The sequence below is a fragment of the Lotus japonicus genome, chromosome 6 (genome assembly GCF_012489685.1).
Source record: "Lotus japonicus ecotype B-129 chromosome 6, LjGifu_v1.2".
NCBI lineage: Eukaryota > Viridiplantae > Streptophyta > Magnoliopsida > Fabales > Fabaceae > Lotus > Lotus japonicus.
In genome coordinates, this window is record NC_080046.1 from 57,131,112 (window position 1) to 57,237,018 (window position 105,907).

The window sequence follows — 105,907 nt, forward strand, 5'->3', positions numbered from 1 at the left end:
TACAGAATTACTTAATGGGGTACCATACCCAAAAAATATTGAGGGTACCACAGAATTTACCATATTTTTTTCAATGTTGGGGCCTAAGGCACATGCTATAGTCGCCTTGCAGTATTCACGGCCATGAACATAGTCCAAAGGAAGAAGGGAGTTAAAGAATTAATAGACACATTTTTTAACCAACTACTTAGGAATTTTTTTTTTCTTTGACCACTAGTCTCCACAAGTAAATGACTCCACATAATTAACCTGACTTGGGATATAGTAATGATGTTCCTAACACAAGGATATTATTTCTTATCGTAGAGGAAACCACTTAAGATTGTAAGACACCTTTATGCAGGATCAAGACATCAAAAGTAAAATAAAGTGGAAACAACCACGAGAATCCGACTGGAATCATGAGGCTCACACGGTAGTGGTTGAAAGATACTACTGCCATGTCCTGGCTTCGATTCTGGTAAGTGTGATTTCAAAAAACCACGAGAATACGGTCCATAATTGATTAAAAAAAACTAGTAATATGAACATCATAACATGAGGTTAACTAATTCACATAATGGTTAGGAGGGGAAGGCCCAGGGTTCGAATCCTGGAAAAGAAATTTAGAAAAAATTTCTAACTTAGTAACAACTAACCCCTAACATTTGCCTATTAAAAAAAAACTAATTCACAATGCACAAACACATAATCCAATTTGAGAAAAAGTATGATGCACCATCAACCAATCAGATTGTAAGTTGTGTCACGTCAATTAATGAAATTAAATAAAAAGTGATATTTTCTTACATCCTTAAAATCTGATTGGTTGATAGTGTAAACAAAAATTTTCACCGTTAGTGCATAAAAATCAAAATCATATGATTTTTTTATTAGATAAACAAGATCTATCTATATCTATATCTATATCTATATCTATATCTATATCTATATCTATATCTATCTATATTTATATCTATATCTATCTATATCTATCTATCTATCTATCTATCTATCTATCTATATCTATATCTACTAGTATTTTTTACCCGTGCGATGCACGGGGGTATTCATTTTATTTTTTGTGTTATTTTTTTTAAAGATATTTTACGGATTAAAAGAACAAAATTTATTTTAGATATAAGAAATCATAAATTTATATGTTTTTTTACTGAATGTTTGTTTTTGTTTTTTCGGGTAGCTTTTTTTTAATCTTTTTGTCGTTGTTTTCCTAAATGCTCAATTTATGACTTTTCATATCTATTGAATAGATTTTTTATATAGATTTGAAGTAATACATAGTTTTCCGATGTATTGAAAAAAAAAAGTAATGGATATATGATATTTTTTTTAATTGAAATAATTACATTGAGAATAAAATTGAGAACGTATCGTTCCACATTTCCTATAAATACGGATATTTTGTAATAGTCAGTTCAAATCATAATTTAAATCAAAATATTCTATACATTCATTATTAAATAAGAAATAATCTATATATAGGAAATAATTAATCCTAATTAGTTTAGATTTTAAATCATAAATCATCTATGTATTTACTTTAAAAAATGTATTTAAAATTAAATTAAATGATATTTTATTTTTAAAATCACGATTAATAAATAAAAATAATTTTTTTATCTAATCTCTTGCAAAATAATAATGTATGCAGGTTATTTTTTAATACCTTAAAGTGAAACAATCAAGCATTTCTTAACGTACCCATTATTATAGAGATACCTCATCCAAGTTAATTTTTTATATCATTTGCTGAAACAATCAAACATTTCTTAACGTACCCATTATTATATTTTACTCAAAAAAAAAAACGTACCCATTATTATAGAGATATCTCCTTCAAGTTATTTTTTTATAAATCATTTGTAAACAAATATGTTATTATTTATGTTGTGAGTTTTTAATTATCGTACAAAGGTAATTAATGTAAAATCAATAAATTTCAGTCGTTACACTCGTTTGGCTATGAGTATGCTTGATTATCATATACTACATTCGTTCTTCTTGAATATGCCCGGTTTAGCACACACTTTCATTCATTTGGGAATATGATCAATTATTATAGTGGATAATCTATTAGTTAATGATATTGATTTCATAAAATTAACATTCATAAAAGTACATATTTTAAGTCTGCCTCCTCTCCTTGGGTGTGGTGGTTTGTATTGTATATGCGTTGTTAGTTTAGGTTAAACTAGTGTTCTTTACCCGTGCGTTGCACGGCGATTACATTTATTTTAAAGATGAATCAGTAGAAATATGTTTTAACTTAGTTTAGACTCTTTTTAGTAAGTAGAACAGATATGAAACCGAACATATGATACAAACAGGTAGATGAATGAGCAACAATAAATATATTAATTTGATGAGGTTGTATAAACCTCACAATGTCAACACTTGAATAGTAATAAGAACCAAATTTTGAAGGAATGCATTACATTGAAATTGAAATAAGATAAACATAACAATGACAACGACATGAACGCTTATTAGAAGTTGTAGTCTATGATTAATGATAAAAACTTCATAACCGATCTTGTTGTCAATCAAGCATATTTGAGGTATAGAACCTACAAAGGTAAAAAATTTATATAAGAGTAATAATAATTAACCAATAAAAATATAAACTGTGTATAATTTGAAAATGATAAACGAACCTTATAAAAGCGCCAATAAACCTTCAAATTAGATGATCAATAAACTGTTTGACATCTTTTTATGCTGTCAAAAATAAAAATAATAACCATATCAGTTTTCATAATAATAAAATTTAATTTGAAATTAATTGTAAGATAAATAAGCACTTACGTGTCAAATATTATCGAAGAATTTTTGATACACCACGTTGTGTGTGGTGTTAGATACAACTCCTTCGTCATAGATGCAACGACACGGGTAAATATACCACAGTCTCACCGATTAAATAGTTGTAGTAGGCATCAAGGTTTAGGACATCGGGTATTCGGACAAAAGAGTTATAGTGTGGAGTTATAATAGGAATCAACCTTTTAGGCCATCATATTTGGTTCTATTTGTGGGAAATTCGATTTATTTTTAGTAACAGGCTATGTTAATTGGTTTCAAGGCACGACGTCATTTAATAACATGATGTGGAAGTCAATGAAAATTAGTAATTAAAACATTTGTAGGCATAAATTAGTTCGGAAATGTAAGAAATTTGCAACTAATTGTACATTATTAATGTTGTCAATAATTTGCTATAAATAATGACATTAATTAAATACATCGATAATTGATTAATCAACATTAAAGAGGTGTTGTATTTTGCTCCGTAATTATCTTATTGATAGTAAAAATAATTTGAATAAATATTAAAATAGAAAATGAATTATAACAATAAAAATGCATGTTTTATAATATATTAATTATTCCATTATATAAATTGATTCAAATATTTTTAAATATTCAAATATTTATTATAAAAGGAAATTAATTCAGCCGGTAATGTTATTGATACTTGACTAACTTTAACTTTTGAAATAATCATTAATTAGGTTAATTCAAAAGATTTTTTAATTTTTTTTTGAATATAGCACTTATTGTATATATATATAACATTTAATTTATTTCATTAATTGACTAAAAATTACTGTAATTAAAAACCTTTAAATAGATGTATTAAAATCATTTTTTAGGAAAGGAATAAAACATTTATTGAATTTATTAATTGAGTAAAAATTAATGTATTTAAGAATTATTAAATAGGTGTACTAAATAATTTTTTTTCATAAAAGGAAATTAATTTAGCAATTAATGTTTTTGATATTTACCTAACTTTATCTTTTAAAATAAGGCTTAAAAGCGTATTTGGTCCCCCACAAATGCGATGTGTGCAAACATGGTCTTAAACTTTAAAAATAGCATTTTAAGTCCCCTACGTTATCCTCCGTCAACAAAATTAGTCCCTCCGTTAAAAAACTAACGGTTCTAGGGACAGATATGTAATTTAACCCAAAAAATAATTGAAAAATAAAAAAACTGAAGAAACCCAGCAAATTCTCCTCATCCTCATCTTCTTCTTCCACCATATTCATCATTTGCTTGAAACCCAGCAAATAGATATGAATCTTGAAAAGCAAAAAGATGATTTGTATTGAATCATGATATGTATCCTTCTTTCTCTTTCATAATTGTTTGTCATGGTTGTCAATATATAACACTGAACTCAGGCAAAGAAGCAGGAACTGGTATTAGCACGAATTGGAATTGGCACCACGTTTTCAAATCTATAAAGCAAAAACGTATTTGACTTGCATGGTGTCTCATTGGATTCATATTTAAAATTGAGATTTCAAAAATAACTAAAATGGTTAGTGCCCTTCTTCATCAAACAAACCCAGAATAAAATGAGTTGAACTTGAAACACAAACCCATCCCCAAATTTTTCTTCAAACCCAAATAATATTCTTCAACTCAGACCCAGCAACAACGTATTGTGAAGATGATGATGAACCCTAACCTCCTAATCTAACAAATACCCATAAGTCGCCCAGAAATTTGATCGAACATGGATAAGAAATCACCTAGAAATTTGGGAAGGGGAGAAAAAGGGCATGTTACACTCACTTCTCTTACTCTCTGACCAGATCTCAACCGAGGTTTAATTTCGATTGGGTTTTTTGGTGTTGAAGGTGGCTGGACGGAGGTTTGGGGTTTGGAACTTTTCAGTTTGACATTTGGGCTTTTTGGTGGGGGCATGGCACGAAAGAGGAAGAGCTTTCAGATATGGTGAAGGAAGGACGAATCTGGAGATGATGATGAAGATGAAAATGAAGAAGGAGGATGATGATGCATATGAAGAAGATGATGGAACAGATGCAAATTCTTTTTTTTTTTTGAAAAAAACTGCCACACAAGCATTCACATCAATTAAAATGTGCCACATAGGATAAAACGTTAGTTTTTGGACGGAGGGACTAATTTTGTTGACAGAGGGTAACGTGGGGGACTCAAAATGCTATTTTTAAAGTTTAAGGATCATGTTTACACACATCGCATTTGTGGGGGACCAAAAGTGCTTTTAAGCCTTAAAATAATCATTAAATAGGTTAATTCAAAAATCATTCAATAAGTGAACTAATCACTAAAATAAAAAAACGTAAGGGATATAGTATTTGACTAAAATTAATTAACCTGAAATTTAGCATTAATTTTGACTAACGTTAATTTTGCTGATATGTGACTAACTTCAATTTTTGAAATAATCATTAAATAGGTTTAGTCAAAAGGTTTTTTTTTTAAAAATTGAATATAGCATTTAAATGGAGGAAAATCTTGGAGATTTAAACCATTAAATAATCATATTTTGATACCAAATATACACATTTGAATAAAAAAAAATTAGATTTTAGTCAAATATTAATTTAAATATTAAGATTTGAAAATTAATTAGACATAATCAAATCAAAAGTTTATACTACAAATTTAATAATAGGAAATTGTTGATCTTTGTGCATTAGGAAACCAAATCAGAAAATTAAAACCTTTTTGGACGTGATGTTTGTGAATTTGCTGATAATTTGGTACTCTGAAATCTGGAACATAATATAACTTTTTTGTGATCTGGGGGAGCTATGTAGACTTGGTACTCATAATTTAAAGTTATTTGTAAGTTTGAGTCCATCATCGTCCACCTGATACATTCAACGCATATGATATACCAAAAAATTACCTTTCATATTCCTAGAGGCATTCAATGCACATGATATATCACATGAAACTTTTTTTTTCTTAAAATCAATACGTTATGAGTGAACATTACAGGGAGATAAAAAATCGATTTGAAAATTATAAACAATGAAAAATCAAAAATCAACTTCCCCTGTGCATATGTAGTTCCAAACAATGATATGGTAATCATCATCTGCAATTGAAAAGCATTCAACTTGTTAAAAAAATGGTTAAAATCTTTCATATGATAAAAGGGTGATAAAAGGTCGATTGAAAATTGAACCAAAGAGAACCGTATAAGCTCGGAAGGAATGATTGGATTGCCAAATCATCTAGGTGGGTCTCACAGCCTTCCTCTTTTCTAAAGTATATAGATGGGTCTCCATACAAAACTCATATAAAAATTGGAAGTTTGGAGCCATATAAGCTCGGACTAAGCCACAAACGGTTCACCTTTGCAACAATAGTCCAGTTCTCCTTTGAGGCGACGATGGTGGCGAGATCGTCGATTGCCATTAGAACAAAGTATATTTCAAAGCTAATATTTGATGGGAAGGAATGATGAAGTTGAAGAATACCATGAGGTGGTTTATATAGGAAATTGAGAATTAGGGTTACTGGTAATGCATGTTAAAAAAGGAAAAAAAAACCTACAATTGACAGAATTTGAAATCAGCGTGCTTTAAAAGGAATTTTTTTTTCCGCTCAATTTTCGTCATTTAAATTAATTAATATGGACTTTGACAAAAAAAAATTAATTAATATGGACCAAAATTTCAGGCTGCACGTTAATTAATCATCAAAATGAGGAATTTTAGGAAAAAATGAAATACAATTAAAGACGTGTTAATACAGTAAAATATGAAATTAATTAATATGTTGAATCAAACTTAATTTGAAATCAGCGTGACCTTTTAGACCATGAATCTCAAAATTGTTTCATGGTGTTAATGATTGACGTAAATTGACCCGTTATTTCCTCCACAAAATTATCACGCCTGTAATTCTTGACTTCTTTTGTAAGCAAAATAAATACGATTTTAATGCTTGGAATAACACCATTCCAATTTAATATACAATAATGGGCCTCATAAAAAATCTGAAATCAAAATGGGTCTCATAAAAAATCTGAAATCAAAATGGGCTTCCACTATTTTGGTCCAAAACAATAAGAAAGTGACACTTGTCACGCAAAGAGGGAGGTTGAGTGAAAGTCATTCTTGGATTGCCAAATCATCTAGGTGGGTCTCACAGCCTTCCTCTTTTCTAAAGTATATAGATGTGAATAGGCTTGTAAATATAAAAATGACTCTAAATTCTATTTTCTCAATTTATACTCAAGTAACAGGTAAGCGATCTACACTGTCGAAAAAAAATAATATTATATGGTTAAAAAATGTGGTTTACCCTTAAACCACCCATGAAATTATTTACATTTGAAGCCACCAATTAAATTTTACTTCTTTACTACTCACAAAGACTTTGCATTAATTACTAAAGCTACCCCAAAGAATATGTTTAGTTTTAAATTTTAAAAAGCACATCATACTTGAGGCTCCATGGTGGCTGTCAGTGTCCATGTAATGAAAATGATGTAGGGACCAGGTCTGGATCTATTGTGATATGCGTTGCACGTGGATATTCATTTTTGTTAATACTGTGTTTTTTTTAAATTAGTGTTATTTTTATCACATTCATTAAAAGAAAATTTATGAATTAATATAATAAAATTAATTTTAGATATAAGTAAATATAAATTTGAATATTTTTTCAAATAATTTAATTACTTGTAAAATTTTAGTGCTTATCATTTTCATATAATGAAATAATTTAATTACTTCCTTACTATTCATTAATGCATAATATTTTTGCCCGGTATATTTTTTTTGTTATTATAACGGGTGTCAAGGACAACTGTCTCGCACCTCGACTAATCCTGCTCGTGGTGCGTGACTATCGTTTGACATATCTTCGCTAACGTATTATCATACTTATATTTATATATGTATTGCAGCTGCATGTGAAAATGTTCGTAAGAAAAGTCTTTGTGGCTTGAACTTTGGTCTCTAGCGAGCTTCTGGCCATGTTGAATGGGTCAAGATGTTTTCATAGCGAAATATAAGAAGAGAAGGGGTATGGTAACCATGGGAAGACATAAAATAGGAAGATATATAATAGTAATATGAGGAAGGGGTATAACAGTAACTTTAACAACCACTAATTTTTTATTCGTTCAAGTTTATTTCATATTTTTTATGGGATCCAAATTGCTTCTCATAACTTCTCTACCATGTTTCATGAGTTGTTGTCTCACCTTAGCTTTTACCAATCCGATATGGCATTTGGGTGTCAACTTAGAAAAAACTAATTTAAATAATTTTAAAGTTGATCATACAATGCCATCATATAGTAGATTAAATGAAATACAAATATGAAACAAAAAGATAACTAAATAAAGGATTACTCCTTTTCTTTTCAAAATTAGAGCTTTAATAACCATTTTCAATCAAGTAGCTTTCAAACCACTCTACAACTATCATCTAGCGAATGTAAGATCAAGTTTTGATCTAGTAGTACAACTCTATGTTTTGATGATTACAAGTTAACCTTTTGATATGAACAATTGTGGTACTCTAACGTGTTTTTCTGAGTGTGCTATTTACAGGCTCTGACCCTGACTCAATTTCACACAAATCAGAAGCACTGTGTATAAAGGGTAACCCAAGCAACGCTTTCGCATTCACCATGTTCAGTATGAACAGTGGAAAAGCTTCAGAAGATCTGAAGCTATACAAACTCTGATGAGGACTCAGTCGCTAGAAGCTCTGATGATCCAGAAGTTCTGACAACCAAGAAACACTGAAGGTTCAGATGTTCCGATGGTGTAGAAGACTCTGAAGATCCAGAAGCTGAATAGTGGAAACTCTGAAGTCCAGAAGCAAGAAACTCTGAAGGCCATGTTCTTCCCTCTGAGTTCAGAATCAGAAGATACAATGGTCAGAGGATCTGTGCTTTCCCTCTGACTCTGATCAACCTGCTTCACAAGTTCCAATACGAAGCATTCCTCTGATCAGAAGTCTCCTAGGTTAAAAGGTCAAGTCGCTATCCAAGTACAAAAGCAAGTGTACCTTCCTGACGACCTACCTAACGTTCTCAGCCACAGCAGAAGCTGGATTTTCCAGAACTGCCCTCCAACGGTAGCATTTCCATGCAACGCTCAACCCTAATCCTTGGAGTATATATAGAGGCTGAAGATTGAAAGAAGCGGCTACAACAAGAAGAAGAAAAACATAGAAGAAGCAATACACACGCGCAAGACATATTCTAAGCTTTCTTTCATCTTGTAATTTATTTTAGTTTACACTCAGCTTATTCAGAAGCAAACCCTTGTAAACACCAACCTCAAACAGTTGTTTGATTTTCCTTTAGGAGATCAAGGTTGATCGGATCCTAGAGAAGACTAAGAGAGTGAATCTTAGTGTGAGCTAAGTCAGTGTAATTGTTAGTCACTTGTAGGTTTCAAGTGCAGTTGTAACTCTTACCTGATTAGTGGATTGCCTTCATTCTAAGAAGGAAGAAATCACCTTAACGGGTGGACTGGAGTAGCTTGAGTGATTTATCAAGTGAACCAGGATAAAATCCTTGTGTGCTTTTCTATCTCTATCTTTTGCACTTAGTTCTCGAAAAGATTTGTTAAAATCTTTAAGGTGGTAGTTTTGTACTGAAAACGTTATTCAAACCCCCCCTTTCTACCGTTTTTCATACCTTCAATTGGTATCAGAGCGCAAGTTCTGATTACCACACCTAACAGTGTTCAGTGATCCGGGCCGGTGTGAAAAACAATGGCTGCCACCACCAGTGAAACTCAAAGAGATGGTTACAACGCAAAGCCTCCTATGTTCGATGGTCAAAGGTTCGAATATTGGAAAGATAGACTGGAAAGTTTCTTTCTGGGTTTCGATGCAGATCTCTGGGATATTATTGTGGATGGCTATGAGCGTCCAGTTGATGCAGATGGCAAAAAGATCCCAAGGTCAGAGATGTCTGCAGATCAAAAGAAGCTGTACTCACAACATCATAAAGCAAGAGCAATTCTTCTAAGTGCTATCTCCTATGAGGAGTACCAGAAGATTACAGATCGTGAGTTTGCTAAAGGCATTTTTGATTCTCTGAAGATGTCTCATGAAGGAAACAAGAAAGTCAAAGAATCAAAGGCATTGTCTTTGATCCAAAAGTATGAATCCTTCATCATGGAGCCAAATGAGTCCATTGAAGAAATGTTCTCCAGATTTCAACTGCTTGTAGCTGGCATACGTCCTCTCAACAAGAGCTACACAACAAAAGATCACGTCATAAGGGTCATCAGGTGTCTTCCTGAAAGTTGGATGCCTTTGGTGACTTCAATAGAGCTCACGAGAGATGTTGAGAATATGAGTTTAGAAGAACTCATCAGCATTTTGAAATGCCATGAGCTGAAGCGCTCAGAGATGCAAGATCTGAGGAAAAAGTCCATAGCCTTGAAATCCAAATCTGAAAAGGCTAAGGTTGAGAAGTCAAAGGCTCTTCAAGCTGAAGAAGAAGAATCTGAAGAAGCATCAGAAGATTCTGATGAAGATGAGCTGACTCTGATCTCCAAGAGACTCAACCGCATCTGGAAGCACAGGCAGAGCAAGTTCAAAGGCTCTGGAAAGGCAAGAGGAAAGTCTGAATCCTCAGGTCAGAAGAAGTCATCAATCAAGGAAGTCACTTGCTTTGAGTGCAAAGAATCAGGGCACTACAAAAGTGACTGTCCAAAATTGAAGAAGGACAAGAAGCCAAAGAAGCACTTCAAGACCAAGAAGAGTCTGATGGTGACATTCGATGAATCAGAGTCAGAGGATGTTGACTCTGATGGTGAAGTCCAAGGACTCATGGCTATTGTCAAAGACAAAGGAACAGAGTCAAAGGAAGCTGTTGACTCTGACTCAGAATCAGAAGGAGATCCAGACTCTGACGATGAAAATGAGATATCCTTGATAGCTCCACTGAAACACCAATCATGGTATCTGGACAGTGGATGCTCGCGTCACATGACGGGAGAAAAGCGTATGTTCCGAGAGCTGAAACTTAAGCCTGGAGGCGAAGTTGGCTTTGGAGGAAATGAAAAGGGTAAAATTATTGGTACTGGTACTATTTGTGTAGATAGTAGTCCATGCATTGATAATGTTTTATTGGTAGACGGCTTAACACATAACTTATTGTCTATAAGTCAATTAGCTGACAAGGGTTATGATGTTATATTCAATCAAAAGTCCTGCCGGGCTGTAAGTCAGATCGATGGCTCTGTTCTGTTTAACAGCAAGAGGAAGAACAACATTTATAAGATCAGATTATCTGAGTTGGAGGCTCAGAATGTGAAGTGCCTTCTGTCTGTTAATGAAGAGCAGTGGGTATGGCATAGACGGTTAGGGCATGCCAGTATGAGAAAGATTTCTCAGCTGAGCAAGCTAAACCTTGTCAGGGGCTTACCCAATCTGAAGTTCGCTTCAGACGCTCTTTGTGAAGCATGTCAGAAAGGCAAATTCACAAAAGTCCCTTTCAAGGCAAAGAATGTTGTCTCAACCTCAAGGCCGTTAGAACTTCTGCATATCGACCTGTTCGGACCAGTGAAAACTGAGTCTATAGGTGGCAAGAGATATGGGATGGTTATCGTTGATGACTATAGCCGCTGGACATGGGTAAAGTTTCTAACCCGCAAGGATGAGTCTCATGCTGTGTTCTCTACCTTCATTGCTCAAGTGCAAAACGAGAAGGCTTGTAGAATTGTGCGTGTCAGAAGTGACCATGGTGGAGAGTTTGAGAATGACAAGTTTGAGAGTCTGTTTGATTCCTATGGAATTACACATGATTTCTCTTGTCCCAGAACTCCTCAACAAAATGGTGTTGTTGAGAGGAAGAATAGAACTCTTCAGGAGATGGCTAGAACCATGCTCCAAGAAACTGGCATGGCTAAGCACTTTTGGGCAGAGGCAGTAAATACAGCATGTTACATTCAGAACAGAATCTCTGTGAGACCAATTCTGAATAAGACTCCTTATGAATTGTGGAAGAACATAAAACCCAACATTTCTTATTTTCATCCTTTTGGCTGTGTTTGTTATGTTCTCAATACTAAGGATAGATTGCATAAATTTGATGCTAAATCTTCTAAGTGTCTATTACTTGGTTATTCTGATAGATCTAAAGGTTTTAGATTTTATAATACTGATGCTAAGACTATTGAAGAATCTATTCATGTTAGATTTGATGATAAGCTTGACTCTGACCAGTCAAAGCTAGTTGAAAAGTTTGCAGATTTAAGCATTAATGTTTCTGACAAAGGCAAAGCTCCAGAGGAAGTTGAGCCAGAGGAAGATGAACCAGAGGAAGAAGCTGGTCCCTCTAACTCACAAACTCTGAAGAAGAGCAGAATCACTGCAGCTCATCCTAAGGAATTGATTCTGGGCAACAAAGATGAACCAGTCAGAACCAGATCTGCCTTCAGACCCTCTGAAGAGACCTTGCTGAGTCTGAAAGGATTGGTGTCCTTAATTGAACCCAAGTCCATAGATGAAGCTCTTCAGGACAAGGATTGGATTCTGGCCATGGAAGAAGAATTGAATCAATTCTCCAAGAACGATGTTTGGAGCTTAGTGAAGAAGCCTGAGAATGTCCATGTTATTGGAACGAAATGGGTATTCAGAAACAAGCTAAATGAGAAAGGAGATGTAGTCAGAAACAAGGCAAGGCTAGTTGCTCAAGGCTACAGCCAGCAGGAAGGAATAGACTACACTGAAACATTTGCTCCAGTAGCAAGACTGGAAGCAATCAGACTATTGATTTCTTTCTCAGTAAATCACAACATAGTTCTACATCAGATGGACGTAAAGAGTGCCTTCCTAAATGGTTATATCTCAGAGGAAGTCTATGTTCATCAACCCCCAGGTTTTGAAGATGAAAAGAAACCAGACCATGTGTTCAAATTGAAGAAATCACTCTACGGTCTGAAGCAAGCTCCCAGAGCATGGTATGAGAGACTTAGCTCATTCCTTCTGGAGAATGAGTTTGTAAGGGGTAAAGTAGATACAACTCTCTTTTGCAAGACTTATAAAGATGATATCTTAATTGTGCAAATTTATGTTGATGATATTATATTTGGTTCTGCTAATCAATCTCTATGCAAAGAATTTTCTGAGATGATGCAGGCTGAATTTGAGATGAGTATGATGGGAGAATTAAAGTACTTTCTGGGAATACAAGTTGATCAAACACCAGAAGGAACATATATCCATCAGAGCAAGTACACTAAGGAACTTCTGAAGAAGTTCAATATGCTGGAATCTACAGTGGCCAAGACTCCAATGCATCCAACATGCATTCTGGAAAAAGAAGATATAAGTGGTAAAGTATGTCAGAAGCTCTATCGTGGCATGATAGGTTCACTTCTGTACTTAACTGCATCTAGGCCAGACATACTATTTAGTGTTCATTTATGTGCTCGTTTCCAATCAGATCCAAGGGAAACCCACTTAACTGCTGTTAAGAGGATCCTAAGGTATCTGAAAGGCACCACTAACCTTGGCTTGATGTATAAGAAAACATCAGAGTATAAGCTTTCAGGTTATTGTGATGCTGATTATGCTGGAGATAGAACAGAGAGAAAAAGTACTTCTGGAAATTGTCAATTTCTGGGAAGCAATCTAGTCTCATGGGCAAGCAAGAGGCAATCAACCATTGCTCTATCAACTGCAGAGGCAGAATATATCTCAGCAGCAATATGCAGCACTCAGATGCTCTGGATGAAACATCAGCTGGAGGATTATCAGATCCTTGAGAGCAATATCCCAATCTATTGTGATAACACTGCTGCAATTTCGTTGAGCAAGAATCCTATCTTGCATTCAAGGGCAAAGCACATTGAGGTAAAGTATCACTTCATTAGAGATTATGTGCAGAAGGGCGTACTTCTTCTGAAGTTTGTTGATACTGACCATCAATGGGCAGATATCTTTACAAAGCCCTTAGCTGAAGATAGATTTAATTTTATTCTGAAAAATCTAAACATGGACTTTTGTCCAGAGTGAAGATAGATCAGAACCTCTGACTATGATACTTCTTGATCAGAAGATGTCTAGTCCAGAAGGTAACTCAATCAGAGTGTGTGTGTGCCCACTGGTACTGACTCTGAAGCTGAGACAACAACACGTGCGTCAGAATTTCTGATGCATAGTTCCTTGTGCCCGTGTGACAGTCTGTTGTGATTGCGTGTAGATATGCTTATCTTCTGTGTGTGATTGTGTATTTTACTGTTACTGTCTATCTTTAATTTTCAACCGTTGATCTTAAAGTGCTTTTTGAATCAACAACGGTTATTTGATAAAACCCACTATACACACACGTTCTCTCTCACTTCCGGTTTTCACTCTCGCACTCCCTGCTTTTCAAAACCGCTTCCTTCGTGATTTCTCTCTCGATCTCTCTTCATCCTTCAAACTTCATCTTCTACCTCAAACCTTCAACCTCTTCAAAATGGTGAGACAAACCAGAAGATCTACTGCAGATGCACCTCAGTTCCCTCACATGGTAGTCGGGTTGGCAACGGGTCAACGGGGCTCTGAGAACCCAGCACAAGAACAAGCTCAAGCTCAAGAGAAGATTGTTCCTATTGCAGAACGGGGCTGTGCCGTTCACTGTGTATTTCCTCCTGAGGAACTCCAAGTCCTTGCAGAATGGAGATTCAACCTCGACAACTTGGCTGCAAATGGGTTTGATCTCCGTCCTGAAGTCCAAGCTCAAGGTTGGGGAAACTACTTCAATCGACTTCGAGGACCGGTGTATGAGAAGCTGGTAAAGGAATTCTGGAAGCACGCTGATTGTGATGACACTCAGGTGGTCTCTTACATACTGGGTAGGAAGATCATCATCACGGAGAAGTCATTCGTGAATCTGCTAGGTGCAGAAACTGCTCATGGGTATCGGTTCTCACTGACGGAATCGAAGCTGAAACCCAGGACCAAGGACATCGTCAACAAGGCCCTGTACACAACCTTCAAACCGGGCAAGACGAGCTACAAAGTGATGGACCTTCAACCCAAACTCAGGGTCTGGCACAAGATCCTGCTCAATTGCATCAATCAACGACCAAAGGGCAGTTCTCCAGACTACATCAACTTCAATCAGAAGGCGATGCTGTTCTTCATTCAAGACAAGGAGAAGATCTGCCTTCCCTACTTCCTGTTCTCCTATTTGAAGGAATGCATCCGGAAGTCTCGCACCACCTCCTCCATCAAGTCAGCCATCAAATATATTCCTTTTGGGAGGCTGATCTCAGACTTTCTCATTGAAAGCAACTTGGTGCAAGATTTGATCAATGCTGGTTGCACAGAGGATTTGAGCACAATTGTTAGCGATGTCTTCACTGCCAACTCTCTGAAGAAGATGGGTTTGGTCCAGAAGAAGATTGCTCCTGCTCATGAGGACACATCTTCTGAGATCAGAGGAAGAAGAATGCCTCTGAATGACTACCCTCTGTGGACTCAAGCAGACCATCCTGAAGCCATCAGATGCTATGTTGAAGACCTCAGGGCTCAAGGATTCGAGATTGACCTTGATGATTTCGTCAGCAGACTTCCACCAGCTCCAGAGTTTCCTTCTCCTCCCAAGAAGAAAACCAAGAGGAAGATGGTTCTGGACGAATCCTCAGAGGAATCTGATGTCCCTCTGGTCAAGAAGGCGAAGAGCAAGCCTGCTGATGATGATGGTGATGATAGTGAGGATGGTCCTCCAAAGAAGAAGCAGAAGAAAGTCAGAATTGTGGTGAAGCCTACTCGGGTGGAACCAGCTGCTGCAGAGGTCAGAAGGACTGAACCTCCTGCCAGAGTGACTCGATCATCAGCACATACAAGTAAGCCTGCACTTACCTCTGATGATGATTTGAATTTATTTGATGCACTCCCAATTTCTGCCTTACTCCAACACTCTTCAAATCCCCTCACTCCTATTCATGAATCCCAGCCAGCCGCACAAACCACCTCTCCACCACATTCCCCAAGATCTTCATTCTTTCAACCTTCTCCTACTGAAGCACCACTCTGGAATTTGCTTCAGAACCAACCCTCTAGGTCAGAAGATCCAACCTCTCTCCTTACCATTCCATACGACCCATTAACTTCTGAACCCATCATCCCCAACCAACCAGAACCCAAACCAACAGAACCACAACCCAGAACGTCTGATCACTCTGCTCCCAGAGCATCAGCACGTCCTGCTGTCAGAACCACGGATACAGACTCTTCATCAGCCTTCACACCTGTATCCTTCCCCATCAATGTCTTTGACTCTCCTCCCTCCAATACCTCTGAATCACTTAGAAAATTCATGGAGGTTAGGAAAGAGAAGGTATCTGCCTTGGAAGAATATTACCTTACCTGTCCAAGCCCTAGGCAATATCCTGGCCCTAGACCTGAACGTCTAGTTGACCCAGATGAACCTATCTTGGCCAATCCTATCCAAGAGGCAGACCCCTTAGTCCAACAGGCTCACCCTGTCCCTGACCAACAAGAGCCAATTCAACCAGACCCTGAACCTGAACAATCAGTATCTAACCAATCCTCGGTTAGATCACCTCACCCTCTGGTTGAAACTTCAGACCCTCACCGTGGAACCTCTGAACCCAATGCTCCCATAATTAACATTGGTTCTCCACAAGGTGCCTCTGAAGCTCATAGCAGCAATCACCCAGCCTCTCCTGCACCCAACCTCTCCATCATTCCCTATACTCACCTTCAACCCACATCTCTCTCTGAGTGCATCAATATTTTCAATCATGAAGCCTCCTTGAGGCTCCGCAATGTGCACGGTCAGACTGACCTCAGTGAGAATGCTGAAAATGTGGTTGATGAGTGGAACAATTTGAGCACTTGGCTGGTGGCTCAGTTTCCCGTTATGCTGCAGCTCCTGCATGCAGAGGGAAGTCAGAGCATTGAGGCTGCAAAGCAAAGGTTTGCTAGGAGGGTGGCTCTTCATGAACTCGAACAGAGAACCAAGCTTCTTGAAGCCATTGAAGAAGCCAAGAGACAGAAAGAACAAGAAGAAGAAGCTGCCCGTCAAGCCGCAGCTCAGGCTGAACAAGCCAGACTTGAGGCAGAACGTCTTGAAGCTGAAGCTGAGGCAGAGCGACTTGCACCAGTTCTGTTTACTCCTGCTGCTTCTGCTTCCATTCCAGAACCTCAAGCTGCTCAGAACGTTCCTTCCAGCTCTACTCCGACAAGCTCATCCAGACTCGACATCATGGAACAACGTCTTGACACTCATGAATCCATGCTGATTGAGATGAAGCACATGATGATGGAACTTCTGCGCCGTACTGACAAATCTTAGTTTTTAGGATCTCTTCTTTTTCTTCCTTTTCCTTTTTATTTAACGTTGTTTTATTTAAACTCTGCTTATTTACTTACTTTAATTTGTTCATTTGTGACTCTATATGCATATATCTATATATATTTGTGGCACATATGTTTGCAAAACCTGTTTTATTCATAATTGTTCTATGTTTACATCATAATTTTTTCCATCATACATTATTCCCTATATCTAGAATGGAGGATCCTTCCTCATTCTTCTGCATTCTTGGCGCTGCTCCACTCTTTCCTTCTCCAGACGATCCAATGCATACTCTATGTTGCCAAGTTTGATGCTCAGATCATCTTTTTCTAGACTATCTTCTGTCGTCTTGAGTCTCTTTTCCACAGTCTCCTTCTCTTCCAGCAGATTCAGCTCCCGCTGGCAAAGCTCCTGAATCTCTTCCACGAAGCAGAGGAACTCCTTCAGATCTTTCTCCATCTCTGGACCAAGATCTTCTTCAAGCAGTGTCTTCGTCAGCTCTTGTATGGTCTTTGTACCATCGGGATGCCTAATATTGAGGAACATATCTTCCTCAAACGCCTTCCTTCTGAGCTCTTCTAATGCCATTCTTTATAGGCTTCACTTTCTCTCTGAAAGTTAATGCTCTTACAGTTTCTCGAGGTTAAGTACTTGGTAACTGACCCTTATATTTCCTCACTTGACCGGTGGTAAACGTTCATCCCTTGCATTAACTCTTCTATTTATTATCGCCTCACTCTGATTCTTACATCGTCTTCATTTTCTTTCAACTTAGACCTTCTCTAAGGGGGAAGTACCTTGTACTTCAAGCTAAGTTTTTCACACCCCAAGCTTTTTGCTTATGACAAAAAGGGGGAGTAAACCCAGTTTTTGATGTGTAAGATGTGTTAGTGTGACTTATTTTTCTTTTGGAGATTTTAAGAGTTCCACCTTCATGACCATAGATGTGTCACTGGGCAAATACAAGGAATACATTTCACTTCTTCTGAAGTGATTCTAAGTTGACTCTGATACCCAAGACTCTGATACCTTGTCCATGACTCTGATCACTTATGCGCTCTGATTATTCGTTTTTCATCTATGTCATAAGCTTTTCACTCTGAACTCTTATATGATTTAGCTCAGAATCTAGACTTTACTAACGTTTTCATCAAGTATTAGATTCAGGGGGAGCTAAGCTCAGAATCAAGCAGTGACTTGAATTCAGAATGAGCAAGATAAACTATTCACATCAGGATAAGTCTTATTCTATATCTCTAAACTCTGAGTGAATTCAGTTTAATGTTTAAGAATTGTTCATCAAAAATCTTAGTTTTGTCATCATCAAAAAGGGGGAGATTGTAAGATCAAGTTTTGATCTAGTAGTACAACTCTATGTTTTGATGATTACAAGTTAACCTTTTGATATGAACAATTGTGGTACTCTAACGTGTTTTTCTGAGTGTGCTATTTACAGGCTCTGACCCTGACTCAATTTCACACAAATCAGAAGCACTGTGTATAAAGGGTAACCCAAGCAACGCTTTCGCATTCACCATGTTCAGTATGAACAGTGGAAAAGCTTCAGAAGATCTGAAGCTATACAAACTCTGATGAGGACTCAGTCGCTAGAAGCTCTGATGATCCAGAAGTTCTGACAACCAAGAAACACTGAAGGTTCAGATGTTCCGATGGTGTAGAAGACTCTGAAGATCCAGAAGCTGAATAGTGGAAACTCTGAAGTCCAGAAGCAAGAAACTCTGAAGGCCATGTTCTTCCCTCTGAGTTCAGAATCAGAAGATACAATGGTCAGAGGATCTGTGCTTTCCCTCTGACTCTGATCAACCTGCTTCACAAGTTCCAATACGAAGCATTCCTCTGATCAGAAGTCTCCTAGGTTAAAAGGTCAAGTCGCTATCCAAGTACAAAAGCAAGTGTACCTTCCTGACGACCTACCTAACGTTCTCAGCCACAGCAGAAGCTGGATTTTCCAGAACTGCCCTCCAACGGTAGCATTTCCATGCAACGCTCAACCCTAATCCTTGGAGTATATATAGAGGCTGAAGATTGAAAGAAGCGGCTACAACAAGAAGAAGAAAAACATAGAAGAAGCAATACACACGCGCAAGACATATTCTAAGCTTTCTTTCATCTTGTAATTTATTTTAGTTTACACTCAGCTTATTCAGAAGCAAACCCTTGTAAACACCAACCTCAAACAGTTGTTTGATTTTCCTTTAGGAGATCAAGGTTGATCGGATCCTAGAGAAGACTAAGAGAGTGAATCTTAGTGTGAGCTAAGTCAGTGTAATTGTTAGTCACTTGTAGGTTTCAAGTGCAGTTGTAACTCTTACCTGATTAGTGGATTGCCTTCATTCTAAGAAGGAAGAAATCACCTTAACGGGTGGACTGGAGTAGCTTGAGTGATTTATCAAGTGAACCAGGATAAAATCCTTGTGTGCTTTTCTATCTCTATCTTTTGCACTTAGTTCTCGAAAAGATTTGTTAAAATCTTTAAGGTGGTAGTTTTGTACTGAAAACGTTATTCAAACCCCCCCTTTCTACCGTTTTTCATACCTTCAGCGAAGATCAACACTTTCTTTTGCAAACCTTGCCACTTCAAAACCCACTACGAAATATGTTTCATCAGGGGAGAAGTTGTATGAAATGGAAACAACTCAATAACGTGTCGACCTATGAATGAAATGCGGAGACTCATTGCGTAATCATTACCTCTTACTGAAGGTGCTATATTATAGAGCTAAAATGTACCTCCCGAAAACCCAAAAAGCCTACTCAATAACGCCTAATAAATAGCAATAAAATTAGACTTTGTAACTGACTCTTAAAGAAACTTTAACCAAGATTTAAAGCAGGAAACTAAAATGACAATGAGAAATTATTTTTAACAGTTATTGGCAATCATGAAGCTTAATCAATGACCCCTAATAAAGTGCAAAAACATTAGACTTTGTAACAGACTCTTAAAGATACTTTAACCAAGGTTAAAAGTAGAAAATTAAACTGACAATAAGCAATTATTTTTAATAGTTATTGGCAACCCAAGAGCTCACTAATGTCTCCTAATAAAGTGCAATAACATTAAACTTTGTAACTGACTCTTAAAGACAGTTTAACCAATATTAAAAGCAGGACATAAAACTGATAATAAGCAATTGTTTTTGACTGTTATTGGCAAGTATCAAAATAAGCAATATTATTATTCATAACCTATCAACTAATCAAATGAGGAAAGCATAAAAAAGCACTAATGGAAGAATATAGGCCAAGACTCAACAAAAAAAAACTTTAAGGGAAAGCAAACACACCAAAAAATCTCTTAATTGCAACCCAAGATAGGGAAAGATAAACATAACATAAAGCTAAAATGTAACTCATGAAAACTCAGAAACTTACTCAATGAATCTTAATAAAGAGCATTACCAATAGGCTTTGTAGCTTGCTCTTAAAGACACTTTAAGAAAAATTAAAAGTAGGTTGTTGAGTTCTCAACAAAAGACACCTTACACATTAACCATTTTAAAATCTTGCACCACTTCTCACTTTTCTAAAACATAGCACCAGAGGTAGGATCACTTGAAGGAACACTTCAAGTTTGATATGAACCAAAATGTGTCTAGATAAGTTAAAATTGAATATGAATAGAATAACACATGAATAAGAAGCACAACATTGGAGTTGGTTTACTTTCAAGCAAGATTGAATCTAGAGATTTAAAATTCCTTCAATTTTTTGCTAAAATAGTATGCATTTCAACCAATAATAAGAAAATTATAAAATGCATATGTAGAGAAGAAGGAAAATTAGTAAAGAAAGCTTGAATTACTTTCACACCATCACTGTCTTCATGTACTTATTTGAGAACTTTAGAAAATAAAAAAGGTAATCGAGTTAACATGTTCTCTCTTGAAGACGTTGCTCGGTGCAAAGAAACAAACAATAATAATTAAAAAAAAAACAAAGCATTTTCCTTTGATTTGCAAACAATGTACATAGGTTACATGATTCAACCTGAAATCAAATTTAAGAGAGGAAGAATAGAGGCATAAATAGACAGAGAGAAGAGAAAAAAGACGAAGAGGAAGAGAAATGAAACACAGGAAACAAACCCTAACAAAAACACACTGAAATTCAGAGCCAATAATGAATCACACCCCAAACTAAGAAGAAAGAAGGCTAAAAATGTGTACCTTTTAAAGAACATATCTCAAGCCTGAAAAATTAGTATAAAATAAACCGAGAAGATCAAATAAGAAACCTAGTAGAATGAAACGGTGGAAGAAAAAGGAGCAACAAACCTGAACCGTTGCGAAATGAGAAACTGAGAAGATCAAAACAGTGGATGAAAGATGAGTAACAAATCTCAAGCGTTGCAACAAAGTTATGAACGACCAAGAATTAATCTTTGGCAAATGATGTGAAATTTTACTAAAATACTCGTACATAAAATTATAGTGTAGTGCAATGAATTACTAATTTACCTTTGTACCCGTGAAGCTGCTAAAACTTCTTCACCAAATAAAATTATTGTAGAGTAAGAGAGAAAACTCTGAATTCAGGAGACCAAAATGAGATTTGATGGCATCAAAAGCAGAGTAACATTCCCAAGCATACTACATTTCTCTGTGACAAAATCTGAGATTCCCACAATGAAGTGAATTATGTATGTCAAATCCATAAATGAAGTCATTAATTTTAAGAACAATTTCATGTGAAAATAAAATAGCACTGAAATGTGTAAAAATAATCTAGCATTTTTCATTAGGCCTCCACAACAAACCGGTCAATACCTACTTCTCCATATGTCATCTACTTGTACTTTATGAGGGAAGGAAGAATGAAAATGGTCATAAAGATATAAAATAAATTTGAGCGAATAAGAAACACAGTCCACAAAGCATCATAGATTGATAGTTGAACAACTTACTCTCCAATGGTGAAATAACATATCAAGATTTTAACATGGAAAAAAATACATATTTGATTGGTAAGGTATGAACATGACAAAAAGTCAAAAATAAAAGATGGAAAATATTTTCTCTAACGCTGGTTAAAAGTGAGTTATTGTATTATATCAGCTATTTTGCATCATCCCACTTTGAAATTTCTCTACCAAGCAAGCCTTAGAAAATATCTAATATTTTTAAAGCAACAAAAACTAAAAAAGGGTGGAGGAATTGACAATATATATAGGCATCTCCTAATAAAAATAATATATTGTTGAGAGCATATGATAAGCATGACTAAGTCATTCCCACTTCCCGACTTCTTACCTTATGAAAACATGAAATCAGTAAAGATGGTTATAGAAGTTTCCTTCTAGAAAATACCATAAAAATAGTCACATCAAGAGAAGTAGAGGACGTAGGAAAAAAAATTAAAACTTTAGAAGATGAGAGAAAGGAGAACATGAGATGATGACCGCAACAACACTTTTGTAGCAGGGGAGGAGTTGGAGCAAGAAAGAAAACAGGGCATAGAAAACCTAGGGGAAGAGAGTATAGAAATTAACCTAATGAGAAAGAGATTAAATAGGGCAAAAATGAAACAGCAAAAATATGTAATGAGAAAAGTCTCACAAAAGAGAGTAAATAGGGAAAACAATGAAACAATAAAAATCTGGAATGAGAAAAGGCATCACAAATTGATTCAGAAAAAAAGGAATCAACGGCTAGGATTAAAAGTAATCAATGGTCAATATTGATTTCATAATTAATTACTCACAAATTTACATATATGTCCATGGAAAATTATTCATACATGTGTAATATATTATTGAAGTACAAATTTACCCTCAAAATTGCAAAACTTTTCCTTTATATATAGTATAGATAGATAGATAGATAGATATCTATATCTATTTATATCTATCTATCTATCTATCTATCTATCTATCTATATCTATCTATATATTATATAAAAGCAAAGTTTGACAACAAAGAGGGTAAAATAGTCATGCAATAGACTATGACTCATGAATGAATATTTTATCATGGGTTTTTATGTAATTTTGTAGAATAATTTCTAGGAAATCAATCATGACCGTTGATTAGTTTTAATCTTGACCGTCCTTACAGTTTTAAATGAACTTATTATTATGGGATGTTATTAGTTATGGAATTCCATAGGGCAAGCATACTTAGTTTTCATTTATTAAATTATTAATTCAATCTTAATTAATATTAATATTAATAAATATTAATAATCCTTTAGAAGGGAAGTTGAAGAATTTTTTGGTTTCAAGAGGAAAAAGAAAACTTAAAAGAAAACTAATTCCATAGGGAAAACATAATTAGTTTAAATTTATTGAATGGATTAAATATTATGATTTCACTAAAAAAACACTAATATTTTCCTCTTCCATCAATATCATTTTATATCCATTTATTATTCACCTTGCAATTAATTTAAATGGATTTATAATTACTTAAATATTATATGTTATGGAATTTCATAGGGCACATTAAATATTATTTCACTCAAACAAAAGAAAAACACACCACTAACCTTTTGCTCTATAACTATATAAATTAGTCATAAAGCTCTTTTAGAATGTGTACTTCACATAGTGTGTGTTGAGGTGTTTGCTTTGATTTTTTCAAATGCTCAAACTTTGAGTCATTTTGCAGGTACTTATAATGTCTTTTTCAATGATTAGCTTAGTTTACCAGTTTGATATTGATTTTTCATCTTGATTTCCTCTTTTTTTTTCTTTGATTTCATCTCACTTTTTCATGAACAAGAATTTCAAGGACCCGACTTTCTTCAGCACGAAGTTAGTTGATCGAGAAAGAAAGACCTCATATAGAGAAAGGTCATGAATAGATCGAAAAGGCCTCGCGAAATCGGTAATCCTTTGTCCAGGCTCCTCTCAGACTGAAGAAGAGGCAAAAAATCTTTGTTAGTCTTTCATCTTTCTCCCATGCATCTATTTATCAATATCTATAACAATATATATTATATAAAAGAGAAATTTGGCAATAAGAAGGGTAAAATAGTCATGCAATAGACTATGACTCATGAGTGAATATTTTACCATGAGTCTTCATGTAATTTCGTAGAATAACTTCTAGGAAATCAATCATGATCGTTGATTATTTTTATCTTTACCGTCCTTACAATTTAAAATGTATTTTTTTTTTAAAGAAAATCTATCTATAATCTATAATCTATAACCTATCTATCTATAATCTATCTATAATCTATAACCTATCTATTTATAATCTATATCAATCTATCTATCTATCTATCTATCTATCTATCTATAATAATATATATAAAAGAGAAGCGCAACTTTGAGGGTAAAATAGTAACTCAATAAATCAATGCACATTAGTGAATATTTTTTTATGGGCATATATGTAAATTTGTGAATAATTAGTTATGAAATCAATCTTTACCGTTGATTTCTTCTAAACCTAACTGTGCATTTTTTTACAAAACCCTTTAAGCAACATTTTCACATTCTTGGTTGTTTTGTAACTCTTGATTGTGTTGCAAAAACCAGCAATAGTCTCTTCCTATTTCTCCCATATATGAAACGTCTTTTCATTCCCCTTTCAAATTCTTTTAATATTTCTCATCTTGATCTCCAAAGCTTCTATTTGTATGCAAGAAATCTCACTAATCTAGATTCTTCAATAACACTGTCCTTGCACAAGAAAATCTTCCATCAAATTAGAAAAAAATCCTTCTTAATCTCTTCTTCTTTATCAGCCACTTCTTCTTCATCAATTTTCATTTCTAGGGTTGATGTCCTTCAACATCATAGTCCATCCGGTAAGAACCCCATTTTTCTTTTCCTTTTCTCTTTCTTTTGAATTATTCATTATGATTTCAACATAATTTCTTCTTCACATTTGTTCTTTCTCAACCTGTCTTCTTTTTCCATTCATTCTTCTCATTCCTCATTTTTCACTTCGGTAAGATTCAACGTTTATTCGTAATATATATGTTATTATCGCTAATTCAATCGGTGAAAGTTACTCATTTTATTTTACTTTCGGCATTGATGCATGTTTTGATAATTTAATCTTTAGTTAATGTAATTTTCTTTCTTTTTTACCATTATTTTACTATCAACCAAATGATTGTCTTTTCTTCTAATGCAGTACAATGGAATCTTTGTTATCCTCTTACATTTAACTGATTTCGTTTCCATTTTTTTTCTTGCAGGTTTTGCCGCTATTGTTTCTATTCTTCCAATGTACTATCTTGAAAAAATGTAAGTTTCTTGCATTTTTTGTACTTTTTATTGTTTCATTGTCGAATTGGTCGACCAATGAGAGACATCTTTATTTTATTTAACAATTTTACGTGGTGTTGTCATCTTCACCGAAGTTCTTCTCTTCTAATACATTAAGTTTAATTCAACTTATGGCATTTGTAGGTGTCACTTACACTATGAATGTGGTCACTAATTTTACATTATTTTTAAAAATTTTGATTTTGTTATGCCTTCTTATTCCTTTTATCTATCAATACTATTTGGTGAGTGTACTTAATTTTTGTTTATCTTCATATTGAAATCAAATCCTTAATTTTTTAAAGAAATTGAAGGAATAATGACATTCAAGTTAAATTATTTGAATTGTCCATCAATTAACCAGGACTCATGAATAATTTTTTACCGTGGATAGTTTTGTAATTGTGTAGATTATTTTATTGGAGACCAATCACGATCGTTCGTTAGTTTTCATCTTGAACGTTCTTTGTAACCTTAATTAAAAAACCAATTAGGAGTTAGATAGAAATTGTAAATTTCAAGAATGAATTTAAAATGTCAATACATCATTAAAAACAAAGAACTAAATTCATGAGGCAAAATACTTTTCCCTCCCCAACTACATAAAACATGTGTAACATTTACATAAATTTAATTAATATCTAAAAAACCATTATATTCTGACGAGTGTAAAATAAAAAAAAATAAAATTAACAAATTAAAAAAATAATCTCATTTTAAAACTTAACAAAAAGAAAATTTCATAGAATTGTGCTTCATTTTGTTTGTGGATAAACAAACATAAAATACATATTTTTTATATATCTATTAATTTAAATTATAAAACTAAAAATATATTAAAAAAAATAACAGTTACAAATTATGAATTTGAAAATTACAAAAATAAAAAATATATCAAATTGTTATTAAAATAAATTTTAAAATTTAATATTGTGAAGACCTTAGAAATTTACATATCTATTGATTACAATATATAAAATTAATAGTTAATATTATGCATTAATATCATTTAAGAGTTTTGTAGAAGCTCAAAAGGAAAAATATTAAAGATTTAATTTAATTCAAATTTCAAAGTGCTTAATATGACACAATTCAACATTTAAATTCATGAGGTAAGAACTTTTCCACTTATACAAGTTCATTTACACGTGCTTTCTATTATACATAATTCATAAAATTAAAATCTATTCTTAACGTGGTACTTCTTTTATTTGTGAATTAAAAAATAAAATTGAACAATAAATTAATCTCAAATTTTAATTTAAAATTAAAAATATATTGAAATGTTTCTGAAATTCATCTGAACAATATATATTGGCTACACATGATTATCATAAACATAAATAAGTATTATTTGCTTTACTCACAAAAAAAATGCGGTTACATATTATGAATTAATGTCATTAAGTAGTTATATAGAAGTTGAGAAGTTTATAACTTTCAAGATTGTATTTAAATCTCACATGAAAGTATCAAATCATGACACCAAATTTAAGGATTAAGTCCAAGGGGCAAAAGCTATTTCACTTTTACATCTTCATTTTCATTTGCTTACTATATAAATGACTGAGATTGTTCATCCATCTCAATGTACTTATAAACATCGTGCTCTCTGGAAAAATTTACTCTCATATAAATTGTTTATAAATTCAATATCTTCATTAAAATTTGACATTTTATTTCTCAGCCTCTACAAGCATTCAACAAGTTTATATTACTAATGGTATGTTTCAAATAAAAAATCATCAAATTAAAATTTAGTTATATTGTGTCAGAATTCAATTAATTATATTGTTTTTGTATATAAATATTTTGAGGAATAAGAGAGGGGATCAAAACACACAATTGCGTCTCTCTCATATTAATTCTTAATAGAAGGTAGTTTGAAAAATTGGAGGATATTGTAGTCATTCAGTTAACTACGGGCCATGAATGTTTTTTTACCATGTATATCTTTCTAACTGTGTAAATATTTTTATATGAGATCAATCATGACCGTTCGTTAGTTTTCATCTTTGTTATTCTTTGTAACTTTTTTTTATCCTTTGACCACCAGTCTCCACGGGGTTGTAACCTTTTAAGAGTTATATAAGAAAACATATATGATTTAAATAGAAATTAAGAAATTTGTAACCTTAAAGAATGAATTTAAATCTCACTTCAAAGTGTCTAATCATAAAAAAAAGGAATTAAATTCATGAGACAACAAATTTTCACATTCATAACTCCATATAACATTTATAAAATTTACATATATTTCAAAAAAAAAAAAACAGGATTCCATATTATGCATTAATATCATTTAATAATCGTAGACCAAATAAAAAAATCATATTTTTATGAGTGTAATATAGAAAAAGAAAAATGATCCAATAAAAATTAAACAATGTCATTAAAAAAAAATTCTTATAATGGTGTTTTATTTTGCAAGATAGAAACTTACTATGTAACGTAAGTGCATTTAAAACAAAGATTATATAAAAACAACACTATTTATAATGCAATAGTTTTCTTACACTATCATTTATAATGTTGTAGATTTAAAACTTACTAAGAAGCAAATAAAAATTTCCGTATTTGCAAAAATAACCACTTTATTGAAGAGCAACAACATGTCATTAGACAACTTCCCCTAAATGACTCAAATTGAGAACTTTTATTTGGAGAGAACAGAGAGAACTTTTATTTGAAGAGCATTAACAACAATTAAGATCAAAGAACGAAGAACCCATTACTCACAAGCATTATTTTGAAGTTGAAGCGAAAATGTTTAAGGTATTTTTTCTACAAGATGGAGATGAAAGACGCATACGGTTTATAAGCTTTTAGAATTCCGAAGATCAATTGGTTCAAGTCTGCCTCATAAACCAATAACAGAACCCTAAATGGCTAAACTATGGAGAGAATGAAAGATTGAGAGAGAATTAGAATAAATTAAGGGATAAAATGAATTGTTTTTTGGATAAATAAATATTTTAAACTATATTCTTGGTGATATAACTGATATCGAATAGTTTTTAAATAGATGATAATTTTGATGTAACTTCCCTTTTTAATTGACTAATTTCTAAAGAAGAGAAAAGATTTTTATTTATTTTATTTTGGTCCACTATGAGTTTTTATTTAATGAATCCGTTTCTAATACTACCCCAAGTTTCAATTCGTTATTCTTAAACTATATGTTCTTTTTTTCAATTCTTATGCTATCTATGGCTTGTATTGTACAGTTGTGCTATCTGTTTGGGTATTTTTTAACAAAAAGACAAAATTTGGCCTTGTCTCAAGTTTTTTTTTTTCGAGGGCCTTAGGCAGCTGCCTTTTTTGTCTAAAGGGCTCCACAGCCTTGTTCATGTACTACCTCCACAAAGAAAATCTCTTTGAACACTAATAAGAATTCCCAGCACCTTTTTTTTATGAATTTTAATGAAAAACACAAAAACCATAAGGAAAACCCCAAAATGTAATGAAAAATAAACCCTCATCTCCCTCTCTTCCATTTCACTCTCCTACAATCCCAATATGACGAATAATCCCTTCGCTGAAGCTAATCGTAGATTAGATGTATGATAACTTTTGATTGACCGTTGGGGATGATATGCTCATTCCGTGGGAAGAATTTCTAATATTTTAATTTATTATGTTATTTATGATAATGTTGCGATCCTCATTCAACGAAGTTTCATATTACGATGTGTTCTCATGTGGTTTAATGAGCACATTAATAGGAATACAAAACTTCGATAAATAGGAATTGTAACATTGTCACGAATGGCGTAAAAGATTGTGAGTTGAAATTCTTTCCATCGAGATTGCATTTTCTTCCCTAATATTGAGAGTTTTTTTCGTTCAATATACTTAATACCGAGAACTTAAATTGTCAGTAAATATTGACAGTTACAACCATCGGTAATTATTTTAGACAAGCTCGCCACAGATTTTAATTTATTAATAGGCCATCAATAAAGCAACATTACCAATAGTTTTAATTGATTACTAATGGCCTTAATGAGAAGCCGTTAAAAATTACATTTTTTTCTTGTAGTGACGACAACGGGGGAAGAAGATGATAAATGAGTCACCTCTGTGATGCTACACCAAATCTTCTATCAAATTTAAGTTCAACTTTTTATTAGAAGAGTTGGGAGCGGTAGGAATCGAATTCTCGACCACTTGATTGTATGGGTTGAGTAAGGAGAAACAAAATAAGTGGATTAATGAGTTTTAGAACTTACACATATTTTATCATCGGTGTAATTATCCACTCAGAACAGTCACTTGGAGTGTTTGATGCTGGGAATGGCTCTGAGATGTTTCTGCGCCCCAGATATTCCAACTCAGTACCAAAACCATGGTTCTTCCCTGCTAAAACCTTTTTTACTTGTCTCTTCTTTTTCTCTCTCTAACATACTCATAAAATTTGAAAATTTCCAGTGAAATTGGAACAGAGAAGCAGCAATAAGAAGTGTCTTCAGAATGTGAAGAGTCTGGTCAACACTATTGAGCTTCCATCCATTTCATCTTCTCCACTTGAGTCTCTTCAGAGAGGCAACTGGGTCAAGCTCATTTGTGGTGCAAGCTTTGAGGTAATGCAAATTTTCATAAACAAACCCAACCATGCTCTTCCTTTTTATTTGTTTTAACTTGTAAGTGATTTTAACCCCCTCTCTCTCTCTCTTTCTAGGATGTTGTTGATATCAGAAATCTCAGTTTGGTTTACACTCTTGCTGGAGGTAAGGTATTATATACTTATGATTTGTTTGAGAATAATGAAAATAAGCAGAAAATTGTATATGCATGATAATTAGAAAATTATCTATGTCTATTGGTGTTCTTGTTATTTTTTCAGCTATGCAAACTTGATATTTTGAGGAACTAATGAGTAAGGAATATCATGTGAGTTAAATTGGATTATATATGGATGCAGTTGACTGCATTGACTGCGCTGCTGATGCTTCGGTTGTCAGCGCTGTGAATGAAGGAATTGAAGCTGCAAGAGATATATTATGCATTCGAAGGCCGTGGGTGATGATCAGTGTCAATGATGACAAAGACCTTCACTTTCGTAAGGCTGGTAGGGCAATCAGTTCTATGGAGCTTCATTGTTGTATTTGTGTTTTCTATGTATTATATTTCAGCAACTCTATAGGTCAGAAATCTTGTGATATAGTTTGATATTCAAATATACTAGTTTAAGTGCAAAATTTAATGAACATAAAGCTCAGTCTATCACATATTGGCAATTCATGCTAATTGCTAGTAATGCCTTCTGAACAGAATTTGATCCAGAGGACTGTCCAGCAGACTGTTCACGGCCTTGTGAAAATGTGTGCCCTGCTAATGCAATATCATTCCAACGAAAACCTAATGTTGGAAATATGATGTTGGAAAACCTAAAGGTTTTAACTTGATTTTACTTAAATTTTTAAAGGTGATTTTGTCAAACGTTCAAGCTTCATTTCCACAAAACAGAACTTGTAATATTCAATTGGCTTGAACGTGCAGGATGGAGTCATCACTGAACGCTGCTATGGCTGTGGTCGCTGTCTTCCAGTTTGCCCCTATGATAAAATTAGTGAGATACTTTCCAGTTCAATCTGAGAATATCAGTTCTTAATATTCTCTTAATAATTTATTTCAAATATGTTAGTTAGTATCTCTGTGATATTTTTTAATTTTAGACAATATAAACTTTCCACAATTGTCCAGGAGAGGTAACATATGTTAGAGATGCTATCACAACTGCTGATCTCATCAAAAGAAATGATGTTGATGCTATGGAGATACACACAAGTGGGAGGTAATATTACAGATTAAATTGATCATGTCATATAATACTAGGATATAACTGTAATCACTCTAGTAATATGTTTCGTGATTGCTATGTCCATAATTTTATCAATCAAGTAATGAAAGTATGATTCTCAATTCTCATATACATGTAATGCATTTAGTGTTCACCAAGCTTTCTATGCTTGAGGCACAGCACAACCATGTTCTCTTAGATTGCTTGTCTCTTTTCTTCTATTTTATCAGAGGGAAATGATTTGGAATAATTCAACAGATTATATGCAAAGACCAAATCTTAGTTTTCAATAACTTGAAATCTTAATATGCTATTTCTACGATGTTTGATTGACATCTCTAATCCATTTCCTCATCTGACATATGATCCCTCTAAAGGCAGAGTACACTGTTCGAAGAACTCTGGTATGCTCTAGGAGACACAGTACAAAATTTGAAGCTAATAGCAGTAAGTGGTGCCTTCAGCCTGTTCTAATATTTAAGAGGGTATAAGTAATACCTTTCTACAATAACTTAGCCTCTACGCTTTTTCCATTTGATTCAACAATTTATTATTAAAATGGTCCAGGTTAGCTTACCTAATAATGGGGATTCAACAATATCCTCCATGAACAAAATGTTCTCTATTATGAAACCCAGTCTTCGAGGCTTCAACTTATGGCAGGTGCACCCTTTCTCTTTATTCAACTGTTTGAACAACTTCAAATGTTAGTGAGCCAAAATTTATTCTATAACAAATCCATCTTTGCCTTATATGAAGTTAGATGGCCGTCCCATGAGTGGAGATATTGGGAGAGGAGCCACTAAGGAATCAATTGTGTTTGCTGCTCATTTGACTAAAGCAAAAGATAGACCTCCAGGTCTGTATCAATAATAATTCGATCTATGCCCCCTTGAAAGCTATATCTATCCTAATTCTGCTAATGTTTCAGCACCTTAACATGGTAGGTTTTCTTCAACTTGCTGGTGGAACTAATGCTCACACAATAGATGGGTTGAAAAAAGAGGGACTCTTTCAAACAACTATAACCGGTAATGTTGCCACTTTGTGACTTTGTACATTCTCTTGTTATCACTCCTTTCTCCATTGCATTAAAATGAACCTTCTTTTTTGGTTCCTAGAGTACCTAGATGATGAAATGTCAACAATCAGCTCATCTAATTCATCACATGTTTTAATTAGTGGCATAGCTTACGGTGGCTACGCACGGAAGGTAACACATGATTGATGCCCTTCTTTCATTAATTTTCCATGTTTTTACTATGACCGCGTGTGGAAGGGTTTATTAGAGTTTATCTTATGGCATAAGTGCTTATGCAAGTGTTTGGGTGAGCTTATGAAAATAGCTAGTGACCTACCTATAAGCTGTTTTGAGTTCATTATCATAAGCTGCGCAGATTAGCTTATGAATAAGCACTATACCTACCTATTTTGAGCTTATTTCAATTAACTTATCAAATTAGCTTATGAATAAGTATGTATGTGATAAACACTTAATTAAGTTGTTTACCCAAACACATCCTATATGTAGTTACATAAAAGTATAGATGTGAGTCGCATCATGGGACTCCGGCATGTCAATTTATCCAATCTTACTATGTACATCTTTGTTCAGATTGTTGGTAGAGTATTGCGATCCATGCAGACCCAACATGGTGGAGCTGCTTCGATTGAGGATCATCCGGAGCATCTCTTGATGGCTCTTAGGGAAGCACTTGCATTGGTTGGACCTGTTAAAAATGTCTGTGATCCATGACAACCTCACAGTTTAAGTACTTTCTTTCATGCAGCAATATGCATAATAGTCTTTCGATAGTAGTCAATACTAATAGGTTCTGTAGCTTGATGCTTTCGTGCAATGCATGAGCAAGACATAGCAAGTTGAGGTTGGATCAATGTATATTTTGGTCTAAAATAAAGTTCAAGATAAGACCTTTTTAAATAGAACTTGAACTTACCTTTGAACCTTGCAGTTGTATCCTAACTTCCTATTTAAAAGCATTTGTCAATGTTAAGCAAAATCGAGGGTTTATTTCAGGTTCAAGAAATCATCTTAAGTTATCACCTTTTAAAGCTAATAAGATAATTAAAACTCAAACCAAGTTGTGTTATCACTTGTTTATTGCTTTGTTTGGAGATTTCAGGGCTCATTGAACAAGACAGATTCCCCATGTTATGGATATTTTACTTAAACATGGGTCATCAGTTTGCTGAATTTGACAATGCAAGCTTTTATCATTTTCATTCACCTTTAAGGAATATCAATTCTAATCATTGGAGAATATATAAAAATGTAAATACCATGTATATTTCTGTAAACAATTGTTGTATAAATTTTGTCTGCGAAAGCATCAGTCTCCCTAGTGTAACAGCTATTGGCTAATTCAATCATAAATTTGAAATATATGTACTTATTGATAGGGTATGAAAATGACTAAATGAGATATAAATTTCTGTGTAAACAATAATTTTAATATTCTACATATATTAATCTTATCGTTTAAAGCAAGTTGAAGTTAATTTTGTTTTTTGATAATATTCAATAATACATAACACAGATTGTCAAGAGGGTAAAGTGTCCTTTGGAGCTCACGCTGATTTACTCATCAAAATTTACCACGTGTCACATCACAGGTGGCTCTGGAAGTGATATTTTTCAAATCAAAATCTCTTAAGTGTTGTGTTATATGTCCCCACCATGTTTAAGGAATGCAAAACCTCCCTTTAAGGTTGTTGTTTCTCGAATAATATTTAAGGGTAGAGAGGAGAGTTAATGTCTCACACCCCAACAAAGAAAAAGCTCAAATCTAATATGGATGTGAATATGGAGAATTCAGGAGCTGAAAGTAATGGTTCTCATGCAAAGAATCAGGCATTAAGGGATGTTGCGGTTAAAGAAACATTTGACAAATTGGTCAGTTCAGTTCCATATCTTCAATGTATAATGGAGATTTCTACTTTTCTCTCCTCTCCCTTTGTGCACAATATTTGGCTCTATCTTTTGTTAGGTTGAAGAAGAAAGGAAGAAGATGGTCCCACTGAAGGAAACAACTCCTCCACCAATCCTTGAAGCTGCAATTAAGAATGGAAATGTCCGGGCACCAACTCATATTACTTCCACCATTTGTGATGAAAGAGGTACTATACTAATATACTAATGTTGTACATGTGATTTAGAAACTGTGTGTCTCTCTTTTTGATAAAGTTTTGTTTTTGGAAGGTGAGGTGCCATTATATGCTGGTGTACCCTTGTCTTCCATTATTGAAAAGGGTTATGGCATTGGTGATGTTATCTCTCTTCTCTGGTTCAAACGCAGCCTTCCCCGTTACTGTACTCAATTTATTGAGGTATGTGCAGTGCTTTCCGGCAATGTTTTTCCCCATTATTTCTGTTTATGTTTTTCACTGGAGTATTTGAAATTGTTATACACTCTATAAAGAAGTTTCTTCAAAATTTTCTACTCAGTTTTCCATTTAGTATTTCTTTTCAAAACAAACAATTGATATATCATCTTCCAGTTTCTATGGTGCTAATGTATTATTACATTGGTCAGATGTGCATCATGTTATGTGCCGACCATGGTCCTTGCGCCTCTGGTGCTCACAATACTATTGTGACAGCAAGGGCTGGGAAGGACCTGATTTCTAGTCTAGTATCAGGTAAACACTAAATACATGCCTCTCGGTGCGTCTACTTCTGAAGCAGACTTAGTGTGTTTGGATACCAGTTAAGTTTGATTGAGCGGGCTTTTATTATAATCCCATAAGAAAAGTTCTGTCCATTTTTTTTTTCTTGAAGTGTGCTAATATACATTGGCACAATGGCACTGATGTAAACATATATCCAAACATAGTCTTACTATATTGTGGGATGACCAAAACTTTCTGAAACAGGTTTGCTTACAATTGGTCCTCGATTTGGCGGTGCCATTGATGATGCAGCTCGCTACTTCAAGGATGCTCATGACAGGGTATAATATGAGTAATTTTCCAACAAAGCTGGATGGAACTAGCCAACTAAAATATAATTGGGGAGAGGGGTTGTAAAGAAACTAATCCTAATGAGATATTACATTCTAAGTGAAAATCAGAAACTCCATACAAACATGTACTTTGTCTTTCATCTAGCATGTGGTGCTATTATTATGTACTTTGTCTTGTCTCAGGGGCTTACGCCTGATGAGTTTGTTGAAAGCATGAAGAAGAAAGGAATTCGCGTGCCAGGAATAGGGCACAGGTAATGAATGTAATTTTGATCATTCACTAAGTAGTAGTTCTGTTTCTGTTGCTATGAAAAATGAAAATTTATGAGACTTGGTTTTGCTTTGTTAACAGGGTCAAGAATAAGGACAAGAAAGATAAGAGAGTTGAGATGCTACAGAAGTTTGCACGGGCGCATTTTCCTTGTGTGAAATACATGGAATATGCTGTTCAAGTTGAAGATTACACCCTCTCAAAGTCAAATAAATTAATTCTCAATATTGATGGTGCCATTGCATCTCTTTTCTTGGATCTTCTGGCTGGTTGTGGAATGTTCACAGAGCAAGAGATCAGTGAAATTGTGGAGATTGGCTATCTGAATGGGCTCTTTGTGCTGGCACGCTCCATTGGTCTGATTGGGTGAGTTTAAATTAGTCAATAGGTACATATTTCATGTGAATTGGACATTATTGAAGTTTTGGAATTTTGTCCCTTTTTTATCCACAATTCTCTTGTGGTCCATGGAGTTACACTTTCATTTAGGCGGTCCTCACAGTCATTAATATTGGTTGTTGAGTGGTTACCAACACTAGATATTGAAATTCAGATTTCCTGCTGTCTAGAAAGTCAGTGTAAACCCTAAACTCTGTTTTGAGGGCATAGTAGACCTTTTTAAATTGAGTCGTCCGATCCCTAATTCCTAGCACCTGGGAGTGCATAGTAGACCTTTTTAAATCGGAGTCGTCCGATCCTTGATTCCCAGTACCTGGATAAGTGAAATGAGGAATCTGACGACTCTGATTTAAAGAAATATGCGGTAAACTTAAAATCAAAGTTGAGGGTTTACACTGACTTCATTGAATTCAAAACTCTCTTAGTGCGGGAGTGAGTAGATATTACATGTCTTATATATGATGGGACTCACATAAATTTCAACTGATAAAATAGAATGCTGGAAATAGAACGTAAAAGTGAGTGTTAAGGTACCGCTCCTTAAAAAACCAATTATACATGGTTTGGTCTAGTTGATTGATCCTTGTTTAAAATTTCAGCCATGCCTTTGACCAAAAGAGATTGAAGCAACCCCTCTACCGCCACCCATGGGAGGATGTTCTCTACACAAATTGAGAAGGTTCTGTGTTATGGCTGGCTGGAAAACTTCGCTTCGTTTCAGATTAGGAATCTGTTGAGAAATCATGCATCTCAAGTATCCTGGAATAAATTTTTTAGATGTTAGAGTAGTGTTGCCATCAGTAAGTTGAAACGAACAAATTCACTGTCAAATTTGAAATTACTACTGTAATTCTCTTGGTGAAGATGTTGAAGTAAATGATTGCCAAGTTCAAGAGCTTTTAATTCTGCTAAATAACGTTGTTAATTAATCTGACTGCATCAGCATGTATTGCGTTTATTACTTCTTTATTCATAGAGTATATAGCCGACAGAACACGAGGGGATTTTATGGAACACGAGAGGCCCTCGTTTCCCATGCTGGGCATATAAAATAGGTCTACATGGACATTTGTATCAATTTCACACACATGTCACTAGATCACATCACATATGCACGTAGGTATTCACAAATTACTGAATTGACGGTCAAGGCATATACTAATCAATTCCAATCATTACATGAAAATGTGAGGTACCATGTATCATATATTTGTCAATTCATCATTGCTTTCCACGAGTGCCTTTCAATGCCCGTGACCTCAACTACTGGCTCTTTCTTAAATCAAAGATAGATAACAACTCGGTATCGTCAGTGATATGTATGTCTGTTTAGAGCCCGTTTGGATGTAAACAAAAAAAAGTATTTATTAGAGTTTATTTAGCTCTTTTTTAGTAGATAAATCTCTAATAGACTCTAAGAAGTTGGTGTCCGAACGGCCCCAAATAGAAGAATCCTAATAATAGTAATATCCACACTCAAAAGAGACATGAAAAGAAAGATAGGTAAGAAATGGGATTTGTAATACGATAGAAAAAAATATATATAAAAGGAAAAAAAACGAGTGGAAAATGATGAAGAGAAATTGAGTATGAAGTGTGTGAAAAATGATGGAAGAGAAAGTGAGTATGAAGTGTGTGTGTCTTTTTTATGCTTTGTTTGGATTCATGAATGAAAATAAAAAGGAAACAATAATAAAAGTTAATGAAAGAAAATAGAGGGAAAATAAAGTGACAAATTTAAGATAGTTTAGTTCCCTCAATATATATATCGTCAAAATTGTTTGCTGATTAAATTTGGCACAACTGTTGGAATACTACCGATGACTATGATTGTTGGTAACTTATGGACAAGGGAAGCTATCAATAAGTTACTAACCATCAAGGCCGTCGAAAAACTATTGACACCTCCAACGATAAATAAACAAGTGAGAAAGCTGCCGAAGATCTAAATCAACGATAATTCTATATTTTTATAAATACAATTGAATTTTTTTTGGCATAGTTTTTGTTGAAATTTCTTTTGACATAGTTAAAAAAAAATAACGAAGTTACCGACGACACATAAGAGTCGGTAATTGCCCTCCACAAAATTCTACTACCAACCGACGGGTCGTCGGTAATATTGATTATTTTCAACCGTGACATTTCCGTTGTGAACCCTAGCAAGAATCCATCCTAATTTTGAGAAGTTTTTTCGGATTTTAATTATATCCAACAAAATATTAAATTTTCCACCTCTTGGTGCAGTATCATTTTAATAACAAGAAGACACCACCATAATTGATCTTAAAGTTCACGCCAGCAACGACTCTGTGGACCATATCTATACTGAGATTGATTTTTTATGGCTGAACATGCCTCCATAGCTACAATTGAATATTTATCAAGTCAAGACATTTTCTCAAATTATCAGCCAGTCAGTAGCCACCCACCCAACAACCTCTTCCCTTTACAAATATAAAAGAATTCAATTTTTATTTTATTATAAGACTGGAAGGTGTATTCTGAAAAATAATAATGAGCACAACAAAAAAAAAGCACACGAACATATCCTTCAGAACTAGTAGGTTGAAATGTTCTCATCATTGAGACTTGTGAAGAAAGGTTAGGTACAGTCAATTCAAACTTCCCATTGCATAAGATGGAGGGGGAAAATGTGATGGTGGACAAATTAAGGCTTACCTATTCATGAATGGCCTAATAGTGGTATATAAAATGAACCCAAATTGGTATATCAGAAAGATGATAATAATAAAATCATTTATGTAATTCTTATTCAACGGTTAAATTTTTTTGGCATAATTTGTTTATGACTAACAAGTTTTCAGATGCAGCAAAAAAAACATTCTGTAACATAATTAATAACACATAGTCCAAATTAAATGGACTAAAAATACATTTAAATCAAATAGTAACATTCAACACTCAAACTTTTACTGTAGTGCATGTAATCTTTTGATATTTGAGGTTGCAGCTAGAGTAGAGGCCATTTTGATTTGGTTCTCATCCATGAAACCAGACATTTCTCCCGCTCCCACAAGCCCAAGCTCGCCCGCATTCGTTGGGTTAAGTTGTGTCGGAATATCCCACACTGGAAAAAATATTACCAAATGAGGATATATCAGTAAAAAGTAAAAACCATTAGCATATTGTTTTGGCGGTAACTATATTAGCATATATTTGAATCAAATATTTTGAAAAATTAACCTGTATTATTATTCATTTATTTTACATGAAATATTTCCATAGTATACAAATCGAAAAGTCAATATTAAATTGATAAAGAAAAATAGTAAAGAGTACAAAAAGAATTTGCACCTTTTGCTAGTTGAAAGGTTAATAGCAACTTTTTCTTCTCTTCCACTTATTTCACTATTATAATTTTTGTTTTCTCTCTCATCTCACATTTGTTCATCTTTAACCAACCTCACGTGAACACAAACCGTCCCGACATTCGACCACCCGACAAGATTAACCATAATCATGCATCGACTATCACCAATCAACAATTTGAATGCACACGTGTCCCGACGACCATCCATATCATATAAAATCTGTAATCGATGATCAGTTGAACAAGACTGTCGATTTCCAGCGATTAACATTTCATCTTAAACCAAGACACGCCAATAGAAGCCAAGGTCAGCCCAACAAGTTAGCGACGCTCTGTCCGGTGTTTTATCTATATTCTACCATTTTTTCGCACGAAAGAAATGGATCAACAAGAATACTCTTGAAAATTATAGTGCTGGTGGCATTTCCCATTAGAAGAAAAAAAAGAAATAGCTGCAGCCTCCACAACACCTACCTCCAACTCAAGCAGTCACCTCATATTTGCTTCTTTCATATAATATTGTTATGAGCAGCCAACCACACACACCATTCCATTCTAACTACCCCCCGCCACGTGACTCGCTGCCTGCACAACTCACCTTCACTCGTCACTATATAACAACCCTCTTCCCTTCTCTTCATTTTCACTCTTCTTTTCCCTTCCAACTCGCTCTCTCGACTCACTCAATTCTGCGACTGGATCAGGTACATGTTTCCCCATGCTAGATCTCCATTCCAATTCCTTCTAATCTTCACCTCAATTCGTGATCATGTGCTTTTGATTCCAATTTTGCTTCTCAATTTCAAATCTGCGGAGTATTCCAAGATCCTCTGCTTGATTGTTTGCTTTCGACTTCGGAATTCGAGTTTCTGTGATCTTACTTGTCATTTTTGGTAGATTTGTATTTTTTTTTTGGTAGTTGCACTTTGTTTGGTTACCGTGGGTTAGATGAGCCTTAGCTTTCTGGTTGGTTGGGTTTGGTTGGAGGGAGTTGTTGTTCGGGTTTTGGATCTGCTTCATTTTTCGGTTAAGGTTTTCAAATTTGATAATGTGATGATTCTGCATCTCTGTTCTCGTGATGATTTGTTAGTGATGGGATTCAATTTTAGTAGTGAATGAAATGGTTAATTCTGGTTTCCCCCCTGATTGAATTTGAATAGTTTTGGCTTTTTTCGGCATTACCAATGTGGGTGATCTTGATCTACACTGTTTTTCCTGATTGGATTTGTATTCAAAATCTTATGATAGTTTTCTATTAGGCTAATGAGGCTATGGAGTCTGAACTTTAAATTCTAGTTTGATGACATTCGGCATTCCGCTTATTCGGGTTATGAATTGTCGCGGATCATTTTTTTTCTCGCTTGTTGAATCTTTTAATGGTTAAAGTAGTTTAAACATGTTCTCGAACATATGAGTTGGGTGGGGGAGGTCCAGGGATCAATCCCTGGTGGGTGCAATTTATCTTTCCGATGTACAAAAAAAAGTAGTTTATTGATGTTAGATCTTGGAGAGATATTAATCTCTATGTGTGATTTCTACTGAAATGGACTATGGAGAATGTATTACATTGTAATGTTTTAAATTTGTTTTTATTATTTATATTACTTTCTAAAAGTGACTTTTGAGAATGTTGCAAGTATTCCTTTATATTGTTTCATCTGCAACATAGAAACTAATGCACCTGTTTGTAGTCAGATCTCTCTGATTCTTTAACATGGCGACCGGACAACTATTCTCTCGTACTACGCAAGCTTTATTTTACAACTACAAGCAACTTCCCATTCAGCGGATGCTTGATTTTGACTTCCTTTGTGGTTTGTGTCTGCTCTATCATCTTTATTTTATTCCGGATGGAAAAGATTTAATCATACAGTGACATTCATATTTGCTTTTAGTGTTAATGGAAGCTCTAATTTTTGTATTCGCAGGCAGGGAAACACCATCTGTTGCTGGAATAATTAACCCTGGTTCTGAGGGATTTCAAAAACTCTTTTTTGGTCAGGAGGAAATTGCCATCCCGGTCCATCCTACGTATGTACTACTCATTCATTTCTAAACACAAAATGTACTCTTTTTGCTTGGATTTTGGGTTTGATTACTCGTATCTGAGGGGTGATCTTTTTCAATTTAGTGGTCTCCTTACTAATTTCAGCATGTCGTTCAAGTAACCAACTTGTAGTGAATGACATTGTTTTTGTCTAAGTGTGATGTGTTCTTAGCCCCATGTTGACTTGTTCTGCAGCATTGAAGCAGCTTGTGCTGCACATCCGACCGCTGATGTCTTCATCAATTTTGCATCATTTAGAAGGTCAGTAAATTATTATTTATTTCAAATCTATGGTGCACAATAATACATGATTAGTTTGCATGTCTAAAATATTGCATAATATCATGTCATATCATATATTTATTTTAAACTAAGTTACATGATCTATTAGGAGTGGTTTCTGCAATTCTTTTTATTTAATGATTTGTTTCCTTTGTTTAATCGGACTAGGAATTTAGGAGTCTAGTATTAGAAAAGGGATTGGGATTTGTCTTTTCTATCATATCATATCACATCAGATGATTATATTCAATCGAAATTTCAAATGATTCGCTCCCAATTTCCCCTTTTACTTTTTAACCTATCTATCGTAGTCCTTCTAACAAGTGCAAATTGATCTACTTGCAGTGCTGCAGCATCATCCATGTCTGCTTTGAAGCAGCCAACAATTAGAGTTGCTGCTATTATTGCTGAAGGAGTACCTGAGTCAGACACTAAGGAATTGATTGCATATGCTCGGGCAAACAATAAGGTAGGTTAAAATGGAATTATGAACTTTATAGCTATACAATGACCGGAAAAAACTGATTTTAATGCTCGTGAAATGATAGGTTGTTATTGGCCCCGCCACGGTTGGAGGCATTCAAGCTGGGGCTTTTAAAATTGGAGATACAGCTGGAACCATTGACAATATAATCCACTGCAAGCTCTACAGGCCCGGATCTGTTGGATTTGTTTCAAAATCTGTATGTAGTTATTTGTGTCTTTATTGCTTTCATATTTCTCTCATTAGGGATAGACTTTTTATTGAAGCTTCTGATAATTCTGGCCTGCTTTTTTTATTGAGTACCGCTTTGAAGCTTCTGATATTTTGCAGTCCTGCAAAATATGCATTTTACTTTTATATACAATACTTTGTTTATTTATACCAGTCTTATACTCAGCGAAAGATTCCAACATTTGAAGCTAACTCATTCCAAATAGGGGCAGCAAGAAATTTAATTATAATCCTCATAGAGATGATTACAAATCATGTCTTGGGCCTTTTATTCTTGTCCATCATGGCTTAGTTCATCTAGAATCATGATAAATAGTCTCTTTCAAAAAAAAAAATGATAAATAGTCGAGTTTCTAGACAGCCTATTGATTACCTAATCCTTTTACAAGCTTATTGAGGAGGTTCAATATATGTTGAAACTAGATGCTAAACAGAATATAGATGTTCAAGAAACAGAAACAAATGAAATGGTTACTTACATTGAAACATGTCGAGCTCATATCCTCATCTTTGCATTTACTTTACATAATTTATATCTTCTTTATCCTTCATGGAAGAACCACGAGATTGCCATGAGATATTTTTGGCAAGATTGAACTCAATCGGATTATATATTTCAGAGTGAATGGTGATATGATAATAATTACGGCGAAACATTGATGTATCTACTTATCTCTAGAGAAGAGTAGTGCAGCTTAATGGCAACATAGCATAAATTTGTAGTTTACTTGCATTATAGGGCTCTTGAACATTAACAGTCACTTTATCTCTTTCTATAAACAATGGTTATTTTTTTCTAGCAACGATAAGATATTTGAATGAATTTGCTTTTATTTAAAGTTAAGAGTACTGGCTAGTGGTTTATAAAATTTTGAGTTCGAGTTTTATTTGACATGTAATGCAATGCATGGATTGCTCTAAGAGAATACAATCTTCTGAATTGCAGGGTGGGATGTCCAATGAATTATACAACACCATTGCCCGTGTAACTGATGGGATTTATGAAGGTAATATTTTGCTGATTTCTGATTTTATCTTTCTACTTTTTTTAATGATAATGTTGAGTTATATCCTGCTTTGCTAATTGCTATAGGCATTGCCATTGGAGGAGATGTTTTCCCAGGTTCCACCCTTTCTGACCATGTTTTACGGTTTAACAACATACCACAGGTATTTTTTTCCCACCTTGATGAAGTACATAAAATATTTGCAATCCATAAATAACTCACCAGACTATAGAGCATATCAGTTTTTCGCCAATGATTAATCTGGATTTACATTAAACCTCAGATTAAAATGATAGTTGTACTTGGAGAACTTGGTGGGCGTGATGAATATTCCTTGGTGGAAGCCCTAAAACAAGGGAAAGTGACAAAGCCAGTTGTTGCCTGGGTTAGCGGAACCTGTGCACGACTCTTCAAATCTGAAGTACAATTTGGTCATGCTGTATGTCACTTCTCCCTTTCAAAATGGTCTCAATTAAAGCATTCATAATGAAAGACAACATTCTTAATGTCCATTGGCACTTAATAAATCAGGGAGCTAAAAGTGGTGGTGAAATGGAGTCTGCTCAAGCAAAGAATCAGGCCCTAAAAGACGCTGGAGCTGCTGTTCCTACTTCGTTTGAAGCTTTTGAAGCTGCAATTAAAGAAACATTTGACAAATTGGTTAGTGTGCATGATATTGAAGTTTTCCACATCTTTAATTTTCTTTCCCCTCCCAAACCCCTGGAGTCGACAATCTTTTAGAGAAGTCTCTTTCATATCCTTGATCAGCTTTAATATTATTGGTTATCTTTTCTTAGGTTGAAGAAGGGAAGGTCACACCAGTCAAGGAAATAACTCCTCCACCAATCCCTGAGGATCTTAGCACTGCAATTAAGAGCGGAAAAGTGCGTGCTCCGACTCATATTATTTCAACCATTTCTGATGATAGAGGTATGGTTGAATCTACTAACTTCGTAATGTAGAAGCGTGGTATCTTTCTTTTGTTAGCCTAGACACTCAAACTAGAGAGTTAAACAAAAGTTTTCGTCCAATATTTTCTGAAGGTGAGGAGCCATGCTATGCGGGTGTACCCATGTCTTCCATCATTGAAAAGGGCTATGGCGTGGGTGATGTTATCTCTCTTTTGTGGTTTAAACGCAGCCTTCCTCGTTACTGTACTCAATTTATTGAGGTAGGTTATTCAATTGTGCTGAGATTTCCTCAAATATTTTCTCCCTTCCTTCTGCCATATGTTTAGCACCTGAGTATGCGAAATTGATCTAACTCTGTGGTCAAGCTTCTTTAGATAATTTTTGTGCTTTTAATTTTCCATTTAGATATTTCTTTCCAAAGCAAACCCTTGATATCATCTTCCAGCTTCTATGGTTCTGATACATTATATTGGTCAGATATGCATTATGTTATGCGCGGACCATGGTCCTTGTGTCTCGGGTGCTCATAATACTATTGTGACCGCAAGGGCTGGGAAGGACCTAGTTTCTAGTCTTGTATCAGGTAAATGCATGCCCTTTGGTCTATCTACTCCTGATAGTTAGCTTATTATAAATGAGGTGACCAAAATTTACATGCTAATAATTCCATAAAATGGTTAGTAATGAGCTTCTGAAAACAGGTTTGCTTACAATCGGTCCTCGATTTGGGGGTGCCATTGATGATGCTGCTCGCTACTTCAAGGATGCTCATGACAGGGTATGATTAATACATTTTCTATGAAGCTGGGTGGAACTAGAATAAAAGTGTTGTGAAGAGGGGTAATAAATCCTATTGGGTGTAAAATTATTTTGTATAAATAATTAGGAACTGAAGGGAAAATTTGAAATACTCCTCTCCCACAAACACCTTATTCTTCATCTTTCATCTAACATGCCATACTATATGCTTTGTCTTGTTACAGAGTCTTACACCTTACGAGTTTGTCGAAAGTATGAAGAAGAAGGGAATTCGTGTGCCAGGAATAGGGCATAGGTAATGCCTTCTGTCTGTTCATTCACAAGTACTAAATGATTATTATGTATCTATTGCTGATGCGGTTGCTATAACAATCTAATACTGAGGCTTCCATTTGCTTTGTGAAACAGGATCAAGAACAGGGACAACAAAGACAAGAGAGTTGAGCTGTTACAGAAGTTTGCACGAACTCATTTTCCTTCTGTGAAATACATGGAATATGCTGTTCAAGTTGAAACCTACACCCTCACGAAGGCAAATAATTTAGTTCTTAATGTAGACGGCGCAATTGGTTCTCTTTTCTTGGATCTTCTTGCTGGTAGCGGAATGTTCACCAAGCAAGAGATTGATGAAATTGTGGAGATAGGCTATCTGAATGGGCTCTTTGTGCTGGCACGTTCCATTGGTCTTATCGGGTGAGTTTAAACAAATTATGCACATTTCACATGGAGAGCACTTTGTACATTATTGTAGTTTTGGACCACTTTTCAGTTAGGTGGTCCTCACTGTGATATTGAATGTCTACTGTTATGTGAATCAATTGAAACTCAGAATCTCCATCCACCTCCAAATAAGAAGGTATACATGACCAAGTCTTATTTATTGCTCCTTGTCCAAAATTTCAGGCACACCTTTGACCAAAAGAGATTGAAGCAACCACTCTACCGTCACCCATGGGAGGATGTACTCTACACAAAGTGAGGATTTTGAACGGCTGGAACAACTTTGCCATATTTCAGACTTGCTTGGTGAAATCATGCATGAGATGGGGTGGAATGATATTTTTTTTAGCTGCTAGACTAGTGTTGTAAGATGTATGGTTGAAAAACCATCTTCAGTTCGTATGTTGTATTTAATTTCCAAAGAAATAATCATTTTTAAAATTGATTTTCCTGATCAAAATTGTGATCTCTGTTCTGTTGTGGCTTTAATAGGAATTGATCATAGTCCAAGACCAACCATGTATTCTGTAATTTTACGAAATGTTGTAAACCATAAGCTCGTATCATGTATGTTTCCATGTTTAAGGGTAACAACAACTTCAAATTTTCAATTCCTCATTCATGGAAAGATTGTGTTCCAATGAACATTCACTCAAACAATTGTGGTAAAACTGTAACTAGTTTCTTAGATATATGCCAATATCATACTACCAAACTAATAAAAAAATCGAAAAATAAGTACACCTATAAAAGAGATGAGAGGGAGATCAAAATAATCTCCTTTACATTCAACGATAATACAGCCACATAACAATTTGATCACCATTGTTTTTGTCCAAATTTGTTAATCATCTCAACTACAAGAAATGCATATGGATCCATTATATTCCCCAATGATGCAAAGCAAATTCCACCTAAGCAACATTCACGTGACGCCTAGGTTCCTGTCCTTTGGCCCAAATGATATAGACAAAATACACAAGCCCCACCCCTTTAAATTTATTTTTAGAAACACGTGCATTCACAATTCAGCTCTTTGGCACCCTCAAATGGCAAAATTATTGGTTGTCAATTGTGATGAGTCCTTACATTTAGATGCTTTGAACATATTGACCAAAAAAAAAAAAAAAGATGCTTTGAACATATTGCACAGGAAGCCTCTTTGTTCCATATCAAAAAGTTATGAAAGGATTGAAGAGCAATTATATGTTACAAAGAGTACTATTATATTGTCCCATCATGAACATTATTTTCCTTCTTTTTTATAATTTTTTGGAAGTGAGGTGATCATAATTCATAACCACTGCATATTGTTACTTATTAAAAGGAATATATGAACATTATCCTAGCAATAGCAATAATGGTAAATCATATTTCTATTGTTGTCGTTATTTCCTTGGACCCCAATATCAATGTAGCTATTTTATTCTCTACCACTCTTGTTTTTTTATCGTAGAATCTTGACTAGTACTGGAAATCTGGAATTATCATGCCATTACCTCGAGTGCTACTTTTTATCGCCTCATCTTCAACTATTCACTCTACTACCTTTTCACGTGCCATTATTTGCTTCATATTCTCTGTTTCAGCTACTTGTTTGGAAGCAACTTCTCTTACATTTTCATCAAAATCAATTTTGAATCCTAAAACTACTCACATAAACTTCTTCTTATAACTGATTTTGAGTTAGAATCAATTGTAGTAAAGTTTATGAAATTGCATATAATATGATTAAGCTGGTGCGTCCCTCTAACTATAATCTGGTGCTGTCAAGTTTGTCCAAAGTTGCAAAGTTTGATCCGGTATCAGTCACTTTAACTGATCGCCCCTTCTCAATTATGTTCGCTCAACCGCAGCCCCACCACAAACAAAACCAATGACAGGACAAGCAAACAAACAAACCAAAAAAGAAAAGAAAGCAAGATGTAAGATTTTTTCTTTTTTTATAAGAATTTAATGGTAATGCAGTGTCAGTGTAAACAATTTTTACACAGACATCCAATAATAGGTTGTCAAATTAGAAAATAAGCTTTTAATTTAATTAAAATAAAAAGGATCATAAATGCTTTTGAATACGTGACAGTCAATTATTAGATGTCTGTGTAAAAAATGTTTACACCGATAGTGCATAGTCATTAAACTTTTTTTGTAAAAGGAAAAATAACAGTAAAAGTATAAGAGTGATTTGCGCGACATATGTATTTAGTTGGGTTTTCAACGGCTGCTAAACGTGAAGTGTTAAAAAATGAGCAAAAAACACAACCATTAAACTCTTTTTATAAAAGGAAAAATAACAGTAAAGTATAAGAGTGATTTGCGCGACATATGTATTTAGTTGAGTTTTCAATTGCTGCTAAATGCGAAGTGTTAAAAAGTGAGCACAAAACATGTTTTTAGCAATGTTAAGCCGTCACAAAGTGTGTGTGATTTCAAATACAAATTTTATGATGGTTTGACACTGTATAGCCTAAAAATATGTTATAAATTTTTTTACACTTTATATTTAGCCGTTTAGTGACGGTTAAAAATTCCCGCTAAACATATATGTCACTCAATGTTACAATTCAGCAACTGTTATTGATACTTTTGAGTTAAGATTGTAAACTATTACAACATTTTTTCTTCAATTATGGGTGTTGTTTCACCTAGTGAGTACAAAAGACTAAACTAGGTCAAATGTTTCTCTAATTCAACCCTTTTAAATATGAGCATGTCTTCAAGACATCAATCACTACCCTGTTCTTATATTGTAAAAATTTATTACATCTTTGAATCAATACTAAATAGATCCTCTATTAGGTTTTGGTGCAATCAACAATGCAATTATGCTATTTGTAATTTTTGTGTCGACTAGTTATTAATGGAAGAGTTATTTCGACCCTTGATTTGTAAGATTATAAGAATATAAAAGTTTAGTCAGTCAAATCTACGCATGCATTTGACTAATGATATGTTCGTACAAACTTTTTCTTCTTCTCAAAATCAATTTTGAAACTCATAGATTACTTATCAGTTATCACAATTCATATAAGCTTCTTCTCATAATTAATTATAACTTTAGAGTCAATTGTAGAAAAAATTTTAAACATATATTAAATCGATCTTCATGCATGAACAATTGTACTTTATAATTTCATCAACTAATACGAATATAGATTGCACACACTTTAAGATAAAAATGAATATAACACTCTTATATACAGAATTGAAAAATCATTTATGTTATACTTAAATGTATCTAAATCACTTTAACATTAGTCCATATAAATACTCTTCCAGCAACATAATTTCCTAGTACGCCTTCCCCAAAAGCTACCTATTATTGGAAGTGTTTACTTTTTAGCATCCAAGTGATTTATAAAAATGAAATCAAACACACTAATAATTAAAACGAAAATGTATAATTATTTTTAAAGAACATAACTATAAATTCAAATATAGTCTATGGAACCAAAAAAATTCAAATATAGTCTTAGTGAGTCAATATACATACTCATTCATCACAAGTACACTGTGATTTCACATTAACTTCACTTGCAAAGTTTACTACCTTTGAGAGTACGTAGTAGCTAGAATTCATTACTTTTTCATTCCTGAAGTAATTTGGCCTCATAAAACTCCTCTAAATATGTATTTAAATCTTTCTTTAAACTTAACACCAATCAGCATTAAACCTAATCTTGTAAACATAAAGGGAAACCAAGCAGTAAAGCACTTTTATTTTATCTTTAAATTATAGGCCCACCCCTGTTTCAAACGTTTGAAAATTGATTGAAGCTGAATTAACAAAGACACTTGACGTAATCCGATATTAATAAGATAATCCCACAATTAGAGATAGATAAGGTGAAAGGTTTGTGACATAGATTCATTGCCTACCGCCGAAGACAATGAGGTAACCAGCACATCTTAGTTCAATAGTCGGTAAAAACAAACCACTTTCCCTTATAAAATTGTGTATTCAATTCTCGCCGATGTAAGAATTATGTCGGGGAGCGATAAGAAGCATGTTATGTTTTGTGGTGGTGACCGGAGCCGAACTCATCGGAACTAACTTTTTGTAACAAAAGTGAGGCCATCGAGCAATCGCGGGCAAGAAAAACGCCAAATCAAAGATAGTTCCATAACACTGCTAGCTTCTGCTACTCTCCACTCTTCTCCTATCACACTTCTTCTTCTCTGATCCTGAATTCTGATTTTCAATTTTGTGTAAAATGGCTTCAGCAAGCAGAAGAGGAGGAGGAGGAGGAGGAAGTGGTTCTGGCTCAGTAGTAGAGCGAGGAAAGGAGGAGGAGAAGTTGAAGAGAGGCGGCGGCGGCGGAGGAGGAGAATCGGTTATGATGCGGAAAGCCATCGCACAGTACACCGAAGACGCGAGGCTTCACGCCGTGTACGAGCAGTCCGGCGAGTCTTTTGACTACTCCCACTCGCTTCGTGTCACGGTGGAGTCCGTCCCGGAGCAGCAGATAACCGCTTATCTTGCTAGAATTCAGCGCGGTGGTTACATCCAGCCGTTTGGTTGCATGATCGCCGTTGACGACCCGTCCTTCCGCCTCCTTGCTTACTCCGATAACGCCCGTGACATGCTCGGGATAACTCCGCAGTCGGTTCCTTCCATTGATGACGACTCGTCGTCTTCGTCGTTCGCGCTCGGCACCGATGTTCGTTCCTTGTTCTCTCCCTCCTCCGCGGTGCTTCTCGACAAGGCGTTCGCCGCCCGTGAGATCAGCCTCATGAACCCTCTCTGGATCCACTCTCGAACCTCCGGTAGGCCTTTCTACGGTATCCTCCACCGCGTTGATGTCGGTGTTGTTATCGATTTGGAGCCTGCTAGGTCAGACGACCCTGCGCTCTCCATCGCCGGCGCCGTACAGTCTCAGAAGCTCGCCGTTCGCGCGATCTCTCAGCTACAGTCGCTTCCCGGCGGTGATGTGAAGCTACTATGTGACGCGGTTGTGCAGAGTGTCCGGGAGCTTACTGGCTACGACAGGGTGATGGTTTACAAGTTCCATGAGGATGAGCACGGCGAGGTTGTGGCGGAGAGCAAGAGGGCAGATTTGGAGCCGTACATGGGTTTGCATTACCCTGCCACGGACATCCCTCAGGCTTCGAGGTTTTTGTTCAAGCAGAATAGGGTTAGGATGATTGTGGATTGTCATGCTAGTCCTGTGGGTGTGGTTCAGGATGAGGCTCTGATGCAGCCTCTGTGTCTGGTGGGGTCCACGCTCCGTGCTCCTCACGGTTGCCATGCTCAGTACATGGCCAACATGGGTTCTATCGCGTCGTTGGTGATGGCGGTTATCATCAATGGGAATGATGATGACGCGGTTGGGGTTGGTGGCCGGAGCTCGATGAGGCTGTGGGGGCTTGTTGTTTGTCACCACACCTCTGCTAGGTGTATCCCTTTTCCGTTGAGGTATGCTTGTGAGTTCCTCATGCAGGCTTTTGGGCTGCAGCTGAACATGGAGCTTCAGATGGCGGCGCAGTCATTGGAGAAGCGAGTTTTGAGGACGCAGACCCTGTTGTGTGACATGCTTCTCAGGGACTCTCCTGCTGGGATTGTTACTCAGAGTCCTAGTATTATGGACCTGGTTAAGTGTGATGGCGCTGCGTTGTATTGCCAAGGGAGCTACTACCCTTTGGGTGTCACCCCGAGTGAGTCTCAGATAAGGGATATCATTGATTGGTTGTTGGCCTTTCATGGTGATTCCACGGGTTTGAGTACTGATAGTTTGGCTGATGCTGGGTACCCTGGGGCTTCTTCACTTGGGGATGCGGTTTGTGGCATGGCTGTTGCTTATATAACGGAGAAGGATTTTCTTTTCTGGTTCAGATCACACACGGCGAAGGAAATAAAATGGGGTGGTGCAAAGCATCACCCGGAGGATAAGGATGATGGGCAGCGGATGCATCCCCGTTCTTCCTTCAAGGCATTTTTAGAAGTGGTGAAGAGCCGTAGTTCGCCGTGGGATAATGCGGAGATGGATGCAATTCACTCTTTGCAGCTTATCCTGCGGGACTCATTCAAGGAGGATGAACATAGCGATTCTAAGGCTGTTGTGAACACCCATCTGGCTGAGCTAGAGTTGCAAGGGGTGGATGAACTGAGTTCCGTGGCTAGAGAGATGGTTAGGTTGATAGAAACTGCCACTGCTCCCATATTTGCCGTTGATGTTGAGGGCCACATAAATGGGTGGAATGTAAAAGTTTCAGAATTGACAGGTCTCCCAGTTGAAGAGGCAATGGGGAAGTCCTTGGTTCGTGATCTTGTGTATAAGGAGTCTGAAGAAACTGTGGACAGGCTTCTTTCTCGTGCTTTAAAAGGTACTTATTCTAAATCTCTAGTTTTGTGGCATATTCATTTAGTTTATTGGGTAGGAGAACACTGGTTAAACCACTAGGAAGGGCATGCCAATGTTGCCATTTTTTGTTTGCCAAAATTCTATTTAAATTGCTAACCTGATGACTAGAAGTTTAGTTGGCTTATAAAATACTTTAACTGTAGTACACAGTCAAGTCGAAAGCAATAGTTTCTAACAAGATAAATAGCTACTTTTTTCAAATTCCTGAGCACAAACTAATGGATGCACACACAATCATGCAATTAATAGTCGAGTCTTTGGTAATTCAATAATGACTGCGATGTGGGCATAGATTTCAACTGTTTTACAATGCAAAACTAATGAAAAAAGAAAAAATAAGAAGATTGTGAAAATTTTCACGGTTCAATCTAGTGTCTTTCCATGTTGGTTAGTTAGCAGTTTTATCTATTAGTCTTAAACTATATGGTTTACTTGGTTTGAGTAGGGGGAAGTGGGAAGATAAAAAAGTTGGAATCTTGCTTAGTATAACAGAAGTATGAAATGTTGGGAAATACAATGAACTCATATCTTGAGTTTACTTAGTTTAGCATTAGGAGAACTAAGTTGTTGATAATTGGTTGTACAACGGCATAACTTGAGTTTAATTAGTACAGGTGAAGAAGATAAGAATGTTGAGATAAAATTGAGGACATTTGGCCCAGAACATCAAGATAAGGCAGTTTATGTAGTGGTGAATGCTTGCTCCAGCAAGGATTATACAAATAATATAGTTGGGGTGTGCTTTGTTGGTCAGGATGTCACTGGTCAAAAAGTTGTAATGGACAAATTCATTAACATACAAGGTGACTATAAAGCTATTGTACACAGCCCAAATCCACTGATCCCTCCCATTTTTGCATCGGATGATAACACATGTTGCTTAGAGTGGAACAATGCCATGGAAAAGCTCACTGGTTGGGGTCGTGCAGATGTCATTGGAAAATTGTTAGTAGGAGAGGTTTTTGGCAGCTGCTGTCAGTTAAAGGGTTCAGATGCTATAACAAAGTTTATGATTGTCTTGCACAATGCGCTTGGTGGACAAGATACAGATAAATTCCCTTTTTCATTTCTCGACCGGCATGGAAAATATGTGCAAACTTTCTTGACTGCAAATAAGAGGGTTAGCATAGATGGTCAGATCATTGGGGCTTTTTGCTTTTTGCAAATTGTGAGTCCTGAACTTCAACAGGCTCTGAAGGTCCAGAAACAACAAGAGAAGAATTGCTTTGCTAGGATGAAAGAGTTAGCTTATATTTGTCAAGAAGTAAAAAATCCCTTGAGCGGGATACGCTTTACAAACTCTCTTTTGGAGGCTACAGGCTTGACGGATGAGCAAAAACAGTTTCTTGAGACTAGTGCTGCTTGTGAGAAGCAAATGTTAAAGATAATACGGGACGTTGATCTGGAAAGCATCGAGGATGGGTGAGTTTTCTAAGCAATCATTTAAAATCTTATAATTGTGGTGGAAGTGAATGTTAGTGTTGTAATATTTGGCTATATAAATCTGGCATCCCTCATATGAAACCTGCTAGGCTTGAAACATGACGAATTGTAGGAAAATTCAAAGTTATATTGCATTGAAATAAACCTGGTTTAGTCATTAAGTTCACTACATCGTCTTTCCCCCATATAATAATATAGTCCTACTCCTGATACTATTAGATAATACTGACTGGTTGATGATAAAGAATGAGAACATGAGAATTCTTTTGTCTGTTAATGATGGAAAGAAATAACAAGTAGAATAATACCTTGTGTTCTCGAGAATCTAAGTAAAGCATGCTGGTACATACTCTTGATGATCATAACAAGATGAAGATCTAATCATGTATGTTATCGTACAATTTTATTAACTAACTAATTGTTTAATTGGTAGCTTTCTTTTCTTTTGATATTGTTCGTTATAACTGAGGTTAAAAAGTCTCAGTTGATGTTATTTAGAATTTTCTAGCATTCTGCAAAATTGTGTGAAAATTAACTTAATGCAGTCAATCCAAGGTCTTTTCAAATTCTTTATTTCTGATCGGTTTTGTCCCTATCCATGTTTAATCAATGTCATGAAGTTTTGTGATGTTTTGCTTTGATCTGACAAAATACAGCAACACCCTTGATTATCAGTAGTTTGTCAAAGGTCCATGTTTTATGTGTTTGCCAATGATGTGATTGTGCATCAATATCACTTGTCTTCTATGATTCTTTTAAATAGACTATCTCAGACAAAGCTCCCATCAATCAGATATGTATACTGCCTTCTTGGCTGGATATGTAAACTTGGCGAATCATATCTAGCATTGAGTATAACATATCAATTCTATCCTAAATTACCAGGGTTTGCTAGTAGGTTGATACTTTCATGTTTTGAGGTCTTTGATAGTTAGCTCTAGCCTGCTTATTTGATTTAATGTCCTTCTAAACTTCCTGCTTTATTTCCTGTTGTTGTTAGGTCCCTGGAGCTTGAAAGGGGAGAATTCTTGCTTGGGAATGTCATAAATGCAGTAGTTAGTCAAGTAATGGTCTTGCTAAGAGAAAGAAATCTACAGTTGATTCGTGATATTCCTGAAGAAATCAAAACATTGGCTGTTTATGGTGATCAGTTGAGGATTCAACAAGTATTGGCTGATTTCTTATCAAATGTTGTGCGGTATGCACCATCTCCAGATGGCTGGGTAGAGACTCATGTATACCCAAAAATAAAGCAAATTTCAGACGGGCTCACCCTTCTCCATGCTGAATTTCGGTACAGTGGCATGACCCTCATGTTATCTTCATTATTTTTTTCAATGGAATAAGGTTTTATGAATGATAGTTACATCTTTGGGTTACAAGAACCTCAGGTTTACTTACTGTTTTAATATGACAATGCAATATTTGAATATTCTGAACCATTGTAATGTAGGCTGTTCTAAAATTTGAATTTCCCATTTGAACTCACCCTTAAGAAGGAAGATACCAATACCTTTTAATTAACCATTCAGTGACTAGTAAATTGTGGATTACTGAAAAGACCTTCCCTGTGCCTCTCTGGCTGACCATAAAAAGAGGTTTACTATTAGCATCCCTTATGTTTACTTGACATTTCACATAATTTTTCAAAGAGATTACAGAAAAGAAGATAAAGTTGCAAATGCATTGTATCATTCCAGTTCTTAGATGTATATATATTTAACAACTTGTAGTTTAGTGCTAAAAGAATGGTGTTTTCTGTCTTATAATTTGGGTTGGGCCTAACTCTACCCCAAAAGCTAGCTTAGAGGTGAGGGTTGATCTACCCTATATAAGGATTTATTAGTCATATCTCTAGTTAAAACAAGACTTCTTAACACATCCATCATCACGCGCAGGACTGGACATCTGCGGGTGGTCCATCCATGTATGGGTGGATTCTAATACACAGATCTAGATAAACTCTAATACTATATTAGAATTTGGTTTAGACCTAACTTTCTGTCTAGTCAATTTTCACCTGGTTATTATTTTCAATTGGATACTATTTGAGAATGTTTGTTTTCTATGTTTTGCGAAGGTTGGTATGCCCTGGTGAAGGTCTTCCTTCTGAATTGGTTCAAGACATGTTTCATAACAGTCGGTGGGTGACTCAAGAAGGCCTAGGGCTATGCATGAGCAGGAAGATTCTGAAGTTAATGAACGGCGAAGTCCAATACATCAGGGAGGCAGAACGGTGCTACTTCTTTGTTCTACTTGAACTACCGGTGACACGCAGAAGCTCTAAAGGTGTTAACTAGGTATTTTGAAACTGTAAGATTAAAGCTCAGGCAGCACCTCTCATGTTGACTGATAGATAGATTGCTGTGTCATATGCTCGGATTACACTCACCAGACAAAGCAACATAAGGTACAACCATTAGAACAGACTGACCTGGCCAGTTATCCCTGTCACAATTAATTCTTTCAAATTTGGGTTGCTATTTTTGCACCCTGACAAAACATGTTCAGTGCGGCAAGAGTGGCTAGTTAATCTGTACCTAATTGTAACCTTAAATCTTACTGATAAACTAATGGGAGAGTAGATAAAGTGCTGTGTCACCGGTATGTGTACATCTTCATGGCCAAGTGGATTTACTGCAAAACAGTCCAGGCAAAGTGCTTACTGCATTAGCAGCTGCAATGGAAACTGCTCTTTGGATTGATCTGCATTCATCTCCTGCTCTGTTCTGAAAGTAACAGCTTACACCACTTGTTTCCATGTTTACTAATAATTGTATAATCTCTATCTGCAACAATCCGCATTGTTGCTTTTCTACTCCCCTGTCCCTACTTTACTCTTCCACCATCACCTGTACATTCCTTCCTTCTCTGTAATAAAAGCTGGTTTATCTTGTATTTTTTTGGAACTTGGTGAAAGCTAGCCATTTCTGAATAACAAATGAATATGCATTTCTCTCTTTCTTTATCTGTACTGGTGTGTGGGTGTTTGCATATTCATTTTATTCTTCAGCACATTGATAGTTGAATTAGAACCCGTTTGGAAGCAGACCAAAGAACATTTATTGGAGCTAATCTAGTGTTATTTTTAGTAGATAAGCTCTAATAAGAGTGTTATTTGGTTCATATCCAAACGGGCTTAGTCACAACTGCCAGTCCAGAAAGCACTAGTTAGTGAGTGAATATCCATAGATAACTAAAAACCAGATGTTGTTTATGATCTTGAAAGCTTGGTAGTGTTTGTTCTTGAGTTCACCATTCAAATGTCACATGTTGGAAAATTGTCCAATCATTTTACATTGTCCCATGAGGTTATATATTTTGAGAGAATAAATATACTTTTAAAATATTTCGGTGTTGCGCTGGTTTCGAATTGAGGACTTGTTGGTTGGGTGAAATTTCCAAACCAGCAAACCACTTGGGAATCTGATATACTTTATAAATATTGAAATGTAATTATTTTACAAAAATAAGATGATTCAAATTAAGATTGTGAAACAAGATGTTAATAGCATCTCCAATGTATGCAAAAGGCAGTAAGAATTGCCTGTGAAAATAACACACATCAGCAGACACTGTAGCACTTTGAAAAGCACCATGAATATTGAGGTTCCTAAAACTTGCTTTTTTTCATACCATGCAGCATAATGAAAAGCTTCTGCGTTAACTTTATCTGGTTATGGAGTGGAGTCGATTATTTTTGTTGAAGAAAAGGTTGCACTACACAATGGAAGTTCATGGCCAGGTACATCTTGCCAGATAAGTTACTTTACTTTTTTGCACATGTAGCTCCCTTGAAAAAGATATTCCATTATTTGTTTCTTTACCTGTGACATGTAGTAACCCTGAAGTCTGAACAATGAACACATATATGCATGGTCTTAAATAGATAAACATTCCATGCTACTTAACATTCTTTGTACATTATATTTTACATAGTTTTCCTTGTGAATCATTTTAATTTGGACATGGATAATCTGCTTTAATGGGAGCAAAAAGGTCAACTAGTCCACATATATGGAAACTAACCCATGTGTGAAACCTTTTAAAATTACCTTTCCTCTCATAAAAATAGCATTTGTGTGAATATCAGCTAACTATAACATGAAGAAAGTTTCATCTCAATGACTCGATCCATAAAAAAGTCATGTTCACTTTTTGTCTCAAACTTAGTGTTAATGTTTATTGTTTGCACTGATTGAATAACCATACCAAAATCACTTCTTCTTTAAACTATATTTCCAAAAACATGAAAACATATTCCCAAACACACATACATCGCCCAAGAGTAAATAAAAAAAGAGAAAAAGCTATATTGCTGATTTGTGTTATCTGCTTGGAAGTTCATGTCCAATTACTGAGGGAATGGCACTTTCTGTTCAAGTGACAAGTCAAACTTTAAAGCAGTGCAACTCTAACTTTAATTCCAATTAAATACGAATATTATATCATATTATCCCTTAACTGTAACACAGAAGGATGGATAGCCTCATTTCATTCGGTGCATTGTCTCTTTCGAGGGTCCCAACCTTCAAGTGGGTGCAAGGCCCTCATAAATTTTAAACATCTTCAAGCCGCCCAATATCATAGTAGTAGTTAGCAAGGTTCTCAATATTTTGTTTTCGATAAAAAGTGAGTAGATTAACCAACACAAACTTGTTCTAAATTAAAAAATTGTCAAATTCAAGTTTATGAAAATAGAATTGTGTTAAATGCTTGGTGAAGAAAATTTTGCCGCTCAAATAGTTTTATCTCGACTCGAATATAAATGCATTAGCAGAAGTAGATGATACATGCGGTTTAAAAATTAAACTTTTTCTAATACATTCTTTATTAGTAGAAGTTTCTACTACTCGTCTACTCCCACTATATCATGTGCGATGCCCATTCCTTATTTAGTGAGTCATGTGAGTGAGGAACGTAATTAACACATTCTATATTAGCATTTCTAATAGCTGAAGTAAACCGCCTATGTAACATTGAAAATTGATACAGATAGAAAAAATTTAAAAAAATAAAATCTCTTTCATTCAAACATTCTTGGGATTTTTTATGTAAAAGGATATTGGCAGTTCCAATAGCTGAAATAAACCGACTATAACATTGAAAATGTTCCAGCTGGTAGCAAGATCATATAAACCCAATTCAGCAGGTTAATTTATAGGAAAATGTTTGCCCTCGAGTGTCAATTAGCATAAAAGGATACTAGGTAAAGGCACATGTGACATGTTCATGTCTCCGTTCATGTCTAGGGACATTGGTATAATTAAAGAATAGCATTTTGTGCCTCTCTACTATTACCCACACCCCTTAAAAAGAGTTTTTTGCACTACTCAACTATCAAACCTTGCAAGAGAAACATAATGAAAATATCTCACGACATGTTTGGACTTTGGATCCATGATTAAGTTTTTTAAAATTGTTTCTTTGTTCATCAAAATTGCTCATTGTAGCTTCTTATATAACTACTTTCTTTTAGTCTCATTTCAGTCGCTTAGTCATTTAATCGATAGACTCAATTGTAACAGTTTTTCACAGTCACAATAAGAAAAAAAATGAAGAAAATATAATACTAGAGGTTTGGAAATGCTAGAAATTGTATTCATATGTAGAAATAATTAATTTTATACTATTACAAAGTAAAAGAATTTCACTATTTTTTTAATAATTTTATATAATAGTTAAATCAATTAGCTCCGGTCACCATCACCATCATGGGTCATTGCATACTTCTAGGACCATAGGTCGTTTATAGTGGTACTTATAAATCGTTTATCAACACAGTCCTTACATCGACAGCTGATTTTGAACACACAATCAACACAGTCCCCACATCGGCAATGACACTCGAATGCACAAACTTCTGAGAAAAAGTGGTTCGTCCTTACCAACTGAGACTCAGGTGTGGTAAAGGTCAAATGTCTTTCCGAGACTGCGGTTCCTTGGATTCGAACTCTCCATCTAGGGGTTTAAACATTCACTTTTACAACTGCGACCAACACTCGTAAGCTGTAATGTTGTGATTAACTTGGTTAACATAAAATGAAATGATCCAATTAAATAAATAAGTAAATATGAAGGTTTCCCCTGATTCTGCAATTAACACCCCTGTTTTCCATTAACTTTCAAACCAAAATGAAGGTTAGAGATAGAGAGAGTTCATTACCTTCATTTCTTTAACATTAATTTCAGGTAGCTACTATTTGTTGTCTTCACTTTCTTGGTGTCTCACGTTACACTAGACAGCACCTAGTAGACACACACAATATACATATCTATCATCTCTTGATATTTTTTCACAAAAGCAACACTCCAAAGAAACAATTAATAACTATAATAAATAAACACACAACAAAGAGCTCATTGACCCTTTCTTCTCTTTCTCTACTCTGTTCTTCTTCTTAGATTCTCTTCTTTCATTCTTGAAAACTTGATCGAGTTTCACCTTCTGGGTCATCGTGAAATCTCCAAAAATGGGTACCCCAGAAGCAGAGGAAGAGCTTGTCAAGAAGATAGAACGTTTAGAAGCTGGTCACGTTCACCTCAAGCAAGAAATGTCCAAGCTCAAGCTCTCTCAACGCCGCAGGTCTCACTCCGTCTCACCGCAGCGTTCACGCCTCGCTGGTGGTGGCGGTGCTGCTAACAAAGCTCCTTCTTCTCCTCTGCAGAGAGAGAGTCGCGGTGGTGGTGGTGGTGGTCAAAATGGTGGCAAGTATCTCAATATCTTGCAGTCAATGGGTCACTCTGTTCATATACTTGATCTTCAATGTCGTATCGTGTACTGGTGAGTGAGTTTTTACTGTTTCTTCATGTGGGGTGTTTTGTTTTGTTGCAAATTTGGAGAAAACTAGGAACTTGTTTTTTTTTTTTACTGGTTTTTTGGGTTGAGTTTGTTTGGTCATCATTTTGCAGGAACCCTAGTGCTGAGAATCTGTATGGTTATGCAGCAGCTGAAGTTCTTGGCCATGATGGGATTGAGGTGGTGGTAGACCCTAGAGAAATTGCATTAGCTAATGATATATTCAACCGTGTGAAAATGGGAGAGAGTTGGACTGGTAAATTCCCTGTGAAGAATAAGATGGGGGAGAGTTTCATTGCTGTGGCAACTAATACACCTTTCTATGATGATCATGGAAGCTTGGTTGGTGTTATTTGTGTCTCAAGTGATTCAAGACCCTTTCTTGAAACAAGAGTTCCCTTGTCAGGAGGGAAGAATGCAGCACCAGATTTAGGTTCCAACTTTCCTAGAAGTGGGAGTACAAGTAAACTAGTCCTTGACTCTCAGCAGCCACTTCAAGTTTCTCTAGCATCAAAAATTTCAAATTTGGTTAGTCTTTTTTTGCTCTTGTGCTGTTATTTTTCTGTATTTAAGTATAGCTTGGCAATTGGCATGTCTTGATGTTGTGACCGTTATAACAGGCATCGAAGGTGAGTAACAAAGTTAAGTCTAGGATGCGGACTCGAGATAATAATGTTGATGGAGGAGAAGGTGGGAGTGGAGAAAGTCAATATTCTGAGCATAATGTTCCTTCTGACCAGAGAGAGGATGTGAATTCCAGTGGAGCTAGCACACCCAGAGAAGGGGTGCCACAGTCTCCTTTTGGTGTATTTTCTCAAGTTGAGGAGAAATCCCAAGGAAAAAACTTGAGGGACTCTGTTGATGAGAATGAAGGAAAACCTATTCGCAAGATCATAACTTCTAAGGCTGAAGCATGGATTCAAAAGAGAACAATGTCATGGCCATGGAGAGGAGATGATCGGGAAGAATCCGAGGGAAAGAATGTCGGCGTTGCTTGGCCTGGGTCACAGGGTGATCAAGAAAAAGAGACAGTTAACCAGAGAAACTTATCTGTCAGGTTGAAGCCAGAAAGCCAGGCAGTTGAAAGTAATCAACCTGTTAATAATGAGGCTTCAGGATCCTGGTCCTCCTTCAATGTTAATAGCACAAGCAGTACCAGCAGCTGTGGGAGTGGCAGCAGTTCTGCTGCCAATAATAAGGTGGACATTGACACTGATAGCTTGGATTATGAAATTTTGTGGGATGACTTGACAGTGGGAGAACAAATTGGGCAAGGTACTCATGCTCTTTACTAAGTTGCATGCTTGAGAAAATAAGCTTTGAAAATATCTATAGGTCAACCAAAAGACAAGTTGTGTAAACAAACTTGACATATTACCTTTATTTTGAGTTGTAATTTGTTAAGTTTATTTGCTTCTTTATGAGGCCCTGATAATGCCCTTGCTTTCAAACCGAAATATCTAGTGATAGATGGTTATTGTGTATGCTTTATGTGTTTTCTATTTACCTTTCTGTTGTTTCCTTGCAGGTTCTTGTGGAACTGTGTATCATGCTCTGTGGTATGGATCAGTATGTTCTTTTCTCTCCCTGTAATTTCCGGTTTAAAGTTATTATGATAAAGAACGTTATATCAAACATTTGTTCAATATTTTAGTATGTATTACTGAAATTGTTATGCTGCAGCTTGAATTGTTAGCATTTAATACAGAGGTCCTCTACTGTGTTAAATTGAAATTCGCACAATACTTTAATTAAGGTGTCATTAAAATTCTGAAAAACCTTTGGAATGCATATGATAAGTGTTAATTAAACTTTGTTTGCTGCAGTTCTGATTTCAACCTGTGTTTATCTTTCTGTAGGATGTTGCCGTCAAGGTTTTCTCAAAGCAAGAGTACACAGATGATGTGATACTGTCCTTCAGACAAGAGGTATGCTTTTTGGCAGTCTAATTTCCTTTATGTTTAGAGCTAGAATATAATAGGTTTCCTTTTTTGGATTTTACTTTCATGATATTTTTACAGTTAAATCATCTTTGTTGTTTTTTTCTCCATGATATATATTGCTTTTATTTGTTATTTACACCAATCCACATACATGTTTGATTCTATATGAAAGAGTTTTGGTGTATTAATATGCAAACTTGGTTCAGTCTACGAACCATACTTTTGAGATTGCTTCATTTAGCTTGGTTATATTCAATTCAATAAGGATCAATTATCATCCTGCCGACTCTGCAAACACATAAAAGGGATCAGTAGAAGCTTATTTTTTCATACTGCCAATAGATATGCTCTTGCTCTTGTCATACATATTCTCTCCCTCAAAGTAACTGACATTTTACTCCAATTTACTTTGACAACATGGATACATGATATCAGTGTTTTAACTAAGATTATATAATATTGATAGCTTTACAACTCTAAATAGTAAATTAAAAATGTTTCATTTAAATTGGAAGAAGTGGTAAAACCGTATAACTCAGAATTGGAACAATGCTGAAACCGTGTCAGAGATAGTGGAGCCGTAGCTATTAGGTTAAGGTATACACTTGTTCTTCCACTTCCTAATGATTTCCTCTTTGATTATTTTTTGCATTTACTTCCATAATCAGACATGTCGCGTTATATTGGGTAGTTTCCATGTTAAATTTGAACCTCCCTATAATTTCCTATTTATGACATTGATTTGACAATGTTCTTTATGAGAAGGTATCTGTCATGAAAAAACTTCGCCATCCAAATATCCTTCTCTTTATGGGGGCAGTGACTTCACCTCAACGTCTATGCATTGTAACAGAGTTTCTCCCACGGTTTGTCCTGAACTTTATTTCTGATATCCTCTGTATCAAGAGCACGGAGTTTCTAATTTTTTCTGCTATGTCACAAAATATTGATTTGTGCTGATAATTTTTATAACCATTTTATTTTATCAATTCAGTGGAAGCTTGTTCCGTTTGCTCCAGAGGAATACTTCTAAATTTGACTGGAGACGGCGAGTTCTTATGGCCTTAGATATTGTAAGTGTTTAATAACATCATCATGGACAATATCTCTATTTCTCTCTCTCTCTCTCTCTCTCTCTCTATATATATATATATATATATATATATATATCTTATTTGTTCTAAGTAAATATATCACATTCTTATGATGCTGAAGTTTGTGGGGGAATGGAGGCAATGGCATGTTCACTATCTTTTCCATCTCTTTTCCCTTTTCGATGTTTTAAGAGATCTCTTCTTAGATCACTACTTGGTTTTGACTTTAACTTCTATTTGTTATCATAAGAAAGAATCTCTATCAGTGAAATTGAAGCAATGTGTATGCTTTCACTTTCTATAGGCTCGAGGTGTAAATTATCTTCATCATTGTCACCCACCTATTGTCCATCGAGACTTGAAGTCTTCAAATCTTCTAGTTGATAAGAACTGGACTGTCAAGGTCTGCCACTTGTCACTTTTCTTTTATTCTTCATATGTTTGGCTGTATAATTTCCTTAAGGAATTATAGTATTATTTTTTCTTTAGCTACTCCTAATCATGTGTTGGCTGAACAGGTTGGTGATTTTGGTCTTTCACGTCTTAAGCATGAGACGTATCTCACAACTCGGACAGGAAAGGGCACGGTAGGCTCTCATTTGTTGTGGCCTATAGATCATTGATCTGTTTGAAATTATGCCCTTTAAATTGTATCTTCTACAGAGTCATAATATCTTGCTGATTATCCTGGCATTTTTGCGCTTTGTAGCCTCAATGGATGGCGCCTGAAGTTCTTCGTAACGAACCCTCTGATGAGAAGTACGTCTGCTTTATGCTCTCAATTGTTCTCTACTTCTCTCTTTTTCTCTCATGTTCTCACTAAAATCCCACTTCGGATATCTAATTTGCTGTTTCTTGGGAACATCAGGTCTGACGTTTACAGCTTTGGGGTGATATTGTGGGAACTTGCGACTGAAAAGATCCCTTGGGATACTCTCAACACAATGCAGGTATTTTTTTTATTAAAATGAATAGATATGCAAAGTGATGTGATAGTTAAGCTTATTGAATGAAGACCACTGAAAAATTGTTTTCATTGTTCAAGCATTTAGTATAAGTTAGTTTTGTTATTCCATTGCTTGAAGTTAAACCACGTTCCTGTAGAGGATGCACACGTTGGTCGTGTTAATTGCTTCATGGCTCTTGCAGGTTATTGGAGCTGTTGGTTTTATGAACAATCGGCTAGAAATTCCAGAAGATGTTGATCCACAGTGGGCTTCTATAATAGAGGGTTGCTGGCAAAGGTTTGCAATCTTGTCATTATGTCATGCTTCATACTTTTCATTTCTTCCTCTCAGCTATAAATATCCAAACACAGATATCAATTGATGTTTCATCAAAGTAGGGCAAACAGCCGTTGAGCTTAATGCTGAAATTAATTCATGTAGCTATCTTGAAGTTGTAGCTTTAACTAAACAGGGACAAAATTGTAAACTAATCACAAAAATAGTGCACTTTGAAAACAATTGGCTTAATTGCACTTTTCATCCCTGATGTAACACGATTGTGCAAAATTGATCCCCTTTGTTTAAAACAAGCGCTTTTAGTCCTACTTGTTATTAACGTGAGCGATTTTGGTCTTTCCATCAATCTGCCGTTAAAAACTGACGGAATTCGCTGATGTGGACTCATTAATTGATATGACAAGTCATATCAGCACGCCACTTGGATAATTGTTAAATAATAAAATAAATAAAATAAAGGGTTAATTACACATTAAAAAATATAATTAAATAACAAATATTGAAAAAAAAAATCTAAATCTCTTTCTTCTTCATCTTAATTTTAGATTCCCAGAATTACATAAATCTCCAAATCTTCATGGCAATCTTCCATCTTCTTCAACCAAACCCAGAAAATTCATCTTCCTTCTTCATGGACAAAACCCAGAATTCTAAAACTCATCCCCAGAAAATTTAACTCCTTAGAGAACACAACAAAAACACCAACCCTTGCATTCAGCTTCAGCACATCATGGTCAGATCCAACTTCTTGGCATTTCCTCCAGCTTCAGATCCAACCAGAAACATCATTTTGTGAGAGACTAGGCAAAATACTCTAGCTTCAGGTCCACGGTCATGGTCCTAAAACCCAATCAACAAACCTAAAACTAACTCAATCAAGAATTAAAATCCAAACATGAATGAAAAGCACACATGTTGGGAACGGGGTTGCCCCAAAACAATATAGGAAGAGAAATCTCAAGAAAATGAGAATCCCTTTTGGGGGAAAACTACTGGGTGGCTTGGAAGTTGAGACAAGATTGAGAATGATCCTCCAACACATCAGTATCAGTATTGGGCACGCCGTACATAATCCTCTGCCCCACGACGAACACGCTACCCTTCACCGCCGCTGCCATCACAGGCTCCGCGAGCACGATCGCGCCGCTGGCGACCTCTCTGGTGAGCCTATCATGGATCTCATCAACTAGCTTCGAGAGCGGGAGGTCGCTCTCCTCCAACAGCGCCGCAACAACAGCATTTCGCGACCCCCCCCGCACTGACTCAACTCCACAACCACCCTCTCACACATGACCTCCCCGTAGTATCCGAACAACCGCTCGAGCTCCCTCTCGAGGAGCTCAACATGTGCGCGCTTCTCTTCAGAGGTCCGTAGGTTCTGCAGAAGAGAAACGGCATCCTTCTTCCGCTGCTTCAGAGCATCGTTCTTCCGGCGATTAGGTTTCGGATCTTGAGAAGGAGGAGGTGGTTGTGACGGCGGCGGAGGAGTGTTTTCGAGGTCGATTACGACGGTGTCTTCCATTTTTACCCCAAATCGGAGATCTGGGTTGAGAAGAGGAAGAACCCTAATTGTGATTGTGGGAAATGAAACGGGAAATGCTAAATTTGTGAATATAAATGAGAAATGGGAAAGTGAAATTTAGTCAAAAAAAAAAACCACCAGAAGTAAATTGACCAAAAAGAAGAGGAACAAGAAGGTTGGGTCCTGGGTTTGGGGAGAACTTCTGGGACGGCACAAAGAAGAAGAAGAAGGAGGAGGAGGCAGGGATGGAGATCACAGGGAGATAAGGTTTCTTTTTTAGGTTTTGTTTTATTATTTTTAAATTTTGAAATTAAATTATTTTTTAAAATTAGTTACTGAATTAGAAATTTAAGGTTTTATTAATTATTTATCCAAGTGGAATGCTGACATGGCCAGCCACGTCAATTAATGAGACCACATCAGCAAATTCTGTTAGCTTTCTGACGGTAGATTGACGGAAGGACCAAAATCGCTCACATAAAAAACAAGTAGGACCAAAAGCACTCGTTTTAAACAAAGGGGATCAATTTTGCTCAATCATGTTACATCAGGGATGAAAAATGCAATTAAGCCAAAACAATTTAGCATTCTGGGTGGTTTTGTCAGCCATCTTGTGATGTCACTAATGGCTCTTGTCCTCATCTCTCTTATAAAAATGTCATGTGGACAGGTGCTACTAAAAAATAAAAATAAGAAACAATTGTGTTATGTGGCAGTACCATGATCAGTGGTGCTTATCCACAGTACTTGACTCTCCACATTAAAAAGAAATAAAACAGAAATAAGAACTCAATGTCATGAGGTGTTGCCTGATGAACTCAAGAATCAACTACTGTATTATTGAGAAAACAGAGTATCAACTCTCAAGAATTGAGGTTGAACTCGAGATTACAACGATGGAAACTGGAATGCAACACAAACCCTAGCCTCTGGAATTCGAGATCCAGAATCTCCCAAATCCTAACCAACTCGATAACTCCTCAACTGAATGACCCAATCCCTATTTATACTAATTGCTAGCTGTCTAACAGAATTGTATTGCTGACATCAGCATAACAGCTAAGCAGCTATATTAGAAGTAACCTTCTAAGGCTTACTTCCCTTATGTTTCCTAGTATATACCTTTGTAAACCTAGACTTAGGTATTTTAGGGATAGAACTATCATCAATACCCCCCCCCCCCCCAGAAGTACCACCTTGTCCTCAAGGGGAAAGGTGGGAAAAGCTTCATGAATCTTCTCAGCTGATTCCCAGCTATTCTCACAAGCAGGAAGGGACTGCCACTGAATAAGCACTTCCACAACTCCCTGGGTCAATTCTCTGACAGCAAGCACTTCCTCCGGTTCAACCAGCAGCTCATGGTCCTCGGTCAAAACAGAAGGCAAGTCCTGAACTTGGAAACCAGTACCAATTGCTTTCTTGAGTAAGGAGACATGGAAAACTGGATGTATGCGACTGGTAGGAGGCAAATCCAATCTATAAGCAACAGTACCAATCCTAGCAGCCACAGGAAAAGGGCCATAAAACCTAGGACTGAGCTTCTCATTAAGCTTCTTAGCTAGGGATCTTCTTCTATAGGGCTGAAGCTTGAGATAAACCAAGTCCCCCACTTGATATTCAACATCCCTCCTTGATTTGTTAGCATATTTCCTCATCATGTCTTGGGACTTCAAAAGATTAGCTCTCAAATCCCCTAATAGTTCATCCCTGTCTGCTTGTAACATTCACAGCCTCCAACTTAGAAGGAATTGTAGTGCCATGGAGTAGCAAAGGAGGGTCCCTCCCATAAAGAGCCTGAAAAGGAGACATTTTTGTAGATCTATTGTAGTTGCTATTAAACCAAAACTCAGCCCAAGGTAAGCAAGTAACCCACTGTTTTGGTCTAGAGCCAGTCAAGCATCTAAGATAAACTTCAAGGCATCTATTCACAACTTCTGTCTGGCCATCAGTTTGGGGATGATAGGCAGAGCTATACTTCAGTTTAGTCCCTGAAAGTCTGAACAATTCTTTCCAGAAGCTACTCAGGAAAACTGAATCCCTATCAGAAACAATAGTATTAGGAAAACCATGAAGTCTCACCACTTCTTGTAAGAAGGCAGCAGCTACATCAGGAGCTGTGTAGGGGTGACTGAGAGGAACAAAATGTGCATACTTTGTCAACCTATCCACCACCACTAAGATAGTGTCCTTCCCTTTAGACTTAGGAAGCCCACCAATGAAGTCCATGGACACATCAGTCCACACTTGAGTGGGAATAGGCAAGGGTTGAAGTAATCCTGCAGGAGACAAGTTATCAACCTTGTTCTGCTGACAAACTTCACATTGAGCCACAAAATCCCTGATGTCCCCCTTCATTCCCTCCCAATAAACCACTGCAGCCAACCTCCTATAAGTTCTGAAAAAACCAGAATGTCCTCCAACCAAAGAAGCATGGAATTCCTTGCACAAGATAGGAATCTTGTTAGAAAGTTTAGGCAAAACCAACTTGCCTTTGTAATACAATCTGTGGTCTCTCAAGGTGTATCCCCTATGAGAATCAGGATCCACAATCAAATCCTGCATAATAGCCTGTAATTTATCATCGTGCATGAGTTCAGCTTGCCATTCCTCTAGATCATTAACCTTAATGACTGATAGTGCGCAATAAGAACTTCTCCTGGACATTGCATCTGCTGCTGAATTGTCCTTCCCAGGCTTGTATTGAATCTCAAAATCATAACCAGCCAGTTTGGAAATCCATTTAAACTGTTCCTCCCCCAGCACTTGTTGTTCAGTAAGGAACTTAAGACTCTTTTGATCAGTTCTGATTATAAAATGCCTACCCATGAGATAATGCCTCCATCTCTGAACAGCTCTCACCACAGCCATCAATTCTCTCACATAAACTGACTTGGCCTGACTCCTATCAGATAAGGTTGCACTCCAAAAAGCCAAAGGTTTGCCTTCTTGAGATAAAACTGCCCCTAAACCAGTTCCAGATGCATCAGTTTCCAGGACAAATACCTTGGAAAAATCTGGAACAGCAAGGGAAGGTAATTCAGTGAGAGCTTGCTTCAAGGCTTCAAAAGCCTTTTGTGGTTCTGCTCCCCATAAGAAGCTGTCTTTCTTGAGTAACTGAGTCAATGGCCTGGCAATTTTGCCATAATCCCTTACAAATCTCCTGTAATATCCAGTGAGTCCTAGGAAGCCTCTTAAACTCTTCAAATCCTTAGGCACTGGCCACATCCACATTGCCTCAAGTTTCTTTGGGTCAGCAGCTACTGTTCCAGCAGAGAGTATATGGCCCAAATACTCAATTTGTTGCCTGCCAAACACACTTTTCTTTCCATTGATCTTTAGATCTTGCTGCTCCATCAATTGTAGTACTTGAGTGAGGTGAAAAACATGTTCTTCCATAGTGAGGCTGTAAACCAATATGTCATCGAAGAAGACCAAAGCATACTTCCTTAAGACTGGCCTCAGAACCTCATTCATTAGTGCTTGGAAAGTGGAAGGAGCATTAGTAAGTCCAAAAGGCATTACTATGAATTCATAATGCCCTTCATGAGTCCTAAATGCTGTCTTCTCTACATCCTCAGCCTTCATCATGATTTGGTGGTAACCAGATTTCAGGTCTATCTTGGAAAACACCTTAGCTGGGCCAATCTCATCCAACAGCTCATCTATCACAGGAATAGGAAATTTATTGGGCACTGTCACCTTATTTAATGCCCTGTAATCCACACAAAATCTCCAGCTTCCATCTTTCTTCCGAACCAAGATCACCGGGCTGGAATAAGGACTAATGCTAGGCCTTATTATGCCTGCATTCAACATCTCAGCTACAAGCTTTTCTATCTCATTCTTTTGATAATGGGGATATCTATAAGGCCTGATATTAGGAATTTGAGCCCCCTCCTTCAGGTGTATGGCATGATCATGCCTTCTATTAGGAGGTAACTCTGTAGGAGAGGCAAACAAAGTAGGGAATTGCCGCAAAACTGTCTTTAATTCAGCTGGTGTCTCCTCAGCAACTGCTTCTTCTTTCTCTAGCAGCTGGTAATGTAACATATATCCCTCCCCTTGCTGCTGTATTGTTTTGACAAAAGAGTTCATGGATACCTTTTTCTTCAAAAGCTCAGGTTCCCCTCTTAACTTCACTTTCTGGTTTCCTAACTTGAATTGCAGGGTGAGCTTCTCAAAGTTGGCCTTAATATCTCCCAACCCAGCGAGCCATTCCAGCCCCAGAACCACATCTACTCCTTTCAAATCAAAAAGATAGAAGTCCTGTACCACTTCTATGCCTTGTATCTGAATTCTTACCTGTTTGCAAACTCCTTTTCCCTCCACCTTATGCCCATCCCCAACCTCTACAGTGTATGTGGAAGTAGTTGTGACAACAAGTCCCAATTTCCTAGCCATAGCTCCTGAAATGAAGTTATGAGTTGCCCCACAATCTACAAGAACTATAATTCTGGTTCCCAACAACCCTCCCCACACCTTGAGGGACTTTCTTGTGGAAATTCCCTGTATACTGAGCAATGAGAGACGCTTGTACTCCAACACTTCTTCTGAATTTTCGAGCAACAACTCATATTCCTCCATATCAGCTCCCTCTTCCTCCTCAGCCAGCAACATGACTCTAAATTGCTTGTTTTTGCACACATGATTCTGACCAAACTTCTCCTCACACCTGAAACATTCTCCTTTCCTAATCTTTTCCCTCATCTCCTCACTTGTTAGCCTCCTAAATGGGTTGCCTCTAGGTGTTTTATTAACAAACTTGTCATTAACACTTCCACTAGAGGAATTTGATCCCTGTGTTACTGAATTTCCTCCACTCTTCACACCAGATTCAACTGTAACAGTTTTATGATAAGTTGAAGGTTTAAAATTGGACTTGTAGGAGTTATTATACCTGGCAGAACCATTGGTTCCAGCTTTGCTCACTGCCATATTCTTCTTTTCCACCATCAAAGCCTTCCTTACCATAGCAGCTAGTGTGTCAGGTTCATAGAGCTTGATTTCTGCTGAAATCTCCTCCTTTAAGCCATTGACAAATATGTCCATGAAGTTTTCTTCACCCACTCCTCTCAGCATTCCTGCAAACCTTTCAAACTGCTCCACAAACTCCTCTACACTCCCTTCTTGCTTGAGTGCCAAGATTGCTGCAAAAGGATTTGAAGCTGCTGCAAGTTGGAACCTGGCTAGCAGTGCTTCCTTGAACTTGTCCCAAGTTGTGGCAGTGTTGCTGGTTTCCCACCATTGATACCAGCTAAGTGCTTTTCCATCCAATGCAACCATAATTGCTTGGACCTTTTCTTCTTCAGTAGCTCCCTTAAGCTTGAAGTACCTTCCAATTTCTGAATCCAACTATAGGCATCTTCATCTCCTTGGAAAACTGGAATCTCCAATTTCCTCCATCGCTCAGTGTGAGAAACCTCAGAACGCAACTCATTCACTGTATCTCCTTGAACATCACCTTCACTCTCTGTTCCTTCGATCGTTTTCTCCTCCCCTGTTCTGCGATGAAATTTCCCTGTGCGTTCTTCGCTCCCTTTCTCACCGTCACTCTTCGCAGCAAGATTCTCCACAATCTTCTCCAATGCGCGAAACCGCTCCTCAGTTCTTTCGCGCTCAATCGCGCGCTCCCGGCGCTCTTCCTCTCGAATTCGACGATCCTCTTCTCTGTCGCGACTCATCAACTCGATGAGTCTCTCGATTGCATCAACACGAGACTCCATTCTACTAGCAACCATAGAATGGTACCACAGCTCCTGGATGGAGCTCTGATACCAACAATGATGAACTCAAGAATCAACTACTGTATTATTGAGAAAACAGAGTATCAACTCTCAAGAATTGAGGTTGAACTCGAGATTACAACGATGGAAACTGGAATGCAACACAAACCCTAGCCTCTGGAATTCGAGATCCAGAATCTCCCAAATCCTAACCAACTCGATAACTCCTCAACTGAATGACCCAATCCCTATTTATACTAATTGCTAGCTGTCTAACAGAATTGTATTGCTGACATCAGCATAACAGCTAAGCAGCTATATTAGAAGTAACCTTCTAAGGCTTACTTCCCTTATGTTTCCTAGTATATACCTTTGTAAACCTAGACTTAGGTATTTTAGGGATAGAACTATCATCATTGCCACATGATTGGTGCTTGTCCACTTTAGCTACCTAAAATGACCTACGCCTACATGGACAGTTCTACTCATGCAGTGTACCCAAGACAAATAAATATTAATATAATAATTTTTTAAAATATTTCATTTAAATATACAAAATCTATATATATATATATATATATCATAATATATATATGTATGTATGCGTGTTTACTTGCTCGTGTTAAGGATTTAAAAGCACTTGAAGTCTACTTAACCAACTCTTGAACATTTATAAAATAAAAAATATTTTAGGTTGTTTTAACACTTTTTGTCAAAATTGTCAAACACTAGGTCTAGCCTTCTAGGTGTGTGACACAAAAAGGAATTTTTTTTGTAATTCTTTTTTATATGTTTATCTTATTGAATAAAATAATGTCACTAATGAGATGTACATCACTTATGAATAACATTAAAATAGGGACTTATTGCAATGGGACAAAAAGTACACTGTACTCTTATAAGTGGAGTTTGTCAATGCTGCTCTTTTTTAAGAAGCTAAGTTAATAAGCTTCTTAAAAAAATCCCATGACAGCATTTTACATTAGTGGAGTTTGTCTAAGTTTTTCCCCCCTTATTTATTTATTTATTTTAATACAGAAAGTGGGTCATATGAATAAATTTCACTCAATGTAATGCTTTCTCATGACACAATATCCATTTTTCTTTGTTTTTTTTATCACCATCACAGTTCTCATGGCATTTATAAAAGAGTCATGCAGATAAGTGCTACTGCCTACTAGTGATGTGGCAGGTCAACTATCTTATTGGGAACCCTCCCCACACTGCTATATTGTTTTTAAAGTACACTGTTAATTGTTAATAATTAGTTTACAATAAGGAAGTGGAGGTATTTGTTAATTTAATCCAGATGGTTTTGATTTACTGATGGATATACATGAAAGGTCTTGCAAACTTCATTCACAATCAAGCCTGTTCTCACCATTGATTGTCTTGGTGTGTGATACACATAGTTAGTATATCAGGTAATATGGTTAGCTAGCTGTTTGCAGTCAGTTAGTTAGTTGGAAACCTTGCTTGTGTGATCACGTGAGAGACTTCAAGGAGTTAGTTAGAGTGGTTATATAGGGTGGGGAACTCACCTGTAATATGATTGATTGATGAATAAGAATTCTATTTTTCCCTCTAAAAAATAATAATTAGTTTACAATATTACCCTATTTGGTCAAAAGCCTTGGAAGTTGTTATCATAACTTGGGTACTTGGGTTTTTACTCATACCAACATAGTTAAGTAGTTAACAGATCATAGCATGTATAGTTTTTGGATATCTTAGCTTAACATGGATTTTCAAAGTAACAACATTTCCTATTTCTTGTCATGGATACTTACTTATCTAAACCATCTTTGCTTACTTTTTCATATCAAACATTCTGGTTATCAGTCTTACTAAGCTATCTGAAGCCAAGTTTGTGCAATTACTAATCATTTTATGCTAAATTTACAACTTTGTCCAACACTACCAGCGATCCAGCTTGCCGACCAAGTTTCCGGGAACTGTTAGATAGGCTTAGAGAACTGCAGAGACGGTACGCCATTCAGTTCCAGGCAGCCAGATCTAATGGTGGGGAAGGCGCCCAAAAGGATTCATAGCCACTCTCTTAGATTGTTTCTTTTGGTCACTCAAAGCTTGATGCTTAATGATTCTTTTGCATACATTTACAAAACCCGCCTGATGAGTAAATGAGTTGGTACTATCAGGCTGGTGCTGGATTCCTCGCGACATTACCAGTTGAATTCTTGTTCATCAACGTCTTCTCAGGTATCATACATCATACAAGAGAATGACAGAAAAAAAGGGGCTGGAGGTAGAGAATGAAAACAAGTAGGAAAAGGGTTTCCAAACTATTTGTCATTTTGATTTTATGTTTCCTCAATAGCTCTGTTGTAATTTTATATGGAAGATGGCCTGTACAGCAGGTAGGAAGGGGGGGGGGGGGCAGAAGAGCTTTCATTTTGCTACAAAAGAGCTTTGAAAGTTCATATAGTTTGAGATAGTTAGATAAACTTGTTATAAAGTACTTTCAGAAAAAGTAAAGTTGAAATTATGTTGTAAGTATTTAGTCTTAATAATAGCTTGCTAAGTTGAAATCAATGTCTGTGCTCCATTTTTTCAGAACCTCTTTTATTGGAAATTTTCATTAGGACCTATAATCTTAGGAAGGTATTTTTAAGTTAAAAATACTTATTTGAGTTGAGAACCTCCCATGAGCTATAATTTTATTTTCAGATCCATTATCATTATTAATTATCCACATTCTAAAATAACTTCAAGTAGGCTTATTGCCTGATCCATTTATTGCGATACAAGAAAATGGATTGTTGCCTGAGCCAATAATTTAGGGTCTCATCCCTTGTTCCCTTCATCTGTGGTCAATGAATAAATTTTGGCGAAATTTGAGTAGTTAGTTATTGGACATTGGGATGGGTGAAATTTCAAAACCCCAAATCCCCAATGTAAGGCATGGAAAAAACTCATTGGACTGCTTCCTACAGCTGAGTGCGCTGACAGTAGATTGGCCAATTTCCTACCGCTCAGTGCGCTGATAGTGAAGCGATGAATTAATCTCACATCAATTGTAGAGATACCTTGGTTTACACCGGAAAAAAATGTAAGTCATTGTACTCCCACCGTTCCTAAATATAAGACTTATTCCAAAAAATTGCGCTTATTAAGGAAGCACTTAATGTGACTAATTATTGTATTGATTTTTTAAAAAAGCATATATTCTTCCTTATTTAACCTTTGTTATGCACTCACCATTGATATTCCAAAAGTCATATTTAGTTGGATTAGTAGTAATTAATGGTAGGTGGTAACTTTGGAATTGAAAACATATAATTAATGTGGAGGGTAAAAATGGAAGAGTACAAAACCTTTTGTTAGATTATTGTAACTAGGTCTTATATTTAGGAACTACAAAATTTTGAAACTAGATCTTATATTTAGGAACGGAGGGAGTATATCACCGGAAAAAAAATGTAAGTCATTGTATATCACTAAACCGCAATTTAGACATTGATGCCATTTTCTGTGATATTACTCTATATTGTAGAATATCTCAAACACACTTCTAAAGGTTCGAAATAAATACGGCTGTAGAACATTCCGGCCATGGTAGTTACCTAAAATGGATTTTTACCACTCCTGAGGCAGATATATCAAAATGGAAGAGAAAAAAATGTTATGTTAAAGGGAGAAATAAAAAAATAAATGAAGTGTAAAATTTGAAGAATGAAATATTGTTACAGGAAAATGATATATGCCCAATCTGCCATGATGCACTAGCCTCAGCTGTATTTGCAACGCCCCAAAGAAGGACAACGGTTTAAGATCTTATCATTCATTGAGTGGAAGTAAACTCTGCACTTACTGAATGGCGACAAAGGGAAACACGATAACAAATTTTTAACTCTGCATACATGAATATGGTGTATGGCCAAAGAAAGAAAAGGCACCACAGCGTGGGGGTAGGGGGTTGAATGATTATATGTGTGTTTGTATTTACATTTAAGTCGGCCAAAAGTAGATTCACTCCAGTGACACAAGAGACATGGATTGACCAAAAACATATTCAAGCTGCCTTAGAATGAATGTAGAGAGAAATACAAACACAACCTTTATAGTAGTCTTCTAAAATACGCATAAGTTAGCAAGAATATGGACACTTCATTCTCATCAATGACACTTTCAACAAACAGACAGAAATCTATAATATAGGCAGAACTTTATCCATTAGGATGTAAAACAACAGAATATGCTATATGCACAAACATTCAAACACAAAATTTCAATTTAAGAAAGCAAGTGAAGTGTGGGGCTTTTCATTTGAGTGGAAATGATTCCAAGCTGAGCTTGAGGATCACAAACTGTATGTTCAACAAGCAAGCATACATAGATGAAAAACAAGGAGGTCCTCATGAAGTACTTAGCTCCACATTAGATAATTGGTATCTCTTTTAGGCAAACGGCTCAGAAAAATTTAGAGGGGGGGGGGGGGGCGGGGGCTCCTTCAATGTTAACAACACAGTTCATATTTCGGAATGAATTAAGTGATTAGGTCCATAGTATACATTTGAGGTTCAAGTTTTGCAAAACAAAAAAACCTGACACGTATAATCTTCTGAAACACTAATCCTTGTTCATTCCTACCCCTCTAGCGAAGCAAGTGCCTGATGGCAGCAACTGCATCACCTTTATGCTCACGCAAGGTTCTTTCAGCCACCTTTTTGTCCAACTGTTGAAAACAATCAGAAAGACAGATTAATTAATTGAAATATACACTTCTATATAGATTGTGAAACAATCTGTTGAAGAAGTTACCTCAAGTTCATTTGCGATTATATCAACATCTGCTGCATTTATCTTAACAGCAGCTAATTCTTTCTCCCTGTGATTAGATCAAAATGCATATCACGGGTTAGAAATAAAAGGAAAACAGATCATTAATGCAGGTGAGACAAGAGGGGAAATGGCGTGATGAATTTTATATGTAACTTGTTTTTATTTTACATAGCCACGTTTATTTCATGTTTAAATTATGATTTAAGAACTACACAAGTACTTTATATTTCATTAGTAAAACAACCCGATATATTCAATTTACATGCAAGAATAGAAAAAGGTGCAGCTGCATGATGAAGTCGTGAACGAAAGCTTAGATATTAAGCATTAGTAAAGAGCTACAGGTATCCATCCCTGTTGAACAAACGAATTCTTAAATAAGGAATTTTCTAGAGTAATACTCAAATTGAAGAGTGACACTGTTTTTTGGTTACTTTCCACACTAGAGTTGGGGGGAGGAGAATGTGAACGAGGGCTAAGGATACAAGTCTACGATCAAGATTTAAAAATGTTGGTTTAAGTTAAAGTAGGTGTCTTCAATATTCTTACTGGTGTTTTGACGTCACTTATAACCAAATGAATAACGCTAGTACCCTACTGTGCTAAGAAGCCCCATGGCACTTCTTCAAGTCTACCCCATGTGTAAGTTACCCCGAAATTTTATTTAGCATTTACCCCAAAATCCATCCAAATGTGCTATTTACTACCCCCATCTCCATAGTGTTGTTAAAAACTTGAACTAACATATTTCAATGGCTGAGGGGGTAAGTTACACATAGAAAATGTTTTTATTTTCTTTTTCTGGGTGGGGAACTGGCTAAATCTCAATAATTGAATATTTAAGTCATAATTTGCTCCTTGATTATATTATCCTTAGCTATCTCTTTCCTTTATTTAATTAGAAAAATATGAGGTTAGTAAAAATTGGATAACCAGCACTAATTACTGCAATATAATTAACTATTCAATCTATTCTTCTACATTCCTACAGTTAACTGAAGATATCCAAGGAGATCTCAGCTAAATGCATATGCGTAGCGTATTCCAACAATGTGTTTACGACTTATGAGAGCTGTTAAGATAGTGTACTAATGAGCATGGACTGGGTAGTTAAATAACAGAACAAAACTACCTTGCCCTTGACTTAGAAGCTTAATAAGCAAGCAGAAAGAAACTCCATCATCTTGTTCGCGAAACGAATAGAATCCTAAATGGCTATTTTTAAACTACAGAAATAGAAGTCTATATCCTTTCCCCTGCCCCAATTGGAGTATGAACAAGAATTTGGTATTTCTATCTACAATTCATTTCATTCCCCTTAGCAACATTCCCTTTCCATTCAGCTCAATAACACAGGTTTCCCAGCAAACAACAAATTGAAAACAATCAGCAATAGCAATTTCGATACTCGAATCGATCATCTCTCATTGAAAAACACAGTATTGTTTGTTTACCTCATTCGCATGGCGTTCCAATCAGCTTCAGCAGATGCAGCAATGGAAGCCATGGCCTGTCAAATCACCGCATACCCATTAGGCCATTACACGCATAAACAACAAAAGGGAATCGATTTAGCGAGGTGAATGGGAAAAGGGTATTGCTGGATTGAATGAAAGCGGGTAGTACCTCTTGGACGCGAGTGGAATCGAGCTGGCGATCCTCGACGCGGTCAGTGAGCTTGTCGAAGGCTTTGCTCTGCTGCTGCATGTCCTTGGAATCCAGCATCATCTCCACTCCTTCTTCTGCACCCTCCATGATTCTTCTTCTTCACAAGATGATGCCCTAGCTGCTGCTGCTGCTGCTGCTATAGCCCCAGAAGAAACCTTGCTTCTACCTCTCTCTGTGTTATAAAACTCAAAACATAATCGATTTTTATTTAATAGGATATATATTATTTTATAGGCTTAATTTACATTCTAAATTTTTATCATGGTAATCTAAGGGGATGTTATGGGATTTGGGTTTAACACCCCACCCATGAGGCTCCCCACCCCACTTTATTGAAAACGGGATTTAAATTTCTGTTTTTAATACAAATAAAACGGAACTTAAAAAACCGTTTTGTATTTTAGCATATGTGTCACATTTTCAACCATTCATTGTATACTAAAAAAGCGGAATATTAAATTTCGTTTTAAAAACGGAAATTTAAATCCTGTTTTCAATAAAAGTGAGGTGGGAAGCCTCATGGGTGGGGTGTTAAACCCAAATCCCTAATCTAAGGTATGTTTAAATTGAAGGTTTGTCACTTTGTCCATGTAGCCCTTATTATGTGATAGTTTCATTTTTTTATTCAATAGGGAAAAATGTCACCATGGATTTAAAAATGGAATTGAAGCAATCTTCCAATGTAGAACAAATGAGGCTAACTATTGTTAGTATAAAATTTCACCAATTAAGTGTCAAAATATGTGAAAGTCTAGAAATTGGTTCAAGAGTTTGTGAATTAGTTTTTTGCAATGGTCATTTCAACCTAAATTTGATATGTTTTAGTTACTTTTTCAAATATAACCTTTAATAATTGCAATCCATACTTTCAACCTAACTTTGAGAGAAATAAAGGAGAGATTACCAAACTTTAAGATGGAGTTAAAAGACTGATTTTTATCGTAAAATATAAAGAAGTAGAGAGTATCTGAAACTCTAAGAGATAGAAATGTCTGTCAATTTGACCTGTTTAAGACTAACAAATAGAGTTTCTTGAAAGTTCTAAAAAACCTTGTTAACCCTTTAAAGGAAAAAAGAAAGTTTAAGTAAAGGGTCTATGTTCTCGACATGAGAATTGGAAAAGGGTAAACAAGTTCCTTAAAACCTTAAATTTGAGGTCGAGTGTCTTAGACCTAAACTTAATTAGCTGAAAATGCTTAGGTTATATATAAGATAACCAATTATGTTTGCTTAAAGAAGGTTGGAGATATTCAAGTCCAAATACAGAGAGAAGCAAGAAATGGAGTTATTGAAGGATAACGCCAGGAAACACGTGGAAGATAACAATGAAGTCAGGAGACGTGTAGAAGTCTTAGTTTTGGGTCAAAGAGATGCTCGAAGACACGTGTGAACAAAGCATATAAATAGGATTTCATACGTAAACTAAAGGGTTCACAACCTTTACTAAAAAATACTCTAAATGTCATATGTTCATCTAGGTGACACGAGGTTGCAAGATATTTTAAAGATGCTATTTTTTAAACCACTTCCTTCTTGATGTAATTTACTTATTTCATTTATTATTTTCTCTCATTCTATTTCTTTCCTCTAATATTAAACTCTCTAAATCTACCACAAAACGTAGATCAATTGGTCAGGTTGTTCTAGCTTAAGCGGTAGTCTCGAGTTTGAGTATACATGTGGTTTGAGCCTAGAGGTGGGCGGAGCGGCATTGAATGCAACAGTAGGCAGTGCATGGCAGGCAAAAGGGGGTGGGTAGCTTGAGGGGGGGAACAACGAAGCAACTATTTATGAGGAATGGTAGGGCGATATTGGGAGAGGTGGGGTGACAATGGTTTGGAAAGAGTGTGAGGGTTTGAGCAAGATAATAAAGAGGCATGTGTGAAGAAGGTATGAGGTCTAGTGTCAACCAAGTCGACAATGTGGGATCCGAGAGATGGCCAAATTGAAGCCACATTTGTGTCAGTCATATCTGATGCTAATTGGCAACGGCTTGTCGACCCATGGAAAAACTTGGATTAAATCACACTAGTCCTAAGTGAACCAATGATTTTTATACAAGTACAATTTATAGGTGCCCACTAGGGTGGGGAAGTTTCAAAATGGTCCACTGGTGGACCAAGGGTCATAGTAGTAATTTACAAAAAAAATAAAAAAAAATTGTAAAAAAAAAACCTCTCTGGAGGTTGATGAGCTCACCGTCCTTGTCCGTGGTGGTGAAGGAGAAGCACGATGATGATGGTGATGGCTTCACGACCATGAAGAGAAGAAGCTTGCGTGGTGATGATGGCTCGCGTGTTTGGGGTTGCTGGACTTGTTGGAAGAAAGCTTGTGGTTGTCCATGGTGCTGTACAAGGAAGGAAAAAAACGTGAAGATGGTGGCTCATGTGGTGCTGCAACGTGATGGGAGAAAAGAATGGTGTTGGGTGCTGCATGAAAGAAAGAAAACGTGAGAGAGTAAAGAGGGACCATGGTGTGCAGGCTCGCTTGAAATCGCCTTCGACGGCGGCTCACGACGGAGGGCGGCGGAACGACAAATTGGTTGAGAGGTTTTGTTGCGAACAATGAGGTAAGTTCAATGGTGGTGTTGATTTTTCCAAATGATGAGTGATTTGCCGATGATCGAGGGTTGACGGTGGCGATGGTTATGGTTCTATCTTCTCTGTTTTACGTCGTCCATGGGGGGGGGTGCGGCGATACTCGTCCATGGGTGGTGGTGTGGCACGTGGTGGTGGCGGCTGCCATGTGAGGAAGGGAATAAGGTGTGATGATGATGGTGATTGTGCTTTGTTGTTGCAGAGAAAGGAGAAGAAGATAGTACTGGAGATGTTAGAAATTTTCATTTTTATATTTTAGTAATAGAGGAAAGTATATTACACATTTACCCTTTTATTATCTTTTCAATCCTAACCATTCATTTATAGAATATTCTTTGATTTCAAGATCTGACGATTTTAAATAATGGACCATCGGTGGACCAATTTGTGAGTTGCCCACCCTAGTGGGCACCCAATTTATAGGTTACTTATTTTAAATATTATCAAACTATGGTGATTTAACGGAATTTTTGTAAGGTCATTTAGACAACTTCACTTTCTTTTTTTATACATCTATCTTTTCATATCACATACACATTATATCTCACATATTTTTTTCTATTTCTATCTCCAATTCTCCATGAGTGGTAATCATGGTCCATGAAGGTAAAATTAATATACACTTTATCTCTCTTATTATTCATCACATCTCTCATTCTCCATATTTTCTTATCATTTCTCACTACTTTTCTTATTATAGTAGAAATACACAAATACCCTTGATATGGTGGAGACATCATGAAACATGTTTAGCCGTAAATCTTGACCAAAACAAATGCCGGTGCAAGAAAGTCCATGGTTTTAGATTTCAAAGAAGACTTCTTGTACTACTTACAGCTTATGTTATATGCAGGTGTCTGGTAGTTGTTGACACAGTACTTTTCACATTTATTGCCATTTTTATTTTATTTCAAATTAAAGATAATTACTAATAATTTTTTGCCTTTACGTTAAAAAGTAAAAATAGATGATTGTATGACAAAAAAAATTGCACACATAATCACATATGCTAGTTGCTCTACTCAAAATAAAATTTAGTGAACCAATCAACAATATCTTTGTAGTATTTGTTAGCTTGAAAATTAGTGGCTCTGTTCGACTGTACCTATTATTGTTATTGATCTTAACATAACCCATTATGTCGAGCATTTAATATTTTTACCAGTTTGATTAAAATGACAGCAAATTTAGATGTACAAACTATTTATTTGAAATCGCTACTCCAACTTGATTTTTTTCTACGTTTATTTGAATGGTTAATCATCCAACCTCTCAATTCTCAAACCTTGATTCGATTTGGATGAATGGTGTGATTTTCACAAAGTTATTACTTCTTGGCAGGACTTAGAAAGTAGTTGAGGATTGAGACAGGTTGTTATGAATTCACCGGCTAATAAATTGTTTCGGATAGATTTGTACGTGCTAAAAGAATACTTTATTCTAATAATGTTTTTCTTAAGCAAACTGTTAACCTTAAATTCTGTTTTTTATTTATTATTTATGTATGCTATATTATTATTAACAGTGGTACTATATAGCACGACTGTTACATGCGCACGACTCATACACCTCTATATTTATTCTGTTTCAAATTTGAATTTATGGGCATTTTAAATTTTATTTTTTATTTGAAAAAGATTTGTGGTCGTGCCGGCACAAGCCACTACAAATTGTGGATCCACTCCTAGTCAGATTGGAGCACTAATCTCTCTAGTATCGACCGACTCTTATAGTGTGTAACAACCATTCTTATATTCAAGAAAATGTGTCTTATCCAATTTCTACGTGATTAAATCTAAATTCTTTATCTCGCAACTATCTTTCCTCCTAGACCTAGACTTATGTATTTGTCCACTTATTTCGTTCAAATGTAAGATTTTCTTGATTCAACTACTTTACTCAAACAATTAATGGAATTGATATTCAGACCTCCCCACAGCTATTTAGACCCTGTTAAATTCGTAAAATTCGAAAAAGTCCTTTATGAAAAAAAAATTGCTCGCACTGTGAAAGTGCGACCAAAACGCACTTGGAAAGTGCGTCCATCACGCACTTGGAAGGTGCGTTCATCACGCACTTTCAACGTGTGTTTTGGTCGCACTTTCACAGTGCGAGCGAAACGCACTGATATTTTTTTTCCTGTTTAATTACTGGAAGAAATTTGGGACTGACACTTCTTGGTTAAGGTAATAGGACTATTCTGAGCTCAAATATGCAGTCAGAATCTCCAAATTCCGACACCTTGTAGTAGTCGCTTTAGAATCAGGAGCAGTGCGGTTTGGAAAATTGGATAATTTTTTATCTCGGATGCGAAGTCAACCAACTGCAAAGTTGAAGAGAAAAATCAAACGATCATAACTCAGCACCTTCTTTGAAGGTCACCTTCTTTGAAGGTCCTAAGATTTGTGTAATTTAAAATTTCCTTCATCTAGTATTTTATTTTGAATTTCAAACATTTTTTATTCCATCATAAATCTCCAAATATTCTAACTTGATTTACTGTGGAGTCTCATAATTTTTAAAAATCATCTGACATCAGCTCTGTACAAATTTACAGCAATTCGCCCTTTAAAAGTGCGTTTACTTCGCACGTTATACGTGCGTTAACGATGCACGCACTTTAGAAGTGCGTTTATTTGCAGAAAAAAAATAAAAAACGACAATAACAACTCCCTACAATTGAAAATTTTAAAAAACGACATAAGATGGAGCTTGTGGTGGTGGTGGCGGCAGTGGTTGTGGGTGGTGGTGGTGGGGGTGAGAGCAAGAGGAAAGAGGTAAGGAGAGAGGAGAGAGAATGTGAGGAGGGGGTGAGGTTTTTTTTTATATTTTTTTTCATTAAGGATATTTAAGTATTTTTGCACTTTTTTAAGGGTCTGAATAGCTGTGGGAGTCTGAATAACAATTCTCAACAATTAATTAACCATTACCAAACGGGTGACCCGTCCTTTCAATTTACAGTTTGAAGCAATTATAGTTTTTTTCATACTGACAATATTTAATAAAATTATAATAATTTCTTAAATTATTTTGACTAATTTATAATCTCTCGTCTTACAGTTTATTTTAGATCTAAATAGTAAATATACATTGAATTAACCACCCCTAAATATAAATTTGAATTGTCTTCGGCAATTAAGCAATGTGAAAACAAAAAGCAATTAATTATTCTCTCACTTCAAATCAATCATGACTCTTAAATATAAATGTTAAGAGGTGAAATTTTACTTGTACGGTGGTACTCGAGGTGGAAGGAACACTTGTTTGAGAGAATCCAAATTCGCTAAAGTAAAAAAATTGCCTAAACACCTTCAGTGATATGCTTTCGTTGGTAAAAATATTAAATGCGAAAGTAATGAATCTTGTCAAGAAATCAAGGATAGATACAACAAAGCCACTTATTTATTTTCATCCCATTTTGGCAAGTAATTAAAAATTGTCGGCAGCAAAATTGGATACACGATGCAAGTGACTTCACCAAACTTCATATGCACTTTCCATCAGCAACTTAGATCTGAAAGCCATGCATATATGGAATTAAATTAGTGTGAGCTACTAGTTTTAACTTTTAAGTGATCACTATCAACAGTTAAATGGTTTGAAGAAGTAGCATCACTAGTAGAAATTAATCCGGCAGATATAGAAGTTGTTTCCTATATGTCTCGATAGTTAGGTGTCACGCATTAATGGTGATAAGAAGTAGCATGAGTTTGAATTTTTTGGCCAATGTGTGTTGGATACAAGTACTATGGTGAAAGAGAAGTCTCAACTGCAAGTATTAATGGCATGCAGTACTTTCACTCTCCCAATTTCCACTATAAATACCACTCCTTGAGAGCTTCCAAGATACAAACAAGCATATCTAGCTAGCTTTGTTTTCTCTAATTAAAGAAAGATGGTTAAGCTACATAGGCATGTTGGAACTCTTGCATTGTTGTTCGTGTTGGTGATAGGAGTAGCTGAGTGCCGAAGACTTGGAGAAGATGAGATAGTTGATGGTAATAGGGGTGGTGGTTTTGGTGGCGGAGGAGGGTTTGGTGGAGGAGGTGGTGGTGGTCTAGGAGGTGGGCATGGTGGTGGTGCTGGAGGAGGGTTTGGAGGTGGAAAGGGTGGTGGTGGTGGTATAGGAGGTGGGCATGGTGGCGGTGCTGGAGGAGGATTTGGAGGTGGCAAGGGCGGTGGTGGTGGTATTGGAGGTGGGCATGGTGGTGGTGCTGGAGGAGGATTTGGAGGTGGACACGGTGGTGGCATTGGAGGTGGACATGGTGGAATTGGAGGTGGACACGGTGGCGGCATTGGAGGAGGAGCAGGTGGAGGTGGTGGAATTGGAGGTGGACACGGTGGCGGCATTGGAGGAGGAGCTGGTGGTGGTGGCGGAGCAGGAGGTGGCTTTGGAGGAGGACATGGTGGTGGCATTGGAGGAGGTGGCGGAGCTGGAGGTGGTGCTGGTGGTGGGTTTGGAGGTGGTAAAGGAGGAGGCATTGGAGGTGGACATGGTGGTGGCATTGGAGGAGGTGCAGGTGGTGGAGCTGGCGGAGGTATAGGAGGAGGACATGGTGGCGGTATTGGAGGAGGAGCTGGCGGAGGTGCTGGTGCTGGTGGCGGCTTTGGAGGTGGAGTTGGTGGAGGTGGCGGAGCCGGAGGAGGCGCTGGCGGAGGTTTTGGAGGAGGAGTTGGTGGTGGCGGTGGTGCCGGCGGTGGTGGAGGAATTGGCGGTGGATTTTAAGTTCTTAGATCCTTATGATATCATGTTTCTATGCAAGATGAGATACACTTTCATAGTGGCAATATGCAAGTACGTACAACAGATGAATTAAATAAATATGGAGTTTTGTGATGCTCATCTAATGATGGAGAAATTAAGTCTAATATAATGCTGTAACGATTATTGATAGTGAAATAAAAAATCCCAAGTTTTATGAAGATTTGTGCATTCTCTTATGATTAATTAGTATCATAATCAATTATCTATAAATTTATTTTGTTTATTCAATAAACTTCTCATCAATAATAAGCGCTTAACTGATAAACACTTGGTAGCATATGTTTCTTGTTTAATACAAATCAACTTGTGAAGTAACAACTAACAAGTCATAGAATTAAGGTACATGGAAAACAGTTCTTAACAACTTGAACTCTATCTAAGCTAGCTATATATGCATATGCATGCATAAATCTGAAGTCTCTGTAGCACTATAAAGTACATGCACAGTGTGCTTTGATATACATAATTGTGAATGCTTTTTCTAAACAAACAATCCAATTGCATGTTTAAGAGTCCATTTGATATGATATGTGCCATCATTTTCCATATTTATATGATGTAAGAGCTTGTGCAGCAGAACAGTGAGATTTATAACCAAACTGGCAACCAATTCTTGCCATCAATGTAATCAACAGATAAAAATTGAGCAGCTTCTTCATCACTAAGCTGTCTTGACCAAGAAGCGCGTTTCTCCGTCGTGGCTCCGGGACCATGGCACTTGTACTCCGCAAGGTATAAATTTCTACAGTTCACATAAATTACCACAATTAATTAATAAGTATCGCGATCACACTAAAGAAACTGCCCGCCATAATTAATTTTAACTTTAGAATGAATTGTAAATGAATTTTCAAATGAGCACTTACTTTGTGCTCCCAGGATAGCTCCAATTGGTCCACCCTTCTGGGACAATGGTCATGGAGAGATATGACTTGGCAAAAATTACCCTAGAATAAGGACCCTTGGCTCTTCCCAGGTACACCCCTCCAATGCCATAAACCTTGCATTTGTTGAAGATAAACCCACTAATCTCAGTTTCACTTTCCCTGTTTTGAGCTGTGACTGACCCCTTGATTGGCGTCCTTTTGTCATCAACCACAAATATTTCACAACCCTGTACCGTAAATAAATACACGTGATTTAGTGCATGTTTGGAAATTCTTCTACTATTGATTCTAAATCTAAAACCAACTTTGGAGATAAGGAAAGGCTACTAATTGAGTTACCTGGAAGATGGATCTGCCACGGCCAAATATGAAATCGATGGAACCTTGAATGTAACATGACTCATAATAATGTCTGCCTTTGTAATCAAAGAGAGTGTTATGAGTGCTGTAAAATGCACAATGGTAAAATGCCGCTTTGTCTGCTGCCACAAATGCTGCCACTGATTGATTCTGAGAGGTATAGGCAACCCCTGTTGGTGCATCATTCTGCAATGCACAATAACTCAGAAATGTTACTTCTTTTGGCTTAATCATCATCAATTCATATATAATCATCATTGTTCTGGTTAATATAAACCTTCAATTCCTATAGCTTTACTATTTTTACCCCTCATTGAACCTGGATCAAGACTTTCTGTCCCCAAATAGCGTCTTAATTTCGTGTTAGACCAATGAAATCTTGATGTGTCAGAATTTTATGGGTGAGGCATGAAATTAAGATAGCATTTGAGATAGAAGATTTCAATCACATTGTGCTTACCACAAGAAACCCTCATGTGGTAAGAGGCAAAATTTTAATTAAAATTGTAGTAATAAATATCACATGAATAGGTAGATGCAGGGTTGAAATTGCACGTAGTTTATGGGAATCACATACCTTGAAGCTTATTCCAAAAGCAATGAAATCAGGAGCTTCTACTTTGAAGGTAGCAGAAGCATTGTTGTCAGAAGAGCTCTCGGACCAAACTATGGCAGTTTTTCCTTTGCCATTCCCTCTCATGAATATATGAGGCTTAGTCTCTGGTATATGCACCTTTTCTCTGCTCATGATCAAGATGAAAATAAAATTAACAAATAATTAATTGCTTGCTAGTATTTGATTAAAGCAAAAAAACAGTGCACACATTAGCGCGCGTTTGAATATCATTTTACAATTTAATTATAAAATCAGAATCAATTATGGAAGAATTTTTTGTATTTTATAATTGAAACGTGATATTAATGACTTTGTACCTATACACTCCTTTCCTAACATGGACGATGACCCAACCGGGATTTCCATCAGGAATGGAATCAATAGCAGCTTGGACAGATTTGAAGTCACCATTTCCATTGATATCTACTTTGATGGTGCGATTAATTCCTAACTTTTGTGTTAACAAAGGGGAGTCTATGACATTTTGTGCGTCGAAGCCAAGAGCGCAACATGAAATGCAGAAGAAGACGAATATGATAATTTGCGGTGTGAATGTTGAAGCATGAAACCACGATGAAGAAGAACAAGCCATGTTGGGGTTGAGGTAGAATGATTTAGGGGTTATCGTGGTTATTGTGTGATGCATGAATTAATGGGAAATGTGAGGCTCTTATGTGGGAGGGACATTCTTTATTTTTGGAGTGAAGATGTTAGGAAGGTAAAATTGAGCGCTAATGAATGAAAGGACAAAGGGTTGGTTGCACCTTCCTCTCTATATTGGAGGACGTCCATAAGTTCATTTTATAGTTGCATTATTATTACACAAGGTAAGGGGTTACTTTTAACATACTATATATCCTAATGTTGTGTTATTTTTAAAAAATGTTATAAAGTGCATAGTTTTTAATAACCGAAATGAAACGTTGAGTTGTTGACATACGCATTTCATCGACCACCATTAGACATAGCGGTTAAAAACCACCATCAAAGTATATGTTTGTTGGATAGTCAATGAAAAAACTACTTATGCATGCATATGTATTTCATCAGTATTTTAATAACCTCACTGGTCTATTTTTTCAATTAACTATCATCACTTAACACAATATAAAAAGAAGCTAGTGTGTGCATTTTTTCTTTTGTTACAAGAGGAAAGATTAGTGTGTGCATTTTATTTTGTAAGAAAAATTATAACGAAAAAAAAATTAAAACTATTTTTTTTAATCTAGTATAATTCTTGTGGTCAAGGAGTATTTTGTTTATCTAAGCTGGATTGAATTACTCTCGATTAGCCCAGCCCCTTAATATAGTTCGGAACTGTGCCATAGAAATTGGGCCGCATGGAATAAGCCCTTAAAGTGAATTTGTTATTATTGATAACAATAGATTTGATGATCTAGCCCAAGCTTTTCCTATGTACACAGGCTAGGTAGGGAGCCAAATCCGTAGGGGTGAAGGGTGATTCTATGTTTTGGTATCCAAATTATATTTCCCTTAAATATGTTTTTAAAAAAAATTCATGGCTGTGTTTAAAAAAATCCATGACTGTTTTTCTTTTTATAATCAATTCAAGTGATGTTATTTTACCTAATCAAATTTATGTTTAGTTATTATGTGGTGAGTTTAGTTAGTTGAATGATGTTCACGTTACGTGACTATTCACATTAGTCTTAGTCCCTCTAAAATTTTCCAATCACTTCTAATCTCTCATCTTTCTTTTTCACTATAACAATATAGATTTCAGTCATCAACTACCACACCAAACATTCTTCCTCCCTTTCCTTCACTTCCTGCTCTCCTCTCCCATCTCCCCCACCACCTCTAGTCACAAACACCTAGAACCACCAATCTTCAACTAACGTAGCGTCGGTCGCACATGCCGACATCATAACAGTAGTTTCGAGCACTTTAATGACTGCCCCAAAGCTGAAGTAAGAGTTTTTCTTGTAGCAATGACAGTTGTCTAACTAGAGAACAACACTATGAAATTTTTAACAACACATAAACTTCTAAAATAAAAACATCCCGATAGACTAATATTCTCCCAAAATAAATATTTGAATTAAGGAAGTCAAATTCTAAAAAAAAAAGCTAAGAAAGTCAGATATATAAAAGCTTAAAGTGTTGCTGGGTGGTATATACGTAGGAATAAACATTTTAAGTCAATATAACGTTAACTACAATCTTGATTGGGAGCATCATTGGGAGTGTGAGACTTTTCTAAAAGCTTCCTCATCCTCCCTTTACCATAATAGCATAGCATGGAGAGACTTATTTCCCCATTACAATCAACCCAACAAATTTAAATGTAATATTTTAAAACTTAAAATATCCACTTATTAGTGAAATAGAATGAAATCTCTCGTGCGAAGTAATGCAACAATGGCACTTTGAAATTGTAGTCATAATTGTGTAGCATTGAGTTCAAATTAAAGGATATTCACACACACTTATGTTTTAATTTTCAAGGAAAGTTCACATAACAATGTAAATTGAAATACCTAACAGTTAAGGAAGCCATTCTCTGCACACCTAAATTTGAATCATATCGAGAGATGTGAAAAGAAAAGAGAGATACTATAAATGATATGATAAGAAAAAAAGAGAAACATGAAGATCGAAGAAAAAGAGTGAAACTTACAAGAGATTAAAGAGAAAGTGAGGTGAGAATATCTAAAAAATTGAGAGGATCACGCTAGATTGACATGCGCTACGCAGACATTCAATCGACACTTAAAAATTAAGTTTTTGGCCAACGACCACGATTTGCAATTTCAAAACAAGAAATAACAAAATATGTTTTAGGCGGCCTGAAACAACTGTATGTCGTGTAGATGTGAAAATATGCACATAATTTCTGGTGGTTTCTTACGGCCAAAAACCTGTTTAATAATTTTTTGTGATGAAATTGCTACAATTTACATGTGTCGATTGAATATCTCGTGTATGCGTATTTCTAGCGATGTTGCAATATTTATATGCATTGTATTATGTTTACGATGTATTCAATAATTATATTTATATTGTTTTATTAATTTTATAGTAATTCATATATTGTATGACAACCATGACAATCTTATAAATTTCAACATTTGTCGCAGTGTTGGATCTGTGCTTCTATAGAAGTATAAACAACAAAACTATATAAAGCATCTGTGTCATGCATATGCTGATCATCAATGCTTTGTCCATTAAGATCTGAAATAAACTTACTGGTTCTGCTGCATTTAAAGACTTAAACTACCCCCACCTCTAATTTCATTCTGTTCAAACCTGATAGGATAGCTAATACTGAAAGCCAATGCCCATACCTACAACACCTTATGATTTGCTGTGCCTAAACAATAAAGAAGCAGAGATGATAAATTTTCACGGACAAATTGGCAAATTGGTTTCCAAATCCTGTATAGTATTTCTCTTGTAAGTTGTAAGTAACACGTTTATGCCCATGATGTTACTCATACATGTTCAACAGTTAACTGTGCATCCAATTTGAATTCAGTCATTCCTCATAATCATAACTATCATCTGCATGCAGTTCATTCTGAATTCTGAAAAGCTTTTAACGTGTTGAACTACTCTGCCATTCTTTCACTCACATGTGCTGTGTTCGCCATAAAAAATCTGAAAAGGAAATGCAAGTTGCAAAGTTATCTCATATTTAAGGGTAATAAATAAATAGCCAAATGGAGGAAGTTCTGGTCAAGACTCAAGTTGTTCCTTACTCTTTTTAGCTAAAAGCCTACATTGCATTTAATTGTGGAGACATGAAAATCCATTTGTTTTAAACTTTTGCACAACCTTCATTTTGTTGACACTTGGGAAAGAAAGTGTTTTAAAATGTAAGCCTAGTAACTCATGCATAAATTCCATAGGGTTGCAAAGAAACTCTCACGTACTTAGTAAAATAAGTCGGTGCGTGTTTGGATAAAACGTTCTCACAACAATTGACAATTGATTTTGGTAAATTGGTCATGATAAATTAAAAGTGAGTTGAAAGTGAAGTAGCTTATGTTGTGACATCCAATTGTACAATCGCAATCGCAAATTGATTATGTTTAACACAAACTATTTTCTGTAACTTCTACAAGAATTGATTCTTTGTACATCTATATTGTCATCTAAAATTGATTTTTGCCCATGAGAATTGATTATGAGGTTAACTTGATTTTGCCTGCAAGTTTAATTTGTTTTGAAATGTATCTAACTAGCAATTTTAAAACTTTGTATACTCTTAATTAAAGAGGTACATTTTTCATAAAAAAAAAAAAAAACAAGCAAATTTGCTCTCAGGGACAGTTGTTCTACATGAAGAGTCATTAATGTTGGCTCACTCATACCTCTATTCTTAAGGGTTATATATATCAATCTTCTTATGGTCTTGTTGTGCACTTTCTACAGAGCAAAAACATAGGACTCTGCTTGAAAACTTCATTATATTGATCATTGTTCTATATATTTTTTAATGGGTATGCATTTGAATAGAGAGGTTACTGTTAAGGTTATGCTTCAAGTTTTTATAGTTTTGGCCTTGTCTAGGATTTCAACTTCAGATGAACCACCTGCAAATTTTGTCTTTGGAGATTCGCTTGTTGATGTGGGGAACAACAATTACATTGCTTCCCTCTCAAAGGCTAACTTCATGCCCTTTGGCATTGACTTTGGAAGTCCAACAGGAAGGTTCACAAATGGAAGAACCATTATTGACATCATAGGCAAGAAAGATTAACAACTCTTTTGTCCATTACGTCACTTCATTTGCTGTTTGGATTTTTATTTGTCTAATCACTAATGACTTTTTATCATGTTTAATCAGGTCAGGAACTGGATTTTGGTTTGACACCACCTTATTTGGCACCCACTACAGTTGGATCAGTGGTTCTGAAGGGTGTTAACTATGCCTCTGGTGCAGGTGGAATTCTCAATGCCACTGGAAAAGTACTAGTAAGTTCCTGTTGAAAATCCTATTACAATTGGTTCTAAAGTCGGAATTAGTTCTAGGGTGAAATTTCTGCTTGCAGAATTGATTCTAAAAAAAAAGAAATTGATCCAAACATACTAAGTTTCTGCTCCAACTCTTGGTTGAACTTGAAGGAAGTACTAACAATGTGCTTGTGATTTTTAGGGTGATCGAATCAACTTCGACGCGCAGATAGATAACTTTGCAAATAACAGGCAGGACATAATCTCCAGCATTGGTATTCCTGAGGCTCTCAATCTATTCAACAGGGCAATTTTTTCAGTAACAATAGGTTCAAACGACTTCATCAACAACTATTTAACACCAACAGTCTCAATGGATGATCAGAAATTTGCATCACCAGAACTCTTTGTGGTCACCTTAATGTCAAAGCTCAGAGAACAGCTCACTGTAATGTTTCTCATAAGCTTTGTTTCAAGATTTTAAAAATAGTAAAGGAGAAAAACTCGTTTGATATGAAATGATTTTATAAACTATTCTTAAAAAGAATTCTTATTTTCATTTTTAAAATTAAAATTTCAAAACATCTCAGAGATATTTTTCTATTTTCTTTTTAGTTTTCCAGTCACATGTCTTTCAACGTTCTAAAATCTAGTTCAAATGGTTTATTCTTTTTCCTTTTTTCCTTCAAAAAACTGGATTTAAAAATTGTTTATGAAAATAAAGTTTAACTGATAAGGGATCATATAAAAGTCCCTAGTTTATGAACTACAAGCTTTGGTGTTACTCAATACTAATGCATGTGACATTAATATATGCAGAGGCTATTCAATTTGGGTGCCAGAAAAATTGTGGTGACAAATGTAGGGCCGATTGGGTGCATACCAAGTCAAAGGGATACAAACCCATCTGCTGGAGATTACTGTGTTAGTTTACCCAATCAGCTAGCACAGTTATATAACAACCAGTTGAAATCCCTCATTGCAGAGCTCAGCTCAAATCTGAAGGGTTCAATGTTTGTTTATGCTGATGTGTACCACATTTTAGAAGACATGCTCAACAATTACATAGTATATGGTATGTGTCAGTAACACATTAAGTGTGTTTGAATACTAGTTGATTTAAGGATAAAACACATTCATCAAATCAATCAGACCATTCATTTTTTATCTTGAAATGAGTGCTAATGTCCGTTAGCTTCAGCACCAACGTCCAACGGGTATCCAAATGTACCCTAACTTGGTATATGGTGCTTTTGAACTGATTAGAATCCTTTTTGCTTTAATGTTGCAGGTTTTGAGAACCCATCTTCTTCTTGCTGTTACATGGCTGGGCGATTTGGAGGTTTGATTCCTTGTGGTCCAACATCGACGGTTTGCTGGGACAGGTCCAAGTATGTGTTTTGGGACCCTTACCATCCCACTGATGCAGCAAATGTTATCATCGCTAAGCGCTTGTTAGATGGTGATCAGAATGACATTTTCCCAATGAATATTCGCCAACTCTTTCAATCTTGAGTATCTCATTGTTCTGATGTTAAAAAAAAAAAGTATCTCATTGTTCTGCTGAAATGGATGTTTGAGGGGAGAATCTAGGAGACGAATATGAATTTTGTATTAGCACATAGGAAGACTGATCTTTTCGGCCATGTTTGTTTATCCTTTGCATCAATGTAAAGTGCATCACAACACCTTCAAAACAAATAGTGAAACATGGTATCTAAACAATCACTTTGCTGTTGGAAAAACATCGTGTATATTAATTTATCGGAAATGATTTATTAACCCTTCCACAATGTTGACATTCAACCCACATATGCGAGTTCTAGCGGTTAAAATCGTCATTAATGTGTAAGGTTTAGAAAAACGGCAATAAGTATTAATTTCCGAAAATACATTCTCGAAACTAAATTCCGGAATGTATTTCTTAAAATTATATTCCGAATTTTAATTTATGAAATGTGTTTTTTAGAGCTGAGAGTATTCATCTCTGATCGTCTTAACGCGGGTGTTCGAATTAAGAGGTAAACAACTGACTACAAAATGCGCTTCATTCCCATGGGCAAGGATTGAACGCCAGACCTAATGGTTAAGGGAAGAGTTGAGTTAACTACAATGTCACACCTTGTGATTTCTGAGAGTTGTTATTGTCACAATGCACATTACTACCGATCTAAAACTGCCAAAAAATTCGTGCTTCGATTGAATATCGATCTCACTTAAGCTCAAATATCTATTGACTCAATAGTCGCCCTCGCGATTCACGCATAATGTCTTTATGCTCAATTATGCATGATGCGTGGTATGTAAAGAGACTGAATATATATCATTGGATTTCTAGTCAAGCACTCAAGCCCACTAAAAACTTAAGCTCAATTCTCACACAGCTCATCCTACTTGAATAGTATAAAATCTCCTAATGGATCCAATAAACACTTCAACGAGACTAACAGTAGCATCAATTATTTGGATATTATTCCTTAATCATATGCATTTTATAAAGTTCATTCCATGTCCCCATCTTGAGCAGAGAAACAGAACAAAACAAGGGCCCCTGCTTCAAAAGTTGATCTAATTCATTTTCTAAAATTTCCTTTCCAATGGGTTTACTTTTTACTTGAACAAGAACAATCATTTTCAATGATTGAACACTAAACAGTTTTCTCAGCATCGTTAATCTAGTGAATGAGTTGCACATAATTTTATCTTTATGCCATCAATATATACAATAATAAGCAGAATCTTCATGCCACCAAAATAATAGGGCACGAGTGACTGAAAGATAGCCATTGCGAACTCCTCCACTCTCCTGCGTTCTGGTAAATAACTAGGTCTGTGGTCTTCAGTCATCTGCCAATGTTGCCATCGCTGAGTGTTTCCTGAACGGTGATGCCAATGACATTTCACCTGTGAATGTTCTTCACCTCGCCCAAGCTGATGGATTTGGCGAACCGGAATTTTTGTGGTAAACTATAAAAAAGACGACAATTAATTTAAATTGAGCTTATAATTTCTACCATGTACAAATAAAGGTGTATTTATTTTTAAATTTTAGACGGTTAAAGATTAACATCATTCTTTACATCCTATTTCAAAGATAAATATATATATATATATATATATATACTTAATAGTTTATAGAGAATTATTATTATCTTTTGTCCGTAATTATTTGCGGAGATAATTTTATTCGAGTTGAGAACATCAATTTCCTGTGAGATTTACTCCGCTAACGAAAAAAATTTCATATATAATATTCGAACACGAAATGTTGCTTACGAGTATCACTTGAACTTAGGGATGGCAATGGGGGTACCCACAACAAGTAGGGTAAAAATCCGTTAGATGAGTATGAGATGAGTAAATATCCGCAAAAAAAAAATAACGAGTGCGGGTGCGGGTATGGGCACAATGATACCCAATCCACCCATATCCACACACATATCATACACACAAAATTAGTAATATATTAATAAACTTGAAGTATACATTTCTAACCTCCTTTTAAAAAATAAATGAAGTCTTAATATTAATGTATGATTGTTAATTTATTATCATTTACTTTTAAAATAAGTTAGTTAAGTATAAATTTAAAAACTTTGTCGCTTAATTTGAAAGAAAAAAAAACTATAATTATTCGGATGATTTTACTTGTTAAATATTTTGATGGTCTTTTGCATTTTTAATTAATGTTTTTTATTTTATAATAGCAGTTATATTTTGGTTTTCTATTGAAAAAATCAAAAATTAGATTTTACTTAACTAAATTGCAGGTAACATGCACGGATACGGGCACATTGGTACCCAGAGGGTACGAGGACAGGTATTTAAGATACTCACGCGGGTATAGAGACGGGTACGAGCACTTGTTGAAAACTCAGGTATGGTGATGAGCACTATAGTACTCCACCCATAACCCACCCACCCCCCGCTTGAACCATGTTAGTTATAAGGGGCTTATTTAAAATAACTTGATATATTCACAAACACATTCTCTTGTATCTCAATTACACTATATTTTTTTTCTTATTTTTTCATCACATATCCATTATGTCTCTCATTTATTTTTTTCCTTTCTTTCTCACTCTAAATGTGTGTTTGAGCCAGCTAATCACCACACTATGCCTTGTGGTTCGAAACGTATTTTCAGGAAATTAGTTTTTTTTTTGGTATCTAGGTACCAGTAGGATTTGAACCCAGGACTTAGAAAATTTTAATCTATCAAGTACCATTTAGACTATCCATACTGGTAGGAAATTAGTTTTCAATAGCTATTTTTGGCAATGCACATTTTCAAGTGTCCTAAATAGCCAAAAAAAAAATTGTATGTCTATTGAATATCAATCTTGCCTAATTTTTTATTGATTCAATAGTCACCCTCACGAATCACGAGTAATGTCTTTGTGCTCAATTGTCCATGATCCATGGCATGTACAGAGAATAAATAGTACAGAATGAAGAACTGAAATATATGTTTCATTAGAAGACAAAGCTCAATTTCTATTCAAGCCCACTAAAAAATTGTCTCATTTTTCAACACAGCTCATCCTTTAAACAAAAACTAAATAAATTACACAGCTCATCCTACTTGCACTCAACGAATGTAACAGTAGTATCGGTTATTTGAATATTATTCCTTAGTCTTATGCACAATTATAAAGTTCAATCCATGACCCCATCTTGAGCAGAGAAACAGAGCAAAACAGGGGCCCCTGCTTCAAAAATTGATCTAATTCATTTTCTAAAACTTCCTTTTCCAATGGGTATCACTTTATACTTGAAAAGAACAACCATTCTCAGGATTATGTTTATGGTTTTCAAGGTCTTGCTCTTGTTAAGGATTGGCATTTCAAGTGATATTCCAGCTTCTTTTGTCTTTGGGGATTCTCTGCTGGATGTGGGGAACAACAACTACATTTACTCACTGGCCAAGGCAAATCATGACCCCTTTGGAATTGATTTTGGAATGCCAACAGGTCGTTTCACCAATGGAAGAACAGTTGTTGATATTATTGGTGAGACTTTGAGAGAGTTTTTCTGTTAGGTTCAATCTTTTTTTTTTAATCATATCAATTAATTTCTCTTTGACTACCAGAGCAACAACTTGGTCTTGGATTTTCTCCTCCTTACTTGGCTCCTACTACTGCTGGATCTGCTGTTCTAAAGGGTGTCAATTATGCATCTGGTGCAGCTGGAATTCTTAATTACACTGGCCAGATTCTAGTGAGTTCTCTTGCTTAGCTTCAGCTAATGTTTAGTTGGCTAAGTTCTATGCACACACTTACTATTGGCTTAATTGCATACTTTTATCATTATAGTTTAGGGGGTGTGATTTTGGTCCCTATAGATTTAGTTGCTCAAATTAAACTGAACAAATTTGGTCTAAATGTTAACTTGTCATCCAGTAACTAATAGAGAAAATTGACACATCACAATTCTGGATGGTGAAGGTGAAATAAATTGTCTAAAAAAATCAATAAGAAACAACCTTTGAGCACTAATTAGTGATATTTATTTACTATTATCTAACTAACTAGTAACTACTGATATTGGATATTGAACACTAAACAGTTTTCTCAGCATCATTAGTTTAGTGAATGAGTTGCACATAATTTAATCCTTATGCCATCAGAATACAAAATAATAAGCAGAGTCTGCATGTCATTCACAGGGTGGTCGAATCAACTTCGATGAACAGATTGATAACTTTGCAATTACAAGGGAAGAAATTATCAACAGAATTGGTGTTACTACAGCTCTTAATTTGTTTAAAAAAGCTCTCTTCACAGTAGCACTTGGCTCAAATGATTTCCTTGATAACTATTTGACACCTGTGCTCTCAATTCCTGAAAGGGAGTTTCTATCTCCAGAATCATTTGTTGCCATGATGATATCAAGACTCAGAGTGCAGCTCACTGTAATTTTGCTAATTACTTAGAAACCTTGATTGAATGAAGTTCCTACTTTCTTTTATTTATCACATATATGTTAGTATATTAATTTTTGCAGCGGGTATTCAATCTAGGAGCCAGAAAAATTGTTGTGGCAAATGTAGGGCCAATTGGGTGCATACCATATATGAGGGACTATAATTCAGAAGCTGGAGATGACTGTGTCACTTTCCCTAATGAGCTAGCCCGGTTATTTAACACTCAATTGAAGTGCCTCATTGAAGAGCTTAGGACAAATCTGAAAGGATCATTATTTGTTTATGCAGATGTTTACCATATTGTGGAAGATATCATCATCAATTACAATGACTATGGTATTGTCTCAATGTTTTCTTGTCCAACATTTTTTTATTAAGGTACTTTTGGATAAATTTGAAGGGGAGTCATGGCGCAACGGTAAAAAGTTGTTGTCATTTGACTGAGATCACGGGCATAAACGGTCTCTTGTGTAAAAATTAAAAAAACAAGCTAAGACTACATATAATAGACCAAATATTCGGACCATTCCCCGAAATCACGAATAGCGGTAGCTTTGGTGCACCGGACCGCCTTTCTTTACATGCATAAATTTGCATAGTCCTTTCTGTATAGGAAATTAACAACCAACCTTTTAATGTGTAACAGGTTTTGAGAACTCAAATTCCTCATGCTGTCATGTTGCTGGACGATTTGGAGGTTTGATCCCTTGCAGTGGTTATTCAGAGGTTTGTGAGGATCGATCTAAGTATGTTTTCTGGGATACTTACCATACTTCTGATGCTGCCAATGTTGTCATCGCAGAGCGTTTCTTAAATGGTGATGCCAATGACATTTCACCTGTGAATGTTCTTCTTCTCTCCCAAGCTTGATCCACTGGATCTGGCCAATTGGATTTTTTGTGGCAAACTGCAATTTTTTTTAATTGAGCTTATTTCTACAATGTACACGTGGTGTATTCATTTTTAAATATTAGATACCTGAGAATTAAGATCATTGCATACATCCTTACTTGTGTATTTCACAAATAAATATACAGGGACTTAATAATAATATTGCTCTATGTCTAGTACAAACAAGTATTTCAGTTGGAGATAAATTTTTTCGAGTGGAGAACATTCATTTTTTATTGATAGGATTAACTCTCCTAATGAAATTTGTTTCCATAATAAGACTCTAATGCGAGTCATTGCTTAAGAGTATCATTTAAATCAATCACTCGTTGGTTATAAGGGACCTATTCAAAATAACTTGATATATTCACAAATCACAAATATATTCCCTTTGAACTCAATTCCACTTCTTTTTTCTTTCTTCTTTTCCCATCACATACATTCATCATATCTCTCATTTGTCTTTTCTTCTTTCTTTTTCACTTTAAATGTGTGTATGGGCCGCTAGCGGTAGCAGACTCGATTTTGGACATAATTGATTATACCAAAATTGTTTATGGTGAATGTGAATTAATATAACATGATTCATCTTTAAAACCTTTATGAAAAAAAGGGTTTTTTTCGGTAATTTTATGAAATTTAGTTGTAAAATATAAAAATTAATTATCTTTAACGAAGAAATCAATTATTTGTTGTGGCAAGTGTATATCCAAAATTCATGGGATCATGATGCTTTGTCCACAACATCCTCTTGACCCATGAAATCTGTTTTTTACGCTTCAACATCATTTCAATCGGTTAAAATTGATTTTAATCAAGTGGAGTTAATTCTTTTCTAAACATGGTAAGTCACCGTATCAAATAAAACTATTTCTTAATTTAAAAAGTCAATAAAAAAGCTTGTGTGATAAATTTTCACTTTAGAGGCCGTGAATCCACTAATATTATATTCAAACCAAATTCTCACTCATAGTGTAAAAGTAACTCTATTCACTTTAAAAGAGTCAAATATAATATTAGTGTAAAAAACACTTGCAATAACATTACTCTATTTTGAGTATTTTCTATTTCACTATATGTATAAGTATAGAACTAGGATACAGATAGAGTATCTACTGAGAGGGCCTATGTTTATATAAGAGTGATAAATTATAACCATTGGATCGAATTTAAGGGCTGAGATTAAAAGGTTATTTAATTACCTCACAAGTTTTAAAAGTATTTCCTTATGAGTTTTTTCATACTCTTTCGATCACCATTTGCTCTAAGTATTGTTGGACCGCAAGATAATAAATCGGGGATCATCACATTGGGCTTACATGAGCACACCACAAATGGATTGGGCATCACATCTTTCACCCAAAACCTTAAGGCATTTAAGCATACTCTTTCAATCATCATTTGCTCTAAGTATTGTTGGACAACAAGAGGATAAACCGGGATCATCACATTGGGCTTACATGGGCACACCACAAGTAGATTTGACACCACATGTTTCACCCAAAATCTTAAGGGATTTAGGTGTATGAGTCCTCTCACTTATAAAGTGTCAATCACTCCTCTAATCATTTAATGTGAGACTTCCTTACACACACTTGACATCCCAACAAGTATTAAGATAGTCTTTCCAATATAATGGTTTTGTGCAAGTCAAACCTATAATCTTTTAGAGGCACAATAATATTTTCTTAAAGTATAATATAAAAGTATATAATTAATCATACTTTTTTGAAAAAAATCCTCAAAAGATTTATCTTGATTTTTTTACACAGACACTTATGATTGATCGTCATATTAAAAAATGCATTTCTTAACTTTTTATTTAATTAAAATAAATATGAATATATATTTTTTAACTAAATCTATATCTATATACTATAGAAAAGAAGAACTCTGTGAGACCCACTTAGATGAGTTGGCACTCCCAGGTTCACTCTTATCCACCCTCCCTCATTAGCTGACAAGTGTCAAGCTCTAAATCATTCTGACAAATTTATGGTGAGACAATTTCTCCTTAATTTTGGTTTTGTGGCCCATCATTGACAATCTATTGAATAATCATAAAAAATCTCATTAATTGTTGATTAATTTTTTTTAACTGTCCATTTATGCTGAATCAAAAGTCATCACCCATCATTAACTACTTATGGAATAGTCATTCAAAATACTATTAATTGTTGTTTAATTTTTTTTAAACTCTCCATTAATGCTGTAACAAAAGTCATCACCCATCATTGACTACCTATGGAATAATCATTCAAAATCACATTAATAGATGTTTAATATTCTTATTCATACATAAGGCTTAAAAACAAAAACTTTCTCACTTTTGTTATACGTATTTTGCTTTTTTTTTTTATGTGATTAAAACTGATTTTGCTAACCTTTCAAAAAGTACGTTTTTGAAATCAAGATTCAAATTTTAAAATTTTGACAACCTATAAATTCAAATTTTGAATATTCTTTTTGGAACAATATTCTCCTTCCTTTTTTCACGTGCAAACAACATAAACCCTAATTGTTTTCATCTATATAAACTCTCTTATGTAATTCTTCTCCTCTATCATTCCATTATTTAACCATCATCTAAGAGCTTTGAAATAACTATTGTTGTGATGACTGGGAAATTGAGAAGCAAATGTTGAAAAAGCAAAAAAAGTTTAGGTATTGCTTCTGATTCAACCAGTTTCTTGCCATATCATAAGGGTATAGTTACATTTCTATGAACATTATGAAATGATCTGCAACGTGTGTGATTTATTGAAATGATTTTGATTAGAGTGATGCTTTTTTACTTTTCCTTCTGTAATTTCATAGGCCTCATCACCATGGGACTTTTATTGCGAATTGGAATTGGGGATGGTGAGCTTATATGAAAGATTCTTCAAGAGTGAATACAACAAGTGAGGTTTTTGCCCTCTTCCTACTTTCTGTTAGATTTTGCTGAATTTTTTTGTTTGTTTTTCCGGAGTGGCTTGGTTGAGTTTTGTTCTACAATTAAAAACCAAAGAAGAGATACGAGGAAGGAGAGGTAAGCCTTATGAGTTTTTTGATTCACATTTATTTTGAGCAAAGCATATTGAAACATATAACTCAAGAAACATATACATCTTTATATTTTAGGCATGAATCTTCATCTACTGACCTTGCTGCTTGATTTAATGTTTAGCATGTTACAATTTGGTTATACTCTTTTTCTTTTGGTGTTCACAGATTTTGGTTGATGATGACAGTGTTGAACAGTTGCGGCTTACATAATTAGTATTAAGTGATGTAAGTTAAAATAAAATTAAATACTATTATATATGCACATGCTATCACTATAGATAGTTATGTATTGTGAATTTCAATTTTTACTCTTATTTCAGGATAGTTCAGATCCGTTCATGACAAATACTTCTAGATTAAAAGCTGATGCATCTTCTTCCAACTTAGCAAAGATTGTCGTTTTATGTTGTAATTTATTTATTTATTTGTGCACTTTGAGTTATTTACTGTTTTGCGTTTAGATTATGGTGTGAATATTATATTTTTTAGGTCATATAGAATTTTTTGGGACATAATATTATATTTAAGTTAATGGAGTTCTTTTTTTATAAAATGTAAACAAAAATTGAGATTTGAGTTTGAAATTTTAATTGAGTACTAAATAATAGTAATTGGAGCCTAATTTTCAGTCAGATTTTAAAACACTTGATACATTTTTTTTAACAAAATAAGCAAATCAATAATAAATATAATGGGTAGATATTAACTTTCTTATGCAAAATCAGATTTAGTTTGTGATCAATATAAATAAGAGAAATCTGTTTATTTAATGAAAAGGAAATGAATAATCAATTTTAAAAAAATCATTTTGATTGGGATACATTTAATTTCAAGGTAAAATAAATTAAAAAATGTCAATTCTGTTTTAGTGAATAAATTTGATTTCTCCTTTAATAATAATTAATGGAGTTTCTTTAACTTTTTTATGTAATAAATATAAAATTTAGAATAATTCCATAGATTATGGTGTGGATATTCAATTTAATATTGAAATTTGAGTTTGAAATTTGAAATTGAAAATTGGTTGTGAATAATAGTACTTGCGTCAAAATTTATGGTGTGATATTAAAAAAATGTAAACGCTTAATCCTTTAGTTTTAATGAAAAAATAAAATAAATATTGAATTTAATGAGTGCAGTACATAATCAACTTTCTTAAGCAAAATCAGATTTAGTTAGTTATGAGTATAAATAAGGCAAATCCGTTTTTTAAGTAAAAAGGAAATGAATAATCAATTTAGAAAAAAAAAACATTCTAATTGGGCAACATGAAATTTCGGAGTGGAATGATGAAAAAAAGAGTAAGTTCCGTTTTAATGAGTAGATTTTGATTTTTCCTTTCATAATAATTATTGGGGTTTCTTTTACCTTTTTTAGAAAAAAGGTAAATAATGGAATGATCTCATAGATTAAGGAGCGAATATTTAATTTTATTTAATTAATTTATTATTTTTAAAATTGCAAAAAATAATTTTGCGATTTGAGTTTGAAATTTAAAATGGGTACTAAATAAAAGTAATTTGATCCAATTTTTCACTCGGATTTTAAATTATTTTGCTCAAACACAGAATACGCTTTTCTTTCCACCCTAAATCATTTGTAAATTCATTCATAATAATTAATTAGGTTTCTTTTAATTTTTTAAGAAATAAATATAATTTATAGAATGATCTCATTGATTAATGAGTCAATATTCAATTTAAGTTAATGGATTTCCTTTTTTAAAAATTGTAAAAAAAAATTGAGATTTGAGTTTGAAATTTAAAATGAGTACTAAATAATAGTAGTTGAGGCCAAATTTTCAGTCAAATTTTAAAACATTTTTCTTAAATGAGTACTATATACTTATGATTAGATTACATGGTAAAAAAGTTCGACGGGGAAAAACATTCTACACAAGAAATAGTTCATGTAAAAACTAATAATTTTTGCTAACTCTTCATTCCCATCCTTCCCTTATGGCTCCTAACTTTTACCACTATTGTTAACTCTTGGGAACAATTTTTAATCTAATTTAAATATATTTTTTATAATTTTAAAAATATTTAGGATTAAATGTATATAAAGTTTTTGTCAAATTTTGCAAGTTGTGTAATACTCATTGATATTTTGTTTGGTTGAATGCTCATTTTTCAATTTTTCATATCTTAATTCAAGGCTTAATAGCTTTTTTGGTCCCTCACTTATCACAGTTTTGCACTTTTGGTCCCCAATAAAAAATTAGCATTTTTGATCCTCCACATTGCTTATTTGTTTGCAAAAATGATCCCTATTTAGACGAAAACTGCAAAAGTGTGTAAATATGAGGGACTAATTTTGCTAATTTTTTCCTAAAGGGACCAAAAGTGAAAAATTGTGATAAGTGAGGGACCAAAAGAGCTATTAAGCCTAATTCATTAATCGTGCTTAAATAATGAGATCAATATTCGCCGTGCAACGCACGGGGTAAAAACGCTAGTAAATATGAATATAACTGCTTTGAATACGTGATATTAAATTATTTTATGTGAGTGTAAAAAAGTTTACAGTAAAAATAAAACAATTTTTTTTAAAGTAAAAAAAAATTAAACTCGCAAGAAATAACATGTTTATGAAAGCCTTACAAATTGGAGCTCTTATTCAAGTACAACATGGACTAATAAATTAATTTTAGCTAACTCATGAGTCATTTTTTTTTTGGTGACAAATGGAAAATAAACAGCACAAAGAAAGAAACTAAATAATCACATCCTGACATAGCAGGGGAACAATAGCTGGAGGGGGAATTGCCCAAACTTTCCAATCCCATCCTTCGCTAACTGCAAGCTTTGCCAAAGCATCTGCCACCATATTTTGTTCACGCAGAATATGGACGAGAGACACATTCCATCTTCTTCCTAGGACCTCTCGGGCCATGACAATTTCTCCTTGATGCCAATAACTATCTACTGATGTGCTGCTGCTAAGGACTTGCTGAACTTGGAGACAATCCACAAAACACACCACATCACGGAAACCATGATCCCATGCATGCATAAGACCCTTATAAACAGCTAGCAACTCCGCCTTGAACGCATCCCCAGCCCCAAGCACTGTTGCGAATCCAGAAATCCAGCGACCATGCTTATCCCGAAGCACCCCTCCTCCACCCATGGTGCCTATCTGAGGTTGCCAACTTCCATCCGTATGCAGCAGCACGCAATTTTCCCCATGCCCTACCACGTGAGCAGGTTGAGCCGCTGGAGAACCCCATCGCTGGAACTCAATGACGTCTTTATGGATTCGGAACACCACCTCCTCTGGTTGCCACGGTGGTTGCCCGAACACGAAACTGTTACGCCACTTCCAAACATTCCACATAATAGCACAGAACAGAGCATGACCATGGCATTGTAAGTGGGCAAAAATCCACTCTCGGAACGTGGCAGCCGTGTGAATCACTGGAAGCGCCGCTGCAAAGCGACTTCTAACCCAAATTGAGCCTGGGCAGCGGCGCAACACATGTTCCGCGTCCTCCACTGGTGCCCCGCATCTGATACACGCCGCTGAACCAGCCAGATTGCTGCGATGTCGTCTCATGTTCGTTGGGAGTGCGTTCCGTCCAGCAAGCCACAAGAAGAATCGCACCTTTTCTGGTGCACTCACCTTCCATACCAGTTTCCAAAACCGAGACTCTGGTCTGCCATCCTCATTCAACAACTCATAAGCGGAGGCTGTCGTATAACGACCATCCGGCGTCTCCCACAAAAT

At 35.6% G+C, this 105,907-nt stretch overlaps 10 protein-coding genes across 16 annotated transcripts; 8 read left to right on the top strand and 2 right to left on the bottom strand.

Annotated features, from left to right (window-relative positions):
- Positions 1-29,560: 29,560 nt before the first annotated feature.
- On the top strand, positions 29,561-33,907 carry LOC130723831 (uncharacterized). 3 transcript variants are annotated; one of them, XM_057574968.1, is made up of 14 exons: positions 29,561-29,684; positions 29,765-29,916; positions 30,015-30,063; positions 30,258-30,404; positions 30,608-30,729; positions 30,836-30,905; positions 31,040-31,130; positions 31,514-31,583; positions 31,704-31,799; positions 31,896-31,995; positions 32,084-32,167; positions 32,258-32,349; positions 32,752-32,877; positions 33,771-33,907. In XM_057574968.1, the coding sequence occupies exons 1-14, from the start codon at positions 29,621-29,623 to the stop codon at positions 33,840-33,842; spliced, it is 1,335 nt and encodes a 444-aa protein (XP_057430951.1). In that variant the 5' UTR covers positions 29,561-29,620; the 3' UTR covers positions 33,843-33,907. The 3 variants fall into 3 exon arrangements, with proteins under 3 accessions (XP_057430951.1, XP_057430950.1, XP_057430952.1); XM_057574967.1 differs by having other exon boundaries at positions 33,695-33,843; XM_057574969.1 differs by lacking the exon at positions 33,771-33,907 and having other exon boundaries at positions 32,752-33,032.
- A 2-nt stretch (positions 33,908-33,909) lies between these two features.
- On the top strand, positions 33,910-36,718 carry LOC130723832 (ATP-citrate synthase beta chain protein 1-like). The gene is made up of 8 exons (XM_057574970.1): positions 33,910-34,050; positions 34,145-34,274; positions 34,357-34,484; positions 34,691-34,796; positions 35,031-35,107; positions 35,303-35,373; positions 35,472-35,756; positions 36,389-36,718. The coding sequence occupies exons 1-8, from the start codon at positions 33,910-33,912 to the stop codon at positions 36,462-36,464; spliced, it is 1,014 nt and encodes a 337-aa protein (XP_057430953.1). The 3' UTR covers positions 36,465-36,718.
- A 2,951-nt stretch (positions 36,719-39,669) lies between these two features.
- On the top strand, positions 39,670-46,175 carry LOC130722644 (ATP-citrate synthase beta chain protein 1). 2 transcript variants are annotated; one of them, XM_057573450.1, is made up of 17 exons: positions 39,670-39,827; positions 40,819-40,937; positions 41,052-41,154; positions 41,366-41,431; positions 41,798-41,921; positions 42,001-42,135; positions 43,114-43,174; positions 43,261-43,337; positions 43,458-43,613; positions 43,706-43,834; positions 43,972-44,104; positions 44,218-44,345; positions 44,563-44,668; positions 44,787-44,863; positions 45,069-45,139; positions 45,253-45,537; positions 45,748-46,175. In XM_057573450.1, exons 2-17 carry the CDS (start codon positions 40,838-40,840, stop codon positions 45,821-45,823), a joined length of 1,827 nt encoding a protein of 608 aa, XP_057429433.1. In that variant the 5' UTR covers positions 39,670-39,827; positions 40,819-40,837; the 3' UTR covers positions 45,824-46,175. The 2 variants fall into 2 exon arrangements, with proteins under 2 accessions (XP_057429433.1, XP_057429434.1); XM_057573451.1 differs by having other exon boundaries at positions 39,671-39,827; positions 40,815-40,937.
- A 3,296-nt stretch (positions 46,176-49,471) lies between these two features.
- On the top strand, positions 49,472-57,150 carry LOC130724229 (phytochrome B-2). Of its 2 annotated transcripts, XR_009014460.1 has the most exons (5): positions 49,472-51,888; positions 52,541-53,348; positions 54,370-54,663; positions 55,450-55,779; positions 57,013-57,150. XR_009014460.1 is itself a non-coding variant. In XM_057575416.1 (4 exons), the coding sequence occupies exons 1-4, from the start codon at positions 49,779-49,781 to the stop codon at positions 55,667-55,669; spliced, it is 3,432 nt and encodes a 1,143-aa protein (XP_057431399.1). In that variant the 5' UTR covers positions 49,472-49,778; the 3' UTR covers positions 55,670-56,329. The 2 variants fall into 2 exon arrangements, 1 of the variants encoding a protein (XP_057431399.1); XM_057575416.1 differs by lacking the exon at positions 57,013-57,150 and having other exon boundaries at positions 55,450-56,329.
- LOC130724230 (serine/threonine-protein kinase STY17) lies at positions 57,028-74,247 on the top strand. Its single transcript, XM_057575417.1, has 14 exons — positions 57,028-57,114; positions 59,775-60,153; positions 60,282-60,696; positions 60,789-61,443; positions 61,697-61,737; positions 62,028-62,096; positions 62,877-62,977; positions 63,106-63,184; positions 63,510-63,608; positions 63,724-63,792; positions 63,915-63,964; positions 64,074-64,155; positions 64,355-64,449; positions 73,619-74,247. The coding sequence occupies exons 2-14, from the start codon at positions 59,843-59,845 to the stop codon at positions 73,743-73,745; spliced, it is 2,193 nt and encodes a 730-aa protein (XP_057431400.1). The 5' UTR covers positions 57,028-57,114; positions 59,775-59,842; the 3' UTR covers positions 73,746-74,247.
- A 1,922-nt stretch (positions 74,248-76,169) lies between these two features.
- LOC130723259 (uncharacterized) lies at positions 76,170-78,355 on the bottom strand. Its single transcript, XM_057574235.1, has 4 exons — positions 78,124-78,355; positions 77,952-78,007; positions 76,477-76,543; positions 76,170-76,390 (listed from the first exon to the last, which is right to left on the bottom strand). The coding sequence occupies exons 1-4, from the start codon at positions 78,250-78,252 to the stop codon at positions 76,310-76,312; spliced, it is 333 nt and encodes a 110-aa protein (XP_057430218.1). The 5' UTR covers positions 78,253-78,355; the 3' UTR covers positions 76,170-76,309.
- A 6,231-nt stretch (positions 78,356-84,586) lies between these two features.
- Positions 84,587-85,685, top strand: LOC130723258 (glycine-rich cell wall structural protein-like). 2 transcript variants are annotated; one of them, XM_057574234.1, is made up of 2 exons: positions 84,587-85,027; positions 85,073-85,685. In XM_057574234.1, exons 1-2 carry the CDS (start codon positions 84,658-84,660, stop codon positions 85,486-85,488), a joined length of 786 nt encoding a protein of 261 aa, XP_057430217.1. In that variant the 5' UTR covers positions 84,587-84,657; the 3' UTR covers positions 85,489-85,685. The 2 variants fall into 2 exon arrangements, with proteins under 2 accessions (XP_057430217.1, XP_057430216.1); XM_057574233.1 differs by having other exon boundaries at positions 84,587-85,685.
- On the bottom strand, positions 85,548-88,278 carry LOC130723257 (probable pectinesterase 67). Its single transcript, XM_057574232.1, has 5 exons — positions 87,708-88,278; positions 87,352-87,514; positions 86,754-86,960; positions 86,394-86,641; positions 85,548-86,269 (listed from the first exon to the last, which is right to left on the bottom strand). The coding sequence occupies exons 1-5, from the start codon at positions 88,034-88,036 to the stop codon at positions 86,116-86,118; spliced, it is 1,101 nt and encodes a 366-aa protein (XP_057430215.1). The 5' UTR covers positions 88,037-88,278; the 3' UTR covers positions 85,548-86,115.
- A 3,521-nt stretch (positions 88,279-91,799) lies between these two features.
- LOC130724457 (GDSL esterase/lipase At4g16230-like) lies at positions 91,800-94,078 on the top strand. The gene is made up of 5 exons (XM_057575686.1): positions 91,800-92,105; positions 92,207-92,334; positions 92,516-92,761; positions 93,133-93,388; positions 93,605-94,078. Exons 1-5 carry the CDS (start codon positions 91,856-91,858, stop codon positions 93,826-93,828), a joined length of 1,104 nt encoding a protein of 367 aa, XP_057431669.1. The 5' UTR covers positions 91,800-91,855; the 3' UTR covers positions 93,829-94,078.
- Positions 94,079-96,956: 2,878 nt separating this feature from the next.
- LOC130726725 (GDSL esterase/lipase At4g16230-like) lies at positions 96,957-99,233 on the top strand. Of its 2 annotated transcripts, XM_057578022.1 has the most exons (6): positions 96,957-97,325; positions 97,406-97,533; positions 97,982-98,227; positions 98,320-98,575; positions 98,886-98,965; positions 99,042-99,233. In XM_057578022.1, exons 1-6 carry the CDS (start codon positions 97,070-97,072, stop codon positions 99,051-99,053), a joined length of 978 nt encoding a protein of 325 aa, XP_057434005.1. In that variant the 5' UTR covers positions 96,957-97,069; the 3' UTR covers positions 99,054-99,233. The 2 variants fall into 2 exon arrangements, with proteins under 2 accessions (XP_057434005.1, XP_057434004.1); XM_057578021.1 differs by having other exon boundaries at positions 96,959-97,325; positions 98,886-99,233.
- The last annotated feature ends 6,674 nt before the right edge of the window (positions 99,234-105,907 follow it).

Excerpts from the sequence above, each read along its gene's own strand:
- LOC130723831 (XM_057574967.1), top strand. The coding sequence starts at position 29,621 with ATGCTGGGAATGGCTCTGAGATGTTTCTGCGCCCCAGATATTCCAACT. Across the intron at positions 31,800-31,895 it reads GAGGCTTCAACTTATGGCAG|TTAGATGGCCGTCCCATGAG; the intron begins GTGCACCCTTTC and ends CCTTATATGAAG. Across the intron at positions 32,878-33,694 it reads TGGTTGGACCTGTTAAAAAT|ATTGTCAAGAGGGTAAAGTG; the intron begins GTCTGTGATCCA and ends TACATAACACAG.
- LOC130723832 (XM_057574970.1), top strand. The coding sequence starts at position 33,910 with ATGTCTCACACCCCAACAAAGAAAAAGCTCAAATCTAATATGGATGTG. Across the intron at positions 34,797-35,030 it reads GATTTCTAGTCTAGTATCAG|GTTTGCTTACAATTGGTCCT; the intron begins GTAAACACTAAA and ends TTTCTGAAACAG. Across the intron at positions 35,374-35,471 it reads GTGCCAGGAATAGGGCACAG|GGTCAAGAATAAGGACAAGA; the intron begins GTAATGAATGTA and ends CTTTGTTAACAG.
- LOC130722644 (XM_057573450.1), top strand. The coding sequence starts at position 40,838 with ATGGCGACCGGACAACTATTCTCTCGTACTACGCAAGCTTTATTTTAC. Across the intron at positions 43,835-43,971 it reads AAGAAACATTTGACAAATTG|GTTGAAGAAGGGAAGGTCAC; the intron begins GTTAGTGTGCAT and ends ATCTTTTCTTAG. Across the intron at positions 44,864-45,068 it reads TCAAGGATGCTCATGACAGG|AGTCTTACACCTTACGAGTT; the intron begins GTATGATTAATA and ends GTCTTGTTACAG.
- LOC130724229 (XM_057575416.1), top strand. The coding sequence starts at position 49,779 with ATGGCTTCAGCAAGCAGAAGAGGAGGAGGAGGAGGAGGAAGTGGTTCT. Across the intron at positions 51,889-52,540 it reads TCTTTCTCGTGCTTTAAAAG|GTGAAGAAGATAAGAATGTT; the intron begins GTACTTATTCTA and ends TAATTAGTACAG. Across the intron at positions 53,349-54,369 it reads CTGGAAAGCATCGAGGATGG|GTCCCTGGAGCTTGAAAGGG; the intron begins GTGAGTTTTCTA and ends TGTTGTTGTTAG.
- LOC130724230 (XM_057575417.1), top strand. The coding sequence starts at position 59,843 with ATGGGTACCCCAGAAGCAGAGGAAGAGCTTGTCAAGAAGATAGAACGT. Across the intron at positions 60,697-60,788 it reads CATCAAAAATTTCAAATTTG|GCATCGAAGGTGAGTAACAA; the intron begins GTTAGTCTTTTT and ends CCGTTATAACAG. Across the intron at positions 61,738-62,027 it reads ATGCTCTGTGGTATGGATCA|GATGTTGCCGTCAAGGTTTT; the intron begins GTATGTTCTTTT and ends ATCTTTCTGTAG.
- LOC130723259 (XM_057574235.1), bottom strand. The coding sequence starts at position 78,252 with ATGGAGGGTGCAGAAGAAGGAGTGGAGATGATGCTGGATTCCAAGGAC. Across the intron at positions 76,544-77,951 it reads TGGAACGCCATGCGAATGAG|GGAGAAAGAATTAGCTGCTG; the intron begins GTAAACAAACAA and ends ATCTAATCACAG. Across the intron at positions 76,391-76,476 it reads TAATCGCAAATGAACTTGAG|TTGGACAAAAAGGTGGCTGA; the intron begins GTAACTTCTTCA and ends TGTTTTCAACAG.
- LOC130723258 (XM_057574233.1), top strand. The coding sequence starts at position 84,658 with ATGGTTAAGCTACATAGGCATGTTGGAACTCTTGCATTGTTGTTCGTG.
- LOC130723257 (XM_057574232.1), bottom strand. The coding sequence starts at position 88,036 with ATGCATCACACAATAACCACGATAACCCCTAAATCATTCTACCTCAAC. Across the intron at positions 87,515-87,707 it reads GTTAGGAAAGGAGTGTATAG|AGAAAAGGTGCATATACCAG; the intron begins GTACAAAGTCAT and ends GATCATGAGCAG. Across the intron at positions 86,642-86,753 it reads GTGGCAGATCCATCTTCCAG|GGTTGTGAAATATTTGTGGT; the intron begins GTAACTCAATTA and ends TTTACGGTACAG.
- LOC130724457 (XM_057575686.1), top strand. The coding sequence starts at position 91,856 with ATGGGTATGCATTTGAATAGAGAGGTTACTGTTAAGGTTATGCTTCAA. Across the intron at positions 92,106-92,206 it reads AACCATTATTGACATCATAG|GTCAGGAACTGGATTTTGGT; the intron begins GCAAGAAAGATT and ends ATGTTTAATCAG. Across the intron at positions 93,389-93,604 it reads CAACAATTACATAGTATATG|GTTTTGAGAACCCATCTTCT; the intron begins GTATGTGTCAGT and ends TTAATGTTGCAG.
- LOC130726725 (XM_057578021.1), top strand. The coding sequence starts at position 97,070 with ATGGGTATCACTTTATACTTGAAAAGAACAACCATTCTCAGGATTATG. Across the intron at positions 97,326-97,405 it reads AACAGTTGTTGATATTATTG|AGCAACAACTTGGTCTTGGA; the intron begins GTGAGACTTTGA and ends TTTGACTACCAG. Across the intron at positions 97,534-97,981 it reads ATTACACTGGCCAGATTCTA|GGTGGTCGAATCAACTTCGA; the intron begins GTGAGTTCTCTT and ends TGTCATTCACAG.